Source organism: Schistocerca serialis, chromosome 1 (genome assembly GCF_023864345.2).
Source record: "Schistocerca serialis cubense isolate TAMUIC-IGC-003099 chromosome 1, iqSchSeri2.2, whole genome shotgun sequence".
In the NCBI taxonomy this organism is placed as follows: Eukaryota; Metazoa; Arthropoda; class Insecta; order Orthoptera; family Acrididae; genus Schistocerca; species Schistocerca serialis.
Window position 1 is genome coordinate 1,279,909,757 of NC_064638.1, and position 144,179 is coordinate 1,280,053,935.

Sequence of the window (144,179 nt, forward strand, 5' to 3'; positions counted from 1 at the left end):
ACTGGAAATTACGCGGTTTACCTTGAAAACTGCAGACCATTTGCAGCATCGTTATGTCACATTAGGATAAAAAGCACGATAACAATGAAGAACTATTAAAGATTACGGCTAACGATAACAGCCTTAAATTTCTTAAAATTAATATTTAAAAGTCCTGATCGCAATTTTTTCATTGGAGTGAGTGACCGGTTTCGACTCTTTCATTGAGTCATCTTCAGACTCCAGAGCGGTGGATGGACACTGCCAGACGTTATTTCCAAATTAATCCATGGTATGAAATTTGAGTGGTTTGCAATGAAAAACAGAAGTCGCAGTGAGTTTGCGTTTAGTTTATCTTAGGTTATCCATTGATGTGTGTGAAACGTAGCCAACAAACTGAATTTTTCGTTAGACTTTGGAACAGGTCTATATCTATCTCCAACCTCATGAAAATGGATTTTATCTAGTGCTCACATTTCCACCGGCGAAATCCCATACAGCGAAAGTGATTCCTTCAAAATTGACGCGACTCCTCTGGCAGTGTCCATCCACCGCTCTGGAGTCTGAAGATGACTCAATGAAAGAGTCGAAACCCGTCACTCACTCCAATAAAAAAAAATTGCGATCAAGACTTTTAAATATTAATTTTAACAAATTTTAAGATCGCTGACTATGTTTTCAAAAATCTCAAAAATTTTATAGCCTTAATGTTCGATAAATTTAGCCACATACAAACGGAAGTTCGAAAACCATAGCGCTTTAATACGCATTGCCACTTTCGAGGTGGTAGGGTGCTACCGCTCCTTATTGTCACACTTTCATTCAATCGCATTGGGACAATGTACGGCCTACGATTAAAATTTTGGCTCACCTTGTGCCGTGGTGTGGCAGTCTGCAAGTTCACTCGCTGCACCGTAAGCTCCGTCAGGTGTACACACAGGACGCCGGGTAAGCCATAGCTCTGCAGTGTGTCGCACGCCGGGTGGCTGGGCTGCATTACTCTTCAAACCATTTCATAGAATTTATTCGGTAAAAAATTTGATTCTTTCGTTGTTTATTGCAGTATATATATCAGCTTATAGTGAACTGAACTGTCTAATGCCGCACGGAGCGGCCGCTTGGTTTGAGGCGCCATGTCACGGACTGCGCGGCCGCTCTCGTCGGAGATTCGAGTCCACCTCGAGCATGGTTGTGTGTGTTGTTCTTAACATAAGTTAGTATAAGTACGAAGTGCAAAATGGCTAAGCAGGGATGGCTAAAGGACAAATGTAAGGATCTAGAGGCTTATCTCACTAGGGGTAAGATAGTTACTGCCTACAGGAAAATTAAAGAGACCTTTGGAGAAAAGAGGACCACTTGTATGAATATCAAGAGCTCAGAAGGAAACCCAGTTCTAAGCAATCAAGGGAAAGCAGAAATGTGCAAGGAGTATATAGAGGGTATATACAAGGGCGATGCTCTTGAGGACAATATTATCGAAATGGAAGAAGATATAGGTGTAGATGAAATGGGAGATATGATGCTGGGTAGAGTGTTTGACAGAGCACTGAAAGACCTAAACAAGGCCCCCGGAGTAGACAACATTCCATTAGAACTACTGACAGCCTTGGGAGAGCCAGTCCTGACAAAACTCTACCATCTGGTGAGCAAGATGTATGAGACAGGCGAAATACCCTCAGACTTCAAGAAGAATATAATAATTCCAATCTCAAAGAAAGCAGGTGTTGACAGACGTGAAAATTACCGAACTATCAGTTTAATAAGTCACGGCTGCAAAATACTAACGCGAATTCTTTACAGACGAATGGAAAAACTGGTAGAAGCCGACTTCGGGGAAGATCAGTTTGGATTCCGTAGAAATATTGGAACACGTGAGACAGTATTGACCTTACGACTTATCTTAGAGGAAAGATTAAGGAAAGGCAAACCTACGTTTCTACCATTTCTGGACTTAGAGAAAGCTTTTGACAATGTTGACTGCAATACTCTCTTTCAAATTCCAAAGGTAAAATACAGGGAGCGAGCGTGATCGCTACGGTCGCAGGTTCGAATCCTGCCTCGGGCATGGATGTGTGTGATGTCCTTAGGTTAGTTAGATTTAAGTAGTTCTAACTTCTAGGGGACTGATGACCACACATCTTAAGTCCCATAGTGCTCAGAACCATCTGAACCATTTTACAGGGAGCGAAAGTCTATTTACAATTTGTACAGAAACCAGATGGCAGTTATAAGAGTCGAGGGACATGAAAGGGAAGCAGTGGTTGGGAATGGAGTGAGACGGGGTTGTAGCCTATCCCCAATGTTATTCAATCTGTATATTGAGCAAGCATTAAAGGAAACAATATAAAAATTCGGAGTAGGTAGTAAAATCCATGGAGAAGAAATAAAAACTTCGAGGTTGGCCGATGACATTATAATGCTGTCAGAGAAGCAAAGGACTTGGAAGAGCAGTTGAACGGAATGGACAGTGTCTTGAAAGGAGGATATAAGATGAACATCAACAAAAGCAAAACGAGGATAATGGAATGTAGTCGAATTAAGTCGGGTGATGCTGAGGGAATTAGATTAGGAAATGAGACACATAAAGTAGTAAAGAAGTTTTGCTATTTGGGGAGCAAAATAACTGACGATGGTCGAAGTAGAGAAGATATAAAATGTACTGGCAATGGCAAGGAAAGCGTTTCTGAAGAAGAGAAATTTGTTAACATCGAATATAGATTTAAATGTCAGGAAGTCGTTTCTGAAAGTATTTCTATGGAGTGTAGCCATGTATGGAAGTGAAACATGACGATAAATAGTTTAGACAATAAGAGAATAGAAGCTTTCGAAATGTGGTGCTACGGAAGAATGCTGAAGGTTAGATGGGTAGATCACATAACTAATGAGGAGGTATTGAACAGAATTGGGGAGGAGTTTGTGGCACAACTTGACTAGAAAAAGGGATCGATTGGTAGGACATGTTCTGAGGCATCAAGGGATCACCAATTTAGTACTGGAGGGCAGCGTGGAGGGTAAAAATCGTAGAGGGAGACAAAGAGATGAATACACTAAACAGATTCAGAAGGATGTAGGTTGCAGTAGGTACTGGGAGGTGAAGAAGCTTGCACGGGATACGCATCAAACCAGTCTAAGGACTGAAGATCACAACAACAACAACAACAACAGTATAAGTGCTGTGTAAGTTTAAGGACCGATGACCCAAGTAGTTTGGTCCCATAGGAACGTACCACAAATTTGAACATTTTGTCTAATTTTTCGTTAATATACGTAGTTGCTGCGTTATTTCCAAATTAATCCATGGTATGAAATTCGAGTGGTTTGCAATTAAAAACAGAAGTCGCAGTGAGTTTGCGTTTAGTTTATCTTAGGTTATCCATTGATGTGTATGAAATGTAGCCAACAAACTGAAATTTTGGTTAGACTTTGGAAAAGCTCTATATCTGTCTCCAACCTCATGAATATAGATTTTTTTTTTTTTGTGCTAACATTTCCACCTGTGAAATCCAATACAGCGAAAGTGATAGCTTCAAAATTGTGTCACGACTAATACAGCGTAAATAACATTAAATTTTATGTTGACCTTATAGTGGATTTCTATACATCATAACACAATCTATAACTGAAATCTATCATCCGATGATAATCCTGTATACAACTAGCAGAAACTATTGACAATGAACAAGTCAAAATAAAACAGAAGCACTCCAATTTCGACTATGGATAAATGAAATGGTATAGTTCCCTGTTTCAGCTTCTTATTTATTTTGTTCTTCATCTTTTGGTCCAAATGTGTGACTAAATACAGCATCTGCCCGCCCGGTTGCCTGTGCAGTCTAACGCACTGCTTTCTAGGCGAGAAGGCATGCCGGTCCCCGCCAAATTCCGCCCGGCGGATTAGTGCCGAGGCCCCGTGTGCCGGCCAGTCTGTGGATGGTTTTTAGGCGGTTTTCCATCTGCCTCGGCGAATGCTAGCTGGTTCCCCTTATTCCGCCTCAATTACACTATGTCGGCGGTTGCTGCTCAAACACTGTCTCCACAAATGCGTAGACAATAATTACTCTATCACACTAACATATGGGCTTACACTCGTCTGGTCTGAGACATTCCTGAGGGTCAACTGGGAGTCAAACCGCACAATAACCCTGGGTTCGGTGTGGGACGCCGTTGGGTGAGTGGACTGTTGTAGCCTGTTGTGGGGTTGTGGACCACTGAGGGCTGCGGCGGAGACCAACACTCTCCGTCGTTTCTAGGTCCCCTGTTCAATACAATACAATACAAATGCACTATGTGCTCAAAAGTATCTGAACACCCCCAAAACCATACGTTTTTCATATTAGGTGCATTGTGCTGCCACCTACTGCCAGGTATTCCATATCAGCGACCTCAGTAGTCATTAGACATCATGAATGAGCAGAATGGGGCGCTCTGCAGAACTCACGGACTTTGAACTTAGTCAGGTGATTTGGTGTCACTTGTGTCATACGTCTGTACGTGAGATTTCCACATTCCTAAACATCCCTAGCTCCATTCTTTCTCATGTGATAGTGAAGCGGAAACGTGAAGCGACACGTACAGCAAAAGAGCGTAGAGGCCGACCTCATCTGTTGACTGACAGAGACTGCCGATAGTGAAGATGGTCGTAATGTGTAATTGTCAGACATCTATCCAGACCATAACCCAGGAATTCCAAAGTGCATCAGCATCCACTGCAAGCACTATGACTGTTAGGCGGGAGGTGAGAAAACTTGGATTTCATGGTCGAGCGGCTGCTCATAAGCCACAAATCACGACTGTAAGTGCCAAACGACGCCTCGCTCGTGTAAGGAGCGCAAACATTGGAGGATGGAACAGTGGAAAAACGTTGTGTGGAGTGACGAATCACGGTACACAATGTGGCGATCCGATGGCAGGGTGTGGGTATGGCGAATCCCAGTCAACATCATCTACCAGTGTGTGTAGTGCCAACAGTAAAATTCGGAGGCAATGGTGTTACAGTGTGGTCGTGTTGTTCATGGAGGGAGCTTGTACCCTTTGTTGTTTTATGTGGCACTATCACAGCACAGGCCTACACTGATGTTTTGGAAATTTATGATAAGGTCATATGGGACCAAACTGCTGAGGTCATCGGACTTAATCTAACTTAATCTAACTTAAACTAATTTATGCTAAGAACGACCCACATACCAATGCCCGAGGAGGACTCGAACCTCAGACGGGGAAAGCCGCGCGGACCGTGACAAGATGCCTAAGACCGCGCGGCTACCCAGCGCTGCCATTGATGTTTTAAGCACGTTCTTGCGTCCCTCTGTTGAAGAGCAATTTGAGGATGGCGACTGCATCTTTCAACACAATCGAGCACCTGTTAATAATGCACGGCCTATGGCGGAGTGGTTACACGACAATAACATCCCTGTAATGGACTGGCCTGCACAGATTCCTGACCTGAATCTCCTAGAACACGTTTGGGATGTTTTGGAACGCCAACTTTGTGCCAGGCCTCGCCGACCGACATTGATACATCTCCTCAGTGCAGCACTCCGTGAAGAATGGGCTGCCATTTCGCAAGAAACCTTCCAGCACCTGATTGAACTTACGCGTGCGAGAGTGGAAGCTGTCATCAAGCCTAAGGGTGGGTGAATACCCTATGAATTCCATCATTACCGATGGAGGGCGTCACGAACTTGTAAGTCATTTTCAGTGAGGTGTCCGGATACTTTTGATCACATAATGTAGTTAATATCATGAAACTTCCTGACTGTTTAAAACTGTGTGCCAGGCTGGGACTCAAGCCTAAGTCGAGCCTCGGTGCGGTACACAGTTTTAAAGTTCCAGGAAGTTTCAGATCGGCGCACATTATGCTGCATAGTGAAAATTCATTTTGGAATGAGTACCTTATTAAATTGTGATCATGTGGCGTGACAAAAGACTGTCACAAGTTTCCAATGCAAATACTGTGTTGTCATCCGAAGAAGAAGGTCTCATGTCAAAGGTGATACCTCACGATAACGCAGCAAGGAATGCGACATGTCGGCTTACACACGCCCTCAAAAGGTTCCACACGCCACCGCTGCTGGATCCTTAAAGGTCGGGACACACACGTCCGGTCCGTGTCAGGGCCGAGCGTCGGACGAGTGACGGCCGTACTCCGGTCCGTTCCTGCAGGGCCCACACATGACCGGGGCACGACCGTGTCTTGGTTGTTCCTTGTAGTGACGCGGACGTGGTGATCTGTGTTTCTGTTTGTGAAAGCTGTAAAACATGTTCACTAATTTTCGTAATAGTGAATTAGGACTTATAACACTTGCTTTAGACGAAGAGGAAAAAGAACGAAGGCAAACAAGAAGAAGAAAATTATGGATCCACAGTGCCTGGAAAACAAGACCAGTACATGGAGAGTTTCGAACATTATTTTCTCATCTCATAGATGATGAGACTAAGTTTTATGAATATTTTAGGATGATGCAGTACACCTTCTGTGAACTTTCGAAGAAACTAGAAGCAAGACTGAGGAAAAACAACACTTTCTGGAGGGTATCAGTTTCATCCAAAGAACGACTGGCTGTTTTTTTTTTAAGGTAGGTTAAAGAAAAGTATACAGAACACAAATAAATAGGAAGGTTTAAGGACAGCATTTTTATTTTATGACGTTAGTAATTCAAAGATAAATACATAAGTTAGTAAATAATACAGTTAAATTTCTACTACCCTAAAAAACAAATGAGGACTATCCAGTGAATTAGTTTCTGAAGCTGATGAGTATGCAGGGGAACTTGGAGGATGATGGCTGTGGTTATTTGTATACGAATTGTGGGAATCCCTTTGCAGATCCAAAAGCTGTTGTGTAGGTTCTGTTGACCCGTTTTCCACAGGTGAAGGATATGGTGTCGAAACAGATTTTGCTGAGGAATTGGAGGATGATGGAGTGAATTGATGGACTGATACGTCATTCGTGAGTTGCTTCAGTTCAAAGTCTTGTACAATTGAAAAAATCTCATTTTTAGCTTGATGAAAAAGTACTGGATGCAACGATTTTAGGGCTGGTGCTATACCAGCCAAAAAAGCATCAACTGGGTTTTGTATTTCTCCCTGTTTTTCAGCTTTTTTCTGCCAAAATGTAAGCCTTGAGCTGGCTTGATGCAGATTCTTGTGGTTTGACCTCACGCTGAAATTTTCGTTTCAGTGGTGGTTTCATAAACGTGTTCGTATTTGAAGTGACGGACGAATGAGCTGAGGATGTCTGGGAAAGCCGAGTGCGTTCTATCAAATTCTCTGTTTCACTACCCTGGGTTTTAATGATCGATTCTGCATCTGCAATGTCTTCTTGTGTAGACTCTTTTTCGTTTTCAACAATAGACTGCTCCTCTTAGGAATCTGTATTTAGCCGGCCGGTGTGGCCGAGCGGTTCTAGGCGCTACAGTCTGGAACCGCGCGACCGCTACGGTCGCAGGTTCGAATCCTGCCTCGGGCATGGATGTGTGTGATGTCCTTAGGTTAGTTAGGTTTAAGTAGTTCTAAGTTCTAGGGGACTGATGACCTCAGAAGTTAAGTCCCATAGTGCTCAGAGCCATTTGAACCAAATTTGATTCTTGTTTATTCTCATTATTGTCTTGCGTATAAGGAACATTGGAAACTCTTTCTCGTTCTACCATGTAGGGTAGCAGGAACTTTAAGAGATCATCATACTTATATTTATGTTGATGAACAGCAGCTTGTCCTGAAACAGTTTTCCTTTTCTGCAGGGTCTTCCTTAGCTGGTCACGAACAGAAGCTTTTTTTTTTTGCATTCCTCTATTCCACCTGTAGCTAAAATATTTTAAATCGCTTATTTATATTACAAGGTTTGAAATGCTGCAAATATTTTGTAGATTATACAGTATTTCTCATCTTATACAGTTCAATTTTTTTTTTCAGATTCCTTGCTATAAGAGATTCCTTTAAAACTATTTCCTTCAGCTACAGGTTGGGAAAATCCACAGTTGGAGCTATCGTCCATGACATCTCTAGAGCAGTTATCGATTTATTGTTAGAAGAGGTGATGCCTGTGGCGAATGAAGAAAAATGGAATGCTATAGCTGAGGAGGTTTGGACAAACTGGCAGTTTCCAAACTGCATTGGATCTTTAGATGGAAAGCACGTAACAATACAGGCTCCAAACAACTCAGGAAGTCTCTATTGGAATTACAAAAAAACATATTCCATTGTGCTTCTTGCTCTGGTTGACCCATGTTATAATTTTATTGCAATAGACGTGGGAGCGTACGGAAAAAACTCTGATGGAGGCATTCTAGTAAATTCAAACCTTGGAAAGTCATTGGAAAACAATACGCTTAGCGTCCCAAAGAGTAAAATTTTACCCGGAACTGATGTTGAACTTCCAATGGTAATTGTAGGCGATGAAGCTTTTCCTCTCAAAACATACTTGATGCGACCATATCCTGGCAGGAACTTAACAAATGACAAGGGTATATTTAATTATCGTGTGAGTCGGGCAAGAAGAATATCCGAAAATGCATTCGGTATATTACAACAGAAATTTCGAATATTTAGAAGAATCCTTCAGGGAGATCCTAATAACCTTACAATGGTTGTGACGGCTGCGTGTGTACTGTACAACTTTATTCGAAAAATGGAAGGTTATAGGGTGCCCGAACAGAGGATGGATCAAAAGGAAACTACTGAGGGATCCGGAAGATCATCAAATCTTCGAAACCTACCTCGAATTCGTGGGAGATCAACAGATGCTGCATTTACTGTACGAGAACAACTCAAAAATTTCCTGAATTCTCCACAAGGGACTGTGGAATGGCAAGAACATGTCGCCTTGGCGATATAACGATGACTTAAACCAAACATCTGTTTGTAAAATAAAAAGTAAATTTTAAATATCTTTCGGGTATTAAAACTTGTATAGTTTTTATCTTACCTTTGGCTTGTGGACCTGTTGCAATTGTCTTTCAAACTCTGTCTTTGTACTGGATATTCCTGTAGTTTTCACTTCAGATCCAGCAGTGCGAGTTGTATTAGAAGTCAAAACTGTATCGAAGTCTATATTCAATCGTACATTGAGAGATAACTCTCATCCTGCATTGAATCAAGCGAAGAGTTACAGTGTGCAGGGACAGAAGCATATACATGTCATCTAAGGGGCAAAAGACTTTTTCCTAAGTTAAGTATTCTACCTTAAAGACTTTTAATAAAGTGAACTACGAATGTTGTATGTGCGTTGTAGTAGCGGCAAGACGCAATCAAAACCTTCACTGCGCGATAACAATGGTTACGTCACTGACGACAATGTCACTAAAGGAGAGTTACTAAACACGGTTTTCCGAAACTCGTTCACCAAAGAGTTCTAAGTAAATATCACAGGATTCCAATCAAGAACAACTGCCAGCATGAGGAACTTAGAAGGAAATATCCTCGGTGTAGTGAAGGATCTTAAATCACTTAATAAACGCAAGGCTTCAGGGCCCAGATTGCACGGCAGTCAAGTTTCTTTCAGGGTATGCTGATGCAATAGCTCCATGTCTAACAATGATATACAACCTCTCGCTCATCGAAACATTCGTACATAAAGACTGGAAAGTTGCACAAATCACGCTAATACCCAAGAAAAGAAACAGGAACAGTCCGCTGAAATTCCAGACCCATACCACTAACAAATTCTATGTTCGAACGTAATGAATTATCTAAAAGAAAACAATTTAATGACTAACAGTCAGCACAGATTCAGGAAATATCGTTTTTGTGAAACACAACTGGGTCTCTACTCTGACGAAATAATGAGTGCTGTCGACAGGGGTTGTCAAATTGATTCCGCATTTTTAGATTTCCAGAAGACTTCCTCACAAGCATCTTCTAACCAAACTGCGTGTCTATGGCGTATCCCTTCAGCTGTGCGACTGGATTTGTAATTTCCTGTCAGGTGGGTCACAGTTCGTAGTATTTGATGGAAAGCCATCGAGTAAAGCAGAAGTAATATCTGGCGTTCGCCAAGGAAGTGTTACAGGCCTTCTGCTATTCCTGATCTATACAAACGATTCGGGAGACAATCTGAAAAGCCCTCTTAGATTGTTTGCAGATGATGCCGTCATTTACTGTCTCGTAAAGTCATCATATGATCGAAACCAAATGAAAAATATTCAGACAAGATATCTGTATGGTGCAAAAGGTGCTAGTTGACTTTAAATAACGAAAAGTGCGAAATTATCCACGTCAGTGCTAAAAGAAATACGCTAAATTTCGGTTACACGGTAATTCACATATCTAAATTCAACTACATACTTAGGTATTACAGTTCAGAATAACTTCAATTGGAACGATCACATATATAATGCTGTGGCTAAAGCAAACCAAAGACTACATTTATTGGTAGAACACTCAGAAAATGCAACAGATTGGCTAAAGAGACTGCGTACACCGCACTTGTACACCCTATGTGGGAGTATTGCTGTGTGATGTGGGATCCACATCAGATGAGGATGGCAGAGGAATCGAAAAAGTTCAAAGGTCAGCTCATTTTGTAGTATCGCGAAATTGGGGAGAGTGTGCAACGGACATGATGCTTGAACTGGGGTTGCAGTCATTAAAACACAGACGTTTTTCTTTGCGGCAGAATCTTCTCATGAAATTTCAATCACAAACTTTCTCCTCCGATAGCGAAAATAGCCTGTTGGCTCCCACCTCCGTAGTGAGAAATGATGATCATGATAAAATAAGAGAAATCAGAGTTTGCACAGATAGATATAAGTGCTGATCTTCCCGCGCGCTGTTAGAGAGTGGAATCGTAGAGAAATAGTACGAAGGTGGTTCGATGAAACTTCTGCCACGCACTTACTTGTGAACTGCAGAGTAGTCTCGTAGATATAGATATAGTATCTGCTCTGTCTCCTACTGAAGTAAGTGTGGGTTTGCCATAACGCAACTACAAATGCTGTACTTATTTTATATGGAATACAAAGTATTTACATAACAGCATGTACTCATGACGCCTTTGTGACAAACGAACACAATTTGGCCTGCTGGGATTAGCTTGAATGCTATATCGAGGTAGCTAGATATGTTCCACATTGTTCACCTCAGTTGAGAGTATCTGACCCTTCAAGTGACGGCACAAGTAAGAGTTAATTAGGCGTAAGTCTGTTGATGAAGACGAGCAACTTATTGACCCATGTCTACCAGTGCATTCACCTTGGGTACCGTGCATTTAAGTATTTCATCGACAGCGAAGCCGGAAGTTCGTGCTGTCTAATTAGCATCCCACCATATGGTCCGCCCAAACATGGGAAAAAACATCTGTTAAAAATGGGACCCCATACTGATATATACTTGTTGTAGATGAAGGAGACATTTTACATTTTCAAGAACGCTTCTTTGATGAGCAATTGGAGGCATAAAAACCTGGGACGAGGCTAATTTAAGGGGAGTCGCTTGCAGCAGTATAATTGGTCACGGTGGTGATTAGAAAAAAAGTACTCGCACTAGGTCGTAGTGATACGTGGGCAAACTGCCTCTCGACTCACTTTAGGACATGGCGTGTAGGGTGCTTTAGCGATTCATCAACTGCTGCCACGCTGGTGGACATTAACACAGTCCAACAAACAGAGTTCACTCTTAACTCTTGGCCACCAACATCTTGCTAAAGTGCTTGGACACTAGAGATGGGAGAAACTGGATCAGATCAGAATCACTCTCTCACTTGAATGAAGTGGCTCTTTTTCATGACAACTCATTCGCTTACTAAAATGACTGAAAGGACGATGCCTTGCTTTTTAATTCGAGATCAGTGTACCTGTATATTAACCTGTTTTGGAACAACACGTAAGAAGTGTTCTAATGAAAAGGTACGAACCGTTGTAACAATCAGACCAGTAAGAATTTGCAGATTCTACTTTGGGATAACTCAGTGAGACACCTAGGGACCTGAATTTAGTGTCGTGACCTCCCGCTAAACATTCAAACATTTTCTCTCAACTGGCAAGGTGAAGCTTACCATCTTTTCGGCGTCCGAAGTCCGATACTCACTGAATTCCTCCAGCACGGACAAATCACTAACAGTGACGTGTACTGTGAGACACTCCACAGTCTATGCAAGTCCATCCAGAGCAAACGGCCTGGGCTGGTCATGGCGGGAGTGATTTTGCTTCCCAATAACGCGCGTCCAAAAGTCTCCAAGGTCAGACAAAGTGTATTGGCCAAGATCAAATGGAAGCAGCTTGAACATCCACCCTACAACTCGAAAACGTCGCCCTGTGACTTCCATGTGTTTGTTTCGCTAAAAAATATCTCAAAGGGAAGTGCTTCAGCTCAAACGATGACCTGAAGGACACAGTGGAGGCCTAAATCCTGTCACAGGCACAGGAATTCTGGAAACAGGGAATCCTTTGGTTCGTGATATAGTTGGGTACTTGTGCTCTGGTGATTAGTTCTGAATACAGACTTCAATTACACCAACAGTGATACTTTGAACCTTTTCTTTTGAATACCCCCCTACAGAAATAAGATTAATAGTTTATGGAACGACTTTCGTTTCGTCTTGAGCAAAAATTAATATCACGACAAAATTTTGAATATTTTTATTATTTTTATCCAGTTGGGAAATTGAGCTTTTGCCAACAGGGAATAGCTGCTCTTAATTCTATATTATTTTTCATGTTTTTATCTAAAACAATACAATATAATCCACAACATAATTGAAATTCATTTCCTCCTTTCTAAAATTAACTAAGAGATTCCCTCAATGAAATATTCCACAAATTAATTTTACTGCAGTTAATATAAATAGGAAAACGTCATTGTAGGTGCTTTTAATGTGATGTTTATTCTCCACGCATGCGAGTTTCCGAACAATTCCGACAGATAGCACAGCGATAGTGAATCATCGAATTGCTGTCCTCGTAAGAAACTTTACAAGCAACGTACTGTAACTGAATTGTTGGTTGTGGGAAAAGAAGCCGTGGTGAACATCCAGTACAGTGTATGGTAATGACGAGTTAATAGAATTGCTGTTGGGTGGTGGGTGAAGAGAGTTAAAGCGTCGGGAAATGCAGAAACTGAGTTCATGATTGGTCACGTTTGGGGTGTCCTGTCAGCTTCATCTATCCTGTATCCCAGATTTGATGCCATCAGACATCCGTACGTTTGGACCATTGAGGATTCTGTACGTGGGACACACTTTGAAGACGATGAGGGCATATTTCAAGCAGTGAAAACGTTGCTATGACCGCAGGACAAGATCTTGTACCGACAGGGCATATCCATTTTTACACAACGCCGGTGTAGGACTATGTAGAAAAATAGTACATGTAAAAGAAATATTGACTGATATTGTCATCGAATTGTATCTTATAAGGATAAATAGGTTGTCATAAAAGATTGTGTGGCATTGTGTATTGAAAGACCCTTGTACGGTTATCGTTTCAAATCATTGTGACTATACCTGTATGTGTCTAGTTTGACATTCACTGCTGGTCCTGGGTCGTGATTTCATTCCAGCTGAAAGACAGTATTATCGTACTCTCCCCAAACTGAAGAATTCCCACCTCTTATGGCAGTGATTTGTTAGCAATCGGTCTTTTCAGAATGAGATTTTCACTCTGCGGCGGAGTGTGCGCTGATATGAAACTTCCTGGCAGATTAAAACTGTGTGCCCGAAAAGGTGGAAGGTAGGAGACGAGATACTGGCAGAAGTAGAGCTGTGAGGACCGGGCGAGAGTCGTGCTTCGGTAGCTCCGATGGTAGAGCACTTGCCCGCGAAAGGCAAAGGTCCCGAGTTCGAGTCTCGGTCGGACACACAGTTACAATCGGTCTTTTCTTTAATCTCCTTGTACTTCAGTAAGTTTGCTTAACGTCAATCCACTCTTTTCTTAAACACGTAACTGTTCATGATATATCATCAACAGCTTTCTGTGTTGACTTTTGTCTTTCGTGTCGCACAATGAGATTTAAAGAATGTGCCAAGCATGGGACACATAGAAGAAGCATGGCAGCTGATTTAATGTTTGAAGCAGTATCTGTTACTATGGCAGTGATTTAAACTTATTATTACATTTGGTGGAAACAATCTTCAGCCAATTCTAAATATTATCGGCATTATTTCTTTCTTCATACTGAAAGCACTCTAGAAAATACGACTTTAATTGAGTGTTCTCATCTATAAAGTGTGCTATGAGTTCATAGAAATTATTATTATTTATTATTGTACACAGATCAATGCGTTTGCAGTAGTGGTTCAAATGGTTCTGAGCACTATGGGACTTAACTTCTGAGGTCATCAGTCCCCTTGAACTTAGAGCTACTTAAACCTAACTAACCTAAGGACATCACACACATCCATGCCCGAGGCAGGATTCGAACCTGCGACCGTAGCGGTCGCGCGGTTCCAGACTGTAGCGCCTAGAACCGCTCAGCCAACCTGGCCGGCTTGCAGTAGTGAAGTCATTTGTAATTTTACTACACAACTGGGCATCAGAATATTTGGTAAAGTTTTCAGTCATTAAAATATTGGTGCAAACATATTTACGATTTTTTTATAATGTTGGAAATTTAATGTAATAACTTTATTTAATGTTATCGGCTTTATGAAACTAATAGATTCACAGGTTGTTGCTAACTAAAATTTGTTATAGATGAGGACCTCATAAAAGAAAATAAATCAGGATCTGGTCACTTAATTGGAAGCAGGCATAATGAGGACTCTTCATGAGAAACGATTTCTCAAATTTCTGCAGAATAATCGTCAGTTGACTATGGTGGTTATCAGCTTCCTGACCCACATCATTCCAGAGGTTCTGTTGGATACTTCGACTTTGAACACCTCTTAAGGTCTTATGAGAACCCGGAAAAGCAGGACAGTGATGGTACTTTCCTACTTTTAGGCAGTTTGGTAAAATTATACATATCGATGGCAGGCAATGAAAACCTTGTAGCTCCATTTTGTTAAATTTCGCATGTGAAGCAAAAACGACTTCTTAAAAATAATATAAAGTGGTACAGAAACTTTCTACATATGCAACTGTATGTGTATTGACAGATTAGAGAAATCTATGCACTTTCAAATCTCCCTTTGAGTATGGAGTTACAAGTTAATGGAATTATGAGTTTCCATAGACAGATGGCATTGTGAGGTTTTCATTGCCTACCATAGATATATTGCCTGAAGCTCTTCTTGCTGAAGATGATGTGAGCGACTTATATCCTGTGGCACTGAAAAATATGTTGTAAATATTAAAATACTTGCCGGTAATATGCACTTTATAAACAGTAAAAACTTAAAGTGAGAACAAATGTACACACAGTGTATTCAGTAATCTAATAATGCAACAAGGTAGATGTATAGTTTAATAATGTGATACTATAATGGACACTAATCCAAGACGAGCTGAATTCTAATGAAGTCAAGAAAGAATTAAGCAGAACTATGAGCCAAGAGCAGTTAGTGAGTTAGGAGCAGAGAGTGTGGAACAGTGGGTGGTAGGAGAACAACGAACTGTGAATGGTAAGAGAGTGGAGAAACCTGAGCAGTATGGAAGCGGAGGGTGGTGAGCAACAGCTGGGACCTGAGTGAGTGAGTGATCTGAGAGCACAATAAGTGGGGTGACTCTGAACCAGGTGCGGTGAGTCAGTTCCTCCTAGCTTGTTCACACTACATAGCATCGTCTCCTGTGGAGAAGCATGGAATGGGCAAGCACAGCAGCTCCTTGTAAGCTGTCTTTTCAAAACGAGAGCAGAATCAAGAGACAAGAGAGCATTTTCTGCCTTAATACTTCTGAAGAAGTGAACTTCTTTTGGCTTCTGTTCTTTTCGAGACTGACAAAAGTTGCTCACAAGGGTAAAGTATAAAAACATTCACATACAAAACCCTTACAGCGTATTTTTTCTGCATTGTGGTCGATGTCACAGTTGCTAATTCAGCATGGTGCGTGGCGTGCCTAGCAGCCTGCAGTAGAATTTTCGGTACACTCACTGACACCAGTGGAGTAACATTTCCGATCCAAAAAGCTCCAAAAAGCTACCATTTCTTTTTTCTCAGTCACCAACCACTGACTCTGTAAAATTAACTAGCTCTGGTTCAGGACCTGCAAAGGGCCTATTTCATTCAAATTCCTGTGAAATGAATGAATGCATATGCGAGTTATAAACTTCTCAGTGTAGTTAGAACATGCAGCTCATACGTTACACTACACTCTGAATGAGAAGCATGTTTATTGTCTCCTAATTTCTTCCCTCCATGACCACCTTCTGAAGAACTGTCTGGTGGCTAACCTACCACTGCAGTTCTATGGATAGGCAGCCTGGCCACTACTTGATACTCTAACAAAAGCTAGTGAAATGTGCTAGTAAGCTGTAGTGCATCCTCAACCTTGAAATCTGAGGTGACGCAGTGGACACACACTCTGGAGCACGGTGGATGAAATTCCTGCCCAGTACATCAGATTTAGGTTTTCTGTCATTTTGTGAAATCATTTAAGGCAAATACCATGAAAGTTCTTTTGCAAGAGCACAGCCAGGTTTCCTTCCCCATCATTCATCAATTTTCCAGCAAACCTAATCGTCGACAGACTGTTAAACTCTTACTCTCTTTCTTTCTTTCTTCTCCTCCAAGTCTGCTGCTTAGCTTAAGGTTAGAGCTGACATGTTGGTTGACAGAATTTGCAGAACTGTAGTGTGAGATGCCTAGCTCCCAGGCGACAGTCCGATCAGTGCGCAATGCTGGGGCGCCCTCATGTAGTGTATTACACGTGCCTTTCCGAAACATGGCGGGTAAATTTATCTCGAGTGAAGGGTGACCGGTTTCTGAGCAATGTTAGAGTGGATGACACTTCATTATTGGATCAAGGAGTGTAGTGTCTGTGGCTCCATGACAGGTGGTACTTTTTGTTAATTTTTAGCATCTATGTCCCTTTTCGTTGATTTATTGCTCATCTTTCAGCACCGCTAGACTTCACTCTTAGTTTGCACTCTGACTAAAAAAACTTTGATGCTAGTAATACCATTAATTTACCTGATTGTCAGGAGAACTTTTGAAATTATGGTGGCAGACCTGTATATTGACGACCTCAGCTGTTACGTGTATGTGCGCAAGTACAGTCGACTTCATCTGGTACTCTGCCCTCCACCCCTCCCTCATCTTCTCTCTCTCTCTCTCTCTCTCTCTATCCTTGCTGTTTTTGTTTTGCTCTGACTCACATGTGTGAGCATGTTCGTGCAAGTGCGTTATTTATTGTACCCAACACAAGGTATTACTTCAAAGCTGCCCATATGAGCGTCTCATCATAGACACATTTGACTGATAGGACAGGTGGTGCAAGTATAATGTATTACTTGAATGCTTTATGATTTAAACTACGAAGAAAAAAAAGCCGCAGCTCATACATCTGTGTACTGTCAAAAATATCCCACATCCTAAAAATCTAGATCCCAACAAGAAATAATAAACAGGATAGAAAATTCTACGTTCTTAACATTGCATAGTGATGAAAACTTAAACTATGAAACAAATACATAGTAGTCCTGCTAAAAAGTTTAGATTTGGCTACTTTTGCCATAAGAATAATTGCCAACTTTAGTGACACCGAAGTCAGTAAGTTTCCATACTTTCATTCAGTGATGTCTTGTGGCATAATACTCTGGGATAAATTCTAACTTACGCAAATGTACTGATTGCGCCAAAGAAAATAATTAGAATTGTGTATGGGTTTCACACATGTACACTTCGGAGCCATCTCTTTAAGCAGTTGGTTACTTAGTTAAATGTTCCATAGACCAGCTAAACGATTTTTTTATCGAAATGATGTGAAACAAGTCAGTTTACAGGATATGTATACATGGTCACTGTTAACATGAATGAACACATTTTATTTTTTAGTTCTGCTCATGGCACAACACATAAAAACTAGGTTCTTTTTTTATTAACCACATTCTAACATTACATTTATTTATTTATGGAAATTGTTACGAGCAATTTATCGAGTCTGAGGGTAACAGAGATATTCACAAGTTTGATACTAGAAGGAAAAAGATCTTCATTACCCTTTAATGCATGTAAGTTTTTCGCAGAAAGGTGGAGGTATATAACCATAAAATTATTTGACAAGTACGCACTGAAGTAAAATATATAAATACAGCAGAAGTGTTTTGAAATGTAGATTAAAGATGTTTATTCTTAACAACTCCTTCTGTGCCAAGTAGAATTCTTGAACAGAATAATTTGACTTTTATACAGAAAAAAACCTGTAAATAGCCAGGATAGGTTTTACTACAAGATTAAAGTGAGTGTATCTGAGCGGCAAGGCACGTAACTACCGTAAATCTACATACTCTGGTGGTCATGCGGTGGCAAACGAAGTGGGGCGAGCTGGCTGACACCCCCATTGGCTGGCTGTTCGTTTGTTTGTCAGAGGCTGGGGATTCACCCGGCAGCCTCTGGGGGCACAACTTGGCGCCGACAACTCGCAAAGTCTGCGGCCTCGGGGAGAGAGAGAGAGAGGCAGTCAGACAGACAGACAACTGCACAACTCACAGCCGGCAAACTCCGAGTCCACACGTCCCGCCTCTAACTTCCTGGCAGACGCGAAGTGGCTTCACTTCTTTCGGTTCGCCGAGGATAAGGTTAGCCAGTGGATGCCGCAGAGTTTAAAAGTCAGGTCTGTTAGGTGCTGGGGTGTTGCAGCGAACTTGTCCGCTCGCTGATCTCTCGTAAGGCCTGACCAAAGCTGCGTCACGGGAAAGCTGGAGGAGGTACAGGTATTTTTAAAAATGTCCTACCAGACTGTCACTTCTTCTTGTAAGTGTTTTTCACATATCACGTTCCTCGCCTATTCTGCAGAGAAACCCCGCAGTCCTTACCTTATGGGTCCACCTAATTTTCCACATTCTTATGTAGCACCACCTAACAAATGCTTCGATTCTCTTCTGTTCCGATTTTTCCACAGTCTACGTTTCACTACCATGCAGTGCTGTGCTCCAAACGTACATTCTCAGAAATTTCTTCCTCAAATTAAGACCTACCTTTGATACTAGTGGACTTCTCTTTGTCACCAATGGCCTTCTTGTCGGTGCTTGTCTGCTTTCTATGTCCTGCTCTGTCCGCCATACATTATTTTGCTGCCTAGGTAGTAAAATTCCAGAACTTTATCTACTTCGTGATCACCAGTTCTGATGTTAGGTTTCTCGCTGTTCTCATTTCTGCTACTTCTCATTACTTTCGTCTTTCTTCGATTTACTCTCAATCCGTATTCTATACTCATTAGATTGATCATCCCATTCAAAAATTCTGCCGTTCTTTTCCACTTTCACTGAGGATAGCAAAGCCATCAGGGAATCTTATCGCTGAGATCCTTCCACCTTGAATTTTAATCCAACCCTTGAGCCTTTATTTTATTTCCATGTATACAATGAGCAGTAGGGGTGAAAGACCACATTCCTGTCTTACACCCCTTTTCATATGTGCACTTCCTCTTGGCGCTTGTGCATTTTGTATATTACCCGTCTCTCCCTATACCTTACCCATATGGTTCTTAGAATTCGGAATATCTTGCTCCATTTTACATTGTCGAACACTTTTTCCAGGTCAACAAATCGTATGAATGTGTCTTCATTTTTCTTCAGTCTTGCTTCCGTAATCAACCTCGAGGTAAGAACTGAGTTTCTGGTAACTTCACCTTTCCTAAAGCCAAACTCATCGCCATCTAACACATCCTCGATTTTCTTTTCCATTCTTCTGTATTATTCTTGTCAGCAACTAGGGTGCATGAGCTGTTAAGCTGATTCCGTATTAATTCTCGTACTTGTTGGCTTTTGGTACCTTCGGAATTGTACAGATGATATTTCTCCGAAAGTCAGATGGTATATCTCTAGTTTCATACATTCTACACACCAACTAGGATAGTGGTTTTGTCGGCACTGCCGATGGAATGTTTTCATAATGCATAGTACCTAGGAAGGGGAACAGGGGCCGAGATTCTTTATGCCTAACACAAAACCACCTAAAAAGAAACAAATTTCATTAAATGTGTTTAAATTGTGTTAACAATATACTTTTTAAATAGATACTAATGCAAAAGTATGAACCTCACAATTTTTGCGACACCATCGGATTTTCTGTAATGTTTACACCGACTGAGAGGGATTTTATAACCACCACATAAAATTTAAAAAAATACAGATTTTGTTAATTGTCGTTGGTTTTCATTCACGACATATCTTTCAAAATTATACAGATGTTTAAGAAGGGTCATGAACCTGAAAATATGAATGTGAGATTTGTTGCGAAATTTCACAGTCAGTACTAGGGCTTAAATTTTTGGGCTATGTTTTACTGAAAAATTTATAACATATATGGTATCAGGTATAAGAAGTCATTAAAAACAATGAATACAAAATCGTATACAGTACCAAACTAGATTACGACATTTTCGAAAAGTGGGCCACAAAGTATCCCCCCCCCCCCCCCCCCCCTCGCTTTGGTATTGTGAATCTAAAGTATTTCAAAGATCTTTTATTCTGATTCTAACACTGGATCCCCTATCTCTTCCCTGTCGACTCCTGTTTCTTCTTCTATCACATCATCAGATAAGTCCTCCCCCTCATAGAGGCTCTCAATGAACTCTTTCCACCTCTTCTCTTTCTCTCTTTCTACTCTACGTTTAACAATGGAATTCCCATTGCATTATTAATGTATCCGGCCCTGCTTTTAATTTCAGTGAAGGTTGTTATGACTTTTCTATATGCTGAGTCAATCCTTCGGACAATCATTTCTTTTACGAAATGTAGCCATTTCGCCATAGCCTCTCTGCAATTACTATTTATTTCATTCCCAAGTGACTTGCATTTCTGTGTTCCTGAATCTACCTGCACATTTTTTGGGCTTACTTCTGTAGTCTCTTAAACTTCAGCCTACTCTTCATCATTCTGAAATTGTGATCTGAGTTTATATCTCTTCCTGGGCACGCCTTACAACCAAACACCTGGTCTCGGAGTCTCTGCCAGACCATGATGTAATCTGACTGAAATCTTTCCGTATGTCCTGGCCTTTTCCAAGTATACCTACTTCTCATGCGACTCTTCAACAGAGTATTTGCTGTTACCTTCTGAAATTTAATGTAGAACTCAGTTAGTCTTTCTCCTGTCTCATTACCGTTACCAATCACATATTCTCCCGTAAACCTTTCTTCTGTTCCTTCCCCTACACCCGCGTTCCAACTCCCCATGACTACCAGATTTTCATCTCCCTTCACATACTAAATTACCCTTTAAATTCCAGACATACTTTCTGTATCTCTTTACTACTGCTTGTGATGTCGGCATGTGTACCTTTGCTGTTGGGGTTGGTTTCCTGTCGATTCTGATGAGAACAGCCCTATCACTGAACTGTTCACAGTAATAAGCTCTCTGCCCTTACTTCCTATTCAATACGAAACCTACTCCCGTTATACCATTTCCTGGTGCTGTTTATCTTGTGCTAATCTCATCTGATCCGAAATCCTTGTCTTCTTTCCATTTCACTTCACTTACGCCCTCCATATCTACATTGAGCCTTAGTATTTCCGTTTTCAGATTTTCTTACTTACCCTACCACGTTCAAACTTCCGGCATCGACGCCCCGACTCGTAGAAAGTTATCCTTTCGTTAGTTATTCAATCTTTTTCTCATAGTCATATCGCCCTTTATAGTCCCCTCCTGGAGATTCGCATGGGGGACTAGTCCGGAAACTTTAGCTACTTCAATCATTCAACTTCAGCTATTTCAATTACAGGCCAGATGTCCTGCGGATACACATTACGTGTCTTTAATCCAGTGACTACCATTGCCTTCGGCATCATCATGCCGTTGATCATAGCTGACTCTTCCGCCTCTTAGGGGCAGTTTCCCACCCTATTGGTAAAAGAGTGGTAAAAGAGTGAACCTCTGTCCGCTCCTCCGCCCTCTTTGACAAGGCCGTTCGCAGAATGAGGGTGACTTCTTAGCTCGGAAATTTTCGGCTTCCATTGGTGATTATTTTACCACTTTAATCTAGCCAAAAATAATGTATGAGAAGCAGTCAAATGAAAACGAGACAGATAAAAAAGTAAGTAAACTGTTTATTATTTCAGCTGAAATCGCCATAACTGTCAAAACATTTATCCACTCGGTCAGTGGCTTCAAGGAACCATGACTGTGTAACCTCCCCCTTTTGGGGAAAATTACGGTCGCCAGTCCTATGGACAACTACTATAATAACTGAAAAAGAAAGGTTAATGCACATGTAATTAGCACTAAAAGCGTGGCAACTGAAGGTTGACACGTGTTGTGTGAAAACTGAATGTTTGTCAGAAGTAATAAATTTAGCAAAAGAATTAATAAAACCGGAAAATTGAAAGTTAATGTAGTGGCTGAAATTAATAGTGAACTTTGTTTCTGAAGCACTACAAAATTAAATAAAATAAGGTTAGTCTTCGGCTGCCTCAACAATCATCTCAAAAGCTCCTTGAATCTACGCAATCTAGAAATAAGAGATTTAACTTTAAACATGAATTAAATAATGTTGAACAATTAACAATAGTAAAAATTAGTTCGTGCCAAGCTCAGCTGCAGTCACAGGTAAGCCAAAATATGGTAACAAAACTCGCACTCTTAATTTGTGCTTGTTTAATCTAAATATTGTAGCCAGCTATGAATACTTTAACTGAACTTTGAAATTAAAGCAGTGAAATGGAATGATATTACTTTACTGCTGGCGTTTGAATATCAACGACACACGGGTTCATTTCGGAAAACGAAGGGATCCTGCTTGGTAATGCAATGCATGAACAAAGGTTCATGCCAAGTTGCTGTAATTTAGTGATGCAAATTGTACAGTTTGAAAAGCTGAGGTCTGCCATGCAGTTCTAAAACTGTACGTGCTACCAGTCTTCCTTGTTGGTTGATTGAAGGTTGGAAGTCGTCGATCGAGGAGGTGGCGACAGTCACTCATTGTCGGCTGTAGCTGTTGCAGAAGCTGGATGTTGGCGCGTCTTCTTCTCGACACGGTCACCAGGCGAAACGGGCTCTTGATGTGCGCCAGCTAATGGTTCCCGTCCACGACACCGTGCCAGAAACTGTGATAGCAAGTCGAGCGCAATTACATGCTGCCAAACCCCGGAAGCGCGGCAACTCGTGGGAGCGTCACTCAACTCACCTGCTCCACCGCCCTACTCCAGCCAGACTCTGCTCTGCCCGCGCTCCACGCGGCAGAGTTAACACTACTAAAGATCCTAAACACTTTGGTTCTCCACACGACCAATCGATGTAATCGTTCGATAGCATAGTTTTTCCTAGGCAAGACCCAGTGCAAAAATACAAATAATATTTACAAAACAAACCAATTGTACATCGACATAAATGCATATATATATATATATATATATATATATATATATATATATATGTTTTACACAAATTGTAAAACAATTACAATATATAAACACACCGAAATGTCATATCTTCAGGTAACAAAATAAGGAAAAATGTATAGTACAATAGATGGAAATAGGAGGATATGCATTTCTGGCGTTACGACTGTACCGAGGCGTGTACCTCTTCGTCCAGAGCAAGTTGACAGCCACGAGTGTCTTTTTTCAGAGCTCCAAAACTATCGAATTCGCTTGGAGAGATATTTGGACTGTCTGGAGATGTGTAAGGACTTCCCAGAGGAACTTCTGCAGCATAGCTGAAACCACAGGCCAGGACTATAAGGGCCCGCTGCACACTGACTATCTAGAACAGGTGCCACAATAAACGCATACACATTGCAGAAATAGAGGCCCGTTATCAACAGATACCCAGAAATGTTGACGGACGGCAACCTTCTGTTGCAGGATAATGCTCGCCCACATTCTGCCAAGGTTGTTATGCTGCATAAGTTTCGCGAGGAATTCCGTACATATCCTTCATACAATCCAGATTTCTCCACACGCGATTTCCAGTTTTCAAGTGCTGAAGATGTGTTCGCTGGTGTACAATCGGTGTTCCGTAGGCACCCGCAAACATTTTTACATGAAGGGACTGACCATGTTGTCTCACAGTGGGATAAGTGTAATAACAGTCGTGGCGATTACTTGTGAAATAATAATGAACAGTTTACTTAATTTTTTTTCCATTTGTCTCATACGAGGGGCATTCAGTAAGGGATTTTTTTTCTGAAAGCAGGTTGGTTTCATACAGGATTTCAGTAGACAATATTATGCCCCATTCTTTTGGCTACAAAACCCTATTTTTCAGCATAATGTTTGTTCAATGTCATGCCCTGCGGCACCTTACTAGGAGGGCCTATACGCCAGCATAGTACCACTCCACTGGTCGACGTCGGATCCAGCGTCTTGCTGCATCGAGACCATTTGGGATTCGTGCCAAGCATTTGCTTGAGTCCCTTGGTGTGGAGCGTGTGGCACCCCAACTGCAGGGTTTTACCCGCCTGCCTCCCTACATCTACATCTACATCTACATTGATACTCCGCAAGCCACCCAACGGTGTGTGGCGGAGGGCACCTTACGTGCCACTGTCATTACCTCCCTTTCCTGTTCCAGTCGCGTATGGTTCGCGGGAAGAACGACTGTCTGAAAGCCTCCGTGCGCGCTCTAATCTCTCTAATTTTACATTCGTGATCTCCTCGGGAAGTATAAGTAGGGGGAAGCAATATATTCGATACCTCATCCAGAAACGCATCCTCTCGAAACCTGGCGAGCAAGCTACACCGCGATGCAGAGCGCCTCTCTTGCAGAGTCTGCCACTTGAGTTTATTAAACATCTCCGTAACGCTATCACGGTTACCAAATAACCCAGTGACGAAACGCGCCGCTCTTCTTTGGATCTTCTCTATCTCCTCCGTCAGACCGATCTGGTACGGATCCCACACTGATGAGCAATACTCAAGTATAGGTCGAACGAGTGTTTTGTAAGCCACCTCCTTTGTTGATGGACTACATTTTCTAAGCACTCTCCCAATGAATCTCAACCTGGTACCCGCCTTACCAACAATTAGTTTTATATGATCATTCCACTTCAAATCGTTCCGTACGCATACTCCCAGATATTTTACTGAAGTAACTGCTACCAGTGTTTGTTCCGCTATCATATAATCATACAATAAAGGATCCTTCTTTCTATGTATTCGCAATACATTACATTTGTCTATGTTAAGGGTCAGTTGCCACTCCCTGCACCAAGTGCCTATCCGCTGCAGATCTTCCTGTATTTCGCTACAATTTTACTCCAGAGGCCCAGCGTCCTTCTAAACTTGTTAGAGTACCGGAGGAGCTACACTCTTGCGTTTGTTTTTACCTCCTTATTTTACGATATTTTAAACCAGCATCCCGACCATGCACCAGTATTTACGGATGGCTCTAAACAGGGGGACTCTGTTGGTTGTGCTGTTGTTTTCCCTGATCGAGTGGTCGAGTTACGGCTTCCTGCGGCGCTTACCATCTTTGATGCCGAATTGTTTGCGATCTTGCGGGTATTGGAGCAGACGAGATGTGTTCCCAGTCTTAAGTTTGTCATGTGCTCTGACTCCCTGAGTGCCCTTCAGACCATGCAACACTTGTACCCAGCGGATACGGTCGTCCAGAACATCCACGATGCCCTACTCCACCTGCAACGGCGGGGGGAGGAGGTTTCTTTCTGCTGGGCGCCGGGGCACGTGGGTATTAGGGGAAACGAACTGGCGGATGTGGCTGCCAAAGATGCATGATCCCTTCCTCACGTTGTTGAATGTGTCGTCCCCCTCCATGCTGTTACCTCGCTTTTGCGTTTTCGTGTTTTGCGTCAATGGGAAGAGGAGTGGCTGGCAGTCGGTGAAAATAAGCTGCGTCTGGTCAAGGCCACCACGCGGCCGTGGCGTACGTCCTGCCAGTCATGCAGGCGGGATGAGGTTCTCCTCACTCGTCTCCGTATCGGGCACAGTCCCTTAACGCAAGGTTTTTTACTCCTGAGGGAGGACCCCCCAATCTGCAGTGCTTGTGGCGTCCAGATTACTGCCTGCCAGATTTTACTTGACTGTCCTTTATTCTCTGACGAGAGGGCGGTGGTTTCCTTGCCACCGGATTTGCCCTCGATTTTTCAAGACGACGCAACGACTGTGGTTAAGGTCTTACGGTTTTGTGTCCTGTCCAATTTGTTGCCTCGGATTTTAGGGAGAGGATTTTAATGTGCTGCTGGGTGACTGGCTCACCCAGGTTTTAGGTAAGAGGTCCGCCAGTCACGATTACCTACTTGTTTCACTTCGATTTCTGTTCTCTTTTTCTTGTGTTTCCTTTGCTTTTTTAGTGCGTTTCTTCTCCTCTTGTTTTGCCTCTGTATGTGAGGATTTGGAACTGCGTCAGGTCTGTGTCTTTTAGCCGTTCTCCTTGTTCGCTGTCCGTCTTCGTCCCTTCAACGCATGTGTTCCTGTTTCTATGCGTTGGGGCGCTGATGTCCATGCTGTCTAGCGCCCGAAAACCTCAAACCACACACACGCAATAGCCACCCCATCACTGGCGTACCGCTTCCCGCGGAGAGCATCCTTCATTGGACCAGATGGAAGTCTTCTGTTAGGCGGCGAGAAACCCGGCAGGCACACACTTTTGTGCACCCCAACTAGTGAAGCAGTGTGTCAACACTATCAACAGAGACTGTGGCGGCGCGGTTCCTTCCGTCCCTTTACGGCGTACCTGCTGCTACCTGTGAACATTATCTCAGCGGATCATCAGTAGGGAAGTCGAGCGAAACCTACTGTACTTCGACGTGAACCAGGCTGCAATTAAAGTCACTAACCTACGTTTCGGGAGAAAGTTTTTACACGAAATGAAAAGTTGGAAATTTTGTCCTTAATTAGTATATTCTGAAACTTAGGAAAACAAGTATCACTGCCAAGCCCGTGCTAGTCTTAACACAGTCACTCACAATCCCTTTCACTCACGTTAGCAAGTTTATGGTGTTGCATTTCCGGAGAAGGTAATAGCATAAATACCGCAACTTCACTTGGGCTATTCAGTAGCTGTGTATTCACCTGATGGTGGCCGGACGTCTCTGGGCCGAAATATCGTGGCAGAATGTCGGCGGGATCCGGCTGCATACCCGGAAATTATTAGAAGAAGAAATACGCTGGGATAATTTCAGAAGTTACAAAAAATACGGATTGTTTTTGATTGATAATGCTCGCCAAATATTAAGTCTGTCGGAACCTAACGCAGTCACAGTTTTTAGCCACCGACCTGCTCAATACGCCACGCGGAATATATGTCTATTCTCGTCACAAAATTCACTTAAAAATTCCGAAATTTCTACACACACACATCGTAATAATTATGCCGTCACTTTGCCACACTTTTGATGTATGAAACGCTGCTAGATCCGGCTACTTATCATTTCCATCGGAACTACTATTACACACGTCCGAACTGTTTCATGGCTAGGCTCCGACTCTCCCTAGAACGAACGAACGAACCGGGCTTCAGCAGGGGGCCCCCCGGCCCCTGGTTGGCGGAGTCCTAGTAGGCTTGCCCTACTTTGCCTCCAAGTCTTCTTTCTTTTGGAGTGGTTAATTCTTCTCTTTTGATTTGTGTCTTCTTGTGGCCCTTCTCAGGTTAGTTACACTTCTTGGTGTCTGCACTTCAGACACTGGGTGGGCCCATGACAGGCCGTCTTCGCTGCTCCCGGCGCGGACGGCGTAGGGAGCGCCTTATTTCGACGGCTGTTGAACAGCCGCCGGTGCGGCGGTCATCACTGCTTCCGCAACTCTGTGCAGCGTGTCGGCAAGGTGTGTTACCTCGTCGATTGCCGCAGAGAGTGCGGAAATTGCTGCAGCCAGCCCTCCTTCTTGCGCTGTTGTAGTGGCGCCTTGGCTGGTTGCTGCTGGGTGACGTGTGGCGGCTGGCGCGTTACCACGCCTTTCGCCTCCCGTCGATGCGTGTGCTCTTCTCTGCGCGCCTTCCCTTGGACGTGGTAGGCGCGCTGGTCTTCGGGTGTGCGCTCGCGCGCACGTTTTCCAACGCGGATGCGCCGGCTTCTGTTGCCCCATTCTATGGGGACGGAGTTGGCAGCATTGGCTGCCGGCGTCTGTCTTGCGTGTGCCGGCCGCCTCGCCGGTTTTGCGCCTGGGCGCGGACGGCGGAGGGAGCGGTCGGCAGTCGTCGTGGCCTGCTGCCCGTTTTCGCGAGCTATTGCGGCTTTGAAGACTTGGCAGCCGCGGTAGCTCGCCACGTGTGGGCCGCTGCAGTTCGCACCCTTGGGCGCGTGCGTCCGCGGTAGCGGACACAGTCTGCTGGCACGGGCCCCGGCACATTTCACGCACTTCTCGGGGAAGGAGCAGTGGCGAGCCACGTGCCCCATCCCCTGGCAGCGGAAGCATTGTACCAGGCCCCTATTCTGCCTCAGGTTTTCGACGGTGACCTTTGTGTTGGCCACCCTCGTCACCTGGTAGAGCCGCCTGTTTTCCGGTGTATCGGTGGCGATCACCAGAAGTGACGGAGACTCCTTGTGACTGACGTGCGACTTCACGCGCGTCACGTTGCGCACGCGGAAGTCGAGGTCTGTCAGCTCCTCTCGTAGCAGCTCCGCTTGAGCTGCCATCGGTAGTCCCTTAAAGACAATCTTCAGCAGTCGCTCGGGGACGGCGGCGTGTGTGTACCAGTGGAGGCCCTGGTTTGACGCCTCGCTCGTCACCCGGATGTAGTCTTCGGTGTTTGCGACTTGTAGCCGCACAAGGTTCCCTGTTGCAGCTCGCAAGGTGAAGTCGGCAGTCGTCCACTGCCACACGAGCTGCAGGAACCCTTTATAGTCTTCTGCCACCTCGAAGACTATGGGCGGCGGCCTCCAGTGTGACCGTCCGGTGGTGGGGACGGCTTCTTCATCGTCTTCTTGGTTCAAGCGGCCTGCTTGGGCAGCGGCCGTGGGCGCCGACTGCTCGGAAGTAGGCTGTTCAGTCTTCTCCTCGACTGCAAGTGCCCCAAAACGGTTTGCGGTCGATGTGGGCGGCGGTGAAGGCGTCGTCCTTGGTCTGGCCGCACGTCTCGACGTGACGATCGTCCAGGTCGATCCTGCACCGCTGTCGTCTGGTAGGGCGCGTCCTCTGCCCCCGTTTGTTGAGACAGCGAGCTGCCTCCTCTTCTTGGGCGTCTTTTTGGCGCCGGTTGCTGCGGTTGTGCAAGACCTCTTGCGCCGCTCGCCCGCTGGGCGTTGCTGCGCGCTGGTCTTAAATCTTCGCGCCCTCTCGTCGGCCGGGAGTGCGTGGTGCACTATGATATCGTCTTCGCCAGATACGTTGTCCATGTCGTACTCCTGCCTCCAAGGCAGGATCGGTATACGGCGCTACGCCTCAAGACGTCCAGCAGTACAACGAGGTTTTTGATTGTGATCCATCAATCACCTCTAGTGGGAGTGACCGCATCTTGCAACATTAGAAGAGTCACAGCTGTGTACGGACAGCCGGTAGGCAGGAGCTGGGACAGATTTGCCCGACCTCGTTGCGGTTTTGAACGACAACTCGCGCCTAGTCCAATAACTGAACACGCTTGTGTTCACTGTTGGGTCTCCGCACACATTCTGCAAGCGCCTATGAATATCTGTGATGCTCTGGTTTTCCGAAAACAAAAGTAAAAAAAAAACTCAATGACAGCTTTCTGCTTGGAACGCACCTCCACTACGCTAAGCACAGTAACTCCATTCTGTATGTTTAACGTCCAGGCTTATCTTCACAGAGCCAGTACATTACATGTACGAGAAATGTTCGCTTTAGTGAAGATGTTCAAAGCGATCACCTGCATTTGCAAACACTTCGCCACTCGCTGGATCATACTATGTTGGACGCTACGCAACGCAACTGCAAGCACTGTTGCCAAAGCAGCGTGCACACGAGATGTTATGTTGTGTACAGTCACGAGTGGAATACTATAAACTTATTTCTTTAAGTGTGCTCACATATAAAAATCTAGTGCATTCATGTCCAGGGAATGTGGAAGTCAGAAAATTTGATCTCCATGATCAGTTTATTTCCCTGGACACGCTTCGTTTCAATAGTTACTCTCAATCATTCCAAAGTATGGCGGTGTACCATTATGCTGAAATCACAGCTGTCACCCAACACCAAGTGGAACGTATCTTAATGCACTGGGCAAGGTATTGTAAAGAAACGTACGGTACAGGGATGCACTCAACTTGTCCGGCAAAGATAAGTGCCCAAAAGCACTCCCCCCACGATTCCAGCCCTCAGGTTTATGCCAAAGCGTGTCTGGAAGCTACATCACGGTTGACATGTGGGTTGTGTTCTGACTAATAATGGCTGTTGTGGCATTGAAAATACCCTCACGAATGAAGTTAGATTTGTCAGTCCATATCAAGTTATTTACAAAATGTCTGTTATCTTCTATTTGGTGCAAAAGCCATTCACAAAACTGTATTCCTCGAGTGCTATCTTCTGGCTGCTAATGTTGAGTTAACGTGCTATAATGTGGATGTACTGCTTCATCATGCAAAACTACAACAACCACTGTTTGAGATATCTGAGACTGCTTTGCAATATCACCGGTACTTCACCGAGGTGATCGGTGAACGGTTTCAAGAATCATGTCTAGTCACTGGACCTCCATCCATTACTTGTGGACGAAGATTACTGTTTTCCTGAAGGCGTTGTTCCAGGCGACGGGAAACATTCTTATCGAGATGGCGCCTTTGAGGGTACCGTGCAGCATACGCCCGAGCAGCAGCTTGGTTATCAGATGAACACAGTACCGAATGAATATCGACATATTCATTGTTTGTGTACTCCATCGAGAAGCCGCCCTACATTAAATTGATTGGACCAGTAATGGGCGTGCACTGCACGGTTAGTACACACATGCACAGTGTTTAATGGATCCAACCGTCATCTGATTGGCTATTGTCGTGTGACGAAATGATGTCCTGTTTATAAACGACAAGAACTAGGGAACAGACGTCTAAAAAAATAGGAAAGGAACCTCACGAGGATTCGAGCCACAGCTCTATGGTGGACGCGGGTTTGATATCCCAGCAGTCTACTCACAAGGGAGGCCACGACGTTTGGAACTAGGACTTACTGTACACTTCGTACACTCGTAGTACTCCGTGAGGACAACAAAATGTGTAAGCAATAGCGCGTACTTCTCAAGCATTATTGAGAAAATCGCAAGATAATTTCGACCGTCAAATGCCGTCAAATATATACACCTGTGCGTGGCCATTTTTACTAGGAGAGTTAATGGACCAACAACGAACTGAAATAGGCGTCTTTCGACGTCTACCCAGAGCAGATAAAACGAACAAAATGAGATTAAAAGAAAGAAAAGTGGTTAGCGTTTAAGTCCCGTAATCGCTGGTTCGCTGGATCGAGACCCACTAGTCTGTTTTTTTTTTTTTTAATTTTTAATTTCTGTTCAAAAAAAATGGTTCAAATGGCTCTAAGCACTACGGAACTTAACAGCTGAGCCCATCAGTCCCCTAGACTTAGAACTAATTAAACCTAACCAACCTAAGGACATCACACACGTCCATGCCCGAGGCAGGATTCGAACCTGCGACCATAGCAGCAGCGCGGTTCAGGACTGAAGCGCCTAGAACCGCTCAGCCACATCGGCCGGCTCTAACACAGCCTTTTTATTTACTATTTATATTACAATTCATGTAATGGTAAAAATACGTGTAATCGGATGAACTTTTATTAAATTTACAATGTTATTTGGCAGTCTACAAATTTTTATTATCACAAATAATGTAATATTCATAACTAGCGACTAGTAAACGACCAAACGCATAAAGTGATACTGAAAATGTATGCTTGTCCGTGTCTTCAAAATTGTTCGTATTTAATCGAAAGAGAACGAGAAATTGCTGCTCGTGAAGACCCTATTAAAATACACCCGGTACTGCATGACCAATGATCAGCGCCGTTATTTAAGGAAATGCTGCGTTATGCATGGTTTTCTTCCAAATTATCGGCTCAAAGAGAGGTTTTGAAAATGTTAACGAGGTTTGTCTTTTCACGGAAAACCTCAAAACGCCGTGCGTGTGCGGAAACATAGCATTTATTCAATGCAGCTGGTGCCGTTTAACTTTGTTTTTCATGTTTTTTACGAAAAATACCATCCCGCAACTTGTAATCGTAATGCTGAAAGCGATGATTAATTGTACATCTTTCGAAAGCCGTCTGTGCCGGTCAAAACTTGGAGGTAACAAGTCGTTTCGGGCTCCTTCCAGGTATAAGGGATTTCTCAAATCACGGACAAGCATACATTTTCAGTATCACTTACTGCGTTTGGCCATTTATTAGTCGGTAGTTATGAATATTATATTATTTGTGATAATAAAAATTTGAAGACTGCCAAATAACATCGTAAATTTAATAAAAGCTCATCCGATTACACGTATCATTCCCATTACAACAACTGTAATATAAATAGCAAAGAAAATGACTGTGTTTGTTGAAAATTAAAAAGCGACTGAGGAGCGGGACTCGATCCAGCGATTACGGAGCATGAACTTTTTTTTTTCTTTTTTGACGAGTACGCGCTATTGCTTAAACATTTTGTTGTCCTAATCGAGTACTACGAGTGTACGACGTTTGCAGTAAATCCGCGTTCCAAACGTCGTGTCCTCTCCTTGTCAGTGAGCTACGATGGCTGATACGGTAGTGCACCTTGATACACGTTGCTCTGTACATTCCGATGTACTGCATGATGTGAAAGTGTTGTCAGCTCCTTGCTTTCATACTTGTTTTTTTTTTTTTTTTTTTTTTCAAAATGCACCCGATCTGATTTTGTAGATTAACTTTTGTCTTGAATGTGAATGAGCAATCACATGCCGACCTCCAGGTGTAGCACTTTTTCTGCACCCTGTATACACTGCCTGAAAAAAAGTGAGGCACGCAGAGGAAATGGTCAGAAGTCAATGTAACTTCGTGCACATTCATATCATCGGTGCGTATGTAAATGATTTGAGTAGCATTTCTCTATGACGGGCCAAATGGACACCAGTGTGCATTAATGTTGTTCACGGTTAGTGTTGCTATGAGGCTTGGTAATGCATGTGAGGGGCATGAGAGTGGTAGAAGCAGAGTGGTCACTGTGAAGGATTCTGAGATAGAGGAGTCCCTTATTCAGGAACACGATTTTCAACAACTTTCCAGCAACCACATAAAGTTTAGCTACAGGTCACGAGGAAAGTAAAGGATTTGTTAGTGAGCAGCTCCATGTATTCCACGACCAGTTTATTAGTACTACAAACTGAAGTACTATTTAACGTATCTCACAATATGAGTATCACGTAGTACCTGATTTCTTAATATCTTAGTGCAATAAAGTGATCAGTGTTTTCGCTTTATGATGCTTTCTTCTGAACTTTAGTATGACGGGCGTTCAATATGTAGTGCAACACATTTTTTTTTTCCTCAACCAGTTTCAGTTGAAAAAATGCGGAATTTGCTGTTATTGTTGTTGTTGGTACTATACGTATCCTTCAAAATGTGCCATCTAGTGTAGCCAACCTGTTTTCTGTTTGTTTGTGTTTTGTTTGTTTCTCAAATGTGAGTGAATTCCTAAGGAACCAAACTGCTGAGACCATCGCTCCCTACACTTACACACTATTTAAGCAAAGTAGGAAGATTAAGGAAAGGCAAACCTATGTTTCTAGCATTGGTAGAGTTAGAGAAAGCTTTTGACAATGTTGACTGGAATACTCTCTTTCAAATTCTGAAGGTGGCAGGGGTAAAATACAGAGAGCGAAAGGCTATTTACAATTTGTACAGAAACCAGATGGCAGTTATAAGAGTCGAGGGGCATGAAATGGCAGCAGTGGTTGGGAAGAAAGTGAGACAGGGTTGTAGCCTATCCCCGATGTTATTCAATCTGTATATTGAGCAAGCAGTAAAGGAAACAAAGGAAAAATTCGGAGTAGGTATTAAAATCCATGGAGAAGAAATAAAAAACTTGAGGTCCGCCGATGACATTGTAATTCTATCAGAGACAGCAAAGGACTTAGAAGAGCAGTTGAACGGAATGGGCAGTGTCCTGAAAGGAGGATATAAGATGAACAGCAACAAAAACAAAACGACGATAATGGAATGTAGTCGAATTAAGTCGGGTGATGCTGAGGTAATTAGATTAGGAAATGAGACACTTAAAGTAGTAAAGGAGTTTTGCTATTTGGGGAGCAAAATAACTGATTATGGTCGAAGCAGAGACGATACAAATGTAGACTGACAATGGCAAGGAAAGCGTTTCTGAAGAAGAGGAATTTGTTAACATCGAGTACAGATTTAAGTGTCAGGAAGTCGTTTCTGAAAGTATTTGTATGGAGTATAGCCATGTATGGAAGTGAAACATGGACGATAAATAGTTTGGACAAGAAGCTTTCGCAATCTGATGCTACAGAAGAATGCTGAAGATTAGATGGGTAGATCACATAACTAATGAGGAGGTATTGAATAGAATTAGGGAGAAGAGGAGTTTGTGGCACAATATGACAAAAAGAAGGGATCGGTTGGTAGGACATGTTCTGAGGCATCAAGGGATCACAAATTTAGCATTGGAGGGCAGCGTGGAGGGTAAAAATCGTAGATGAAGACCAAGGGATGAATACACTAAGCAGATTCAGAAGGATGTAGGTTGCAGTAGGTGCTGGGAGATGAAGAAGCTTGCACAGGATAGAGTAGCATGGAGAGCTGCATCAATCCAGTCTCAGGACTGAAGACCACAACAACAACAACAACAAACTAACTTATGCTAAGAACAACACACACATCCAAGCCCGCGGGATGACTCGAACCTTCGGCGGGAGGGGCCGCGCAGTCCGTGACATGGCGTCTCAAACAGTGCAGCCACACCGCGCGGCTTTGCTTTTTGCGTCATTGGATATAAACGATGTTACTGCATCTACTATTATTTTATAGTGACTTTATTTGAGCCATGGACGAAACGAAGTGTTCGTTTACGCCAGTAAGAAGCTCATAGTACGTCTCAACCTCTAGCTACATAGGTGGGATCTGAGCAGACCCCACGTTTGTTTATACACTACTGGCCATTAAAATTGCTACACCAAGAAGAAATGCGGATGATAAACGTGTATTCATTGGACAAATATATTATACTAGAACTGACATGTGATTACATTTTCACGATACTTGGGTGCATAGATTCTGAGAAATCAGTACCGAGAACAACCACCTCTGACCGTAATAAAGGCCTTGTTACGCCTGGGCATTGAGTCAAACAGAGCTTGGATGGCGTGTACAGGTACAGCTGCCCACGCAGCTTCAACACGATACCACAGTTCATGAAGATTAGTGACTGGGTATTGTGACGAGCCAGTTCCTCGGCCGCCATTGACCGACGTTTTCAGTTGATGAGAGATCTGGAGAATGTACTGGTCAGAGCAGCAGTCGAACATTTTCTGAATCCAGAAAGGCCCGTACAGAACCTGCAACATGCGGTCGTGCATTATCCTGCTGAAATGTTGGGTTTCGGAATGATCGAATGAAGGGTAGAGCCACGGGTCGTAATACATCTGAAATGTAACGTCCACTGTTCGAAGTCCCGTCGATGTGAACAAGAGGTGACCGAGACGTGTAACCAATAGCACCCAGTACCATTACGCCGAGTGATACGCCAGTACGGCGATGACGAATACACGCTTCCAATGTGCGTTCACTGCGATGTCGCGAATACGGATGCGACCATCGTGATGCTGTAAACAGAACCCGGATTCATCCGAAAAAATGACGTTTGCCATTCGTGCATCCAGGTTCGTCGGTGAGTACACCATCGCAGGCGCTACTGCCTGTGATGCAGCGTCAAGGGTAACCGCAGCCGTGGTCTCCGAACTGATAATCCATACTACCACAAACGTCGTCGAATTGTTCGTCCGGGTGGTTGTTGTCTTGCAAACGTCCCCATCTGTTCACTCAGGGATCGAGACGTGGCTGCACGATCCGTTACAGCCATGCGCATAAGATGCCACTCATCTCGACTGCTAGTGATACGAGGCCGTTGGGCTCCAGCACGGCGTTCCGTATTACCCTCCTGAACCCACCGATTCCATATTCTGCTAACAGTCATTGGATCTCGACCAACGAGAGAAGCAATGTCGCGGTACGATAAACCGCAATCGCGTTATGCTACAATGCGACCTTTATCAAAGTCGGAAACGTGATGGTATGCATTTCTTTTCCTTACACGAAGCACCACAACAACGTTTCAGCAGGCAAAGCCGGTCAACTGCTGTTTGTGTATGAGAAATCGGTTGGAAACTTTTCTCACGTCAGAACGTTGTAGGTGTCACCACCGGCGCCAGCCTTGTGTGAATGCTCTGAAAAGCTAATCATTTGCATATCACAGCATTTCCTGTCGGTTAAATTTCGCGTCTGTAGCACGTCATCTTTGTGGTGTAGCAACTTTAATGGCCAGTAGTGTAATTTCTACTGGCTCACAACAGACTCACCATTTTAGTACACTGCGAAGGCTTGCGACAGGTAGACGTGCGCAGCGCTGTCACAACAGTAAGTATCTGTTTTACGCTGTTGTGTTTCCTGTAGACCCCACTACTGTAATTTGCTTTTATTTCAGTATACTTATAACAATGGCTCGCTTTCTCCTTGATGAGGATGTTTTACGGCTGTTACAAGAAGTCACTGACTCAGACAGTTTGTAAGATTATCATTCGTGATTTGATACACAGTGAACACGTTTGTGGCTCAGAGATTGAGCAAAGTGAAGGCTCTTCTTCTAGTGAAGGAAAAAGATGAGAGACCAGGGAACCATTCTTACGGTAAGAACAGATATAAATGGAGCAACTCTGTCCCCCATTCATCTTGTATACTACCCCACAGTATTGTACGAGAGCCCGCGGAATTCAAAAGATCTGCTGTTTGTAAAAATGAAATGTCGTCAGTAGAGTTAGGAACTAATATTTATTTACCGATCATGTGACTGAAATCATCGTGCACTGCACCACGAAAAAAATTGAGGAGAAATCTCCAGCTCCATTATTACGGACGTATTATACTATTGTGGAGGTGTACATTAGATACAGTTTGATGCTTCAACTGAATAAAAGGAAAAGAGATAATTTTGGAGCGAATAGGACTTGAACATCGGCGAGCCTCCATATTCATTCACCACGGCTTTGCCTCGTCTCACTGAGATAATGGAACAGTTCTGACACAGCACAGAGTTCATGCAACCTGTTCTTGGCCACGCTGCATGAAGTTACAGCGTTGGCAGAGAATCATATTTTAAATCACATTTCTATTAAACATGTTGGGTGGACTTGGTTCTGGTATATATACTTTTGTTTTCATGAGTAACCACTTGCCGACTGTCAAGTTCAGCATTTTTTGTTCACCCTTTACGTATCAGAAACAGCAGTTGCCCCAACTCTGACTCCTGCTGAGGTATCTTTCCCCTCTTCCTCTCTCCCCTCCCCCCCTCCCTCAGCCGGCCATCCTTCTTAATCGTGCCCAGATCAGATGCCACTTCCCAGAGCTGCTTTCATTACTGTGGCGAATGACATTATGCTGTCTGTTCTTAATGCATGAGACGAACCAGATGTTAGTTACTGCCCTTATTCGATAATCGTCCAACTTGTGCAGTAATGTTTCGTTATCAACACAGCGTCATCAAACGCCTTTATTAAATCATAAGAAATGCCTAAAATCCCAAATTTTTGTTTAATCTGGCCAGTGCCTCTCAGACAAAAGAGAATATAACATTTTAAGTTATTAAACCACATACAAACCCAAATTACACATTTGTCAGCACATTACCTGAACTGAAATGATCAGTGACTCCTAATGTACAATCTCTTCAGTAACTTTTGAAAACACTGAGAGCATAGAAATAGGTCTAAAGTTGTCTATATTATTCCTTTCACCCGCTTTATAGAGCAGTTTTATTACTGAGTATTTGAATCGTTAAGGAAACTGACCATTCCTAAAGGAAAAACAACAAATGTGGCTATTTACAGGCCTAACATGTGCAACACAGTGCTTTAGTCTGCTAGATACCCTACCATATCTATGATACTCCTTAGTATTCAGCAATTTAATTATTGACTCAGTCTCCCCCTTCTAATTATATTTAAAAAGCAGTCAATTTGAGAGAGTTATATGATTTCCTCTAAAAAAGAAGTGTTTATTTAATTGACCTGCTATATTCAGAAACAGATTGTTAAATATTGTACGTATGTATCCGATTTATCACTTCTTTTTATGTATTGGCTTTACATGCTTGACCTTGTGTTGTTGACCAGATGCTTGCTTCATGACTCACCATAGTGTTTTAATTTTATCTTGACAGCTGTCCTATTTGCACGCCACATCCTTTTGCCTTCCTGATGATGTTTTTAAGCTTCTTCCATTTGTACTGGGCTACTGCAGCTCGTTTGTGACTATTTCTAATGTTTTGATATAATTCCCGCTTTGTTCTACGTGCAATCTTTATTCCATTAGTAAGCCATTCAGGTTGCCTGTGACAGCTAGTACACTGTTTAAACTTCTTGCACTGAATAGTGTCCTGTACTGCCGAGTGCCATAAAATACATCTGATGTCACATATGAGCACATGTGCATGCTCCATATAGTGATAATGCTCATACAATGATTCTGACGGCTCTCTATATGTGTGCTCACTACTAACAAAGAACATTATGCTGCAAACATAATTTGGAAAGGAGACTGTAGCCCCATTTAACAATAGATTTCCTGTAACATGTGACATGTCACAAGTACACAAGTAATTTTTTTCTGACGTATGTCATGACATGAACAATCGTTAGTATCAGTAATATAGAATTTCTAGACTCATAACAAAAAGAATATCTACAATGTACAAAAGTATTAAAGGTTTGTTTCAAGCCTACGTAAGTAAATGGATACAAAAATATTCAAAAAAGGAAAGACAAGGAGGCTTCCCAAAGCATATAAAAAAGTTGTGTTAATATGCACAACTGCATTGTAGTGTGGCAGTCAGTGGACACCGCATTCCTCTCGTGTGTGAATTTCTTTCTACATAATTTTTCTAACCATACAGCAGACCATCTCGCAGATCTACAAATACTTGTAAGAATGAAACAAAATAACCCAAAATACTCAGTTAAATTGCTTACTAAGAATATAAAAAATAGCAGTACTCCAATTAGACCAGTAGTCAACTACAAAATTTCACCCTCTTCCCACCTATCTAGACACACTCAAACATTACTACACGTTTAGTATACCCTCACAACCAACAGGAACCTACAAAACACCAATTAACTGATGGAAAAGATACAAGACCAATATACAGGCTGATTTTTCCTCCATGTAAAAACTCTACGGATTGATCGATGAGAGGATACGGAATAAAAAAGGTCTAATGAACTTATGTCCAGAAATGTGTGGTTTCCATGCTAGAGACCATTTATTCAATCATACACGGTTACAGTGACTGCAGTCTATTGCGTGCTGTACCATGCAGCCACGGTATTTGTTGAAAATGGTTCCCAACTGCCTCAATGCATGATTGTATTCGCTGTAGCATGTTCTGTCTCACACGTTCACATCAGCCAGGCTGCACCCGAACAGTGTCAAAGGCATCATGAATACTCTGCTCCAGTGTCTTGTGGTGCGGTTTTTTTTTCTTTAAAAAATATATTTTGATCAAATTATTATTCTGTTGTGAAGATTCAGAAATCTGTTGTGAATTTTGCATCACTTCTTGGCGGGAAGAGCAAAGACTTTTCAAAAAACTTAAGTACTGTATGTCATATTTTATATGTCACCTGAAATCGTTTGCAGAGGGCGTAGCGTTCTCAAGATCAAGAACAGACTTCGCATTGCCACTTAATTTATTTGTGTCGTGATCATGTTCGAACACGACAGGATATGAGACACAGCTAAAAAAACGGCTATGAGCACTATGGGACTTAACATCTATGGTCATCAGTCCCCTAGAACTTAGAACTATTTAAACCTAACTAACCTAAGGACATCACACAACACCCAGTCATCAAGAGGCTGAGACATAGCAACTACGAACAGAGAAACGTAAGGGACCAGACAGAGCTGGAAATTTTCTTTGCTATACTACACCACACATTAAAAGAAGTTGGATTTAAATCACAAACAAGGTAAATGGCAATGCGCCTTCTGCCTTAACTACGGCGTTTGCCGACATGCGGTCCGTCCCTGGTAGCTGTATGAACGCTATAAAAACACCGTGATTTCTGTTGCCATTAATAGGAGATGGATAGTATAGAAGTACTTTAAGTAATAAACACGCACTACAGCATTTGAGAGCGCAATAACCAATTTAAATACCTTAGTCAGTATTTCTAACAATAGGCTCCGTACATTTCAATTTTATATCTTGCTGGCTGTTTCTGTAAACAAAGTCCTTTAACATTTTCGACATTTCATCTGAGCTGCACACATAAACTCTTACATAGCACTGCACAATAGTAATATTTAATAATAACTAATTAGTGATTGCGGACCACGCCATATACGCGTCCGCTGTCTTTAAAAAATATCACGACTGTGTTAACAGAAGAGGAGTACAATTCTTCAGCTGTCAAAAAATGAGAAACACAAAATATCTCTATCGATACAAATTATGAACAATTCGTATTCCGCGCCGTGGTGCGTAAGGTATTCTTTGAAATATCAGGTGGTCGCTGCTCAGCGACGATCTAAGAAATTTTTACACAGATGGGTTTTATGAACCTGCATGGTTAGATTATCGGATTTAAGTTTATTTAAGCTATCGAAGCAGATACTAATATTACAGTCTCCAAATATAGAACGGGCTCTGCATATACAGTGCTTTTGAGATGGTCCCATAACCAGAAATCGAACGGGATGAGACCCGGTGAACGAGCAGACCATCCAACTGGAACTTCTCGTCCAATCCACCGACCAGGTAAGACATGACTGAGATGCGTCTGGACGTTAAGTGCGAAGTGCGCTGGAGCACCATCATGTAGCAGCCACATAACCCTTCGAATCATCAGTGGCACTTCTTCCAGCAGGGAGGCAAAGACACTCACAAGAAATACCGATAGTTCCGGTCTGTTAGTCGACGTGGAAGGAAGACTGGTCCCAAAGTACGGTGGCCAATTACCCGGCCCACACATTCCGGCCGCACCGATACTGACGATTTGCTGTCACCATATCATGAGGGTTCTGCATACTATCCCACGGCTGACTGTTATGAAAGTTGAAGATACCACTCCGCGTAAAGGTGTTCTCATCTGTGAATGGGATGGGTGCCACAAATCCCGGAATCGTGGTTGCCTGGTGAAGAAACCAGTGACAAAACTGCTCCCAATGTGGAAAGTCTGTCGCTCGTAAGCCCTGAAAACGCTGTAGGTGATATGGGTAGTAACAATTATCATGGAGAATGTGCCACACGGTCGTCTGGCTTAAGCTGTACCGGCGGGCCAACTGCCTTGCGCGTCGGCTCCCACAGTGCTAATCACATTTTCGTCCAAGCCTGTTGTCCGAACATTTCGGGTACGTCCTTCACGATTTCCTGCTTCCTGAAACGACCCTGTCCTAGACAAACAGCGTAAAACTGTTGCGAACATTGAATGCTGTGATTGTTGTCGGCGGGGATAGGTCTCCTGATATATTTGCCATTTGCGTGTCCGTAAGTAAACACCATGTCGGCAAACTCTGAATTCGAATACATAGCCATTGTGTACAACTTTGTATCACATGCACGACAAGGTGAGTCAGCAACAGAAGTGAATCGGACACAACGTTACCAATTACTTTGGCAGGAGAGGGCGCTAGGGCATGAAGTATGAGGAACAGTACGACCCTCTAGGAGGAAACCATGCACACTGTAACTATGGCTGCACGGTATAGTGCGTATCACATCGCAGTCTCTGTAGCAAAGTGTGAGTGAATAAGTGGTCTCTAGCATGGAAACCACGCATTTCCGGACTTACGTTCATTAGAACTTTTTTGTTCTGTATCCTCTCATCGATCAATCCCTAGGGCTTGTCAGGCAGTGGAAAAAAATCACCCTGTACAGCCAAGATTGAACCTCATTACCTTTAATGTCCAAGCTACATAGAAAAATGCACCTATAACAGAAACAATCAACGTTACCAAAGAAATATTGCCAAAAGAAGGGAACACAACAAATGCACACATGGAACAAATTGTAGCAATTCTAAGGTTCTAACACAACAGAACTACTTCACTTTCGACATGGAGGTCTGTTCATAAAAAGAAGACCTACCAATGGGGTCATCCATCAGTGGTCTAATTGATAAATATATCTGAACCGCTTTAAAAACGAAATCTTCTGTGAAAACATATATACAAAACTATTCACAGTTATATAGTGGTACTGCTGCGTAGATGACATCGTTTTTTGGTAGATGAAACAGCTACTCAGATGAAAGAGTTACCCTCTAATACAAACACAATGTACCTTAAAATTAAATTCACCATTGGGACAGAAACAGACATGATATAAATTTCCTAGATATCGCCATACACAGAGTCAATGACAAACATTACTTTGGAATATACAGGAAACCCTCTACCACAAGTACAATCATTCATAATCAGTCCAATCACCCACTGACGCTAAACCAACCATCGCTGTAGGTACACACTGAACAGATTTGACAGAACCCTACCGGATAAACTCAACTACATGCAGAAACTACACACAACACACCAGACAGCCAGAGAGATTAGGTAAAACACACTAACTATAAACAGACTGAACAACAAAAGGGAAAGCTTTTCAAGGAATATTGCATGGCACATACTAACATACAACACCTAAAACGTCTAAGGATGGGAAACACAATGAAGGAACAAGGACTACAAATATCACACTGCAGTAACAAAACAGTGTAAAGAAATCTCAACATCTAAAACAGCTTCACAGATAAATTCAAGATAGCTGAAATGTATCAGCTAACTTGTACTTCATGCCAATCTATCTACATACGCCAAACATGTAGGAACTTTAAAATTAGGCATTCTCAACATCTCAGAGCCTTAAAAAGTGACAGTACACATTCCACTTTAGCAGATCATCACATAGAGGCCAATCACCATGTAAATTATATTCAGACTGATCTCAGAGTTCTGAAGAAATATAGAACAACAGGCAACAAATGTTGTTTGCAACGCTTAATGAATTATACGAAGACACTTCCTCAAATTAAACGTTTTATATTAAGCATCTTCGTTTATCCAACAACACCTGCTTCTCGACCCTCTGCATACTCACCCTCCTCCCCCCCCCCCTCACTCTCCCTCTTTTTCCCTCTCTGTCTCTCCTCTACACACACACACACACACACACACACACACACACACACACACACACGCACACACATACACGCACCCATATTAATACATACATACGCCAGTATATCAAATAATTTTCTCCACTAGCAGTGGCACCGAGAAAGCTCGCACCAAACTTTCAAAACTAGCGCCCCACTTGACAAAAAACAAAAACAACATGAAAAACAAGTAAGCAGCGACAATAACAATACGTCCAACGAATATCGCGACAGAAGTTTACTCCCAAATCTCATTTTGCGTACGAAAAAGTGTAATAATAGTTAAGGGTGAAGCGTAAAGTGTGTGAAAAAGTGTACATAAATACACTCAAAACAAGAAATACACCAATGATGCAAAAGAGGGACGGTTAAGAACAGGACATACACGACCACTGCTGCCAGCTTCTCAGAATTAATAACTCTCTAGGCAAAGCAGTTGTCATAGTTTTTAGCCTTTCCTTAAAACACTAGAAATTTCTACAATAATTCAGTAGAAATAAATCTAAGCTTGCAGATGGTGACACATAGATTTCGAAACGTATTTGGATGTATAGAAAAAGAGACATGTTATGAAACTTCCTGGCAGATTAAAACTGTGTGCCGGACCGAGACTCGAACTCGGGACCTTTGCCATTCGCGGGGAAGTGCTCTACCAACTGAGCTATGCAAGCACGACTCACGCCCCGTCCTCACAACTTTACTTCTGCCAGTACCTCGTCTCCAACCTTCCGAACTTTGCAGAAGCTCTCCTGCGAACCATGCAAAACTAGCACTCCTGAAAGAAAGGATATTGCGGAGACATGGCTTAGCCACAGCCTGGGGGATGTTTCCAGAATGAGATTTTCACTCTTCAGCGGAGTGTGCGCTGATATGAAACTTCCTGGCAGATTAAAACTGTGTGCCGGACCGAGAAAGGCAAAGGTCCCGAGTTCGAGTCTCGGTCCGGCACACAGTTTTAATCTGCCAGGAAGTTTCATATCAGCGCACACTCCACTGCAGAGTGAAAATCTCAGTCGTGAGACATATTATGTTTTGCAGGAGGTGGAGCTTTAAAACAATCGAAAACGAGAGGACTTCAAGACTGAAAGTCACGAAAAATAGAACAAGAGAATCTTGGATTCAATCTAAGTTTAAGCTCTGAAAGTTGAACTCCACGATCCAGGCAACAAAAACCACAATTGTGCGTTCGTATTACATTCTGTGTGTGACAGAGAGAGGGAGAGGGAGAGACAGAGAGAGAGAGAGAGTGGAAGAGATTGGAAAAGCGTGAGTTAAAGAAGGGGAGAGACGAAAAGTGAGAGGATGTGTCAGAGAGAAACTGTGATAGAAACAGTGTTTAGTGACGAACTGGTAGAGATTTGCTCACGGTTTTGAGGCGACCCTCGTGTGGACGCGCGCCTACAAACCTCAGCCCGCTGCAGCGAGCACGCTCGGTGCAGGGCCCCCCGCTGACAGCACAGTAAATCTCGCTAATGTGTCCGCCGTATGCATTAGCCGGTAATAGCGCGGACGCGCCGTCGCGCTGACGGCTGCAATTGGTTTAGGAACGTACGGCCCGCGCAAACAGCGCTGATTAATTTACCGACGGAACCGCCAGGGATCCTGGGTTCGATTCTCGACTGCGCCGTGGTAGCGATGCTGCACTGCTCAAACGCCGACGATTTGCAGTTTCACAGTGATGTAAGGTTGCGTTCGTTCCTTCACTTTGTTAATACTGCTTCTCAACCTTCTACACTATTTAGTAGTTGCACTACATGTTTATTACCTTATAAATAAATAAAAAACTTTTTTATTTTAAATTCAGTGCATTAATATTTGTAACAGGATTCTTTCATATAGCGTTCATTAAAAAATGACGATCATTCCACTTGGGACTTGTGGAATGGTACATTGGCTTATTTGTTTGAGTTGTAAATATTTGTCTTGTATTGTTGTTTTTCTGACATGTTCTACATCCTGGAGGACCTCCTCACTACGGATCAATTGGAATGAAAGTAAATCTAATCTAATCTAATCTAATCGGTCACCTTATAACCCTACCACTGCTGTTGTAATTTAGTATGCTTTTACCTAAATAACAAAAACCCTGTCTCTATGTTGCCATGTATAACCCTTTTATTATAATTTAGTTTAGTTTAGTTATCAAATAAAATACACTGTGGAAGGATAGTTCTGTTTATAGGAAAAGCTAATCAATAGAGTTACCCTTTTTACAGGATTTGACCGTGTGTTGTCTAATGGATTCACTTCTTTTCCTAAGATCTTACCCAGCGGTTAAATAGAAACGCAGTATGAATAACATTATCCTGAAGATAGGACAACTCACTTACAAGATAATTTAATAGTTAAAACATGTACTAATGGTCGCCAGCCTATCCAGGCTATGAAACAGTGAAGTATTGGCAAAGGAGAAGTATGAATTGTGCCTACTTTTTTGCTACTGTTTAATTAGGTTTTTCAAATAAATATTATTCCACTTAAACAATATTGGACTACACTCTTATATGTTACGTTTTTAAAAGAGAGAAAGCCTAGTAGATAACTTCAAGGAAGCTAAAAAAATTTCCCCAGGGGGGATCTTTAGAAAAGCACTTTCCGTAATCAACATACTAAAATGCTTGGATACTAAAGCACAAACGTTTTATACTGGACATTTCACTTAAAGAAAAACTCTTTTTACGGGAACTTACTTTCACAAGCTATTACTCTTTTAACTAAATATGTATAGTCGTTTAACAGATTCCAGTAACTAGGCTTCACTCTGACTGAATTTTACGTAAGCAAACCTTTACAATTACATTTTTCAATAGTTAAGAAATTTTTTTATTGTTTATACAAAAGAAAAACAATTTAAATAGTGCCTCTTTATATTAACTTCGCACTTCAAAAGTCTGTAAAACAGGATACTCGGATTAATCAAACACCAGGAAGGAACCCTATATAAGTGTATGATTAGGATGAAAAAGCGGAGTCAACCAGTTAGTTTAAAGTTCAAGAACAATTATTATAACACAGTTTAAATTAATGGTTCACGCTGTACGATAGTAAAATACAAACAAAATCTTATCTGGTAGCTGTAGGCTTCGGTGTGGCTAACAATTATGACGGTTACACTACCCACACCACGGCCTGCAAGTATCTTGCTGTACGGGCCCAATTTCTCTTCTTGGCGTCGTTCAATTTTACATACAGTAGCCCAGCAACCCGCAGGTATACCGTAACCCGTTTGCAGTCTTCATCCGAGGCAATTTTTGTGCAAATTTGCAGGCACAGCTTCTCCAGCGCCACAAGGGTGCTGCTTCAGTCACTGCTGCCTGCAGACTGCGAGACTTACTTCCCGCTCTTGCTCTAGCTAGCTCGCCAATTCGCCCTTACCACCTTTTCCACTTCCCAGAGCCACTTTTGTTTCAAACGAAAGCGCACTGGCTTTACATAACACCTACCTCATACGTTGTTACTAAGCGTGATCATTTCTTAAATTGTCAAATTTACGTCACCATGAACAATTTATACACACAAATATTTTTAAATGCAAAATGTCTTCGGAAAATTATTTAGCGTAATAAACAATTTACATAGTATTTTACGTACATTACTCACATAAAATGCAAAGAACTTCAAACTCCAGTACAGCACATTTTACTTTACATCTACAGAATATATTGTACCAATATGTGAAAATTTTAAACAACGAAAATAATAAAAATTTAAATGAACCATAAACAAATAATGTTATAAGTTCCACCACAAAGACTCTCTCCTAAGAGTTGTCAGACGCACTTTCTCTAGTGTTTCAGTGGATATTTGCAATTTCGTTTTTGCATTCTGCATTTGGAGACAGCCCAAACATTGTTCATCACGTCTTTCATATGACGTCCACGCCGACAGAATGCGTCGTTTTCTTTCGCGTTACGAAGAAAATCATTTTTAAAGGGGAATTTTACGTGCCCATTCGATAGAGCGGTCCCAGGTTAGCCTAGCGCGGCGTTTGTTTTATCGGTATGTATTAACAGGGACAGCAAAAACTCAATGAACACGTACTCCAGCGGGGAAAGCACTGCTTTGGTTCGCGATGACTGCAACCGCCAAACATGTAGCGCTGCTGAATCGCTGTTGGATTGCTGTTTGTTCTTAGTATTTTACTGTCCGTGTTAATACATACCCACGAAACAAATATCGGCCTAATTTATCTGTAAGCGTTCTGTAGAATAGGCGCGTAAAATTCCGTTTTAAAAATCATTTTGTTGATAACGATAAACAAATCGACGCTTTCCGTTGACAAAGGGCGTCGCACGAAACAAGTGATAATCAGTAATTGTTTCGGCAGACTCTAGCTCAGGGCAAAAACTAAATTGCAAATATCTGCCGAAAAATCAGAGAAAATGTGACTGGCGACTCTTAAGAGTGGAAAACTTCTCATTGCTGACGATGAATTATTACAATCACGCCTGATGTAGAATGATGAGAATAAATAACAAGGAACGTATGATGATGAAATCACAGAAGGTCAAACTGAATTGGTTGACGGTCATGCCGGCTGATAACTGTACGAGTGGAAATGAAAGAAGATCCAAAGCTACAACGGGCAAACAAGCTTTCTAGAAAATGCAGTAAACTGGGTTGGAGTTAAGAAAAGTTTGGTTACGCGTTTCGTGCGGAGTGTTTTTCTGTACAGCTGTGAAAACTGGACATTGAGGAAAGGAGAGAGCAACAAAACTGAATCATTCTAGTGTGACTTTGGAGGAGAATTGAGATAGTGAAATGAGTGGATAAAGGCGAACGACAACATCCAAAAAGGGCTGCCTTCCCTTTTTGGATGTTGTCGTTCACCTTAAAGGTGATGGCACGTTAGGACATGCCGTATATCGGAAACCAACACACACAAATCTATATCTTCATGCCAGTAGCTACCATCACCCTTCACAGACCATAGGTGTCCTTAAGATCTTAGTGCATCGGGCGCACTGTATATCCGATAAAGACAATTTGCAAGAAGAGCTCACGTACCTCAAGAGCATTTTTAAATCGAATGGATTTTGTCCGCAACAAATTCGTAGAGCATTGGATGCAAAACCTAAAATTCAGGTATGTGATGGGGAAGAAGATAGTAATTCCTTCAGATCAAGTGCGTTTTTGCCTTATGTGGGTGCTCTTTCCTCGAAGATAGGCCGTATTCTTGAGAAACAGTGTGTTAAGGTGATCTTCCGGCCCCCCACGAAGACTGCAGCTTTACTCGGCTCTGTGAAGGACGATTTACAGCTTCGTAAAGTTGATGTGTATCAGATTCCTTGCGGAAATTGCGAGAAGTCGTACATAGGTCAAACAACACGCGCCGCTCATGAGAGGTGTATGGAGCATCGAAGATACACACGCTTATTACAGCCAGACAAGTCAGCTGTGGCCCAACATTGTATTGATACAGGGCATTCCACGAATTACAGTGATGTGAAGATTTTAACAGCCACCTCTTCTTTTTGGGAATCTGTCTTCAAGGAAGATATAGAGATTAGATTAGCTAATAATTTAATAAACAGAGATAATGGTTTTAATTTGGACAAAGCATGGAATCCGGCTCTTGGGGTAATTAAACTGCAGATAAGTCGTCATTGTGTCACCACCACTGATCATACAGCGCTAAGCGAATCGAATGTCTGTACGCCTCCGCCACAGGCGGCACATTTGTAAACATATTTCTCTGCCGCCGACCATCATCTGTGACCCGCACGCGCAGTACCGCCGCGGTGGAGCATATAATGTCGCGTTTGGCATCTTGTCGTCAGTCTTGTGACTCACTCTGAGGATGGCCGGACGATACGCGGCCAAAATATCGGTGGAGGAAATTTTAGTTGCGCGGCTGCATGCCCGAAATTTCATTACGCCGCGAGAAGTTGAAAATGCACGTCATAGCGTTTGTTACTTTACTGCTTCCCTAGATTCAATACGACTTTCATGTGGTAAATTTAGGTTCATGTTAACTAATTACAGCCGGCCGCGGTGGTCTCGCGGTTCTAGGCGCGCAGTCAGGAACCGTGCGACTGCTACGGTCGCAGGTTCGAATCCTGCCCCGGGCATGGATGTGTGTCATGTCCTTAGGTTAGTTAGGTTTAAGTAGTTCTAAGTTCTAGGGGACTAATGACCACGGCAGTTGAGTCCCATAGTGCTCAGAGCCATTTGAACCATTTTTTTGAAACTAATTATAGGTAAATTGCTGTTTCCTAGAATACTTACCTGAGAAAAGTAAATATCCTCTATACTGATAGTTTGTGGGTAAATCACAAGGGTGAAAGAAACGTAGGATAGAGTTTAGCAGAGATTGTGATGTGAAGCTGGAATGGTTGCAAGAGCTGAGTGATGCGGATCATTACAGTGATATTGCTGACTCAGAGAAAAATAATTGTGTACATAAAATCGGTCGTGATTCAGCAGCAGATCAAGAAGCGTCAGAAAATGATGAATTTGAATCACAACAAGAAGTAATTCAAGACGACGTATTTCTTTTAGGAAAAGACGGAATATCTAAACGGAGTAAAAGTAAGTATTCTACCAATGTTAGAATGAGAGCTTGTAACATTATTATGCATTTATCTGGACTGAAAAATGAAGCTCGTATAACAAAGACAGAATTAGGTGCTACAAAATTACTCATGAATGAAAATGTAATACCCATTACTGAACATGTACTACTAATACACTCCTGGAAATTGAAATAAGAACACCGTGAATTCATTGTCCCAGGAAGGGGAAACTTTATTGACACATTCCTGGGGTCAGATACATCACATGATCACACTGACAGAACCAGAGGCACATAGACACAGGCAACAGAGCATGCACAATGTCGGCACTAGTACAGTGTATATCCACCTTTCGCAGCAATGCAGGCTGCTATTCTCCCATGGAGACGATCGTAGAGATGCTGGATGTAGTCCTGTGGAACGGCTTGCCATGCCATTTCCACCTGGCGCCTCAGTTGGACCAGCGTTCGTGCTGGACGTGCAGACCGCGTGAGACGACGCTTCATCCAGTCCCAAACATGCTCAATGGGGGACAGATCCGGAGATCTTGCTGGCCAGGGTAGTTGACTTACACCTTCTAGAGCACGTTGGGTGGCACGGGATACATGCGGACGTGCATTGTCCTGTTGGAACAGCAAGTTCCCTTGCCGGTCTAGGAATGGTAGAACAATGGGTTCGATGACGGTTTGGATGTACCGTGCACTATTCAGTGTCCCCTCGACGATCACCAGTGGTGTACGGCCAGTGTAGGAGATCGCTCCCCACACCATGATGCCGGGTGTTGGCCCTGCGTGCCTCGGTCGTATGCAGTCCTGATTGTGGCGCTCACCTGCACGGCGCCAAACACGCATACGACCATCATTGGCACCAAGGCAGAAGCGACTCTCATCGCTGAAGACGACACGTCTCCATTCGTCCCTCCATTCACGCCTGTCGCGACACCACTGGAGGCGGGCTGCACGATGTTGGGGCGTGAGCGGAAGACGGCCTAACGGTGTGCGGGACCGTAGCCCAGCTTCATGGAGACGGTTGCGAATGGTCCTCGCCGATACCCCAGGAGCAACAGTGTCCCTAATTTGCTGGGAAGTGGCGGTGCGGTCCCCTACGGCACTGCGTAGGATCCTACGGTCTTGGCGTGCATCCGTGCGTCGCTGCGGTCCGGTCCCAGGTCGACAGGCACGTGCACCTTCCGCCGACCACTGGCGACAACATCGATGTACTGTGGAGACCTCACGCCCCACGTGTTGAGCAATTCGGCGGTACGTCCACCCGGCCTCCCGCATGCCCACTATACGCCCTCGCTCAAAGTCCGTCAACTGCACATACGGTTCACGTCCACGCTGTCGCGGCATGCTACCAGTGTTAAAGACTGCGATGGAGCTCCGTATGCCACGGCAAACTGGCTGACACTGACGGCGGCGGTGCACAAATGCTGCGCAGCTAGCGCCATTCGACGGCCAACACCGCGGTTCCTGGTGTGTCCGCTGTGCCGTGCGTGTGATCATTGCTTGTACAGCCCTCTCGCAGTGTCCGGAGCAAGTATGGTGGGTCTGACACACCGGTGTCAATGTGTTCTTTTTTCCATTTCCAGGAGTGTATTTACAACAATGATGTTCATGGTAACTTCTCTAGGGAAAGGGATAATAAAGAAACTTATGTTATGAAGATCAGACCTTTATTGGTTTGTAATATCCGTGTGGATCTTTGAGACGTTCTAGAAAGATTTTATTAAAGTTTTGGGAAAACTCAAAGGGCAACGGACTTGAATTATACTGCTTGTGCAAGAGGATATATCGATTCGGGTTGCACTTCAGATGTCTGAGGTTTTATAGTATCCGTGATAGAGGTGTTAGCAAAGCGAATGACAAGCTGGTTGCTACCTATAGGCACTGGAGCTATTCACGAACGGTTACGAAAAATATTTTTCACCTAGTGTACACGTTACTGAATTTATGTATCAAAAGTAATATATTTAGACTTAAATAAAACACTTCTAAAGTCATTCAAACGCGCCGTTCAAAGCGTCCAAACACGTCGTTTATGTTGTGGATGACACCTGTCACACGCGTGAGTAACTATGTCAGGAATTATCACACGAGTAACAGAGAGTTTTAGTGAAAATTTTCTCTGAAAAATAAATTATTTTTGCAATGAATTTTATGTTATTCGATAGATAATCCTGTGCTCTGCAATATAGTGTGTTTATTTTTTATGCTGATAGGCTTCTGTTCTTTTCGCGTCACTGAAATGGAGTGTCAAGCCAACATCTTTTGCTTCTTGCATTTAATCGAGATGGCAAAGGCATAGAAGATACGCGAGAGATTTATGGTGTGTATTACAAAGAAACGATGTCTCCTAGGAGGGCTCACGATTGGTTTAAGCGGTTCAAAGACGGCAATTTTGACCTCAAAGATGTGCAACGCACCGGACGCCCCGATCAGCTCGACGGGGAGCGACTGAATCAGCTTTTTCACGAAGATCCGTGGCAAATGACGAAGGACTTGGCAGAGATAAAGAAAAGCTCCGACAATAGCAGTGATGGGAAAAGTTCAAGAGTTGGGAGCGCGGGTTCCACATGCTTTGACCGACAACAACAAAAATCAACAAGCCGCAACCTTCGCCGCTTTGCTTGCCCGTCATTGACTAACTCATGGACAGAAGCAGTGATTCCTTTGCCGAATTGTTACCAACGACGAAAAATGGTGCCTGGAAGTCAATACGAAGCACGACAAAGAATGACTTAGCCCCGAGAAACGGGCAAAGCAAGACCTTACTCGCGCAAAATGATGTTGAACATATGGTGGGACTGGAAAGACATGATCCACCACAAATCGCTTTATCGGAACTAAACAGTGAATTCGGAACTTTTAAGTCCAACAAATGCGACGACTCCCCAACGCTGCCCAGCATGGCATTCTTCTGCGACACGACAAGGCCGCCCCCACACCACCAATCCGACCGAGGAAGTCATTTAAGCGCTTGGCTGGGAACTGATGCCACATCCCCCGTATTCTCCTGACTTGGAACCTTCCTTGTGTTCCGATCCCTCTCGAGTGCTTTGCTTGGCATTTCGTTCTGTAATGCCGTGGAACTGAAGGCTTGGCTAGACAGTTTCTTTGAGTGGAAACCCGGTGATTTCTACTGTCAAGCACTGAACAGCCTGTTAAACATTGGGAAGAAGTTGTAAAAAACGACGGAGATCACATTATTGATTGATTTGTTGTTCATTTGTTCTGGAAACCTAAACCTTGAGAAAACGCCGTTATCTATGGACCAGCTCAATGTCAGGTATTCTGCGTTATTTCTGGCAATCGTTCTCTACACTTCAAGACAATAATAAAGTGCATGAAAATACTTCATTCCACACATTCACCATGATTCATTTTACACAAATCATTAAAAGTCTGCAAAAGTTGGTCGTAATTTTGCGTGTAATAGATTGGCCGAAAGTGAACCATGAAATGAGTATTCGTTTTTGAACCTAATCAGATCAACATCGTCAATGCCAAAGTTTCTTGTCAGTGTTTTGAATGAGTAAGAATCAGTGCTTAATTTCTAAAATTTTACGTGCCGGAACGTACCTCTTCAACCACACAACACCCCTCCCACTGAGGAATAAAAATCAGTTTTCGATTTTTGAAAATTTGGGATAAAACTTCCACTGAGAAATCATTTCATAGAAAATACAGGTTCTGGCAACTAGGTGTCGGAACGACGTTCTGGCGCGTTCAGGCAGAAATTACTGCATGGTACGAGTGCGAACCTGTCAATTTCATATTCTTTGCTAATAGTGCGGTGTGTCTGTTAGACGGCATGGTAAGAGTGAGAAGCCATTAATTTGTTTGCAAGTAGTACGCCGTATCTGTTAAACTGTCTGAAGTAAGTAAGTATCATTCTGTGGATTATTTATATCACGAAAAGCTAGCCGATGGCCTTCAAAGGTTTGTTCGTTTATATATCTGGGCTAGTAGCGACATTTCATGTCCTTACGAGACGACTGCTGCCAGCCTTAGCGAGCTAACAGTTGCGCCACTATTGCGTCGTGGTAGACCCTTGTGTTCTGTGTTTCAGTTTCTTTTGTGTGAGGTGGACTGAATGCAGTGAGGTCTGATTATTTAGTTACGTAATACTGAATCACGGATAAAGACAACTATAGTAACCCGAAATCTCTATACATCTGCCAAACGTAATCTTAATCGTGAAATGAATAAAAAAGACAGTGAATATATTACACCGAAAAACTTTCGACGAAAAGATTGATATAACGATGCAGATGACGAAATGATTACAGAAGAATATAAGTCAGTCGGAAATTGAACATGTTGCTCTGTTGCTCGGTTCACTACCAATCCGCGAAACGAATATAATGGAAAATGCAAGTTATGTTAAGTTAAATTTACAATTTGTCCTGCTAGAACAGCGCAGGTGAGGGAAAAAATGTTTTGTACATGTGTGTTGTGTATACTCGCGAAAGTTTTGTAGTGTTTATGATGGTTGGCTGGACTGGTGGTCAGTGGGAAAACAAAACATCATAAATCTAAATCAGAAATGAGAAAAGCTTTTCAAGTGCTTGAGAAATTTCTGGACTCTGCTTTTGCTTCAGCTTCTAAAAGTTCATCTTGCAGTGATCAAGAAAAATTTTGCTGCTGCTGAACTAGCCTTAGCACATCATGCAACAGAACGCAATTTGTCACAAAAGTACTACGGACTGTATTGTACAACTTAATAGAAGTATTTGTTTTAATTCAAGTACATTTTGAAGAATTCATCTGGCTCGAACCAAAATGAAAGGTCTACTTACAGAGATTTTGGGACCAAATGCTATTCAAAATGCAATAGATACAGACAATTTATTTTGCTTCTTATAAACTGATCCATCCATCAAGAAAAACGTAAAACTGTTTCCGTTAGTGGTAGAATATTTTACAGGCAAAAATGGCATTCAAAATAAACTAACAGCTTTTTATGAAAATAGTGATGAGTTTACTGCAGGCATACTTCAAGCAATTCAAAACTCAATAGAACAATACAATTTTTTTCGTACTGGATGTGGGCCAAGTGCTGACAACAGAAGTAGAGGGTTAGTGTGTGTTCTGGCAGGAATTTCTCAGACATCAGCATGAGCATACCTGGAATTCTGACATCATTGCATCTGGCCTCATGCATCAAGCCCATGACATCATTGTTCCTAGAATTCTGACATCATAGCATCTGGCCATGTGCGCCAAGGGCACCCATACCCCATGCCCCACTGCTTCCCATCCCTCTGCTGTCCCTAGTGCCCCGACTCTTCTAATTGTTGCAGAATCAATCTACATTCAATTCTGTTTTGCCCCCACTGTATTGAGAAACAGGTGAAGCCTGTAATTGTGTCATAATGCATATTTTACATTAACATGTATAGTACTTGTAAAAACTCATAATGCTTTATGTGTGCACGCCTACGTACGAAAAGAGGGTTACTACACTTTCAGCTACCTAGTTTCGACTGCTTTTCAAGGTCACCCACCTACCCACATCCCATCCGCGTACCGGTTGGTTGTAATTAAGATGCAGCTACTCGCAGAGGTCCATTGTTGGCTGTAATTATCGTATGGGAGCAAGACTTGGTAGATATCATAATGTGTTACCGGAAAGCTGATTTATGATGGAAAAAAATTAGTTACAATTTTGGCCATTGGATCGCGAGTGAAAAGTGCTACGTGGGATTAGAAGACAATGTGCATGACGAACTTCAAAAAGGACTTGACATTATAAAAAAATACATAAAAACAATGGAAAATGTGGCACTAACCATATGGGAACTGACTGAATCCTCAAGGAAAGATCTTATTAATGCTAGCCATAAAATTCGTAGGTCTGCACAACCAAATGTACAAAGTGTAGGGGAGAGTGGGGCACATTGAACCATAAAAAATATTTCTCCGTGTTATTCATCCAATAATTTTATTACAGAGTTGTGATTTACAGATGTTACAGTTCAATCATTCAAGTATCAAATGGCCTTGTATGATTGCATTGTCATTAATTGTTTTTTAGCTGTAGGCCTTTGAAGAAAATTTGGTAAATGGTTCATTGTGCTCCACATGTGAGGTACAATGAACCACTTTAAATAGGTTCATTGAAAGAACCTATTTAGCATACAAAGTAAGTGTAAATATACTTTAAACATAATGTGTACCTATATTCCATGTGTGAATCATAGTTAAATCTGTAGGCACACAATCATGTTAGTTATTTTGGAATTACCGAACATCAATGGACTCGAAGCTGATTCCAAATTTGAAATATGATTTTTGTCTCTTTGTCACACCATCAGTAGCAGGTCGTGGGAGCACATAAAGTATGTTGCTATCTGGAACAAAAGCTTCATCCTTTACCTAATTCTTTCTCCTGCTCCACAGAAAATACCTTACGATTGTCATAGTTTGGAGTCAATCTTTCTCTGGAACCACATTTAATGTCTTGAACATATCAGTGTACAGTTGGGTAAGGTATTAAATGAGATTTAGCTGCTTGGCGAACTGCCATTCCCTTATTAAGAACATCCTGTACAGCTTCTTGCATAATGTAATGGTCAGTTTTACCTCTGTCCGTCTTCCTGCGGTATGAAAGAACCATCTTCAAACCTGATAATATAAAACAGGACTGCTGAACGTCTGTGATTTAAAAGCCTTAAATTCCTACACATATGGTTTACCCACACTAAGGAAACAAAGCACAGAGTGCTTGTATTGGACAATTAAAAGATTCCTGGGGCACAATGAACCATGGTTCATTGTGCCCTGGGAGAGCTCGGTTCAATGTGCCCCTACAGTACATATTTCAAACAAAGCTCATGTGAGGTTCTGTATGAACATTGTTAATATTTGAAGATCTATATCATTAAAATACAGTATTGATATTGTTACAATGACATACTTTCTCTAAAATTTGGTGACAAAGGATTGAACAAAATTCACACTATCTATGTCCCCAAAAATTACTTCAATGTCGCGAAACTAACATATCACCAGTACAACACTAATGGCGGGAACTAGATCCAACAGAAGACAAGTGACAATTGGTAGAGCAGTGCTGACAACATACGCGCAGAGGAAAAAATAATTTACCACCTTATACTGAAATTATGCTACCTGATTCATTGTGCCCTGTGGTTCAGAGTGCCCCACTCTCCCCTAAACAGTACGACTGTAACTAGAAATATGTACGAACTGATCACTCAAAAAGACACAAGTGAATTAAACACAAGAAAAGAAAGTGTTAATAGTGTGTCTATGGGTAAAAATATGAACAAACTATCCACATAAAAAGATGCAAGTGGATTAAACGGAGAAAAACACAAGGTAGATATTCGTAAAGAGAAAAGTAGGCAACCACGTTATGCATAAGCAAGGATACAAGCAACAGATATATATTTTTGCAAATAGGCATGGCAGAGGAGTTACAGAAATTATGAGAAGAAATCACCCAGACCTTAATGAAATAGGCATCATCAAACTAGGCACGCCAATACGCAGAATTTTGAAAAACAGTGACAACATATTGACGACCGGTAACAGCTGCATCATAATAGGAGGCGCAAATGACATTTACTTAAATGAAACTTGGCGTGCAACGAGAATCCTAAAGGAAACAGTCAAAAGGATGCCTCAAGTGCATTTCTACATTGTTAGTATCCCCAGGAGACAAGATCTGATGGAAAACTCGTGCGTAAACATTGAGATTGTTACAGCAAACAGGCTATTTGAGAAAATATGTAGAGGTTTCGAGAATATGACTTTTGTAGAGATAAACAGTGTTCACAGAGAGCACTTCACAAGACATGGTCTCCACATGAACATAAAGGGAAAAGATTATTAGTGCCGAAATACTTAAATTTATTAATGAGTCATCTGTAATGGAAGTGTCTCCAATCCCAATTCCGCCAAAACAAGAGTTGTCTGTAACAGTGGAACCATCATTATCTGCAGTAGAGCTACAACAAACACCAGTAGCAGCAGCAAAGGCTCAGATATTCGAGGGAGCAGTGTCAGATAAACCAATAGCAGCAGAATCACCACAATCATCAGCAGAGCTGCCGTCATCAGCAACAGCGTCCAGAACAGCAGAGCCCATAATATTATCTCAAGGCAATGAAAATGCTTGTGAGGAAAGTATACAAAGGTCATTAGCTGCAGCAGCTAACAAAGAAGGGCAGTCACCAAGTCGGAGAGCACAGGAGCCACCAGCAACAGCAACCACACAGAAGAGGTGCCTGAGGCCTGGGAGAGCAACAGCAGAAGCAGCTTCCAATCAAGACAGGTGCATGAGAACTAAGAGACCTGTTACACTAAGTGAGGATTTTTTATGGTGTCGAGTAAGCAGAAAGGCAACATGGAAAAAGATGTAAGTAAAACTGTCCATCTTAAATACTAGTGTGACAATAGTGAGAGGAAGATAAGCGTAGGACAAAGATATGACCCAGGTATAATGACACAAACTGAAAAAAATAGCTGCATAGTATCAGAATCGAAGGTAGCAAGTGATGTGCTTAGTATATTACAGGAAGGGGAACTATCAAATTTAAAGCCAACTGTTAGAATATTTCACCAAAATGTTCAGTACATAAACGATAAAACATAGGAATTAGAGGTAATATTACAGGAATATAGGCCAAACATTCTAGAAGTTACAGAACATGGGCTAAAAGAAAATCACATAGGAATGTACAACTTGAAGAATTATGTGAAAGTAGCCAGTTTTTGCAGAACTTCCTATAAAGGAGGTGGGGTTGCCATTTTTTCTAACTATAAATCAACTAAAGCCATAAATATAACAAAATATACTATAGAATTGAGCTTTGAAGCTACAGCACTAGAAACCAAAATTGCTGAGAATTTATGTTGTGTATTAGGTATGTATCAATCACCAAATGGTGTAATTTAAACCTTCTTTGAACAGCTGGAAGATATAATCCAACACCTCTCAAAAACATATGCTTATTTGATCATTATACGAGATCTGAACATGTTGTTGTTGTTGTTGTGGTCTTCACTCCTGAGACTGGTTTGATGCAGCTCTCCATGCTACTCCATCCTGTGCAAGCTTCTTCATCTCCCAGTACCTACTGCAGCCTACATCCTTCTGAATCTGCTTAGTGTATTCATCTCTTGGTCTCCCTCTATGATTTTTACCCTCCACGCTGCCCTCCAACACTAAACTGGTGATCCCTCGATGTCTCAGAACATGTCCTACCAACCGATCCCTTCTTCTAGTCAAGTTGTGCCACAAGCTCCTCTTCTCCCCAATTCTATTCAATACCTCCTCATTAGTTATGTGATCTACCCATCTAATCTTCAGCATTCTTCAGTAGCACCACATTTCGAAAGCTTCTATTCTCTTCTTGTCTAAACTATTTATTGTCCACGTTCCACTTCCATACATGGCTACACTCCATACAAATACTTTCAGAAACGACTTCATGACATTTAAATCTATACTCGATGTTAACAAATTTTTCTTCTTCAGAAACACTTTCCTTCCCATTGCCAGTCTACATTTTATATCCTCTCTACTTCGACCATCATCAGTTATTTTGCTCCCCAAATAGCAAAACTCCTTTACTACTTTAAGTGTCTCATTTCCTAATCTAATTCCCTCAGCATCACCCGACTTAATTCAACTACATTCCATTATACTCGTTTTGCTTTTGTTGATGTTCATCTTATACCCTCCTATCAAGACATTGTCCATTTTGTTCAACTGCTCTTCCAAGTCCTTTGCTGTCTCTGACAGAATTACAATGTCATCGGCGAACCTCAAGGTTTTTATTTCTTCTCCATGGATTTTAATACCTACTCCAAACTTTTCTTTTGTTTCCTTTATCACTTGCTCAATATACAGATTGAATAACATCAGGGAGAGGCTACAACCCTGTCTCACTCCCTTCCCAACCACTGCTTCCCTTTCATGCCCCTCGACTCTTATAACTGCCATCTGGTTTCTGTACAAATTGTAAATAGCCTTTCGCTCCCTGTATTTTACCCCTGCCACCTTCAGAATTTGACAGAGAGTATTCCAATCAACATTGTCAAAAGCTTTCTCGAAGTCTACAAATGCTAGAAATGTAGGTTTGCCTTTCCTTAACCTTTCCTCTAGGATAAGTCGTAAGGTTAGTATTGCCTCGCATGTTCCAACATTTCTACGGAATCCAAACTGATCTTCCCCGAGGTCGGCTTCTATCAGTTTTTCCATTTGTCCGTAAAGAATTCGCGTCAGTATTTTGCAGCTGTGGCTTATTAAACTGATAGTTCGGTAATTTTCACATCTGTCAACACCTGCTTTCTTTGGGATTGGAATTATTATATTCTTCTTGAAGTCTCAGGGTATTTCGCCTATCTCATACATCTTGTTCACCAGATGGTAGAGTTTTGTCAGGACTTGCTCTCCCAAGGCTGTCAGTAGTTCTAATGGAATGTTGTCTACTCCGGGGGCCTTGTTTCGACTCAGGTCTTTCAGTACTCTGTCAAACTCTTTACGCAGTATCATATCTCACATTTCATCTTCATCTACCTCCTCTTCCATTTCCATAATATTGTCCTCAAGTACGTCGCCCTTATATAGACCCTCTCTATACTTCTTCCACCTTTCTGCTTTCCCTTTTTTGCTTTGCAGAAAACTGGGAAACAATATATGCAGCTAAAGATGCAAACACCAAATGGAACCAGTTTTTTTCTTTATTCCAGAGCTTTGATCTAAACATAGACCAAGTAAAAATACAGACAATGTTGCATATACAATCTAAAAATAAAAATAGATAAACCAACCAGAGTAACAAAGCATAGTGAAACTATAATTGATCATGTAATAACAAATTTTCCTACATGGTATTGTGACACACAGGTAATAAACTCCACATTAGCAGACCATTTTGCAATCATGATAGACATAAATATAAAGACTAGTGATTCAGTGCGCAAGATAGGGGAGATGGGAAGACAGAACTACCCACATAACATGGATCTGCTAAAAAAGATGTTAGAGGCAGAAAACTGGGAAACAATATATGCAGCTAAAGATGCAAACACCAAATGGAACCAGTTTTTTTCTTTGTTCAATTATTATTATTATGTTACATGTCCTGTTAGTAAAAGGCTTGTCAAAAAGCAACTAAAAAGGAAAAGCTGGGTGACAGGAGAAATAACCCATGCCAGAAATAATCTGAGAGTGTATTATGACCTTTCCAAGCAAAACAAAAAAATACTGAGGCCTACAACTCACTATATAAAATAGAAAGGAAAGAGTACTGTGGTTTTATCAGAGAAACTAAAGTATCATTCATCAGGATGTCTATAGATAAAGGAAAGAACTACTCAGAAGGTTTATGGTCTTTTATTAATGAAGAGAGAGTAAAAGTAACAAATGAGTGGGAAAAGCAATGCAAACCCTCTAGAAATAGCCAATACTTTTAACAGATATTATATTACTGAAGCAGACGAATTAATAAGACTAAGTAAAACAAATGCAGTAAGTAAGTTGTTAAACCACCCACATACAAATCATAGTATGGTTTTCATACCTACAACAGATATAGAAATGTCAAACCTAATAAAACTACTTAAAATTAAACATTCGTCTGGCTAGGATGGTGTCACATCACATCTCATAAAGAAATGCAGAGAATGTATATTAAAACCATTGACACACATGCTGAATGCTGCGATAGAAGAAGGTATATTTCCAGATTCACTGAAAGTAAGTAAAGTGAAGCCAATATTTAAGAAAGGGAACAGGGATGAATTAGGAAATTACAGGCCAATATTATTGATCTCAACATTTGCTAAAATCTATGAAATGATAATAAAGAATAGAATTGTAAGTTTTATAACAAAATACAGTATACTGCATTGATCACAACATGGTTTCAGAGAACAGAAGTCAACAAAAACAGCATCTAAAGATATAACTGAGCACATTCTTAATTTACTTGAGAGGCAACAAAAGACTTGTGGGATTTTTGTGGACCTATCTAAAGCACTCAGAATTAATGATGAAATTATATCAGTATGGAATTAGAGGGAAATGCTATGACATACTTAAATCATACATTACAAATAGGAAACAATGCATGGAAATCAGACATACTAGTGGGGGAAATATAACAAACTACAGATCAGAACTGCAAACAGTTAAACACGGTGTGCCACAAGGGTAGGTTCTTGGGCCAATACAATTTATACTCTGCGTAAATGACTTCCCTCACTATATAGATCAGAAACTTACAATGCATGCTGATGACACAACAATCATTTGCACAGCTGACACAAAGGAAGAGCTTGAGAAGGAAGCACTCCTGAATATTGAAAATGCAAATAAATATTTAACACAAAACAACCTGTTTACGAATCAGTCTAAAACAATGAATGTAATATTTCAGACCAAGCCTAGTGAAAATTATAATATAAATGGAAAGACTATTAAAGAAGTAACCAGCACAAACTTTCTAGGAACTATAATAGACAAAAATTTGGCATGGGGGAGCACATAGATGCACTGTGTAATAAGATAAACAAACAGATCTTCATCATGCATAAAACAGCTAAGACTGTGGATGATAAAGTCCTCAGATCAATGTATTATGAACTTGTCTTCCCACATTTGTCTAATTCAGTTCATATATGGGGAAGTGCACAAGCTGGCTACTTAAAAAGAATATTCACAATCCAGAAAAGGGCAGTGAGATGCACTGTAAAAATGCCACAAAGACAGACTTGTAGGCAAGCTTTTGTACACTATAATATTATGACAGTATATTCACTGTACATATACCAAAGCATAATGGTGGTAAGGTCAAGCGATGAACACCTCTTAAATAAAGATGTACACAAACATGGTACAAGAGGAAATGAAAATTACTACATGATAAACAGAAATCTAAAACTGTCTATGAATGCCCCTGAAGAAGCAGGCAAAAAATTTTTAATAAACTCCCCAAAATCATTAAAAAAGAAACAGACCTAAAATGTTTTAAAAATCATTTGGAACTACATCTCACAGAGAAATGTATACACAGTGTGAGTGAATACTAAGATGGTGTTTAAACATGTTATATCATTACTGAAATGTACCTTTAAAGATCATCATTTCTGTATGTTGTTTGGATTTGTGTGTGTATATAATGTGAAACATGTAATACCTTTGTATGCTTATAGACTATTTCTGTTCAATTATTTGTTTCATTTATATATAATGAAATCAAATTTGATGTTAATAGCCTATTAGCCGGCCGGTGTGGCCGTGCGGTTATAGGCTCGTCAGTCCGGAACCGCGTGACCGCTACGGTAGCAGGTTCGAATCCTGCCTTGGGCATGGATGTGTGTGATGTCCTTAGGTTAGTTAGGTTTAAGTAGTTCTAAGTTCTAGGGGACTGATGACCACAGATGTTGAGTCCCATAGTGCTCAGAGCCGTTAATAGCCTATTGTATGGCACACCCAATACTCTCAGCTAGATTTTCAGCTGGAGTCCATGGGCAAAGAATAAATAAATAAATAAAAGTAGCAGAGACACAGGAAGATGCAGAGTATTATAACAGTAGTGTTGTGCAGGATATAAGAGATAAAATTAAGTTCCCCAAATGCTGTCGGCTAGAAGATTTGCAGGGAGGCATAAAACAGACATTTACAGAATTTGAGAACATACCTTCTTCATATTTGTCAAATTATTGGCTCGATCAAGAATTAGAAGAGTTCAATGTAGATTTAAACTATAAGTTAAAACTTAAGCTGGAAGCTATTAAACTTCACTGACAATCAAACCCCCAGATGTGAGACACTCGGATCGGAACTAAATGTTGTATGTCGATAGAGTATCAACCAAAAGAGCGATTTAGTTTTGATTTCTTTATTAATCGTTGTAACAATTTACACTGTGTGGATTTCGTCCGCAAAATCATATACAATACAATATACCTACAATTTATATACATAAATTTAATATTTACACACATTTCTAAAGTATCTTACATTAGTTTTAGATCCTTATGTAATTTTCTTATAGTACTGTACAATTCTGGATTTCATATTATAATTATTTCCTCATGTATTACAATGCAGGCTACTTTAATTATGCTACATGTTTTAATTCAGATAGTCCGTTACTGCATAAAAACTTTTATTTAATAAAAACTTTTTAAGGTTTGTTTTGAACTGTCCAATTGAGTCAATATCTTTTATATTTTGGGGTAATTTATTATATAATTTAACAGCATCGTACAACAAGCTCTGCTCAGTTTTAACTTTATTTTTCCTCTCTAGATGCGTATTGTATTGGTTTCTAGTTTCATAGCTGTGTACTAAAGAATTTTTAACATAGCAGTCAATAATGTTTTTACATACATAATACTTTGAAAAATGTATTCACGGGGGACAGTTAGGATTTCCAACTTTTGAAAATGTTCAAAGCAGTGAGCCCTACTGCCACTCCCGGTTATTATACGAATTGCTCTTTTCTGTAATTTGAAAACTATTTTAATATTTTTACTGTTGAATCCCCAAAATATTATTCCATAGGTAATAACAGAGTGGATATAAGAAAAATATACAGATCTGACACATGTAGTATCACACACTGTAGTCAGAATTCTAAGAGCATACTATGCTGTAGCGATTCTGTTAGTAAGTATTTTAATATGTTCTTCCCACTTTAACTGGCTGTCAACATGCATACCAAGAAATTTTGTGTAGTCTACACATTCTATAGTTTCATCATTTAACTTAAAGTTGTTATAGTGTGGTTTTTTGAGGATATAGAAGTTAACAGCATTTGTTTTTTTTAAATTAGTGTTAGTTTATTAGTGGATGCCCACTCACGTACACTGTTCAGTGTTTGTTCAGCTTTTTCTTTCAGTGCATTTGGTAATTTGTCACTGATGTCCTATGTGCTGTCATCCAGCAGAACTCCCATTGTTAACATTAATTAAAAGCAACACCAGAATGACGGAACACGTCAGAAGCGTAACTGTGTGTCACTGTTAGGTATAGCACCCGTGGAGATGTTGGTAGAGCGTTAGATTGTCTTACCAAGCGTTCTGGTTCAAACTCCAATGACGTCAACTCACTTTTCACTGTATTATGTGTTAAAGTGCTATATGGGACAATATGTTTATGACATGTTTTGAGTCAACAGCAATGTTCTGTTGGCAGTCTGCTTTCGCTTCGTTTCTTTGAAAGTAGTAAACCTGTAGAATACATTTGTAGTTTCACAGAATATATGATCAGAATAGAAAATAAAGAAGGAGTTGTAATGGTGGTAGTAGTAGTAATATTAGTCGTAATAGTAATAATAATAATACACATAATAAAACTAATAGTAGTAATAATAAACAACATAATATGATCACTAATAAGTACAAACATTCAAAAATCCGTGCACACACACACACAAACACACACATACAATTTCATTCATTCACAAAGAAAGGTTTCACAATATTGGGTGCATACGAAGAAGTGTGTGAAGCAAGCTACATTTGACAGCTTCACACGTAAAAAGTTAAGAAAACATTGTTGTCAGCATGGTTTGAATGCAGAACTTTTGGTACGATGATCTCACGCTCTACCAACTCACCCACGAGAAATGTACAGACAATTAGTGACAGATACCCTTTCCCTGTGCTTAGTAGTTCGGTGTTACTTTTCAACTACCATTTATGCATACACATAGCACGAACTACACTGAAGTGCCAAAGAAACTACTATAGACATGCGTATTCAGATACAGAGATATTTTTACAGGCAGAATATGGCGCTGCAGTCGGCAACACCTCTATAAGATAACAAGTGTATGGCGCAGTTGTTAGATCAGAAAGAGCAGCATCCATGAGCAAAAATAAGTGCATGCGGCATTGTCCATTACCAGCGTGGCATTGTTTTGATGAATTGGACTGTATTCTGAATATGTCTCCCTGACAGGGATAGATTTTGGCAGCACCTGCTGCATGTTGTAGTTGTGATATATTTCACCTGACAGGTTAGGATTCAAGTGCAGGTAGATGTTCAGATTATCTATCCTGCCTGTTGACACCTGATAGCTTGGGGTTGAATGTTCCCTTTCCTTTTCAGTGTAAGTATCGACGTTAGTCCGCAATTTTTCCTCCACTGTTTCCCGTCCCCGATCTACTTCAGCTCTTAGTTCTGCCTTCTGTACCTTCATCGCTTCCTTGGTCACATCTACATAACCCTTGTGTTCTTGGACTACCTTCTGCACCAGGATGCTACCTTGCTGTAGCATACCAGCCTTGCCTCTATCCTTTATTCCATTAATGTCTTTATCTGTCATTTGTTGCTCCTTTCTCATGAACAGAGTAGCCTATTTAAACTTATGCTTTTTGGTTGCAATGACAAGTTGTGCACCTGTTCAGTTAGACCTTTGTACGCTGTTTTCAAAGGATCAACATAACCTGTGACTGTATTTATATTCTGGCACTATTGTGACTGCTCCTGCTGCATTTTTTCTGAGCTTCAGATACCTCCATCACCTTTTCTTGTGTCTTATCTAATGCTGACATTTTATACCTTAAATTATTTATATCTTATGACAATCAGTGAGCAATTGCGTTTTTAGATCATTCCCCACACTGAGAAGTTTATCCAATAATTCATTTGAAAAATCAGCATGCAGATCTTTTGCCAGTCATTGAACCATTAAATTATGTCAGTTTTGAAAACATCAGGAATTTGTTTCTGCTGTTCAAGTAATTCATTCTGGTATCTGTCCATTTTTTTGAAAAATCGTTAAATTTTTCATCAGTACTTTGTCTCTGTCTTTGTTTTTGCTCTTCCTTAAAATCATTCTAAAAATCATTGAAAATTTGTTTAAATAATTGTTGTTCATTTGCATCATAACTGAGGTTTCTGGTGTGCCCATTACACCCATTCCAATTATGTTTGCATTAGGCGTAAGTGTGGCAGGCAAAGAATGATTTAATAAGTCCACACTATAACACAATACATTTTCACCATGGGAAAAAATACTCCCTGTATAAAATTGTGACCCTGTCTCATACACTGTCATCACCATATCATTTCGAATGATAATGTTGCTGTCATCTGTAGTGATGTTAACTAAAAAATGTAGTTGGTCATTGTCAATGTAATTGAAATTTTCAGTTTAGATTTCATTTGTTGCCACATCAATGTTGGCGACATCTTGTGCCTGGCTATCCAGCAACGGACTGGCAACAGTGTGCCTATCATGTGTAGTCAATTTTTGATAATTTTACAAAATGACAAAATAAATGAATGTTTTTGAAAATGAAATATTCTGTTTGTAATAGTAAAGATACCATTATGAAACCTATTCAGTGGTGCCTCGCTAACGTATATCAAAATACATTGTCAGCATAACTCAATTGTATGCGAGCATCTCTCCCTAAAATTAATTTTCCGTCCAAATGTCTACATATTTTACGAGTGTGCTTCAATTTGGGAATTAAATTAGGAAAGGTTCTACACTCACTACTGGCAGAGACGCTACTAAGTGCAGCAAATAAACAATTTTTTTCAGCCTTCAGTTGCAAGGTAATTTTACTCGTTTACCTAGGTTTCGATTCCAGTAATGGAATCTTCTTCAGAACCTATAAATTAAACCACATACGGACATATATTCCTCACTAAAATGCATTACCTGTCTAATGATTGAATATTAAAGAAATTGTGATACTTACAAAAAATTAAATTATTTTGTGAGCCAAACACTGGCCATGTCACAGATTAAAAATTAAAACAATAAAGACGCATAATCATAAGATTATGTCAGTCAAAATTAAAACCATTAAGGCGAACGTAGACGGAGCTATGCCGGCCAGAAATCAGGACCACACGTAAGCGGCTCGAAAACTAGGCGTTGTGAGCAGTTACGCGGCGAGGCTCGGCCGCGGCCAAGCGCATGCGCAAGCACAAGCGCAGGGGCGAGAGACAAACTGTCTCAAAATTACTTAGAGCAAATATACATATAAACAAAATGTGACTAAAGCCGTCCTACAATTGGACAAACCTATCTATTGGTATAGCAACATTAAACAATTTACCTGAGAACAAACTACAAAGCCAAGGTATAATATTTTTTTTCCTTTAAATATTATAGTAAGAGGGCGTAGCCCCGCTACAGTAACTAAAAATTAGTGTCAAAGCATTTTAGTGAGTAATATATGTCCGTATGTGGTTTAATTTATAGGTTCTGAAGAAGATTCCATTACTGGAATCGAAACCTAGGTAAACGAGTAAAATTACCTTGCAACTGAAGGCTGAAAAAAATTGTTTATTTGCTGTACATTTCACAGTTGCTGACACGCTGCAATATGTTAAAGGTTTGCTACTAAGTGCAGTCATGCATGCAATGGATCATGAATTTTCCTACCTTTTGTTGGCTTTTTTGCTCCTTCCACATTTAATTCTCCAATGATTATGTTTAATCTTTTGCACAGTCCACCTCTGGTAGCTTACTGGTCAGTGCGACAGAATGTCAATCCTAAGGGCATGGGTTCAGTTCCTGGCTGGGTCAGAGATTTTCTCCACTTGGGGACTGGGTGTTGTGTTGTCCTAACCATGATCATTTCATCCCCATCAACACACAAGTTGACGAAGTGGTGTCAAATCGAAAGACTTGCACCCAACGAACGGTCTACATGACGGGAGGCCCTAGTCACACGACATTTTTATTTATCTTTTGCACATCTTGTGATTTCCATCCTTGTTGTGATGATATAGTAGACCGTTCAGGCCATGAAGAAAGAAAATAATTGGTATAATAAAAAATTTACAGTATTATATAAGTATTTTAAATTATTACAGGTGTGCTGACTCTCTTCCAACGGCAAAGTCCTAGTGTAGATCACCAGATATAGTGGTTAGGAAGAGAGATAATGTGAAGTGTTCAGAGCTGACTTAGTTGTGCTCATGTTTAGCTGCACCAGAAATCATAAGTGCAGAAATGCACACAGGTATGGATGCGTGCAGGTTAAGAAACATCATGGCAGTTCTGGAACATTGCTTGAAGATCAATTCCTTTGAGTTTTAGTGTACAACTTGATATTTAAATCATCTCCCAAATGATGTACAACAATGCTGCTGTGGCTGCATTGGCTATCCTCTCTTCATATTGACTTCTTCTCCGAAAAGATCTATTTAAAACTGCAAGTCCTCATCACATCGGGATGTGGAGATTAGGATGTAGTTCAGTAGGAGAATGAAAACTTGTGACTTCCACTTATTGTAACTTTTAATTAAAACAATACTGGGAGAGTGAAAGTACACACATCTTTTAACACATCAGCTCAAAAGACTGACAGACACTAAGATCGGCAAAAAAAGCAATAGAGGTGCATAAAAAAAAATTGTGGTATAGCTTCTAATTTTCTGTCAGCTTACTCAGATGTAATCACGAATAAGAATCATTACAAATATTTATTTATGTTCCTAGGCCATTTAAAGAATATTCACAATCTTGAGTAATATTATGAATAATCTTCTTATTAGTTGACAACAATATAGGAAAAGACAGATTGCTGCTTGCTGTAAAGAAGACAGATCAAGTTGCAGACAGACATAATTAAAAGACACATATTTACAAGTAATATTTAATAAATTGATTTTACATTATTTTGCAATGAGGAAGTTAGCTATCTTTAACAAAACAGTAAATACAAATATTGTATGGTAAAATACAAACAGCCAATACAAATGTAATAGTAAAGTAGTCCAGTGTATTTCATAGACATGCACAGTATATAATAATCCAGTATATTTCATAGACATGCACAGTATATAATTTTCAGACCTAACTGAACATTTATCATATTGTTTACATTTTTAACCCCTTTCAAAAAAATGATCAACTGCATAAAAACAATGGTCCAAGAGATATTTTTTTATCTTATGTGAGAAGGCTCTTGGGTTCTTTGTTGCTTTGATTTCATTGGGTAAATTATTATACATTTGTATCCCAACATTTAAAACACTTTTTTGGTAGCAGGTAGTTCTGGACTGAATCATATGTAGGTCATATTGCTGCCTTGTTGCATAGTTATGAATATCTCCATTGAATTTTAGTGTGCAGTCATTGTTTAAGGATACTCAAAAAATCAGTCATAGGTATGACTTGACAAATGAGACGATGTTATAAATGTAAGCAGAGGGCAGTGTCATAATGCCATTTGTTTTTAAATGTTGTCTACATGATTTGTTATGTCTTAGATTACATATTATGCATATTGCCAGTTTTTGCATTTTGAAAATATGTCTACCTCCAGGTGAGTTCCCCCAAAATATGATTCCATACTGTAATGTAGAATGGAAGTAAGCGTAATATACATGTATGAGAATCGATTTTGTGACTGATTTTTTGAGTATCCTTAAAATGTAACACACAGTATGTATTATGAATATCTTGTATAGTATTACTGATTTAGCTGTAAGAAAAACTGTATATAATGCATATTTTGTTTCAGTCATTAGGTATGGTATAATTTTATGGGGGTCTGAAAAAACAAATTTACTTAGAGCTTTTAGACTACAAAAAAGAATCATCCAAGCAATGGTGGGAGCAAAACCAAAGCAACATTGCAAACCTTTATTTGTAAAACTAGATCTAATGAGCATTGCAAGCATATACATCTATGAAACTCTCCCTTTCACGAAAAGAAACCCACAATTTTTTGAGGGCAACTTCTTCTTGCATCAATATGATACTAGATATAGAACGAGCTACATGTTACCTACCCACCATTTAAAATCATATGAAAAAAACCCATACTATAAGGGCATGGAATTTGTAAATAAAATATGGAAAGATATGGATGACCCAAATGTAAAAGGTCCCAAAAGAGACCTGGAAAAATATCTGAAAGATAAATGTTACTATAGTGTAGAAGATTTCATGAATGGCAACAATGCATTATAATTGTAATTAAAATACCTCTCTGAAGATGTTACACCACATATATTATTAGTTTATTGTCTATTATTATATATAGTGTAAAACTGACAAGTCACCTATGTCACAATCTTTGATTGTATAAGACATGTTATGTGATAATAAAAATTGAATTGAATTGAATTGAATATTGCTTCTACCTAACATGATTGATTGATCTATATTTTGACTCAACTTTTGCTCTCGCCATTCTATAATTACATTTTCCAAAACACAGTTAAACAGTAATGGGGAGAGTCTATCTCCCTGTCTAACACCAGTCTTTATATGAAATGGTTCTATTTGAATCTATATCACATCTTCTAAACAAAATTCTTTTATATATCTGATAGTGCTATTTGACTTTACCATAACCCCATTTACCTAAATAACTTTTTACCAACTTCCATTCATCACCATTATTCTGGTTTCTGCTCAGCTGTTCACAAATTTTAGTAATCTCTTTCTCTCCCTTAATATTTTTAATGTACATAATTCTGAAATTCCTGTTTCTTTTTTTTTGTTGTCATTCCCATTTCAACCCCCTGTCAGTAGTCCAGATAACATGTCCACAATTCCGTTCTGGTCTCCCTTGTTATACTGTACTGTGTAATCAAACTGCTGTAGATGTACTGCTCATCTCATAATTCTACTATGATGTAATTTGCATTCTTAAATATAACATAAGTCTTTGTGATATGTGTATACAATTACTTCGTCCCAAGCTAAATAATTTCTAAATTTCTTGAATCCCATAGAATAGCTAGTAATTTCTTTTCTGTAATGGTTTAATTCCTTTTGTACTTTTGTAGAGCTCTGTTAGCAAAACTTATAGGATGGTTTTCAGTTTTCCCATTAATTAACTTCTCTTGAAATATATGAACTCCCAGCCCATAATCATTGATATATGTCAGCAAACAAAATGGTAAAGATAAATGTGCTCTGTGTAATCTCTCACTTTGCATAAATGCTGCATAACTGATGTTTAATTTCAACATAGCTGGTTGAAGGTCACTAGTCCACTCCCAAATATTATTTTTCTTTAATAAGGTATGTAAACAAGGTACATTAAGTGCTTGTATTTTGGCATACTTCCTATAAAAATTACGTAAACCATTGAATGATCTGAGTTCCTTTTCTGATTTTGGCGTTGGGAATTCTGCAGTGGCCAAAAGCTTGTCATTATCAGGCGGAATCCCCACCTCACTTATAATATGATCAAGAAAATTCAGTTGCTTCACAGCAGATTTACGGTTTTCCAGGTCAAAGTCGTACCCCCATTTTACTGGTTATTAGAATATCATCACCATAAATGACCAATTTTGATAGTAACTCACTCCCCAAGACATAGCCCAAAGCTCTTATAAATTCAGCAACAGAAACACTTAAGGCCAAAAGGTACAACACAGTATTGAAATGACTCACTGTTATAAAGAAATGCAGTGTATTTTCTAGACTCAGGCTCAAGCGTAATTTGAAGAAACCTTGAAGTCATGTCTGAACTGGTAAAACAATCTAGCACTATCAAATTTATTCAGCTACTCTTCCATGCTTTCTGGGTGATCATTGTCTGTTCTACCACAGTGGATACACCGGTTCCCGTCAGGTCACTGAAGTTAAGCGCTGTCGGGTGTGGCCGGCACTTGGATGAGTGACCATCCAGGTTGCCGTGTGCTGTTGCCATTTCTCAGGGTGCATTTGGCCTCATGATGCAAATTGAGGAGCTACTCAACCGAATAGCCACGGCCTCGATCAAAGTGAACAATCATAACGACCTGGAGAGCGGTGTTCTGACCACACGCCTCTCCTATCCGCATCCTCAGCTGAGGATGACACGGAGGTTGGATAGTCCTGATGGGCCACTTGTGGCTTGAAGATGGAGTGTTTATATGGTTTTATGAAGAAGGGATCATGAATTCTTAATTTCAACTTGCATTGCTAGTCCTTCGCTGTACCTGGCTTTTCTTTAAAAATGTTACAAAATTCCTATAAAAACCTTTGTAAATTGTCTTTCTCTTCTACTCTTAACTTATCAGCTGCATTAATTTTTTCAGTAATAAGGTGCACAAATGAATCACTTAGAATATTATCATAACAAAAACCATCATCCCCATCAAAGTAATTGCTGCCATCCATAATTTCTACTCATCTTAACTGATTACTACAGTTTTCATTAAATGTCATAGGTAAATTTGTTTCTTTAATGTTACCAGTCTTTGATTCAACAAACAATAATTTCATCTTTTCCCAACTAAAACTAGCATTCGCTTTCATAATCCAGTCCATACCTAACAATATGTATTCATTTAAGTTATTCACCACCAAAAATCCCTGTTTAAAACTAGTGTTCTCAATACTAAATATTATCAAAATTTGTCTTTTAATTAGCTTGCTAAGTTTTCCTATTGCTCCTTTGATTCTAACACCTGTGATTGGAAGTTCAATATAATTCTCTGTGTGTTTTATTCTGTCTCTGAGTTTACCTGAAACACCATGTATTGGACTATATGGATCAATCAGACAAACTCCTTTCCAATTATCAATCTGAATGTCAATATAGGGACTACCTTATATGTCTTCATTAGTAATAATTTTATTCTCAGCTAATAAATCACTCTCAACTTCTCTAAAATTTAATTCTGTACCTATAGATGATTCAACTGATGTGGTTGGCTCTAAAGCACCAACTGATACCTTACAATTAATTTCAATATTCTCTTGTATGGACAAATAATCATGTTCAGTGTGTGTGTGTTGACCATTCAAGCTTATCTTACTATCTGTGTTGCAATTACTTAAATCAAAATGTGTGTGTCCATCATCAACCTGAAAATCACATCACAATTAATTTCTGTATTATTACTGTGACTAGCTATAACTTCAGGTATCTAATCATGAATGTGTTTGTTCTACTCTAGCTTATAATCACTATTTGTCAAGATCTCGCTGATGTCAGCTGGTATGATTTCGCTCTCACGTACTTCTCTATCCATTATCATTATGAAGACATACAACTTTGCTATTAGCATTATCATCATTGATGTCAACATAAATCGTACACCATCAAACTCTCCACAAGTCATAGCATTACACTTCTCATTAGCATAAAAATAAACAACACGTCTGCATTAATCAACATCAAAATCATTGATCTTACTACTAACATTGACATCAATAGCAAATTCAATCTTATCAATAACATCAGCATCATCATCAAAAGAAATGATATTTGTGCCATCATGTTCACAAGTGACATCATTCAACAAACTGTCTCCCCCCCCCCCCCCCCGCCCCCACCCCAGTGACATGATTATCAACCTCCACCACATCTACTTATCTACTTCAGCTAAACTAGACATGACTTCATTATTCATCAAACTTATCAACCAAAATCCATCAGCAACTTTACAACTGCTAACATTACTTGATGCATACTGATCTCCAGATTAATCAGAAAGACTTGTCAACACATTCATCACTTAATTCAAATTTCTGACTCACTTTTTCTTCACCTTTCATCTCCCTCAAAATATCTTCCCAAAATTCTGGATCAAAATTAACTCTATTAACTTGGTAATCCATATTACTTCTTTGAGAATAACTAGCTTCTGAGCAGTAACTCCTTCTCCTAACTCTATTTTGACTAGCCTGGTTTTTGTGTCTACATCTCACCACAGATTGACTGGGTCACAATGAGGTGGTTACCCATTTCCTTGGTTATTATTTCTGTTCTCTCCTCTCCTCTCCTATTCGAATTTCTCCTTTCTTCATTACATCATTGCATACTTCTCAGATCATGACCTTCACTTCACAAAACAAAAAGTGTAGTATCCTATAACTATAACATCAATGAGTTACTGTCGGACTCTCCCAACTCATGCAAATACACGGATGTAATACTTTGTAGGGATATGAAATGGAATGATCACATAGGTTCAGCCGTGGGCAAAACAGGTGGTAGACTTTGGTTTGTTGTTAGAATACTGGGAAAGTACAATCAGTCTACAAAAGAGATTGCTTAAAATCACTCATGCCACACGTCCTATAACATTTCTGAAGAGTGTGGAACCCATACCATATAGGACTAACAGAGATATTGAACATATTTAGAGAAGGGCAGCACAAATGGTCACAGGTTTGTTTAATCCATGAAAGAGTGTCACAAAGATACTGAAGGAACTGAAATGGCAGACACTTGAAGACAGATGTAAACTATCCTGAGAAAGTCTATTAACAAAGTTTCATGAACCAGCTTTAAATGATTACCCTAGGGATATACTACAACCCCATGCATATTGCTCATACAGGGATCATGAGGATAAGATAATAATAACTACTGTATCCACAGAGGCACTCAATCAGTTATTCTTCCTGCACTCCACATGTGAATGGAACAGGAAGAAACTGTAATAACTGGTACAAGGTACATAACCTCTGTCATGCACCTCATTGTGGTTTGCAGAGTATAGATGTAGATGTAGATGTATACCATCTGTCTTCTCTATCATAATTATTACTGTAATTATTACCTCTGAACTTAATCCCATCTTTTCTCCTGTTTCTATCATCTTGTTGATTAAGAGAGTATCCCACGCACCCACACTCTGATAATGGTTCTCGCTCTGATTACGATTACTGTCGTCTCTCTCCCATGCCCTATCCAATTTTTCCATTTACTTAAAAAAATCCTCTATTGAATTATCTGGCCCATAGACCAGCCCCCATTGAACTCTATTTGACAATCTGTGTTTGAAGTCATCAATCTGAATAATCTCATTTAGTTGCTCATCCAAATGTGCTAATGTTCTTAACTGTCTCTCACAGAGCTCCCTCATTCTCATGTTACCTTCTCTCTAACTGTAACCATTTAAAAACTAATTTTTTATCTTAATTTGCTTGCTGTATGACCAAAATTTACTAAGGACAAGTTTTCAGTATCTTCAAATGGCATGTCTGCATCAACATGCTGGATAGCCCAGGATAAAGTTTCTCCATCTAAAAATTTTGTGACTAACTTGACTTTGAAATGATCTGGCATACTATGTAAGAAACTATCTTTGATTGGCATAAACATACACTGGATGGATCTTATGATCTCCTGGAAAATATTTTAAAATCACATTATTGAACATATTACCAAAAAAATTATTACTGTAATTATTAGTGTAAAAATTGCATTCTAATTGATTGATTTTAGGGTCAACTATATTTATATTCTTGTTACAATCCTTGACACTTACAATGGCTAACTCTTTCTTTATTTCTGTTTTATGTAATTCCAATTTTTTGTCTGAATTCTGTGATTCTAACTTCAAAAATCTATGCATCTGCTTGAAATCCTGATCATTCCTCTCTGACTCTTTAACTGTTGTTTCCTCTGCTTCTGTAAGTCTATCCTCCACAACAGTAATGCTCTCATTCACTACTTTCAATTCTGTATCTGTAAATTGTTTAAACACACCTAGCTTAGCTTCTGCATTGTCAACTCTCTCAAAAGTTCAATTCAGTTTTTTATTAACCTGTGTTATGTATTCCCTTATTTCTTTTAAATCTATTCCCATTTGCAAAAAAAATTTATTTATACTCTTACTTTGTTCTGACAATTTGTCACCAAAGACTGTTGTTAACTGATCAAAAAGCCCTTTTAATGTACCTGGCTGCTGAAATCTATGAAGTAAATAAATAATGCTTGCATTCCTGCTTATTAACTCTGAATCTGATGACTGAAGTTGCTGCACTTCATTGTTACTAGGGTCCATGCTAGCACTTGAAATGAAATATCCTTCATTACATACTAGTGACATAATTAAAAATGATTACTGCGGCTGGAAATCAGTATATGTTTACATTTGTAATAAATGACTACATAATTTCTCTCTAGTTACAAATGAAGTTCAAGAATGAAATTTTCACTCTGCAGTGATGTGTGTGCTGACATGAAACTTCCTGGCAGATTAAAACTGTGTGCTGGACCAAGACATGAACTTGGGACATTGCCTTTCGCGTGCAATGTGATATCAATTGAGCTACTGAAGCACATCTCACAAACCATCATCACAGCTTCAATTCTGCCATTACCTCATCTCCTACCTTCCAGACTTCACAGAAGCTCTCCTGCAAACCTTACAGACCCAGCACTCCTGGAAGAAAAGATACTGCAGAGACATGGCTTAGCCACATCCTGGGGGATGTTTCCAGAGTGAAATTTTCACTCTGCAAGGTTTGCAGGAGAGCTTCTGTGAAGTTTGGAAGGTAGGAGATGAGGTACTGACAGAATTGAATCTGTGAGGATGGGATGTGATTTGTGCTTGGGTAGCTCAGTCAGTAGAGCACTTGCCTGCAAAAGTCAAAGGTCCAGAGTTCAAGTCTCACTCTGGCACACAGTTTTAATCCTCCAGGAAGTTTCATATCAGCACACACTCCATTGCAGAGTGGACATTTCATTCTGGAAACATCCACCAGGCTATAGCTACGTCATGTCTCCACAATATCCTTTCTTCCGGGAGTGCTATTTCTGCAGGGTTCACAGGAAAGCTTCTGTGAAGTTTGGAAGGTAGGGGATAAGGTACTGGCAGAACTAAAGCTGTGAGGAGGGGTTGTGAGTCTAGCTCAGTTGGTAGGACACTTGCCTGCAAAAGGCAAAGGTCCTGAGTATGAGTCTCGGTCCGGCACACATTTTTAATCTGACAGGAAATTTCACAAATGAAGTTGTGAGCATTTTACATTGCTGACCTATTGTAATGCAAACGTTGATGAAATAATGTTTATAGTGTAACAGAATATGAGGCAAATATAAATTCTAGTGAACATTGGTAGTCATTAAAGAATTACCTAATCAGTGGCTTCAGTGTTAACAAAAAAATGCACCTACCAATTACAGACTCTGGGTATTAAGTATACTTGAATCTTATGTAGTCATGAGTTTTCTGTTTGGCTCCTAAACCAAAACTTCCTTATCAACTGCTATGTACTTCACTTTCTAATTAGTATCAAATTGCAATTTTGAATGTTTGACATTATTTTGTATGTGTATCTCAGGCTTAAATGGCTCTTTGGAAGGTGTTCTGTAACAATACAAGGTAAATACAATTGAAAATTTAACAAGGAGACAATTGCATTCATCTCTGCATGAAGACTGTTGAATTGGCAGCTTCTCAGTATAAAGAAACAAGCCCTCAGAACACCTTCTTTTACTGTTAACAAAGAATCAGTACCATGCTATTTGCTTCACATTATGACTACATTTCCCAATTTAGACCAAATCACGGATACAAACAAACACTAATGTCTTTGTCAGTGCAAGGAGATGTAATCCATGCCATACTAAAGAAAATTTTATCATGTAATAGAAAAATGCCATATCTCTGTAAAATAATTTCTCTACAGTTTTCATATTAATGTTCAGTGGGAAAGTAGAATTGGTTATAAGTTTATTCTTCACCTTGTTCCAGACTTCTGTTTTCTTCTGGATGCATTCCTCCACTCCTTTCAGCCATCTGTCTCTCAGTCTTCCCCTTGGTCTCTTTCCTTCCACTTTCATCTCATGTATCCTCCTGGGTATCCTCTTCTCTTCCATTCACTTAACATGCCCATACCATCTCAGCCTTGCTTTCTCTATCTCCTCCTGTAATGGTTCCACCTTCATTAACTCTGTGATCCTCTCATTTATTAACCTGTCTATCTTTGTCACTCCAATACTGTTCGTCAAGAATTTCATCTCACTAGCTTGTACTTTGCTTTTCTCTCTTCCTTTCATAACCCAAGTTTCAGATGCATATGTCAGGATTGGGACATAGTACGACCAGTATATAACTTTTTTACTGATTTGGCGTACACCTTTGCTGTTTATCAGGCTTCTGACATACTTCCAAAATGTTTCTGCTTTTCTCCCATGATCATTTATTTTTCTGTCGCTTTTTCCATCTTTCTGTGTCAGGCTTCCTAGGTAGTTGAAACTCTCCACTCTCCTCAATCGTTCCCCACCAACTGTTATTCCAGTTGTTACTCTATCTATCATTCTTGTTGTGATAATCATCTCACTCTTAAATATACTAAATTTCATCTCATGTTCTTGTACTGTTCATTCCCATATGTCCAACTGCTCTTGTACTTCCCCCTCCTTATTCCCCCAAGTCATCAGATCATCTGCAAACACCATAGCTTTCATCTTTCCTTCACCAATTACTTGTGCTTCTGTACTCATTATATCACTACAATGAAGAGTAATTGTGAAAGTGCATGTCCCTGCCTCAAGCCATTCTTCTGTTCAGTCCAAGCTGATCTCTCTCCTCCCATTTTCACACTGCTCACACTTCCATGGTACATTTCCCTTACCCTCGAAATAATCTGTTTTGCTACTTCTCTGTTCTCCAGGGCTTTCCACACTTTGCTTCTATGTACACTATAATACGGTTTTTCAATGTTCAGGATGGTCATTAGTAGATCTATTCCATATTCATGATGTTGTTCCTGCAGTTGTCTTACAGCAAAAATTAGATCGACCATGGACCTTCCTGTTCTGAAGCCATGTTGCTCTTCTCTCATCCCTCCTCCTAATTTTGCCTGCGTTTGTGCACACAAAATTTTCTCAAAAATCTTTGGACGATAACTCATCAATGTTAGCCCCCAATAGTTTTTGCACTCTTTTCTATTTCCCTTCTTAAAGATCAGGACAATGTTTCCCTTCCTGTCTTCTGGTATTATCCTCTGTCTCCACACAATTTTCATTACTCAATATAGCCATTGTATCCCCACCTCTCCTGGTGCTCTCACCATCTCTACACTTAGCTCATCCAGGCCTGGTGACTTCCCTCCATTCATCTTCCCAAATGCCTCTTCCACTTCTCCCCAAGTAAAGTCTTTTTCTGTTTGCTGTTCCTCCTCCTTTTTCTCCTCGGCATGTTTCTCCTTATCCAGGTCTCCATTCGGGTTCAGGAGTGCTTCAAAATACTCCTCCTACAAATTCTTGAGTTCCTCCTTATGCTTTACATCTTGGCCACTTTTGTTCACCATTTGGGCATAATCTGTTGTACTGTTCTCTTACTTTTAATCATCCCATATAATACCTTTTTTGAACTTTCACTGTCCTCCTCCATCATTCTGGTCCACTGTTCCATCCACTTTCTTCGCTCCTCTGCCACCACTCTTTTTGCTTCTTTCTTGCGGGACACTCTTCTCTTGTCTCTATTGTTCTCTTCTGGAACCATACCCTAAAGGCTCTATTCTTCTTCTTTACCATATCCTTTGTTTTATCATTCTGCCAGGGTGTTTCTTTCCATCTCTTTTTGTTGCTTGTCCTTCCACATATTGCTTCTGCTGTGCTTACCAATGTTCCCTTGAATCTACCCCATTCCTCTTCTACCATGTTTGGTTCATCCTTTGGGATGCTTTCCTTAACTACTTGTGGGTACTGCTTTCTCCCTCCTTCAACTTCCATAACCTTATACATCTTTCCTGATTTTTCTGTCCCTTTATTATCCTTAGTCCCTCTCAGGCTCATTACCAGCAAACGGTGGTCGCTATCCAAGGCCTCTGATGGTATTACCTTAATGGCAATGATGCTCCTATTCATCTCACTATCATACAGGAAGTAATCAGTTATCAACTTTCTCTTTAGGTCTTGACTGTACCAGGTAATCTTGTGGCTCTCTCTTTTCCTATACCAAGAGCTCCTAACCAGCAAGCCATTCCTTTGACAGAACTCCAATAGTCGTTCACCTTCCTCATTTCGGCAGCCCCAACCCTCTAGTACAAGGACACTTTCGCAGCCTTGTCTTTCTCTTCCTACGTTTACAAATCAATTCAAAAATCTAGAAATGACCAAATACGACTAGCTTAATTGTTTTTGTCATTGTCTTTTCAGTCCGAAGACTGATTTGATCCAGCTCTCCGTGCTACTCGGTCTTGTAAGAGCCTCTTCTTCTCTTAATAACTACTGCAACCTATGTCTTTCTGAACCTGCATACTGTATTCATCTCTTGGTCACCTTATATGATTTTTACCACCCACACTTCCCTCAAATACTAAATTGCTGATCCCTTGATGTCTCAAAATGTGTCCCATCAACAGATCTCTTCTTTTGGTCAAGCTGTGCCACAAATTTCTTGTCTCCCCAATTCTATTCATTACCTCCTCACTATTTATGTGATTGACCTATCTAATGTTCAGCATTCACATTTCGAAAGCTTTGATTCTCTAAACTGTTTATCGTCCATGTTGCACTTCCATACGTGGCTACACTCCAGACAAATACCTTCAGAAAGGACTTCCTAACACTTAAGTCTATATTCAAGGCTAACATATTTCTCTTCTTCAGAAATGCTTTTCTTGCCATTACCAGTCTACATTTTATATCCTCTCAATTTTTGTCATCATCAGTTATTTTGCACCCCAAATAGCAAAACTCATCGACTATTGTTCATGTCTTGTTTCCTAATGTAAATTTGTTAGCATCACCTGATTTAATTTTTATTACATTCCATTATCCCTGTTTTGCTTTTGTTGATGTTCATCTTATATCCTCCTCTTAAAAGGCTGTGCATTCCATATACCAGTCAATATTGTCCAGTCAGTATTGTCAAAATCTTTCTCTAAGTCCATAAATGCCATAAATGTAGGTTTATCTTTCCTTAACCTATCTGCTACGATAAGTCGTAGGGTCAGTGTTGTCTCACATGATCCTACATTTCCCAGGAATCCAAACTGATCTTCTCTGAGGTCTGCTTCTACCAGTTTTTCCATTCTTATATAAAGAATTCATGTTAATATTTTGTGAGCATGACTTATTAAACTGATTGTTCGGTAATTTTCACAGCTGTCAGAAAATGCTTTTTTGGAATTGGAATTACTTCATTCTTCTTGAAGTCTGAGTGTATTCTGTCTGTCTCATACATCTTTCACACTAGATGGAAAAGTTTTGTTATGACTAGCTCCCCCTAGGCTATCAGCTGCTCTGGCAGGAGATCATCTACTCCTGGAGCCTTGTTTTCACTTAGATCTTTCAGAGCTTTGTCAGATTCTTCTTGCAGTATCACGTCTCCTATATCATCTCCATGTGTGTCCACTTCCCTTTCTATAATATTGGTTTCAAGTTCATTTCCGTTGTATTGATGCTTTACATACGCCTTCCACCTTTCTGCTTTCCCTTCTTTACTTAGGACTGGTTTACTATCTGAGCTCTTGATATTCATACAGCTGCTTCTCTTTTCCTCAAAAGCCTGTTTAATTCTCTTGCAGGTAGTATCTATCTTTCCCCTATTCAAATATGCTTCTAAATCCATACATCTGTCCCCTAGCCATTCCTGCTTATCCATTTCGCACTTCCTGTCAGCCTCATTTTTTAAACATTTGTATTCCATTTTGCCGGTTTCAGTTGCTGCATTTTTAAATTTTCTCCTTTCATCAGTTAAATTCATTATCTCTAGTGTTATCCCTGGATTCATACTAGGCCTTGTCTTTTTACCTATTTGACTCTCTGCTGCCTTCATTATTTCATCTCTTTAAGCTACCTATTCATCTTCTACTGTATTCCTTTCCCCTGTTCTAGTCAATTGTTGTATAATACTCCCTCTGAAGTTCTCAACATCTAGTTCTTTCAACTCACCCAAGTCCCAGCTCCATAATTTCCTGCCAATTTCTTCACTTTTAATCTACAGTTCATAACTAATAAATTGTGGTCAGAGTCCACATTGTCTTCTGGAAATGTCCTACAATTTAAAATCTGGTTCCTAAATTTCTGTCTAATCATTATATATTCAATCTGAAACCACCTTTTGCCTGCAGGTCTTGTATACAACCTTCTTTTATGATTCTGAAACCAAGTGTTATCATTGATTAAATTATGTTCTGTGCAAAATTCTACCAGGTGGTTTCCTCTTCCATTCCTTCCCCCTAGTCCATATTCACCTGCTACTGTTTCTTCTCTTCCTTTTCCTAATAATGAATTCCAGTCCCCCATCATGATTAAATTTTCATCTCCTTTAACTGTCTGAATGATTTCTTTTATGTCATCATACATTTATTCACTCTCCTCTTCATCTGCAGAGCTAGTTGCCAAGTAAACTTGCACTACTGTGGTATGCATGGGCTTCATGTCTATCTTGGCTGTGATAATGTATTCACTATGCTGTTCATTATAGCTTGCCCATATTCCTATTTTCTTACTCTTGTTAAACCTACCACTGCATTACTCGAATTTGTTTTTGGATTTAAGCCTGAATTCATCTGACCAGAAATCCTATTCCTTCTGCCACTGAAATTCACTAATTCCCACGATATCCGACTTCAAACCTATCCATTTCCCTTTTTAAATTTTCTAATCTACCTGCCTGATTACGGGATATAACATTCCACACTCCGAACCATAGAATGCTGGTTTTGTTTCTCCCGCTGATCACATCCACCTGAATAGTCGTTCCTGGAGATCGAGATAGGGGACTATTTTACCCCTGGAACATTTTCCCAAAGAGGACGCCATCATCATTTAACAGTGCTGTAGAGGTGCATGTTCTTGGGAAAAATTACGGCTGTAGTTTCCCCTTGCTCTCAGCTGTTCGCAGTACCAGCACAGCAAGGCCATGTCTGCAGCTCGTGGTCTAGTGGCTAGTGTTGCTGCCTCTGGATCATGGGGTCTCGGGTTTAATTCCTGGCCAGGTTGGGGATTTTCTCGGCACGGGGACTGGGTGTTTGTGTTGTCCTCATCATTTCATCATCATCATTCATGACGGTGGGTAGATTGGATTGTGTAAAAATTGGTCTGTGTGAAAATTGGGACTTGGACTTTGTACGGGTGTTGATGACCCCACAGTTAAGCACCCAACAAACCAAGTATCATCATCAGCAAGACTGTTTTGGGTGATGTTACAAGGCCAAATCAGTCAAACATCCAGTGTTGACCCTGCAACTCCCGAAAAGGCTGCTGCACCTCTTCAGGAACCACATGCTTTTCTGACCTCTCAATAGATACTCCTCTTTTTTATTGTATCTACAGTACGGTTCTATGTATCGCTGAGCCATGCAAGCCACCCGTCTCATGGCAAGGTCCATAGTTCATGTGGGGTCTAGCTTAGCTGAAGACATAAAAACGCCAATTCTTCTTATGTTTTCAGTCATCTACTTTATTACAAGAACCAAATACAACTAACCAAACAATTGTATAACTTGAAGAATTGAAGTATTAAAATAAAATGGTTGAATTGATCGGTGAATGTGATGTTACCTGCTTACTGGAGAGCATCTATTTTTGTGTACAAAGAGAGGGAAAGTGCTTTGCCAGTCAGTCAGAGAGAGACATCAATGGTGGAACTTAGTAGTTTGTTATGCTTTGATGTTTGGCAGTGTTCCACAACAAACTGTGTTCCTATAATTGTGATCAATGCACAGCAGTAATAAGGAGATGACCTGGCTTTTTGAAATAAATGAATGGAAAATATCTTGTGGCCAGTTTAATAACTGACCCACTGCCCAACTTTTGAAAACAGCAGGAGAAAGCAGAAGCAGATTGGCACACCAACCAGATAAGGACCAGAATTCAAATTCTTAAACTGAATGTATTCCTTGTGTCATATAATCATGAGGACTGACACATGAACAGATGTACCGTCATCATCATCACAAGGGCTAGGCAGCAACCTAATAGCTTTTGTATATGAGAGGGGTTTACTTGTGGCTTCCAAACATGGGGCTGGATGCTTTATAAACTACTTACAAAGCAGGATAACTTGAGGTCATGTTATTATTCTGGATGCTAATGATGTTCTGTTTACAGAGAAACAACAAATGGACAATTCTTACACATTATCACAAAAATGGGAGTTAAAACACAGATTGACAGCAGAAAGTGAGCAAGTTGGGCAATAAGAGACTATATGGAAGCCATATTGAATGGAATTTAAGAAAACAAGCTGACAGCATCAGCGTCACAGGAATAAAGCCATACGCTTAATTTTGGGGGGAAACATTAATAAGAATAAAACTGGATACGGATAAGGGGAGTGATGATGGTAGGTGAGCTGCAGGGGGAGAGACATCCAGAGAACAAATAAAAATACCACATGAGAGTATCTCTGCAGGGTCTGAGTGTCCCCTCCCTTATGGTGCCCAAAGTTGGTTTGCTGATGTTTGGAGTAAGTCAGTAACTTGGGCAGCTCATCACATTTTCGCAGTGCTTGCCATGCTGAGATAGTGACCCAGTGCAGTGAGTGAAAGTGACACTCAAATTTCAATAACCAGTTCTGTTAATAATAAAAATATTCTTCTTTTTTGTTGCTCTTCTTTGTTATGTGTTGATGGCTCATTGTGTATTTCCTTTCTGTGGTTTATCTTTATATAATCATCTAGAGGATGATCGGATTGATGTTTCAATAATAATATGAATTGTGATGGACTTTCTGCAGAATTACACATATATTTTCAGTTATTTCACTTCACAATACAAATTAATAAAACACACATAACTTGTTCTCCATCCTGGAGTTCAAAGTTGTATAACCAACTGCACAAAAGAACAAAGATTTACCTTTAAAAGCATGTAATAAGGAAATTATCATATATTAAATTTAATAAAATTGCAGCCAAATAGCCATATACAGTTACTTTGCTTAACATATTACATTTACATTTTACATTTTTGCATATTCATTTATCGATTTCACTCTTTTACTGCACAGTTCTATGTGATATCGTTCACAGGCTTTGTTACACAGTTCACATACACATGTTGCGGTTGGGTCGTGATAAGTTTTGTTTTTGCAGATTAGATTATGAAAGCCGTGAATAGAAAGTCTAGTTACAACATGTCGCTGTTCGAAGTTTGGTGCTGTCCATGAGCGGTTCGTCATAGCTTCGGTGCCATAAAACTCCGACCATATTTTTTCTCGTTTGTCCTCCATGATCTTCAGTTGCTTTCTGGAAGCCCTGGTGTGTGGCATCATATATCGAAGTCTGATGTCTTCAATTAGGAATGTCTCTCTCGCTAGCAGGTACACTAGTCTAGATCTTGTTGTCTTTGAGAGACCTAGTGCTCTTTTTAGATAGGTCGATGTGTTTCTAGATTTTTTTCTGTCAGGTGGTCCCATATAACCTCCATCCCATAGGCCAGGATTGGCAAGATTTTTGTGTTGAATAATTTCATAGCTGTTTCTAGACTGAGTAGGCGGATGTTTTTGATGTCCTGTATTGCTATTATTGCTTGGGCTGCGCGTTCTGTTGTATGTTTTGTGAAGCATTTGGCTGTTGGTTGCAATGTCACTCCTAGGTATTTAAAGTCTGATGAGATTTTTATTTTTTGTCCTCTGATATTGATTTCCGCATTCTTGGGTGTTTTGCCTCCTTTTCTGAAAATTACCATTTCTGGCTTTGTTATGTTTATGTGTAGTTTGTGTTCACTGCACCATCTGTCTATTTTCTCAATGATTCTCTGCAGCTTCTGTATATCTGTTGATCCTATGGCTATGTCGTCAGCGTATGCATATACATACACATCTTCTTCATTTTCTCCAATTTGGAGTACTTCTTCAGTGGCAAGAATGTACAGCAAGGGGCTCATTGGGTCACCCTGTAAGACTCCGTTCAATTGCAGAATGGGGTTCGAAAAAGAGAGGTTGTCTGATATTGTAATTAAGTTGTATTCGAGGATTGACATGACTATTCTTGCCCATATGCTATCTTCTCCCATTGTGTTTTCCAGTTTTCGGACTATGAGCTCTCTTTCCAATAGGTCAAAGGCTTTGGTAAAGTCTATGAACACTGTGTAGAACATTTGTTTCTTTTGTAGCGCATCATCGATGTTGTTTAGAAGAAGCCTGACTGCCGAAAGGGTTGATCTTCCAGATCTGAAACCCATTTGTCGTTCTGGGAGATGACTGTCCACAGAGGCTTGGATTTTTTGTGTTATTATCTTTGAAAACATCTTGAATTGAGTATTTTCCAGGGCTATACCTCTGTACTTGTTTGGGTCCATTGGGCCTCCTCTACCTTTGTAGAGAACTTTTATTGTTGAGTGTCTCCATTGTGTCGGAATTCTTTCAAGTTCCAGGCATTTGTTGAACAGTTTGGTCCATATGTGTTGGAGGGCCTCTTTTGCATCTTTTATATGTTCATTATATATATTATCGGGTCCTGCTGCTTTCTTGTTCTCCAGTGCTTTTATTACTTCTTTCACGTCATCTTCATTTAGGGGTTCCCATGTATTGTCTTTTTCATATATTTTTTTATATTTTCATATTTTTTTATCATATATTGATCTATTTATGCAAAACAATCTTTGGAACATATATTTCTTAAATGAAATATAATTAATTGCCTATCCTTTTTGAAAGGTTCATAATCATCATTGTAACCATATTACGTATTTATAAACATTGCCATTTAAACATTTTTTCAAAGCTATGTAGTAGAGGATATCTGGTTTTTGTGTCTTTGGTGTGGTATTGTTCACTTCATATAATCCTAGATTGGTTAGTATGTTTATCTCATCATAATCAGTTTTATTATAAGAAGCAGCCAAGAAACCAGATTTGCACAAACCAATTATGTCTATTTTGCTAAACTAGGAGAACTAAAAAGAGATATCTCAAGTGCCGAAACAAGCTTTGAAACTAAAATTTCTAGCATCCCAACCCAAATTCCAAGTGAGAAAACAGAGGTATTGCAAGGTTTTGGAGAACACATTATATTTGTTAATAAACAATTTACAGGATCCAAAACTCAGGTAGCAGAGGATGTAGGTGCATTTTCTAATCATAAGAAATTGATTGAAGGCTACAGAGTAACCATGATGTTGTATCTCCTAAAGTCAACAACATAGGCACAGAAACACCTGGGCAAATAACTAAGCTAAAGAGTAAGTTTAAGAAAGTAGATGGTGATGTAATAGACTTAGAGAAGAGAGTGGCAGAAATTCGAGAATTGTGTGCATACAAAAGCCTGTGTAATAACAGTGGCACTGAGTGGTCCAACTTACCAGTAAAGAGTTTTGCCAATGACAGTTTACATCCAGTGGCTTTCATTCAGCACTATAAAGACAATTTCTTTCTGTTATAACAGACAATTTAAAAATTAAGCTTGTAAAGAAGTTCTTTGAAGGAGAGGCACTGTCCTGGGGAAATTTGATTGATGGTCAGTGGACATCATTTAAAAAATATGAAAAATGTTTTCTTGAAAATTTTTGGTCTAAGTCAGAGCAGGCCAAAATAAAGAGTAAATTTCTGAGTGCACTTGTTTACAGGAACAAAAATATCTCTATGAAATTATAATATGTAAATTGAAGGAAGATGGGGGAGGGGGGAAGGAAAGGGAAGGGATGGGAGTACTGATTTCAGCTGCAGTGGGACATTACGCAGAATCAGCAGCAGTGGGATGGTGCATTAACCACTACACCATACGGGACACAGTGTTATCACAACTGTGTGGACTATCACGACATGCTTCAGGGCTGACCAACTTTCCACTGAGCACCCCCCATCCACAGTCAGATTCCATTTCCTCCATGGATTCATATAATATCTCTATGAAAGACTTCTGTAAAGTTCAGTTGAGAAAGTCACTATATTGGAGAAAGCTTTCGATGTCATGACCCACATATACACACTTAAGAGAACATTACCACACAAATTACAGTGGGAACTACTTAGTTGTCCTAATGATTCAACTGATGCAGTTTTGAAATATGTCGAGAAGTAGGACAGAGTTTTGGAAAGGAATATTGAACAAAATACCAATAGGAATTTAATTATGCTGGGGAAGAGAATTATGGCAACAGAGGTAATTATGGGGGCAGAGCCTATGGTAAAAAGAGATTATCAAAACAATAGAGCAAGGGATCAGACTAGGAATTCTAGAAGAAATGAGCATATGGCATCATTTGCCAGGAGGTCCCTCTTCGGGGAAGTTCGGCCACCAAGTGTAAGTTATATTTCATTCAGTGCCACACTGGGTGAGTTTTGAACTCACTGGTGATGAGGATGAAATGATTATGAGGACAACATAACACCCAGTCCCCAAGGAAAGTAAACCTCCTATGCGGCTGGGAATCAAACCGGGGCCTGCTTGCATGGGAGGCGAGCACGTTACCACCCAGGTGGATGGAATTCTAGAGACACGCCACAGGAAAGAAAAAATGATAATAGGAATGGGAGATGGGATGGTCAAAATAGGAGAAACCAGAACCGGAGATGTGATGACAGGAATAATAAACAAGAAAACTCGAGGTTGCCACAGTGAGGGTCCACAGTTTTGAGACAAACAGGCCAAAGTATAATAGGCCCAGTAACTGGAACTGGAATAAGAAAAGAAGGTTCAACAAAAGCAACTGGGAAAGAGACAGACAGACTGTATAATAAATAAGCAGGATGGATTTTGAAAAAAAAAATTTGTATACTCTAAGAACCAAGAATTGTTCAGAAAATAACATTAAGAGTAGTAGGGAGATGGCTAGTGAAGATGATATAGCACTTTCACCTTAAATCTATAGCTGGACAGAAAGGAAAACAACAAATGAGGATACTGAACATGATAGCTCTGGTCTTAAGAAAGTATTTACAGTGCAAGTTTTAATGACCTCCTTTGTTATGGATGACAGTTAATTGTAATAAATGTTCATCGAGTGCAAAATATTGCTCAGGTCTGTTTGATAGTTTTAAAGAAAAAATACTCACCTTGTTTTTTGAGGATCTCCTTCAATATGTTGCTTGAATTTCTTCTGTCTGGAACACAGATTCTCTTGTAGGCAATGTAAACCCAATAGGTAGATGTGTTTCTTGAATGATGTAGACAACAAACTGATTCGTATGTAATTTTAATATTTAATAGTCTGACATGCCTTGCTGCCATCAATTACAATGTTCACTCAGTGAAATACATTCCATTTGTACGCAACTTGAATTTATGATTCGTCCAATAACTGAGCACAACAGAAAAAACTTTACATCTACATCTACATCTACACTCCGCGAGCCACCTTACGGTGTGTGGCGGAGGGTACTTATTGTACCACTATCTGATCCCCCCTTCCCTGTTCCATTCACGAATTGTGCGTGGGAAGAACGACTGCTTGTAAGTCTCCGTATTTGCTCTAATTTCTCGGATCTTTTCGTTGTGATCATTACGCGAGATATATGTGGGCGGTAGTAATATGTTGCCCATCTCTTCCCGGAATGTGCTCTCTCGTAATTTCGATAATAAACCTCTCCGTATTGCGTAACGCCTTTCTTGAAGTGTCCGCCACTGGAGCTTGTTCAGCATCTCCGTAACGCTCTCGCACTGACTAAATGTCCCCATGACGAATCGCGCTGCTTTTCGCTGGATCATGTCTATCTCTTCTATTAATCCAACCTGGTAAGGGTCCCATACTGATGAGCAATACTCAAGAATCAGACGAACAAGCGTTTTGTAAGCTACTTCTTTCGTCGATGAGTCACATTTTCTTAGAATTCTTCCTATGAATCTCAACCTGGCGCCTGCTTTTCCCACTATTTGTTTTATGTGATCATTCCACTTCAGATCGCTCCGGATAGTAACTCCTAAGTATTTTACGGTGGTTACCGCTTCCAATGATTTACCACCTATGGCATAGTCGTACTGGAATGGATTTCTGCCCCTATGTATGCGCATTATATTACATTTATCTACGTTTAGGGAAAGCTGCCAGCTGTCGCACCATGCATTAATCCTCTGCAGGTCCTCCTGCCCCCTGATAACATATATGAAACATTTCTTGAGAAAGATAAACAAAGCTCTCAGAATCTGAATTAGAAAAAAATAACAAAGAAATGTCAAAACGACTTTTTAACTGATTTGAATCTAAGTGAAAAGAATGCTTGGCAAACCCTTAGGCAAAAGCAAATACTAAAGCATCTTGAAAAAAAATTTTGAAAGAGCGACTTCTTGCAGAAAGAATTTTAGTATCTGTCAGATGTAATTATGCTGTTGAATTTTGTGCAAATACTAATTATCAATATTTAAAAAAATACTTATACTAAGACAAAAACTGTAAAGCAAATATTGATGGATGAGGGGTAACAAGACAAAAACACACTCAGCAATCAGTAAATTTTAACTTGGATGCAGAAAATAATAAGATAAGTGGTTTGCTCTTTTATACACTTGACTTTCTAAGGTTACTCAATTTTTGAAAACTTAAAAGTATTTTGAAAACAGTCTTTGCTGTTACTTTCACCATAACTGTAAAATACGATACAATTGAATGTTGTAGATTGTTGTTGTTGTGGTCTTCAGTCCCGAGACTGGTTTGATGCAGCTCTCCATGCTACTCTATCCTGTGCGAGCTTCTTCATCTCCCAGTACCTACTGCAACCTACATCCTTCTGAATCTGCTTAGTGTATTCATCTCTTGGTCTCCCCCTACAATTTTTACCCTCCACATTGCCCTCCAATACTAAATTGGTGATCCCTTGATGCCTCAAAAAATGTCCTACCAACCGATCCCTTCTTCTGGTCAAGTTGTGCCACAAACTTCTCTTCTCCCCAATCCTATTCAATACATCCTCATTAGTTATGTGACCTACCCATCTAATCTTCAGCATTCTTCTGTAGCACCACATTTCGAAAGCTTCTATTCTCTTCCTGCACAAACTATTAACCGTCCATGTTTCACTTCCATACATGGCTACACTCCATACAAATACTTTCAGAAATGACTTCCTGACACTTAAATCTAGACTCGATGTTAACAAATTTCTCTTCTTCAGAAATGCTTTCCTTGCCATTGCCAGTCTACATTTTATGTCCTCTCTACTTCGACCATCATCAGTTATTTTGCTCCCCAAATAGCAAAACTCCTTTACTACTTTAAGTGTCTCATTTCCCAATCTAATACCCTCAACATCACCCGACTTAATTCGACTACATTCCATTATCCTCGTTTTGCTTTTGTTGATGTTCATCTTATATCCTCCCTTCAAGACACCATCCATTCCGTTCAACTGCTCTTCCAAGTCCTTTGCTGTCTCTGACAGAATTACAATGTCATCGGTGAACCTCAAAGTTTTTATTTCTTCTCCATGGATTTTAATACCTACTCCGAATTTTTCTTTTGTTTCCTTTACTGCTTCCTCAATATACAGATTGAATAACATCGGGGACAGGCTACAACCCTGTCTTACTCCCTTCCCAACCACTGCTTCCCTTTCATGTCCCTCGACTCTTATAACTGCCATCTGGTTTCTGTACAAATTGTGAATAGCCTTTCGCTCACTGTATTTTACCCCTGCCACCTTTAGAATTTGAAAGAGAGTATTCCCGTCAACATTGTCAAAAGCTTTCTCTAAGTCTACAAATGCTAGAAACGTAGGTTTGCCTTTCCTTAATCTTTCTTCTAAGATAAGTCGTAAGGTCAGTATTGCCTCACGTGTTCCAGTATTTCTACGGAAGCCAAACTGATATTCCCCGAGGTTGGATTCTACTAGTTTTTCCATTCGTCTGTAAAGAATACGTGTTAGTATTTTGCAGCTGTGGCTTATTAAACTGATTGTTCTGTAATTTTCACATCTGTCAACACCTGCTTTCTTTGGGATTGGAATTATTATATTCTTCTTGAAGTCTGAGGGTATTTCGCCTGTTTCATACATCTTGCTCACCAGATGGTAGAGTTTTGTCAGGACTGGCTCTCCCAAGGCCACCAGTAGTTCCAATGGAATGTTGTCTACTCCGGGGGCCTTGTTTCGACTCAGATCTTTCAGTGCTCTGTCAAACTCTTCACGCAGTATCGTGTCTCCCATTTCATCTTCATCTACATCCTCTTCCATTTCCATAATATTGTCCTCAAGCACATCGCCCTTGTATAGAACCTCTATATACTCCTTCCACCTTTCTGCCTTCCCTTCTTTGTTTAGAACTGGGTTTCCATCTGAGCTCTTGATGTTCATACAAGTGTTTCTCTTATCTCCAAAGGTCTCTTAAATTTTCCTGTAGGCAGTATCTATCTTACCCCTAGTGAGATAAGCCTCTACATCCTTACATTTGTCCTCTAGCCATCCCTGCTTAGCCATTTTGCAATTTCTGTCAATCTCATTTTTGAGACGTTTGTATTCCTTTTTGCCTGCTTCATTTACTGCATTTTTATATTTTCTCCTTTCATCAATTAAATTCAATATTTCTTCTGTTACCCAAGGATTTCTACTAGCCCTCGTCTTTTTACCTACTTGATCCTCTGCTGCCTTCGCTACTTCATCCCTCAAAGCTACCCATTCTTCTTCTACAGTATTTCTTTCCCCCATTTCTGTCAATTGTTCTCTTATGCTCTCCCTGAGACTCTGCACAACTTCTGGTTCTTTCAGTTTATCCAGGTCCCATCTCCTTAAATTCCCACCTTTTCGCAGTTTTTCAGGTTTAATCTACAGGTCATAACCAATAGGTTGTGGTCAGAGTCCACATCTGCCCCTGGAAATGTCTTACAATTTAAAACCTGGTTCCTAAATCTCTGTCTTACCGTTATATAATCTATCTGATACCTTTTAGTATCTCCAGGGTTCTTCCATGTATACAACCTTCTATCATGATTCTTAAACCAAGTGTTAGCTATGATTAAGTTATGCTCTGTGCAAAATTCTACCAGGCGGCTTCCTCTTTCATTTCTTACCCCCAATCCATATTCACCTACTACGTTTCCTTCTCTCCCTTTTCCTACACTCAAATTCCAGTCACCCATGGCTATTAAATTTCCGTCTCCATTCACTATCTGAATAATTTCTTTTTTTTCATCATACATTTCTTCAATTTCTTCGTCATCTGCAGAGCTAGTTGGCATATAAACTTGTACTACTGTAGTAGATGTGGGCTTCGTATCTATCTTGGCCACAATAATGCGTTCACTATGCTGTTTGTAGTACCCACATTCCTATTTTCCTATTCATTATTAAACCTACTCCTGCATTACCCCTATTTGACTTTGTGTTTATAACCCTGTAGTCACCTGACCAGAAGTCTTGTTCCTCCTGCCACTGAACTTCACTAATTTCCACTATATCTAACTTTAACCTATCCATTTCCCTTTTTAAATTTTCTAACCTACCTGCCCGATTAAGGGATCTGACATTCCACGCTCCGATCCATAGAACGCCAGTTTTCTTTCTCCTGATAACGACGTCCTCTTGAGTAGTCCCCGCCCGGAGATCCGAATGGGGGACTATTTTACCTCCGGAATATTTTACCCAAGAGGACGCCATCAGCATTTTAATCATACAGTAAAGCTGCATGCCCTCGGGAAAAATTATGGCCGTAGTTTCCCCTTGCTTTCAGCTGTTCGCAGTACCAGCACAGCAAGGCCGTTTTGGTTATTGTTACAAGGCCAGATCAGTCAATCATCCAGACTGTTGCCCTTGCAACTACTGAAAAGGCTGCTGCCCCTCTTCAGGAACCACACGTTTGTCTGGCCTCTCAACAGATACCCCTCCGTTGTGGTTGTACCTATGGTACGGCTATCTGTATCATTGGGCACGCAAGCCTCCCGACCAACGGCAAGGTCCATGGTTCATGGGGGGGTGTTGTAGATTATGATACCAATTTCACTACCAAAAATTGATACCATATCTCAGACGCAAGTCCTCTGTGCCTTTTTGGTACTACCATGGCTCACAATACCATTTTACATTGTCAATAGTTCATGAAATACTGTGTGCAGCGTAGACACTACTGAAATGTCAAAGAATTTGATATAAAGTTCTGTGTGCTGTTATAAGCACTACTCAGTTCCAGGATACTAGAGCAGAGAGCAGCCATGTAGGTGGGTGAGGTTTGGATGTGCAGAAGCATGCGGAAGTGTATCACATGACTCACAGCCAAATGCGCACCAGTGACATTCTTGTCTCCATTCTGTGTGGGTAGTGCTGTGTTTGGAAGTTCTAACTATTTATTTCCATCATTGTGTGCCATCCTGAGAGCTGACTGCCTTCAGAGTGTCCATTAGGAGTGATGGTAAGCAATCACACTAAGTGCTACACAAACAGGCAAGAAGAATAGTGTTCCATGTGTACCAATGCTTTAAGAGAATCTTCCACTGAGTTCACATCAGCACAAGGCACAAGTCGCGCCATTGCCAAATTCTAGGAGCAGACAGCTGAAGCCTGTGGTACTGGTTTGAGGACTGTTTACAGAATATCCAGTGAGGCTAAGATGTCTTTCCAAGCCTGCAGCTCAGCTGTTTACAAAGCACCAGAGAAGCAACACAACCGCAAAAAGAAGTGGGTGAGCTAGATGATTTTGCGGTGCATAGTGTTCAGCATGTATGTTGGAGGTGAGTATCCAATGACAGAGAATCTAGTTTCACGTATGAAAGAAGCTGAAAATTTTAATGGAAGCAAATGGACCATGTTGAGGATACTGAAAGATATCAGAAAATGAAGGTGGTAGGAAATTATTAATGGAATGAAGCGATATTGTAGCTGAAAGGAATTTGTTTTTGAGAACAATGCAGGAGATCAGAGAAGCTGACACATCTCGAATTTATTGCTTAAATGAAACTTTCATTAATCAGACCCATGCAAGGGCTATGAGCTGGAAAATGAGCTATGGGTACGGTGGATTAAAAGTTCCTGTTGGTAAGGGTAACAAAATGCCTTGAGCATGACTGAGCAATTGTGATACTTTACTTTTCAGATAACTTAAATGTTATGCATAAAAACCCTTTTTACCATCAAGTTCAATTAATTCAGAAATTTCTCCATCATTTTCATCACAACATAACTTTACTTCTTCCTTTAAACCAACAAAATATTTCACATCTCCAGCACGTAACATCATTAGCTCCTAACTCATTATAATCACTAACAATACAATCAACATCAACATCTGCATCATTCGCAACATCATTATCAATAACCCCATCATTTACAGAACTATAAGATACACTATTACCCTTGGTATTTGCAACTGTAGTCGGGCTCTTTCACTACCTATTTTTCATGTGGCCCATCTGCAAAGGGGGTTGGTAGTGAACGGTTGCATTTGCGCCCCTACTATTGAGTCATATATTGGCTAGCTTTTGAATAGCAGTGAATTGAACTATACACATTCAGATTGAAACGTATTTATTCAAAAGAAACACTTTAACTTTGTGGCCATGCATTTTTAAGTTCACAAATAAATCCGATCTGTACAAATAATAATCGGTGCAATTTGTACACTGTTTGTCTCACACCCACACACTTTCACATTGTTCCTTCACATACACTGGTGTCCATGCTTACACTCACGGCACTTTGCCGCACCCAACTTGCCACCACAACAGACAATGACCAAAGACCCCATTTTCCCCTCTCATATCCACAGTCCTGGGTCAGGTCATGTGACACTACATTAGTCAAAATAATCCCTAAACATGTCCACAATTCGTTTACAATTTTTATAAGATTTAAATACTTAAATCTAAAAACATTATATAGTTTTACACTTTTATCACCACACTTTTATAATTCGTTGCAATTAAAAGAAAAACAAAACACTGCACAATGGAACTACAATGCCCACCAAAACACAAAACAAGTATTTTCTGGTCTATTTTGCCCAACATATTATCTCTGCTGCTGTGCTTTAAATTTAAATTACGAACTACTTGAAAGAGCTCCATATTATCCCCTGTTACCTTACATACCACCACTTCATGGAGACATTACTTTAGTAATGGCAACATGAAGTAGCACCAAACAGACCCAACCCATATTACTTTATATATCAAACATTTTAATTATAACTATAATGGCACCAAAACATGTAGAACAGTGTTACAGTGGTGAGTTAATCAGTGTAAGTACTGTCATCAGAAAACATACAAACATTATCCGACAATGTATCCAACTCAAATATACAATAGTCTCCTACTGAGTCTGACTGGGCTGGCAAAATGCAAAGAAATTTATATTATATAAATGTCCATGTTAGTCTATATGTAGGTTGCACACTCATTGCACATTAACACTTGCACTTTTTACACAGTTGTTTCTGTAGTTGCACGAGGTTGTTGTAACCAGATCCTTGTGTTCACAGTTTTACACATTGGAATGCAGGCTTTCCAAACTTGTCAGCCAGTGGTACTGTGCTTCCTCTCGTTAGCCAATCCTATCAAAATTTAATCAAATACTCATAAATCTTGCCTAGACATGCACACCCACATTTCCCAGGAGTCAGGCTATCCAAACCCTCCCTGGAACATCCTGTGTTCACTGATTAGCTCTTATTGATGTTTATACAAATGAAAAACATGCACACAAATGTGGCATAGTTAAATATATTCTACTTCACCCTTCAAATGTTCCCAAATCAGGAGCTCCGACATTTCTACCCTCCGCACCAAGAGAATTTATTCCCAGATGCAGATTCTTATATTTTTTAAGCACAGATACATCTATATCACTGCACATAAATAAGCTCAATTTTTTTTCATGAATTCATATATCAATTTTCACATAATATTTGGCAATAGCTTGAAACTCATTCTTTTCTGTCATTTCCATGGCTAACTAAATTCAATCATAAATGGCAAACAAACTCACTAAGGTCATAAAACTTTTACAAGCATCCACTTAGCCATTAGTGTTCTTTTCCTCACTTCCCTCATGAACATCTTATAATAAGCAAGTTAATTATTTCCCATATGCCTCTACAATTTGCATATTTAGTGAGTGCCCTACATGACTGTCCCAGCAATAATCCTATCCCCATGCACCAGTATCAACTCCAGATGCCACAGATACATTAGAAACTAATAAAATCTCAACTATTTTTAAACAAACTACTTGCAGATTTCCTCCCACACTGATATCAATTATTGGCTGTGTCACCTCTATTGCTATTCTGTTCAGCCTTGATTCCTGTAATAAATCTCTTTGTCCTTCACTCCTGCTATCTTTAGGTCTTTCTCCAAAACATACATCAGTATCTCCTTCAAACAGATCCTTAATAGCAAACTCAACATTCTCTTCTTTACTTAATTCTACCAATTTTCTGGCAATTTTAAATTTTATTTTACCCCATTCTTCAGGCTTCAAAGCTTTATGTAATTTTGCGTAAGACACCCAATCACTTAAATCATAATCAGCCTCCTCCTTTCCTAACCATCTACAATTAACACCTTTCAGGCTTGCATCCTCATCAGTTAAGAAAACATATGTTTCAATTTTATCTTCTGGGCAACCTACAGCAACATTCTCCATATCATTACACGTTTCCATATCCACATTGAACTCATTATCACTACCACAGTTAACACCTGCACCCACAAGCACAGTAACATTATTAGTTGGTAATTTACCAGCATTTTCCACATTGTCAAATACACCACTCATATTAGCCTTTACATCACACTGAATAACCCTCTCCTCACCTTTTCCATAATTCTCCATACTATTTCCAACAGACATCTCTACCCATTCATCACATCCATTATTACTGTGAACATTGCTCCTTAATTCCATATCCACTTCTGTTTCCCCTTTTGATGAAACTACTTCTGTTCCTGATCTTTCAGTGCATTTTGCTGCACACAAACCAATATTGTCCTTCTCTGCTTGTAATTTCTCTTCCCTCATAAACATGTCATCAATGTTAAACTCACACTGTTCATTGCTGATATTAGCCTTGTTCCATTTTTTCCTGTTATACATTATACCTGTATTTATATAATTGTTAAAACCTCCCCACAGATTTTCATTTCCTAAGACAGCATCCATATGACACATCCCAATTTCCCTATTTTCCTTGCTGACTTTATTACTCATCCCATCATGTCCTTGTCTGGCCCTGTTCCCATAATTACCAGCCCCCCTGCGGACCTTAAGTGAGGCATCAATTAGTTTTTTGATTGCCTACCCATTCCATTTGCATCTGGCATTCCTATTTTCATACCTTCTCTATCACTCCTCATCTGATCAAAATTACCTCTTCTTCCCCCAAAATTTCTGTTATATCTTTGTGGCCTGCTTCTCCAATCTCTATCCTGATTATTCTGATCACTTCTATCTTCTCTCCACCTGTTATTATTACTGTACTCATAATTAATAGTGTTTCCCCTTTCATGGTACCTTCCACTCTCCCTCTGTTCCATGTATTTACGTCTGTAAAACAATGACCTGTCCATATTATCCACAAAATTAAGAAATTCTTACAATGAATCTGTTGCATTGTGAATCAAATCCCATTGCAAATGCTCTGGCAATCTTCTCTTTAGTGTTGACATTTCTGTTAATACACCGAGTGGCCTATCCAGATGATTTAATTTATTCAGTTTTCTAACTCAGAACTCTCTCATACTTTCCTTTCCGCTCTTGTAACTGGGTCCATTCAAAAAATAGATTTGCAATCTTAATCGTTTTGCCTGGCCCCAGTATTTGTTCAAGAACAGGTTTTCAAAGGTTTTAAAATCACAAAATTTATCATCATTTTGGTTCACCCATGTTAGAGCTCCCCCTTCCAACTGCCTCTTAACAAATTTAATTTTTGCTTGCTCAATCATCCTTGTCACAAAGTTATCCTTACACACAGCTAGAAAGTCAACTGCATGGTATTTATACTCCCCACTAAAGGCTTTTGACTGAAATCCATGCTCTGTAGGATATCCCAACAATAAATTTCCATTCCCTGTTGCCACAGTATTAACTGTTTCCCTCAAGACGTTTATTTCCCCTTCTAATTCCTTCTCATTATCAGTAATCCCCCTATGGCAATCTAGCACTCCTATCTTCATGAATTCAATGTCTGACTCTGTTTGTTTCTGAAATAATGTGCATTTCTGTTCCTGTGCCTGAATCTGCCCCACAAGATTACTTTGCACAGTGTCCTCCTTGGCTACTAGACCTTTTTCAACTTCATCAACTCTCTCAATAATTCCCTCAACAATTTTAACCATGTTTTTGAATTTATCTGTAATTTGAGTGAATTTGCGATCTAGCTGATCAAATTTTACACTCACTGTCTTCATTTTATCACTAAGTCTCAATTTCATATTCCCTAATTTTGAATCCATTTCTCCAACTACTACAGTTTTTTATATTCCCTATTTTTGAATCTATGTCTCCTAATTTACTAGTAAGTTTTATAAAAAATGCACTCATGTCACTTCCTGGTATCCAGCCTATTTCTTTTGGTATGATAGTGCTACTGCAGTTACTCCTAACATCCACTGATTCACCTTCACTTTGCGATTCACCCATCTCATTGGCCATTGTAATGAAAGAGCACAATTTTTCAATGTAGCTGCTGGCTGTAGTTATCTTTTATATCCTACGTGACATCTGCAGTCAGCGCCAGCAGCACAGCTATGCAATGAATCATAGTCGGCAGCATGGACACGTAGCAAACTCTATCAGGGGCAAGAAAACGTTGTGTGGGCCCCTGGCAGCATGTAGATGTGTTGGTAGGTGCCACAGACGATGGCACTGATCATCAGCAGCACATGTATATAGCTTCGACTGCTGTACCCACAGCAACACATGGACACAGCACAGACAACGGTTATACCCACGGCAACACGTGGACACGGCACGGACGACCGTTTTACCAGTGGCAACATGTGGATGCGGCACGGAAGACTGGGCGTGTTTGGCACCTGTGGTAGCGCATGGTTGACTCACCAGGCTGTGTAAATGACTTCCTGACAATTGTGGTGGCCTTATATTGGTGTAACCAAGGGGCAGTGCATATCTTGTCCAGCACAAACATGCCACTACTGCTAACCGATTTAGCTCAGAGCCCCCACCCTGACTGTTCAAAAGCCTAAACATTGGACAGACACCCAACTCCAAAATATTGTGGAGTAGAAAAGAAAGTCCTATCCCAGACGAGTCCCCAATTGCAACTGTACTCTAGCTCGTTCACTACCTACTTTTTCACATGGCTCATCTGCAAAGAGGGTTGGTAGTGAACAGTTGCATTTGCGCCCCTAATACTGAGTCATATAGGCTAACCTTTGAACAGCAGTGAATTGAATACTCAATTGTCTATTCCATAACCTTACGCAAAATGAGGTACATAATACAAGTTCGGATTGAAACTTATTTATTTGAAAAAACACTTCTAACTTTGTGGCCATGCATATTAAAGTTCAAAATAAATCCAATCTGGATAATTAATAATCAGTGCAATTCACACACATGGTTTATTGTCTTAAACCTACACACTTTCACGTTGTTCCTTCACAGTTTATTCGCATACACTGGCGTCCGTGCTTACACTCATGGCACTTTTCCACTCCAAACTTACCACCACAGTGGACAACGGACAAAGACCTCCTTTTCCCACTCATATCCCCAGTCCTGAGTTGGGTCACGTGACACTACATTAATCAAAATAATTCCTAAACATGGCCACAATTCGTTTACAATTTTTATAAGATTTAAATACTTAAACCTAAATACATTATATAATTTTACAAACATTTATCGCCACATAATTTTATAATTTGTTGAAATTAAAAAAACAAAACAGTATGTAACGGAACAATGATGCTCATCAAAACACAAAACAAGTATTTTCATGTCCATTTTGCATTACACTATTTTCACTCTGCATTTAATACTTAATTTTATTCTTAAGCATGGAAAATTAAAATCAGAACTAATTTATGACAAGCTATCAGATTTACATAATTAGGAATAAAGCCATGTTTTGGCATAGATTTACCATTTCCCTTCATTTAATGACATCTGTGCATGAAATATGAGACATACAAATACTTGTCTGACACTACACAGATTGAAACTGAATGGTGTCTTCATAATAATATAATGACTTACTTTGCAGTTGCTCTAAACACCTTTATGACTTAATTCTACTATGAAACATTTTGATTGAAGTACACCAGCCCAAAATTATTTCTGCTGCTGTGCTTTAAATTTAAATTATGTACTACTTGGAAGAGCTCCATATTATCCCCCATTGCTTTCCAAGATCCTTTTACAATTTTGAAATGGGGCACTATTCATAATTTGTACTGCAAAAATTAGGAATAATATCTTAGTATATCTGTGTGTATCACCTTGTTAGTTCTTTTTTTTTTTCATTGCATTTAACTCTGAATATTAATGTTTCATATGTGAACACTTTTTAATCATACCTGACATAAATCCCATATAACTGATTATGGAAAATGAATATGGAGAGCATATCTTGTGAAATGTGAAGAAGGTATTGAACAGCATATTTAGTACACAAAACAATGTTTCAGGATTTGATGTGAATACTAGACAGGAGCTTACTTATCTGTTGGAGCAAGTGATGAGAACTCTAAGGAGGAAACTGAAAGATGTGGGCGGATTCACTTCCCACACTGCTGTATGGCTGTACCAGTTGACTTACAAGAGATCATAGGTGTTGGGTAATGAACACAAGCATCTTTCAATTACATCAGTGTTGTGACTGAGATTTGTGAATTATTAGCCAAGACCGCTAAAGACAGTGTTATTCTGGATAAATGCATGTTTTTTTAAGTAGGGGGATTGACTTTCCAATACATTATGTAACTTTAAATCAGTATGTACAGGGTGTCCGAAAAGTCTTTCTCTGATTACATAAATTGATAACTACTCAGGCTAGAAGTAAGATACAAATATGATACTGGTGTCTAATTGTTTACAAACTATCAAAGTTTTTTTCACACATCAGTAAACTTCCACATGAGCACACTTGGTAGCACGTAGCACATCTAGGTGGTATTCAATTTCTGTCCACACATTAGCCAACATCACTGGAGGTATCGATTCAACAACTGTGGTTATCTGTTGCCGCAGGGTTTCAAGATCTGGTACACGTGATTGGTAGACCTCGTCCTTGACATAACACCATAAAAGAAGTCTAATGGGGTTATGTCAGGGGAGTGTGGAGGCCAAACAGTTGGCCCATCACGACCAATTCATCGCCCAGGAAAGGTCATATCGAGATAGGCACGCATGTCCAAACCCCAATGAGGCGGTGCACCATCTTGCTGAAACAAGGCATCGGGGTGATGCTGAAGTAGCTGAGGAAGAGCATACAGTTGCAACATGTCCAGATACACTGCAGATGTGATGGTACCCTCAGTGAAGAATAATGGCCCGATAATTCGATCGTGCAATAGTGTGCACCAAACATTCACCTTTGGACTGCCTCTGGTGCACTCCATGACCTTGCCAGGGGGTTGTGAACCGAAAATGCGCACATTATGGAGACTCACTACTCCACTGACAAAAAAGGTCGCTTTGTCGGAAAAGGCAATTCGTCTGAGATAACCATCATCGTCCTCAATACGTGATAGCATTTCGACCGCAAAGTCATATCGACGTGTACGTTCATTGGGCAACAAGGCCTGAATGATTTGCACTTTGTATGCATGAAACAATAAACATTTGTGTAAAATGTCATGGAGAGAGCTTTTTGGCATCTGTAATTCATGTGAGGCCCTGCGCACTGATTTCTTCGGACTTCGCAAAAAAGACTGCCTTACAGCTTCCACCCTGTATGCAGAGGTTCTTGGTCGACCAGATCTCGGAAGGTCAGCAACCAATCCTGTTCTTGATCTTCTCATACCAGGCTTTAATGCTCTAGACATAAGGTGGATTCCTTCCAAATGTTGTCTGGAAGTGTCTCTGCACTTTGGCTGGTGATCGTGTCTCATGGTACCACAGGACACACTGTGCCTTCTCCTGACTGGTTAACATGGCTTCTTGGGCACTGCACCTCATCCACTAGAGCCTAAAACAGAAAAAAAAGCTTTGATAGTTGTAAACAATTCGACACAAGTTTCATATTTGTATCTTACTTCTAGCCTGAGTTATCAATTTATGTAATCAGGGAAAGTCTTTTCGGACACCTTGTATTTTTTTGTCAGTTGTAAATGAATCTTCTAGGATTTTATGTATGTAGGTTACTTTGTATGGACAATTAGCAAATAGCGTAGAAGACATTTACTAGTATAGACAAACTAGTATAGACAATATAACAAGATGTTTACACGACTGCTTTCATATAGTGATATTGGTCCTCAAGCTGCTCAATTATGTCATCATTCAAAGAACTATTTATGATTCTGTTTAACAGTATTTATCCTGTATATTGCAATATTGTATCTGATTGGAACTTGAGCTCTCTCTCTCTCTCTCTCTCTCTCTCTCTCTCTCTCTCTCTGTGTGTGTGTGTGTGTGTGTGTGTGTGTGTGTGTGTGTGTGTGTGTGTGTGTGCTTCTTACAATTACTCTTTGCATATGGTTGAACTTATTGAGATGATTATGAGCTTTATTCATTTTGTTGTGTTGAAATATTTTTTGCTGGTTTGTACCCAGTGTGGTTTGGATTCATGGGTCAGTCCCCACATCATAAGCTTAGGCCATAATATTTTTCCATTATTTTGTCCTTTCATGAATCAACATATCCTTAAATACTCTGATTTATGTGGCTGTTTGATTTTGTTATTATATTCCCACTCATGATTGAGTATATTGTGCTGGTATGTACCCTTCATTGTGAGTTTTTCGAGTCAGCTCACTCGTCGTACACTTAGGCTCTGAATTTTTTCTCCTCTCTTTTGAAGATTTTGAAGGTATAATTCTATGGATGTAAACTTACAATTTGTAATTCCTGTAATTTGCAGTGTCTCTGTAATTATTTCTATAGTTTAGTGGTGTAATGTTGTAGTCTTGACCTTGTATTTATTCATTTATTTATCTGTCCATATAAATCTCTTTTTAAGTACATATATTGTACACAGGATATTGGACAGAAAACATTTTTTGGCTATTGGATTTTCAAATATCAAACATAAATTTTATAAATTTTTATGACAAATTGGATCTATACAGTTAATAATTACAAATTTTTGAAATACTGTATATTTATAACTTATTTCTACAATTAAAGATACAAATTACATTTTTTCTTGCATAAGATACTGTGAGACTGAATAGTAGCAGTTTTTCAGAAGGTAGGATGTCACAGACTTTTTAAAGCTTTGTAGTTCAGTAAGAGATTTTATATGTCTTGGTAATCTGTTGTAAAGTTTTGTTCCTGCATGATATACACCTTTTTGGCATAATGTGGTGTTACAATGATTGACGTGTATGTCACTGTCTGACCTGGTACTGTAATCATGGACACTTTTGTTTTGAGGAAAAAGGTTTTCTTTTCTCAGTATGCTTTTTTTGACATGCGTGACTATTTCCAGTATATAAATGCAGGGAAGGGGTAGGATCTTTAGATCTTTAAAGAAAGGTTTGCATGATTTTCTGCTGCTCACTTGTTTCATTATTCTTATAATTGCCTTTTGTTTCCTGAAAACTGTTATGGCCTGATGTACATTTCCCCAGAAAATGATACCGTACTTCAGTATTGAATGTACACGAGCAAAGTATACAGCCCTAACTGTTTCTGCACTAGTACTGTTGCAGAGAATTCTTACCACATAGCTCATTTTTGCTAGTTTTGAATTTAGGGCTGTGATATGAGTGTTCCATTTAAGATTTTCCTGGATATGAATCCCGAGAAATTTAGTTTCATTGACAGAACTAATGTTTTGGTTATCCATACATATTACAGGTTGTGCCGGATTTTTATTTTGATCAGTGTGGAAATTCATTAGTACAGTTTTTTGGGGATTAACTATTAGCCTGTTTCTGGTAAACCATTCAGACACTCCTTTTGTAATATCTTTTGCAGATGCAGTAAGATTTTCTTCATTATTCCCTTCAATCAATAGACTGGTGTCATCTGCAAACAGTACTGGTTCAGAATCCCTAACGTGTGATGGGAAATCATTAATGTAGACCAAAAAAAGAAAGGGACCTAAAATGGAGCCCTGTGGAACACCATGAGTTAGTCCACATGGTGCTGAAACGTGTACCTGGAGTTCATTTCCTTCTGTGTACTTAATTTCAGTTACCTGAGAACGATATTCCAAATATGATTTGATCCACTGATTTGGCACACCTCTTACACCATACCATTCGAGCTTCCTCAGGAGTATAGAATGATCAATCACATCAAAAGCTTTTGTTAGGTCCAAGAATAAACCTGAGATATTTCTGTGGTTGTCCACTGCATTTACGACATGGTTTATCAGATTGAAAGTGGCAGTTTCAATTGATCTCTGTGGTCTGAAGCCATGTTGACACCCAGAAATAATATTATTCTTGTCGAAGAATGTAATTAGTTTTGAAAGGAACACTTTTTCAATAATTTTCGAAAACCCTGACAATAGAGACACAGGCCTATAGTTACCCATACATTGATGATCACCTTTTTTATATAGGGGTATTACTTTTGACATTTTCAGTTGCTGAGGGAAGACACCACATGATAAGGATGAATTGCATATGTCCAATAAAGGTGAAAGTATTTGTCTTGCTGTTATTTTTATAATATAATCTGGAATATCATCAATACCAGTTGAGTACTTACTCTTCAGTGAATTAATGGTATTTAGGAGCTCTGTTGGGCTTACTGGACTGAGGAACATGGATATATTATTTATTTCAATAGATGAAAGTTCTTTCCATGTTGTATTAGGTGGATTTCCAAATTTTTCCTTCACTAATTTCCCAGCAACAGTTGCATAGTAAGAATTGAAACTATTTGCAACTTCCCTAGGGTCAGTGACATTATTGCCATCATGTGATATCACAATATTTTTGTGAGTTGTCTTCTTCCCAGTAAGATCCTGCACAGCTTTCCACATGGACTTAGTTTTATTGGATGACTTCATAATATATTTGTCGTTTTCCTTAATTTTTGCCTCCTTTATGATGCGTTTCAAAACTAGCTTGTATTTTTTGAAATAATTAATAAATTCTGGACTGCTGTTAGTTTTTGACTGCAGAAAAAGTTCCCGCTTCCTTTTACAAGATACTCTGATGCCTGATGTAATCCAGTTTCTGAATCTATCTGTGCTCTTGGAAATAACTTTCCTTTGTGGAAAAGCTATGTCAAAGTTATGCTTGAATATGTTCAAAAAATGTTCCATCTTTTCGTTAGTATTAGAGGTATCATATACTTCTCTCCAAGATTGTTCACTGATTAGGTACTGGAAGCATTCAATATTTTTCCCACTATAAATCCTTTTATGGATAACATTTTCTATACTGGTCGAAGTGTGATTTACAGGTATGGTCAGTAATTGTGAAAGGTGGTCACTATAGCCGGTATCAAAGTTTTCTGATGTACACTTGTCCATGTTTACACATACCTGATCAAGGAGAGTGACACTAGTTTTAGTTACATGTGTTGGAGAGCTAACAGTAAGACAAAGATTGCAGGCTTTTATAATATTTAAAAACGTTTCCCTATGAGGGCTATGGCTCAGAAAGTCAATATTAAAATCACCACATAGTACCACTGTTTTCCCAGTTGTCTTAAGTTTGCCTAAAGCAAGGTCCAATTTTTTGAAAAAAACACTTATGTTGCTAACAGGAGATCTATACACACATAAAATAATAGTGTTTTCAGACATTAACTCTACAGCTGAGATTTCAAAGTCTCTTTCACAACCAAGTTTGCAAACAGATGTTATACTCTTATAATCTACATTTTCTTTTACATATATACAAGTTCCCCCATGTTTTGATTCCATTCTACAAAAGCAGTTTGCAAGGTTAAAATGCAATATTTTTAAGTACTGAAAATACTCATTTTGTAACCAATGCTCACAAAAACATAACACTGAAACATTTTTCCATTCACTATTGAGGAGTATATTTATTTCATCAACTTTGTTTGTTAATGACTGTACATTCTGGTGTACAATCTTCAGTCTATATTTGCAATTTAATTCTGCATCACATTTATTTGTGATACAGTCTACTTCCCTAAAAAATGCCTTTCACCCTTTTTATAAGACATTGCATCTTTCTTTATGACCCATTTGTCCAAAGTACTTTGGACTGCTTCTATATTAGGCCTATTGTGATTCCAATTTGCTAGATGACAGATTTCTTCAACCAAAAATTGTTTCCCAATGTGATTTAAATGAAGGCCATGGCTGGTGTGCATGGACCTGTCTAACGTGCTTACATTTATTAAGTTCACGTACAGAAACTTTTTGCATACAGTATCTATCTCTTTGTTTACTCTTTCTATTAACTTATTTACACATGACCAAGGAGGAAGGTCGTATCTGTGTGGTTGATTTACAACAGCTACATTTGTGTTGCCTAATTTGGGTAGCACACTTTCAAGAACAGTGATGAGTTCACTACCTTTATCTCTGGCAACATCATTCGCACCTGCAAAAATTACGACACAGTCTTTTGGGTTAAGGTTTTCACACGATTTTACCACTGTTTTTGTCACTTCTGCAATGCCTGCTCCTGGTTTGACAAAGGCTTGGACACTTGCGTTAGTTTGTGTATCTGCTACCTTTTCTGCTATCTGACGTCCATGATTATCGGCAAAAATCAACACTTTTTGTTCTTTTTTGCACACTTGAGGCCAGTCGACTGATTTTTTAATCATATTTCTTTGTTTAGGATGCGACACGTGCGAAAAATTTACAGTGGACGGCTGTTGTTGTTTATAATTATTATCTGGACTCATATGTTCCTGATTGACATTGTTTGTGGAATCACGTTTGTCATTATAACTATTTGATGCACTTACTTTATTATTTCCAAGTTTTGTACTGGTTTCCACAGTAGTTCTTCCTTTGATTACATCACTCGTAGCTGATATTTCTTCCAGGTTCAGACCATGCTCTGTTTGTTGAGTTTTACAGCCAAGATGTTGCAGCTGTTTCTCCAATAAGGCTACAGTCCTTTTAAGTTCACTGATTTCACTGTTTTTTGCAGTTAAAACGAGACGAAAATCATCGCAATGTTTACATGTCGATGTCACTGAATTTGCATTTGCTACGGTTTTTTCACTAGATTTTGATCTTGTAATGATTTCGTTTGCGTTTTTTGCTTTAACTTCGCAGCAGTAACATTTTCCAGGTCGAACAACGATACTTTTTTTGCACTGAATACATAAAGACTCATTCTTTTTTTATTTGTCTTGTGACAATGTGTTCTATGGATCTGAAATCTGAATACCATATCCTGAGATATGTATAGTTTATGACTTGTGCAGCAGATATTTTTCTTCTGTTTTCTGTTGTATGTTATGCATCAGATGCTTCTATACATATGTAATCTATCTTTTGGCATCACTTTGTGCACCATTTGGCAAACCTTGTAATCTGTCACAAAATATTGTAAACACTCTGTTTCCAAATTTTGTGAGGGTGATATTGTAATGGGACATCATCCTCTAACAATACCTTTCTTTAATAGAAATAGTTGATGCCAGGAATATTTTTGTATCTTGTATAGGTTAAAATTATCTCAGCTTTTTCACTAAATGAATTTCATATAATTTGTACATAATGTATTATATTTCTGGCTAAAATATATAAGAAGAAATCAATATGTTACAATTGATATGTACTAACACTGTATGTGCAGCTAATAATTCTTCTTCTTTCTTCTTTTAGAAATATTTGAAATTATGAAATATCTGGCTTACTTAAAATTCCTATTATTAATTATGCAATCTGATAATAATTATTAAATTTATTTCTTGATTCATTTACAAAATAATGATATAACTTGGTGAAAATTCTTCTTTTGTAAGAAAGTTTTGTAAACTCTTTTGAATACTGTTAGTACTGTAGACTGTAGTAGTAGTGGGCATGCCTCTGATGTAAATGGGCATGTTTTAAATTTTGGCAATAACAAAGTATTTTTTGGTTTTATGGAAGTGGAGATTGTAAAGACAAAGTGATATAGAATCACGTGACACAATAAAAAAACAAATATAAATAGAAATTACACAACAGGCATACCTAATATTTATCATATCATCTGGAACCAACAAAGTCAAAAAGTTCAGCCTCATGAATCTACCCCTAGTATGATTAACTGCAGCCAACAGTGAGAAAAATGAAGGTAAGTAAAAGCGTTATTGTACATCTTACTCCTCTTGAAGCGTATGAAACGAATCAAGTTTTATGAAGAGACTGAAAATTTAGTGGTGTTATGCGGGAGGGTGAGATTACAACTTGAAGTTAATAATCTATGTTGATGATGTTTTAATAACTGGTAAAACTTGGGAAAAACATCTTGGTTATTGAAGGAAGAGTATCTAAAGCTATGGAAGGGAGCGATGACAAAGTTAGAAAACTGCAAATTTGGGGTGAGTGAGTTGAAGTTTCTAGGGCAGATTATTTCAGAAACAGGAATCTGAACAGATGGTACTAGAACTGAAGCCATTGCTACATTTCCTGTACCAAAGAATAAAAAACAATTAAAATATTTTTTGGATTAACTGAATTTCATGGAAAATTCATAAATTATCAACCCCCTCAGTGACACTTGTTTATGTAACTTACTCATAGAGAACACCATATTGGGTTGGAATCAAAATGCCTTTGGTGAACTAAAGAAAATAAAAATTAAAAAAAGCAGTTATGTCAAAGTTCAGCTTTGTCTAGACCTTAATGCGATTGTTCGGTAATCTGAGCATTCTTTAGAACTTTTGTTCTTTGAAATGGGGATGAATACTGATCTTTTCCAGTCTTCTGGTCACTGCTGCGTGATCCATATTTTTTGACATATTGAGTGCAGCACTTTCACTGCATCCTTTCCAGTGACTTTAAACAATTCTGCCGGTATTTCATCATGTCCACTAGCTTTGTTATTAGCCATATTTTCAAGGGCCCACTGGATTTCGCTCTCCAAAATATCTGGCTCTAGTTCTAAATTAACATTAACATCAGCAGTAGGAGCCCTGTCATGATGCAGTTCTTTCTTGTATAGGTCTTCTACATATTCTGCCCATCTTTGCTTAACATCCTCTGCTTCACTCAGATCTTTCCCGTTTCTATCTTTTATCATTCCAATTTTTGCCTCGAATTTTCCTTTAATTTCTCTAATTTTCTTATAAAGATATCTTGTCTTCCCCATTACATTACTATCTTCAACTTCCTTGCACTGTTCATTAAAGAATATATTTTTATCTCTTCTAGCTAATTTCTGAAAATCTTTATTTAATTCAAACATAGCTGATCTATCTCCCTTGATTTTTGCTTTCCTTCGTTCTTCTGCGACTTGCAGTGCCTCAACTGATAGCCATCTAGCCTTCTTACTGTTCCTTTTCTTGGGAATGTGTTTCTCTGCGGCCTCCTTGACAGTATTAGCTACTTCTGTCCACATCTCTTGCGAGCTTTTGTCCTCCAGCTGTAATACATCAAATCTGTTTTGTACCTCTACAGCATAGTCGGAGGGTATAGAGTTAAGGTCGTATCTGCAAGTTGGGATACTTTTTGCTACATTCTGAAGTTTCAGCCGAAATTTTGCAATCAGGAGCTCATGATCTGATCCACAGTCAGCCCCAGGTCTTGTTGTAGCTGACTGAACCGCGCTCTTCCACCTCTGATTACAAAGTATGTAATCAATTTGGCTCCGGTGTTGGCCATCTGGCAAAGTCCAGGTATATAGGCGTCGTTTTGGTAGTTGAAACAGTGTATTAGTAATTATCAATGAATTTTCTAGGCAGAATTCTAGGAGTCTCTGTCCAGCTTCATTTGTTGTACCAATACCATATTTCCCTGGTATACCTTCTACAGCTTCATTTCCCACTTTTGCATTCCAATCTCCAACTATGAAGACGATATCCTTTTATGGTGTTGACAGTAGTAATTCTTGTACATCTCCATAGAACTGGTCAATAATTTCCTTTTCAGCATTGGTTTTTGGTGCATAAACTTGAATTACTGTGATGTTGAGGGGCTGACATTGAAGTCTGATGGACATCATTCTATCATTTTTATATTTGCATCCCATCACAGCTTTTCTCACTTTATCACTAACTATGAAGGCTACTCCATTACTTCTGCTGTTATTGTGCCCAGAATAATACACCATATGGCCATCTGAAGCAAGTTCTCCCATGCTAGTCCACCTCATTTCACTTATTCCCAATATGTCAATGTTAATTTTCTCCATTTCTCTTTTCACTATGTCTAGTTTTCCTTGATACATGGATCTTACATTCCATGTTCCTATGCAGTGCTTCTCTTTGCACCATCTTACTCTTTGTGAAACTCCATTCAACCTAGTTCCCCCCGGAGATCTGATCGGGGAACTTGAAACTCCGGAACATTTTGAGCTGAGCGAAGCCATGGGGTTTTCTTGGGATAGTTCAGTGGTGGTTTCCCGTTGCGTTCCACTGTCCTCCAACTCCTGTCTGCTTATAGCCTTATAATACCTACATAAAAGATCATTAGTATGTTGTCATAGCTTGTAGATTTATGTTCTTATACTGTTTAATGGTTAATTTGACAGGGCTTTGCCTTTAGACATCACACTTATACAGCTTTAGTTCAGTGACATTGTGTAATCCAAATAACCGTCTGGATTTTGGATACACTAGTTGATAAGCACTGGGATGATGTTTATCAATTAGCTCAAAGGGACCTATGCATATGTAAAAAAATTTCTTTATTTTAGCAGTCATTATTTTTGATTATTCCTGAGAGTCCACAAATACCAAGACCCCCAGTTTAAATTTTGAGAATTTGCCTTTTGCATCATGCCTTCTTTTTCTCATTTCTCCTTGTTTTTTTCATAGTGTTCTTGACATTAATTTCCCTTTCTTGTGGAGACATGATTCTACAAGCTGGATATTCTGTAAAGAAACTTACTGGTGTTCTGTCATACATGACTTCTAGGTGATGTATCTTTCAGGAGGATTGCTGGATGGATGATAGACTGAAACTACGATGTGTCTAATTTTGGTATTGTCAATGGAATTCTTCCAAGTTTGAGATGTGAACTGTGATCCATTATCTGAGAGGATAGTTTTGGGTTTCTTCACTTCATTGAAATACTTACTGGCAAATTTTGTAATCAGCTGTTTACTGGTTGCTTTTTAAGAGTGGATGAAAATGTCTACACTTACAGAAATATAGCAATAACCCCCTTTTGTTTTGGCAGAGGTCCATATGTATTGACTACGGAAAGATCTAAACTATTCTCTGGCAATATGTTCTGCATCAACCCCCTACTGTTTTGGTTATTAACTTTGATATCTGTCACAGGTAGCAAGTGTATTTTTCAATCTCCAGAAATGTTGTAAAAGTATAGCTTTTCTTGTATTTTCTGTGTACCTTTAGTGGTTCCACAGTGTCCAAAGCTTTAAAAAATCTTAAGTTATGAGTATGTCAGTATACCGTTCTAGCCAGCTTAGTTTCCAATTGTCTAAGTCAGGTTTGTGCCTTCTAAATGATATTCCTTTATGTACAACATAATACTGGTTAGTTGTTTCTACCTGATTTTTTTTTTTTTTTTTTTTTTTTTTTTTTTTTTTTTTTTTTTTGCTAGGAAACTGTTCACTTGTCTCCAGTTGTTACCAGGATTTTGATTTCTCCTAATACTGGAAGTTTTCAAAATTTTTCTTTCCTCCTTTACTCCCTTTAAATACATAATTTTAAATTGATTTTCTTCATCCTCTCTACTGTTCTCTATGTCATTTCCCACTGCTAACCATGAAAGCAAGAGCTACTACATTTTCTTTTCCATGTATGTATTTTACATTGTAGTTGAACTGCTGTAAAAATAATGCTCACTTGGTGATTCTGCTGTGATAAAGCCTACATTCCTGAATCTAACATAACGCTTTGTAGTCAGTATATAAAATACTTTATGACCCAAGAGGTAGTTTTTAAACTTATTAAATGCCCAATGTATCGTTTAATAATTCTTTCTCTGTTATGGTATAAGATTTTTCACATTTTTGTAAGACTTGGTTGGCAAAAGACATCCTTTCGTCTTTCCCTCTCCTTCCCTCTTTCCTGATGAGGCAACAGTTTGTTGCGAAAGCTTGAATTTTGTGTGTATGTTTGTGTTTGTTTGTGTGTCTATCGACGTGCCAGCGCTTTTGTTTGGTAAGTCACATCATCTTTGTTTTTAGATATAAGTAAATTGTTGGATGTTTCTACCAGCCACCCGACTCCACTGTGACAATTCTAGAGTCATTCAAAGAAAGTCTATGGTCAGTAGTGTGGAAGTACCCAGATCTTGCAAGACTAGTTGAAGGCGACTTTAACCTTACAGTATAGATTGGGATGTCTATGGATTCTTTGCGGCAGGTACAGAGACACCATCTTGCGAGATACTTTTGAGCACATTTTCTGGAAACTCCTTGAGAAGCTAGGTTGGAAGCCCACACACAATGTAAATATCTTAGATCATGTACCTACAAACAGGCCAGACCTTATTGACAATGTCAGTATAGAAATGGGGATCAGTGATCATGATGTCATTACAGCATCAGTGGTTATGAAAGTTAATAAATCAGTCAAGAAGGCTAGGAAAGTGTTTCTGCTAGATGGAGCAGAAAAATAGTTGTTTGCATCTCACTTAGACAGTGAACTGACATCACTTAGTTCCAGTAATGTGAATGTAAAGGAATTACGGGCAAAGTTGAAGCAGATTGTAAATCGTGGTCTGGAGAGTTATGTGTAGTAAGTGGATAAAGGATGGAAAAGACCCAACATGGTTTAATAACTAAATTCAGAAAATTCTGAGGAAGCAGAAGCTTTTGAACTCTCAGTTCAAAAGAGAATGCACAAATGTTGACAAGCAAAGGCTAGTTGAGATTCATGCATCTGTGAAAAGATCTTTGCACAAAGCATACAATGACTGCCACCATCACACCTTAGCTAAAGATCTGGCAGAGGACCCAAGAAAATTGTGGTCATATGTAAAATTGTTTAATGGTTCTAAGGCTTCCATCAGCCCTTGTTTACCAGTTTGATGTGGCAGTTGAAGATAGCAAAACAAAGCTAGAGTTTTAAACTTCAAGTTCAAGAAATCATTCACACAGGAAAATCATACAAACATACCATCATTTGACTGTCAGACAGACTCCTGTATAGATGACATAATAATAACCATCCCTGGCATAGAGAAATAACTGAAAGATTTGAATGCAAATACATCACCAGATAAGGATGGAATCCCAATTCACTTTTACAAAGTGTATCTATGGCATTGGCCCATTACCTAGTTTGTATTTATCATGAATCTCTCATGTATCACAAAGTCCCAAGTGACTGGAAAAGATGCAGGTTGACTCCAGAAGCATAAAAGAACAGACTCGCAAAATTACAGACCAAAATCCCTTACTTCAATTTGCTGCAGAATCCTTGAGCATATTCTCAGTTTGAAAATAATAAATTGAGGCAGAAGTTTATGTCCATGAATCAGCAAGGTTTTAGAAAACTTCGCTCATGCGAAACTCAGCTTGCCCTTTTCTCACATGATATATTCTGAACAATGGATGAAGGGCAACAGGCAGATTCCATATTTCTAGATTTCTGGAAAGAATTTGACACAGTGCCCCATTGCAGGCTGTTAATGAAGGTATGAGCATATAGAATAAGTTCGCAGATATGTGAGTGGCTCAAAGACTTCTTAAATAATAGAAACCAGTGTGGTGTCCTTGACAGCAGGTGTTCATCAGAGACAAGAAAGATACAAGATGACTTAGACAAAATTTCCAGTTGGTGTGATGAATGGCAACTACCTCTAAATAAGGAAAATAAATCTTTGGTGGCTTGCAGAGTATCTATATAGATGTAGATGTATTGTGAAAGCTACAACAATCTATGAAAGTTTTGTTAGGAGTACGTATCAGACCAGAGGGTAGATAATAACAATTCAACAAACAACTTTTATACATATTTATTCATGTACAGAGCAAATATTTTATTATGTTCAAGAGCAGAGGAGTTTATGTACTTGTTGACACTTGAAGGCATTTAAAGAAAAGTTGCTTGTGGATGTAGAAGATGAAATTTTTTGAAATGTTTGAGGAGAGTGATGTTTTTGGTGTGGAAAGGCCCAAGGTTAAGGATTGTTTTATACTTTCTGTTGGGTAGCAGTCTACATGTTTTGATTATATAACAAGTGAAATATTAAAAACTGGAGTTGAAACATAAACTAATAACATAACTTGCATGGCTCAAACAACATTATTATAAAATATCCGATTACTGATACCAAAGCAAGTTTTTACCTGAGTATGGAAGCTGTCTGACCAGGTAAATAAGAAATAATATGAGAAGCAGAGTTGGAAGTGAGGAGTACCAAATTATATGGAATATTAATGTTTGTTATCTGTTCTACATAACACAAACAGAACTATTTCTGCATCTATGAATTTAAGACAAATGACTATCTCTACTTAACAAAGTCTTTCACCAACTAATTACATATGTATTTCCAGCATGTGCTCAGTATTTGTTTACTAGTAATATGATGCAAACCTGATCAAGGTTATATATAAATCTTGGTACTCCATTGATCATGTGCAGCAATATGTACCCTGCACACCTGATACTTGTCTCATCAAAAATATTTGTCTTGTTTAAGAGAATACTTTGTTTGATTAATCACTTAAAAACAAAGAGTGCTCACTGAAGATTTCTGTCAGAATTTTGAAGAAAAAAAATATGGATCACACTCTCTACTCATGGACAGTGTTCGCCGAATGTAAGAAGACTGTAAACATGACAAATGCAATTGTAAAATACTTTACTTATAACCATGTAAACAAATGTTTAAGTGTAGATACATCACACAAAATACATACTTGAATACTTAAGTTTCATTGAAAACAAGATGGTATGATATTCGAGTGTATCTACAAATATTCACACTAATATCTGAAACAATATTCGAGTGTATCTACAAATATTCACACTAATATCTGAAACAATCAGCTATTTTCAGTTCTATGCATTTTTCAACGGTTTTTAATATGATGAAAGTAATTACTAACATTACGCCTTGCAAAACTTACAAATACTTAAAACTGTCATGCTCTTACAGAAAATGAGAAACAATTCTCTTAATCAATAAATATTAGCTCTTAACAACTGAATCAAAATGATTAAATTCCTTGTTAGAATACTAAAATACCTCAGATGAAAGCTTTTATGGCCTCATTAATTTGAAATCCCGCTCTTGACATTTGTCAGTGCACTAGAACTGGTGCGACCACTGTCAGTTGCGCTATCCTCCTCAAACTGTCACCGCCAACTTCAGTGCGTCTCCCTGACATGAGTTCAACACAACAATGCTGGATTCTATGACTGCATCTCGGCCTACACTGACATCAACTACAACCCAAAATGGATCATTATCTAGCACTCCTGCCTCATTTTCGCCTCTAGCCCATCACGGACAGCCACTGCACAGATCACACCCATTGTAGTTTGCTCTGGCTAATAAATTAGTGACTCATATCAGTTGCATCACCCTTTCGACATACACCATCATTTTGGTTGGACAGAAGCAAATAAATACTATTCAGAGCAACTCTAAAGGCATTAGAAATTTAGTAAATAACTTAAAACTCTATTTACGTCCAGAGAGACAAAAAAAGTTAGTGAGAGAAGAGGCAACAAAACCAAAAATCTGCATCTTCTCTGATAGCCATGGATGAGATTTGGCCACTATTCTCATGAATAAGCAATCGGAATTTTTAGTTACAGGAACTGTAAAACCCGGGGCTCCCCTCCAGGAAATAGTTAAAGACTGCAACCCACACCCAAATGATGTCTGTGTAGTTATTGCTGGAGCTAATGATGTATATAAAAATGAGTCAAAAAATGCAGTCAGAGCATTGCGCCAAACGTTGGAAAGAAAGGGACAATAAAAAACGATCGTTGTTAGTATTCCAAACACAGACATGACTTAATAAAAAGTTCATGTGCAAATACCGAAATAAGTTTCACAAACAGAAAGTTTCGGAAAATCTGTAAAGCATTCAAACATGTCAAGTTGTTAGACATTAGCTCCAAAGAAAGAAACTTCTTTACTCGCCATGGAATGCACAGAAACCGCCGAGGAAAACATGTACTTGCTAATGCATTATTAACAGAAACGTCCAAAATATATGAAAACACCATGCCACCAATCGCACTAAAAGCACCTGTGCCTAATGAAAGTATACTATTGGAAAAAAAAGAAACAGCTGCATCAAAAAATTCCCTTGCAATTAATGAAGAAGCAGATAGGAAAACTTCACCTACAAAATCACAAGAAACTAACGGCGAATTATTACACAGTCAAAATTTGGATACTGCTATTCAAACAACAGCTCAATAAGGAAAGTCTGCGAGATCACAACATACTCCCACTGCATCATATTTGTCATTGGAGAGTCATGTTTCTTCTGGGAGTACAGCTTCAAACAGCAAGATCTCAGCATCTCTGAGAAGATCGTCAAGAAAACAAAAAAAGTGTCAGCTAATAATGAAGATTTTTCAGGGTCAAGTCACATCTTTCGCAAGAGGACACAGCAGACATAAATCTTCCTCACATAGAACAATGTGACAACCTTAACATATACTGTCACAATGGACAAGGATTGAGAAATAAAGTAGGTGAACTTGAAATTCTTACAAGTGATACTAATGTTTTGTCAGACATGCACTTACTGTGTATTAGTGAACACTGGCTAAAAGAGTCAGAATTACCTTATCAGTATATTCAAAACTTCAGATTAGTCCACCACTATTCTAGGAAAAATTACAAAAGTGGTGGAGCTTGTATATACATAAAAAATAGCATTAGCTGTGCACCTTTCCATCCCTGTGAAGTGTATTCCTTAGACAAAGACATTGAAATAGCTGAGGTAGTACTTGTATATAATGTGTGTATATAGATCACCTAGAGGTAACTTTTCAGTCTTCCTCAGAAACTTTGCACTATTGCTAGAAAAAGCTTGTCACAACAACTCAAAAAATATAATAATATGTGGTGATCTCAACATTGATTTCCTCGAAGAATCTGCTCAAAAGCCCCAATTAGTAAATTTAATGATGTCATTCAACTTAAATATGAAAGTTATATGTCCTACGAGATTAAACAGCTGTCTTGATCAGGTTGCTACTAACACTGATTGCACTGTAAAAATTATAGATGTTGGTTTTTCAGATCACAGTGCACTAACAATATATTTTAGTCCACCACTCAATGTACTCCCAACAGGAGAAACAGTTATTAAATGTAGAAGTTATAGTGATAGCAATATAAACAACTTTGTACTTAGCTTAGAGAAAGAAGACTGGCAAAGTGTATTTACTTCCTCAACAACAAATGTAAAATATGACAATTTTCTGCAGGTATTTGAATATTACTTTAATTGCCATTTCCCAGAGAAAACAAAGACTATCACTAACAAAAAAACAGAATGCTTGGGTCACGAAAGGTATTAAAACTTCATCAGAAAAGATGAGGCTGCTGCACAGACTTAGCAAACTGGGCAGTGGCAAATCCAAAGAGTTTAAGGTATTCTATAAAAATTACAAAAACACATACAGGAGAGTTATCAAATGAGCTAAAAAAGCTCATAATGATAAAACAATTAGGTGCTCTTCCAATAAATATAAGACCATCTGGGGTATAGTAAATGAACAGACTGGTAGAAAGTTAAGGATAGAGGATAAAATCACACTAAATATAGAAGGACAAAAGACTGAAAATGCACATAAAATTGCCAATAAATTCAACAGCTATTTTTCAGAAATTTCCACAAATCTCCTAACCAACTCTTCAAATACTGTTCACTCTCCTCCCACAAATCTCTTTGACTAACTCTCCAAATACTGCACACTCTTGTCTCAAAAATAATACTCTTCTGAACTCCTTTTTCCTATCTCTTACAACACCGTATGAAATTGAAGATGTTATTAAAAAAAGAGTCAAAAAGATTTATTCTGCAGGGCATGATCTGATACCCTGCTTCTTACTTCATAAGTGTTCAAATTACATCAGCGGACCCCTGTCAAATATGATAAATACCTCATTTCTAAAGGGAACATTTCCAAACCAGCTAAAACGTGCTAAAATTATACCTCTCTACAAGAAGGGAGAGAAAACGGACATGACAAACTATAGGCCAATTGCTATACTATCTGCCTTCTCAAAAATATTTGAATACTGTATGTTAACTAGATTAGAAACATGTTTAAATTCTAACAACATAATCACATCTTTCCAGTACGGATTTTGGAAAAATTGGTCCACCACACGTGCTCAGTATGCATTTCTAGAAAAGTGCTCAAGTTTCGTTGACCATAAACAACCTGCTGTCAGTATATTTCTTGAACAGTCCAAGGCCTTTGACATGGTTGACCACAAGCTGCTGCTTATGAAACTCCATAAGTGTGGGATTGGAGGTGTAGCCCACAATTGGTTCCATAGCTACCTTAGTCAAAGAAAGCAATATGTAGAAAAAAGAAAATCAGAGACATTCAGGTACTGCAGGTCAGATGTACTACATACAACAAATAGCGTCCCTCAGGGATCTGTCCTTGGCCCTGTTCCTTTCATATTGTTCATAAATGATCTCCCAGAACACATACCAAACGCCAGCTCCTTTCTGTATGCGGATGACACAAATATCCTGATAACCAGTAGAGGTGACACATTGCAAGATACTCAAAAAACTGTAAGTATGAACTTCCGTACTAGACAAAATCTAACCCCCTCCAATACAGTTATAGTTATCGGCAAAGATGACATTACGAACAGGCAGGACACCAAATTTCTTGGACTTACCATCAGTAACACACTAAACTGGAAACCACATATTGAGGCATTGTCACAAAAGCTTAGTAAAACCTACTATCTATTACGATCATTAAAAGACACAGCCAGTGTAGATACCTTGAAGCTGGTGTACCATGCCCTGTTTGAGTCTGTCTTGAGCTATGGCCTAATCTTCTGGGGAAAGAGCTCTGATTCTCTCACAGTCTTCAAGTTACAAAAACAAGTAGTAAGAATAATGAAATGTAAAAAAAGAACTGAACACTGTAAACCACTATTTCAACAGTTAAAAATCCTGCCACTCCCATGCCTCTATATATTGGAACTAGCTTGTTTTACAGTACAGCACTTGGACACCCTTGACAGAAATGCAGACCGCCACACACATGACACCAGAAACAAAACACAGTTACAAATTGTAGCCCACAACACAAAATTATATGCAAATGGGGTTAAATGTATGGGCATTAAAATATACAACCACCTCCCAACAGACATAAAAACAAGCAAAAACCAAAAAATAATGAGAATTAAATTAAAGGAATTGTTACTAAATCACTGTTTCTATTCCATACATGAATTTCTTGAAACAAAATTTTAATTACTTGCAATAAGCTGTTTATTCAGTTGTAGATGTTTCTACTTAGTAAGATAATTTAATTATTGTATCTTATCTATATTCTGTCTGTATCTCATATATGTATTCTGCTATGTGAACTATGTACCACAATATTTTAATTACTTGTAATAAAATGTATATTCACTTGTAGATATTTCTACTTAGTAAGATAATTTAATTATTGTTTGTTGCTCATATTCTGTCTGTATCTCTTATATGTATTCTGCTATGTGCAGTATGTGCCACAATCACACACCACCCTTTTTATATTTTGTCTACATATCCTATATGTATTCTGCTATGTGAGTTATGGGCCACTACTGTCATCTCTTGTCATATACCATCTTAACATAATTTTTCAAATTGACTTGTCCTATATCATGATGTGCTTTGCTGCACAAATTGTATGAGCTACACGACCAATAATAAATCAAATCAAATCAGGATCAGGACCACAGGCAGGTGGGACAACTCATCCACATTGGCTTGTTTAGACATAGGTCGAAAATGGATTTGGTAATTGTAGTGAGACAGGAACAGCGCCCAGCCATTGTAGGTGGTGTGCTGCATTGTTGGGCAAGGAAGTGTGAGGGTTAAACAAGGAAAACAAGGTCTTATGGTCAGTAATAAGGTGAAACTTGGAGCCATACAAAAAATGAAATTTCTGGAGGGCATAGAGTGTGGAAAGCATCTCTTTTTTCCACCTGAGAGTATTGCTGCTGGGGTGGAGTGAAAGATTTAGGGGCAAAAGTAACAGATCGTTAATAACCATCTGCATATTGGTGTGCTAGGATTACACTGAGGCCATACTGTGAGGCGTCAGTCACCAAAACTATGTGCTGGTCCAGAGAGAATGTAGCTTAACAAATGGCTGAGAGTTGTATGGATTTCAACCATTGAAAAGCATGTTCACAATCTTGGCTCCAGCAGAAAGGTACTTCCTTGTGTAACAAGACATGCAGTGGGTGAACCCCATCCTGTGAGACCTTGAATCACAAGTAAACAAGGTTGAGAAAACTGAGGTTTTGTCAGGTTACACCCTAAGCCTGCAGACTGTAAGACAGAAAACAAAGTCCAAAAATTTTTCAAGTTATCAGCTGTGGAAAAGCCTGTGACAATGATATAATACAGATAATTAATGCAACCTGGGACAGGAATAGTCAATTTCACTAAAAATCAGTTGAAAATGGCAGGGGCACTAGCTACACCAAAAGGAAGGAGCAAATATTAATAGATACCAAAAGAAGTATTCAAAACCAGAACTCGCTGAGACTCTTCGTTCATAGGAACCTGCCAATATGCTTCAGGCAAATCGGTTTGAGGAAAGTACTGGCCAATGGTTCCACCTTTCATGGGAGAGGATACATACGCTCAATCAACTGTGTGTTGACAGTAGTACTGAAGTCGCCACAAAGGCAAAGTTTCCCCGACGGCTTCTGAACTAGAATCAGTGGAGATGACCATTCACTAGCCATAACAACATCCTTAGAGAATGAAGTCTTTCCAATTCTGCTTTCATTTCATCTCCCAGGGTGATAAGAACAGGACATGTACACAAAAACAAGGCCAAGCCATGGATTTCAAAGAAATATAAGCAGAAAAATTCGTAACTCACCCCATACCTTCAAAAACAAGTCTGAAAACTCCTCACATTGTTTTACCAATTGAGAATATGGTTCTTGGTTGGACACAAGGGGGAGTTCATTGGTGATAGAAAACTGAAATGCTTGAAATGTGTCTATCCCAAATAAGTTCTCAACACCATCATCAGCAATCTCAAAAATGTAATGGAACTAATCACTGACTTGTAAGAGGCAAATGCTGTATATTGTCCCAACAGTGCAATTTTCTGTTTATTACAACTGACCAGCTTCCATGTGACCAGTGTCAACAGCAGCAGGCATAAACTCACACGAGTTTGAAAATTCAATAACATTACTACAACACCTGTGTTGACCTGTAGCTGGAGCACTTGGCGAAGAACAGTTAACTCGATAAACAACTTGGAAGAAATCACAAGCATTGAAGTCACACAGTTTATATCTGTTTCCATATCCTGACCAACCTCTGGCAAATGACACATGGAGGTGATGTGACATTTCTTCTGGCAAGCATCACAAGTAGCTCAGCACTTAGGGCATGCCAAAAGTTCATGGTGGACAAAACGGAAAGGACAAGAGAGAAATAGATAATGTTGACGCTGTCATTATGGCTGTTTCGGCTGTTTGGGCTGGCGTTCATCTGATTTGCACTGGGCCCACATGTTTACCGCTGCCACTGCCGCTTCCTCAAGCAAGCTATCTGTCATCCTAGTGGACACAGCTTGTGATGCTACTGCCACATTGGCCCACGCCTAAATTTGGCCCCCTGCTGCCTAAGAAACTTTGAAAACTTGTATTATTTGCCACACTTCTTCCTATCTGAGGTTTTCACAGAGTAATGCCTTCTGTCACACTTCCTTGTCCAGAGCTAAACAGATAATTGCATCATGCATCATGGAGTCTGCATAAGAGTCATTTTCAGTATCAAATTGACACTTATGGCTAAGGTCATGAAGTTCAGCTGCCCAGGCCTTGTATGACTGCACTGATTTCATGTGGCATCAGGGGAATTCACACACATGCGGCAACACTACACTCAGCACACTCACACACACTAGTAGTTTGGTACAGAGCTCTCATGGAAACTAAACCCACTAATGGAATTAGAGCATTTAGAATAATAATCTGGTTGTAAATTTAGCAGTCCCAGCCATGCCATATGCTGTTTTCCAGCAGATGCCAGCCAAGTGAACGCAGGGTGACCCATTGCCCTGAACTCTGCACTGGACATTGGATGGCGACGGCTGTCTGTATCAGGTCCCAGCAGTGCAGAGCTACGGAAACCTCAGTTTGAGCCCTGTAACATGTGAATGCAGCTGAATCCCCATGAGTAGACCCATGGTTGTGACAGAGTACGATGCTGCCAAGGGCCTGGAAAGTGTAATGGTACCGCTCAGTATATCATTTCTGTGAAGTATTGTAGATTATAGTACATCAAGTGCTAAAGTATTTACCATCATAATGCATTACTAATATAACACTTATTGTTTCCTATATTCAGTGTTTTTATTAATTAAATGCCAAATATATTCATACCTTTTTTGCAAATAATTTTGATCACATCAACACGACATATTTTTTGAACATGAAAGATCAATGTATTTCACCATCTATGGACTGTGACTTTATGTATTCTACGCTTGTTTATTTGTGTGAGTAGCTAGACTTAACTCTGAGCACTATGGGACTTAACTTCAGAAGTCATCAATCCTCTAGAACTTAGAACTACTTAAACCTAACTAACCTAAGGACATCACACACATCCATGCCCGAGGCAGGATTCGAACCTGCGACCGTAGCGGTCATGCGGTTCCAGACTGCAGCGCCTAGAACTGCTCGGCCACTCCGGCCAGCATGTGTATAGCTAGCAGTTGCGAGTTAGTTGTAGTCATGTGATGGCATAGTTGGCTGGGCTCTGGGATCTAGTATTGTACAGTTAATATGAAATTAAATGACTGCAAGCACCCTGAGCTGTACTGAATATTGCTTTTTTAAATTTTTTTTTTTTTATTCAAAGTGCTTTGAGTGCTGTGAAGTGAATGAATCAACAAAATGTTAAAAAATTGAAGTGAAATCTCAGTTCCAAGCTTCATTATTACATTTCACCATACATCTATGTAAGCAATAACCAAAGGAAGTGAGATTATCAAACTAGACAACCTGCCAGAGAAGAATTCTACACTAGCAAGAACAAATGTTAAGTAATTTATATTGTTTTAATAGCCACTTGCTCATTCTGTATTATCACCCACATCATTGCAGTGGTATTAAATGCTTACATTTCCTATGTTTGTTGGTTTTTCTATTATTAATGCCAATGGAGCAAGGGGGCTCACTAAAATAGTCAAGCAGCAATCCAATGTTCAATTCCCGTTGGTGGTGTTGGCACCTGTAACACAGGTATATCATTGCCACCAAGACAGTATCCAACACAATGCCTGTCTGGCCCCAGGGGGTATAAAAATATTGCTGTCATTAGGCTCATTGCGAGGAGAAGCTGCACTGCCAAATCCTCCCATCACATGGAACCTTCTCGAGTCCAGTGTCTAACCACTGCGCCACCTCGCTCGGTCACAGCAAAGGGGTCACTGACTACGATTGAACAGCGTTTAAAACACAGTGCTATGGTTGCATGCATCATTTGGTTCACTATGCATTAATTATATTGACATAAAGTTGTTACAACAGCTTAATACATTCTGGACAGTGGCTTAAAAGAATTTGTAGAGATCTAGCTCAAAGATGAATTTGTTAATAAAGACAGAGGTTTCCAATAAAGAAAGTTAGGTCCAAGCCTTAAAGCACAATGGCAGTTTGCGGAAAAATTTGTTCACATCACAACAATTGAAGAATGGAGGCCACATATCTTATTCATGCCTCCTTCACATCAACAGTTCCCAATCATAATGGTGATAGCATACAGATTGGGGAAATTGCTTGTTTCGTGGCTCCCACACCACCTCACCAGCTGAACTGTGTCTAGAGACATAAGATCCATGAACAACAACAGGAAGGAAGGGATATAAAGAAAGAGCCCAGCAGAAGAAAGTCAGTCATTAGGACTGCCTGAGGATGGCATTAATTTATACTGACAGGATATCACAGCATCTGGATGACAACAGCTGAATTAATAATGCCTACATCTCTGATCCCCAAAGAAAACATCAAGAGGAGTCAAACTGGGGCACTCTCAGGCCATTTGACAACAGAATTTCATCCTATCCAATGCCCAGGAAACTTTTCCTCAGTATTTGCATTGCAACACAGGATGGACAACCGGACAACTGTCATGATGCAGCCACATACACTATGGTACCTCACCTAGAAGAACTGGCAGGATGTTCATCAGAAAGTGTGCATATGAATGTCCATTTAAGGTGCCAGAGTTGAAGTAAGGACCCACCTACGATGCCATACCATATGTTTATGCTCCACAGGCATCGATGTTGGACCTGATGAAGCCAGCGTGGATTTTTGGCTGCGCAGTAGTACATGTTACACAATTTATGTTAGTGTGGTTAGTAAACATTGCTTCATCAGTAAAGAGCATGCATTGAAAAAATGGAGGCCTTGGTGTAACACTCTATAGGTATATGAAATGGAATGATCACATAGGTTCAGTCATGGGTAAAGCAGGTGGTAGACTTTGGTTTATTAATAGAATACTGGGGAAGTGCAATCAGTGTACAAAGGAGATTGCTTATAAATCACTTATGTGACCAGCTCTGAAATATTGCTCAAGTGTATGGTACCCATACCAGATAGGACTAACAGGGAGTATTGAACATAAAGAGAGAAGGTCAGTGTGAATGGTCACTGGTTTGTTTAATCTGTGGGAGAGTATCACAGAGATACTGAAGGAACTGAACTGGGAGACTCTTGAAGACAGATGTAAACTATCCTGAGAAAGTCTATTAATAAAGTTTCAAGAACTGGCTTTAAATTATGGCTCTAGGAATATAATATTGTCCCCTACATATTGCTCACATAGGGATCATGAGGATAAGATTAGAATAATTACTGCATCCACAGAGGCATACAAACAATCATTTTTCCTGTGTTCCATATATGAATGGAACAGGAAGAAACCCTAATAACTGGTACAGTGGCACGTACCCTATGCCATGCACCTCATGGTTGTTTGCAGGGTATAGATGTAGATGTAAACAGGCAAATGTGTTAACAATCTGAGACAGTGTAGCATGAAAGCTCAGCTTGCCAGTGTTTGCACAACTAATGGCAATTCTGGGCACTGTGCTCTCACATTCTAGGACATTTCAAATTTATGACAGATTTCAACATCAACATTAACAGATGCTACATCACTGTACTTATCTTCTCTAGAGCTATCAAATGCAGTTTTGCTATTGAATGCAGTTTTATATAGTTGCAGGGGCAGCAGCTGGATGACTGACTGAGCTGGCCTTGAGACTCCAACCAAAATAGCCTTGTTGTGCTGATACTTTGAATGACTTAAAGCAAGGGAAACTATAGCCATAATTTTTCCTGGGGCATGAAGCTCTACTGTATGGTTAAATGTTGATGGTGTCTTCATGAGTAAAATATTCTGGAGGTTAAACAGTCCCTCATTTGGATCTCTGCGTGGGGATTACTCAGGAGGACAGCATCATCAGAGGGAACAAAAATGGTGCTCTGCAGATCGGAGCATGGATAGTTAGATACATTAAGCAGGCCATAGATTGCAAAATTTAAAAACAGAAATGGATATTTTAAATTCAGACATAATGGGAATTAGTGAAGTTTGGTGGCAGGAGGTACAGGATTTTTGATCAGGTGAATACAGGTTAGAAATACGGAATCAAACAGGGATAGGTTTGATAATGAATAACAAAATAGGAATGCAGGTAAGCTACTATGAACACTATAGTGAACACATAGCCTTAGCCACAGCCAAGATAGACATGACACCTGTTCCCACCACAGCAGTAAAAGTTTACATGCCAACTAACTCTGCAGATGATGAAGAGACTGAAGAATGAAGAAGTTTATGATGTGATAAAAGAAGTTATTCAGATAGTTAAGGGATGAGGGGCTGGAATTCAATAGAAAGAAAAGGAAGGGAAAGAGAAATAGTAGGTAAATATGGGATGGGAGAAAGGAATGAAAGAGGAATCCACCTAGTAGAATTTTGCACAGAGCATAGTTTAGTCATTGTTAGCACTTGGTTTAACTCTTTCACTGCTCCAGACGTAAATATAAGCCAATCGTTTCAGTGCTCCAGGCGTATATATACTATTTGCTATAAAAAATACTTACAGCAGTTCCCTGCTACAGTCGTATAGTTACGTATAATGCCGACAATCGGGCCAGGGAGTCAGAGGTAATTGTTGCGCAAGTATGCAGTTTAATTGTTGGAATACTAGGAAATACCTGAACGACTATTGAATGTTGAATTCTCTTTCTGCTGAGTTCATTCGTATCGCTATATTACCTAGTTTGTATGCGGCCATTTCCGCGTTACCGAATGAAATGACGTGACGTTACCGTCCGTTTACAGATGTTGAGCTGCTGAGTATTCTAAACCAAAGTGACGATGAGGACATCGTCATGCCCAGTCCAGCTGATTATGGGTGGACAGATAATGATGACGACCAACAGGCAGATAAATCTGTCACCACAAATATAAAAAATATTTGTGAACCAACAAATGTTGAACCAGTAAATGCAGATCCAGATTTTGATGTTATCGACGATTCTTCCTCCGATTCCGAAGAAGAGCCTGAGCGTATGCCTGAAAAATCTCCCAAGAAACACAAAACAGTTGATTTTAGATGGAAAGACTCTGATTTGGAGCCTAAAGTGTATAATTTCAATAACAGTGGTTCCGGTTGCAAAATCGTCAATTTAGATGATTTATGTTCTGTATACAACTGCTTCCAAGTTTTTTTTAGCCAAGAAAATGTAAGCTACATAGCTGAGCAATGTAATTTATATTATGAACACCTTTGCAATGATGCCAGTGAAAAATCAAGACTGCGACATTGGAAAAACACAAACAGTGACGAAGTTTACTGTTTCCTTGCTGTAAATTCTCTGATGGCTCAAGTGAGAAAAAATGAAATAAACAGTTATTGGATTAATGATCATTTACTGTCTACTCCAATGTTTGCACAAATCATGCCGGGAGATGGATATCTTCTGTTACTTAGAATGTTACATTTTGCTGATAACAGTAAGGACCCTGGAAATGACAAAATCTGGAAATTACATCGAATTGTGGATCACTTACGAAAAGTATTTCCAGGTGCTTTGTATCCATTTAAAAATTTGTGCGTTGATGAAAGTTTAGTTCTGTTCAAAAGTTGTGTCTTCTTCAAGCAGTACATTCCTTCCAAACGCCACAGATTTGGTGTAAAATTTTTTGTTATGTGATTCTGAAACTGGTTATATTCTTGACTTTATTATTTATGTGGGTGCAGCAACAGATATAAAAAAAGAAACTGACTTTGGTGTAAATGTTGGAATACCTGGAAGCATTGTTCTCACTTTACTTGAACATTACCATGGTAAATGTCACACATTATATTTTGACAATTGGTACACTAGCTCAACGTTATTTTCTTATTTGCATGACAGAATGACTAATGTCTGTGGAACTGTGAGAACAAATCACAAGGGCATGCCTGCTTTATCAAAAAAACTTATAAAAGGCGAGATCGAGCTTATGTCAACAGGCAAACTTCTTGCTCTGAAGTGGCAGGACAAGTGGGAAGTGAGGATGCTTGTGAGAGAATATAGAATAGTTGTAGGTAAACAACTAGAATTCACTCAGATACAGATTTATTCACACTTAGCTTCTACAGCCGTCCAACATCCTGCCCAAAGCCCTCTCCTCAAAGATAGCACACTTACGCACAGAACAAATATCGATATTTATGGTGCTCCACGCCACACTTGCAACTCTTCATACAAACAAAATTACAACGACTGACAAAATTGACAGAACCGCGAATGAACCAAAAACGAAACCAGCTTGCATCATAAGCTACACTGAAAATATGGGGGCTGTCGACAGGAGCGACATGATGCTAAGTTCAGTAGAATGTGTACGAGAAACTATAAAATGGTATAAAAAAGTATTTTTTCATTTGGTGGATCTGTCTCTGCTCAATGCGGATGCATTATATAAAACTCAAATGGGACGAAATATTTCAGTATCTGATTTGCAAGCATCCTCACTTCCCGCTTGTCCTGCCACTTCAGAGCAAGAAGTTTGCCCGTTGACATAAACTCGATCTCGCCTTTTATAAGTTTTTTTGATAAAGCAGGCATGCATTTGCGGTTTGTTCTCACAGTTCCACAGGCATTAGTCACTCTGTGATATACAGGATGTTATAAAAAGGTACGGCCAAACTTTCAGGAAACATTCCTCACACACAAATAAAGAAAAGATGTTATGTGCACATGTGTTCAGAAACGCTTAATTTCCATGTTAGAGCGCATTTTAGTTTCGTCAGTATGTACTGTACTTCCTCGATTCACCGTCATGATTTCATACGGGATGCTCTACCTGTGCTGCTAGAACATGTGCTTTTACAAGTACGACACAACATGTGGTTCATGCACGATGGAGCTCCTGCACATTTCAGTCGAAGTGTTCGTACGTTTCTCAACAACAGATTCGGTGACCGATGGATTGGTAGAGGTGGACCAATTCCATGGCCTCCAAGCTCTCCTGACCTCAACCCTCTTGACTTTCATTTATGGGGGCATATGAAAGCTCTTGTCTATGCAACCCTGGTACCAAATGTAGAGACTCTTCGTGCTCGTATTGTGGACGTCTGTGATACAATATGCCATTCTCCAGGGCTGCATCAGTGCATCAGGGATTCCATGCGACGGAGGGTGGATGCATGTATCCTCACTAACGGAGGACATTTTGAACATTTCCAGTAACAAAGTGTTTGAAGTCACGCTGGTATGTTCTGTTGCTGTGTGTTTCCATTCCATGATTAATATGATTTGAAGAGAAGTAATAAAATGAGCTCTAACATGGAAAGTAAGCGTTCCTAGACACATGTCCACATAACATATTTTCTTTCTCTGTGTGTGAGGAATGTTTCCTGAAAGTTTGGCCATACCTTTTTGTAACACCCTGTATGAGCAAAACATGATAAACAAAGTGACAGAAGATACATTTGTGTAAAATGTTATGTGCCTTTATGTTTGATTGAAGATGATAATGGTAGACTGCTACAGTCGTATCTGTGCGTACCGGGTGAAAAGAACGCGCACAGGGTGGGAACCGCTGAGAGTAAATGCGCAGTGAAAGGGTTAACAATCATGAGTGAATGTTGTAAATGGGTAAGAGATCTGGAGACACTGGAAGGTTCCAGATTGATTGCCTGGAACCAGGATTCAAATTGTAAGATATTTACAGGGGTAAATGTGGAATCTGGCCACAAGTTATTGCTTGTGCACTGTTGATTAAAACCGAAGAAACTGCAGAAAGATAGGAAATGAAAGAGATGGGAGCTTGATAAGCTAGAGAACCAGAGGTTGTTGAGGCTTTCAGAGTGCACATTAGGCACAGATTGACTAGAGCAGGGGAAAGGGATACAGTAGAAAATGAATAGTTTAGCTTTGAGAGATGAAATAGTAAAGGCAGTAGACGATCAAATAGGTAAAAAGGCAGGGCCTAGTAGAAATCCATGATTAACAAAGGATACACTAATTTTAATCGATGAAAGGAGAAAATATTAAAAATACAGCAAATCAGGCAGGCAAAATGAAATACAAATGTCTAAAAAATGAGATTGATAGGAAGTCCAAAATGACTTAGCAGGAGAGGGTAGAGTCTTTTAATCTTAAGCAGTAATCCCTTAGGGATATGGCAGCAAGAAAAATAACTGATGAGGTTGTGCAGTCAGTGTGTATACCATGAGTCTTCTTTCAGCATGCTGAAGAAGCTGTTCTAGCTGCCATAGTGGAAACAGTTGAAAGCAACTGCAGATTGTAAAATGCATTAAAATGAATGAGCTCTGATGTTGCACCTGGATCATTCCTATGACAGACAGATAAATGTGATAAGACAATTCATCATGAAACTTCAATGAAACTCACAACCTACAGGACAGTCCCCAGAACTGCCTGTAGCATCCTTTTTCTTTTTCTATTGGTAGGCTTGAACCAAAAATTTGAAGGCTCTGTAACAAGCAAGGCTGTGACTTCCTAGACTTGCACCACATGGTTGAGAACTATTGGTACTCCCTAAATGTCTCAGGCATGCATTACATACAGAGGCTGCTACCAAGGTAACTGATTGTGTGTAGGATGCACACGGGTTTAGTTTTTTGTTTTAGATTAGGTCACTCTTTATTCTGTCAGTAATATGTTAGCAATAGGGGACCACAAAGGATTAGGGTAAGCTCTGAAGATATGCCCCTCACTGATGGGATTACTGAAATCCTGGTGATCAACAGTCAAAGAATTTGCAGCGAAGCATCACTATTTCAAGCTCTCCTAAAAGGCAGTAGAGCTCACATAATACTAGGTCCATAAAGTTTGTAAAATGCAAAATTGAGGGCAGCAAGATTTTTGGGGCAACTCTAAATGTATATCGAAAAGACAAACTGAAGGGAAATGGTGTGTCTTTGTTTAACATTACCTGAAAAATTATCACCTGGTGTGATCAATGTCATACCATTAGCATAGAGCACATTATGGCAGACTACACAGTTTGAGAATTTGTTAACAAGCATAATAAAGAGGAATGGTGCAAGAACAGAACAGTGTGGGCTTGCTTTCTCAATTTTAGTGAGTTTTGACCTCTCCTTACTAATATACAGTAATTGTTTCATTTTCATTTCATTTCATTTTATTATCTTCCTGTATATCATTTACATGATGTAGGAATTGTCACAACAAAGTTATCATACTAGTACAAGTACTACAGACATAATAATGGAATATCACTTTCAAGGCATTTTTTTAAAAGTACAAATTTAGACATATAAATTAAATTTTTCGGCAATAAATTTACACACAATCAAAGTACTCATCTACATCATAGAAAGTTTTGCTTAAAAGGTAATTTTTACGCTCAGCCTTAAATTTTACTTCATCTATTATTGCCTTCATGTACACTGGCAGAGCATTGTAGACTTTTATTCCAAAATAACTTACATGCTGTTGGGTTTGTGTTGTCCTTACCCTTTCTGCATACAAATTCTTACAAGTTCTAGTATTATAATTATGGCAGTCCTCATTTGTACGTAGATTTTTCATATGTGCTCTTGTACACAGAATGCTTTTAAAAATATACAGTGATGGTATTGTGAGTATTTGCAGTTCTTTGAAAAGGGGCCTACAATGAGTTCTTGGAGAGTTATGTGTTATGATTTGTATTGCTCTTTTCTGAAATTTGAAGATATCTGTTAAGCTTGATTTAGTTTTACCCCAGAACACTATGCCGTAAGACACGATGGACTGAAAGTAAGCAAAATACACTAGTCTAGTACAGTCTGTGCTGCATACTCTAGATAATATCCTCAATGCAAAACATGCCGAATTGAGCCTTTGGGATAAGTACTTGAGATGGTCTTTCCAGCTTAAGTTTTGATCAATGTGCATTCCCAAAAACTTTGTGGATTGTACACTCTCTATCTTCTTATCCATTAGTTTTAACTGGAGGTCCATATCTTGAGTTGCTTTGCCATACTGTATATAATTTGTTTTACTTAGATTAAGTGTTAACTCATTAGCATTAAACCAATGTTGAATATATTTCAGGACTATATCAGTTGTGGTAGTTAATGATTTTTTATCATCACTTATAATTATGCTAGTGTCATCTGCGAACAACATTATTTTGGTAGAAATATTAGGATTTTTTATGTCATTTATATAAAGCAAGAATAATAAGGGACCAAGAACACTGCCCTGTGGGACACCTATTTCCAATTTCTTTGCATCTGAGACCCACTTGATTTTCTGATTTTTATGTTCTGCGATGATTTCTACTACCTGAGTTCTATCTTGAAGGTAAGATTCAAACCACTGCTTCACAACTCCCCTTACACCTATTGCCTCCATCTTGTTTAACAGAATTTTTTGATTTACTGTATCAAAAGCTTTAGATAAATCTAAGTTAATTCCCACTACACATTTTTTAGTGTCGAGACTCCTGACAATCTCTTTGGTATAGGCATGGATAGCTGATTCTGTGCTGTGACCCGAGCGAAAGCCATGTTGATTGCAGTTTAGAAGTTTGTGAGCATCTAAGTAATTTATGAGTCTGGTTTTCATTAATTTCTCTAGAATTTTTTAAAATGATTGGAGAAGGGATATTGGTCTATAATTTTCTACCTTGTATGGATCTCCTTTTTTAAACAGAGGTCTAACCTTAGAGATTTTCAACCTCTCAGGAAAAACACCTTCACTGAAAGACAAATTGGCAATATGTACCAGGGGCTTTATAATTTGTTTGGCAACTTTTTTTATTATTGACACAGGCACTTCATCCACACCTGCAGACATTTTTGATTTTAGACTTTTTATCACCTTTAATATTTCATTATCATTTGTGGGAGTTAACAACATACTACTGTCTACTTTTGGGGCTGTTAAAGTCTCATGTTTGGTAAAGTTTTTACTTAATGACACTGGTACACTTAAAAAGTAATTATTAATGTAATTTGCCAGAGTTTCATCTTTTAATTCAATATTTTCACTATTTTTTAGTACTATTTCCTGATCCTTGAGGCCCTTACCTGTTTCCCTTTTCACAATTTCCCAAATAGTTTTTGATTTATTGTCTGATTTTCTTATTAATTTATCATTGCTTAGTAATTTTGCTTTTGTAATTACTTTTCTATATATTTTTTTGTAATTTGTTACATAATCTTTAAACTTGGGGTCAGCCCAACTTTTCAGTCTATAGTTAAGCATTTTCATGGTCCTGGAGGAATTTATAATACCTGTTGTGATCCAGGAGTTAGCATGTGTATGCCCAAATGTGTTTGTTTTGACAAGTTTCTTAGGAAAACACATTTCAAAATTCAACATAAACAGGGAAGAAAAAACATTATATGCAGTGTTTGTGCTAGTTTGTAACAGTACTTCTGCCCATGATTGGTTAGTCAGTGTATTTATAAAGTGACTGCAACTATTTGTGGAGAAGGTTCTTTTGTACATTTGGTATGAACTATTTTTGGTCACAGGGGCTATGGAAAATTTAAGGATAAGTGCATTGTGATCAGATATTCCTAGGTCAACATTTATTACATCTATATCTGTGGCATCTATATTTGTGAAGATATTATCTATGAGACTTTTTGAAGAGTTTGTTATTCTTGTAGGGTTAGTTATATGTGGATACAAATTGAAGCTATGTAAAACATTCAGGAACTGATCTTTGGATGCACCTTCAGTCAATAAGTTGACATTAAAATCTCCACTTATAATTATTGTTGATTTTTTATGATGTAATATTTTGAGCAATGCCTCTAACTTATTTCTAAAAATTTCAGGATCACCACATGGTGATCTGTACACTGACATTATTATTAATTTACTCTTTTGCATATTCAACTGTATTGCTGCAGCCTCAAAATGTTTTTCTTCATTCAAGGATTCAGTTACAGTCATATTTTTAACCTTTACTCCAGGTTTTACATAAATGCAAACACCACCATGTCTTGTTTCCTTCCTTAGATAAAAACCAATTATATGTATCAGGTACTTTGTAGCACTGTAATATGTTGTGTGTGTGTGTGTGTTAATATTGTCTGACACATAGTCAAAAGCTGTATGTAATTCTAAAGGTATGGCACTGTTTGTTAACGATCTTTTGTAACCATTACACACTGTAGCTAACAGGCTTTCAAGTCATTTTATGACAATAATTTTCTTATATTTCCACATCAGTTTTCATTTTGTAGTTTATTGTTTTCAATATGTTTATGTGCAAAATGTACTGGCAAGCAGTTCCACGGATGGCAGGTGGACATAAAGCTCTAATTATGTTTCCTGTTTCTTAAACTAAGTTTAATTCGTGTGGATAGGTGAGTTCTCTCATTCTGTGCTCTACATATATAAGTAAAGGGATGGGGTAGCTTTTGTGTGTATTCCAAGTGCCAGCCTTTAGCCAAGAGAAGATTAACATTTTAGAATATTTCAGGATTCAGACTTGATTTATACATAATATCTCTCCAGTCAGTTTCTTTCACATGGACATTTTTGTATATTTCGTGCAATGTGGGCAGGTTTTCCTGATTTTTTGTTTCCATTTCTGTGTACCAGTTAACACTTAATTCATTTTATCAGTGAGCAAGAATACCATGCATATGTGAGATGTTTTTCACTTCCAGTTCCCACTTTCATTACTTAAATTATCAATAATGTTCCAGTTATCATTCTTTTCAAGTATCTACAGCCATGTGATGTACTACTCCTGTCCTCACACTAAATCCATGTTAGATACAACACCTTTCATTGGTAACAAGTATAAGGTGTTATAAGGTGTGAGGACTAAGGTTCATAATAAGCAAAGCCTCCACCTGCAAATCTGAGTGTAAACTCATCTTTACAGAAATTCATGATAAGATTGTGTAAACAGGCCTCCTGTAAGCAGCTATCTTATTTGGGCAACACACATTCAATTACTTTAAAATAGTCAAAAAGTTCTTGAGACTGCTCATTCATATTTGAAATTTTTAGACTGAAATCAACAAAAGCAGGAACTCACATTTTAAAATTTTAAATTTATACAAATTTTTCAATAAATATATTTCTGTCACCATCTGGTTTGCTATGAAACTGAAGAACAATTGGTTTTTGTCAATGGGTTTTTCACAAGTAAATTTTCTATCTTATTCTCAACAGAGTGTTGATAAAAATTTCGAAAACCCCACTTTCTCTCTTACAAAACTTCCTGTATCAACATTCAATAACTGTTTTATCCTCTTGAGGCCTGAAACCAAACTTTTAAAGAAAGGATTGGAAAATTGGTAATATTGCACTTCTTATTATTACTAAAAGCCAATAATTCATAAAAAAATTCGTCATTCCATATGTGACCTACATGTTATGTTTCATATGTAATATAGCAGGTCTCTATCAAACAAAAGTAACCATAGCTCAAGTATCAAATGTGACACATCAGCTCTATGAATGTAAAATAGTAAAATGTATAAAATGCTTATTTATTGCTGTTAATTGGTATTTTTAGGAATTGTGGGTTAGGAAACATTAATTAACTATCAAGCAAAAGTAACAGTATCCCGTGTATAAAATGTGATACATCAGGCCTCTACGAAGGTAAAATAAATGTGTAAAATGCTTATTTATTGAATCACAAAGTGAAAAAAAATATTTGGGCCAATGGGCTCCAACAGCGTCTCCAGAATTTCTGAATTCATCAAACCTAAAAACCATGCACACTTACAATACAAACACCAGAATTCTTAAATACTTGATCTATAGCCTACGGAACTACTCATTTTCTCATTTACAGTATCTAAGATGTAGCAGACAAACTACATTTGTTGTACATCATTCAAATCGTTCAAATGGCTCTGAGCACTATGGTACTTAACATCTGAGGTCATCAGTCCCCTAGAATTTAGAACTATTTAAACCTAACCAACCTAAGGACATCACACACATCCATGCCTGAGGCAGGATTCGAACCTGCGACCGCAGTGGTAACGCAGTTCCAGACTGAAGCGCCTAGAACCAATCGACCACACCAGCCGGTGTACATCATTCATTCATATGTAAACATAACTGGTCTGATAATGTGGAAAATGCAATCACACAGTCCAGTTGTATCAGATTTGATACAGTACATTTACGAAGTGTCCTGAGACATGTAAATATGACGACAAATTTAGAACATGACATAACAGAAGCATTTAGACTTATTTGCTTATAGTTTTCATGATTATTTCTTGGAAATAATTTTATTTCTGTTTCTTACCTTTTCTTTCATATGGAAATTTTATTTCCGTGCAAATGATGTGGTTTTCATAAGTTCTGCCACCTTCTTGTGACTGCGACAAACTTGAAAAAATGACAAGCTTGAAGCACAGACTGTGTAGCATGTGATACATATGGCTGCCATCTCACAACATGGTTTATGATAGTGAGAAAAAACATTACTCGACTGTATCACATTTGATATGTGAGGATGCTAGAGGTTATAAACTTAATGTCTTCTGTAACATAACCAGGAGGAACCAAAATATGATTTATTGCTTGCCAGTGTTCACGTACACCTCATTACTGCCTTTAATATTACAAATTTTTATGTTCATTGTTGGTGCTCAGTTCCACTAAGAAGTCCTGCTCTCATAGTGGTGATTTCCTTCTCCACACTGATTGCTGTATACACTCCATTGGTCTTCTGAATGATAGTGCCACATTCCTCTTTTTCTTCTTTTTGTCATGCATAGTGGCTGTTTGTGTGAAGCACTGGAAATACCTTTCTTTGACTCTCATACTTCTCTATGTTTAGACTGACCATGTTTGCAGAACAGTGTCTGCCATGACAACATGGGGCATAAATTTCTTTAAATTCATAATTCAGTGCCTGTATTTCTGAAAATACACAATGCATTTTTAAACTGTACGTTTGTAACCTGCATTTTCTAAGTGTGTGTCTTTTATCTGTGCCTAGTATTCATTGCCATATGCTGATGTGTGAAATGCAAGCATTACAAATTTTGTTTGCAGCTTTGATAATAAATATAGATGAGGTACTGAGTCAAAAGTTGTTTGGAAACTAAGAACTACTGCACCTTCCTGACTGCATTGATTCATGGCTTTCAGAATGTCATGTGAGAAAATTCTGAGATGAGTTTACATGATCTGTGTTTTTGGAATCCGTGGTGACTGGCATAGAGAAGGTCATTGTGTTAAAGGTATTACATTATGTCTGAGCTCAGAATGTTTTAAGATTCCAGACAAATTGATGTCAAGGATATTGGAAGATACTTTCATAGATCATCCTTGCAACCCCTCTTGTAGATGGGTGTCACTTGTGTTTTCACCCAACTATTGGGCATGATCTTCTGTTCAGGGGATATACAGTAAATTATGATTGAAAAAGGGAGGCTAATTCAACCACAAATCCAATATAAAATTTGATAAGGATTCCATCAAGCTGACATCATGAAAGTGAATCATGACACCTATAAAGGTTCTCCTTACTACCATAACATTATGAATGAATTAATGACTCAATGGATCTTACATAGTTAATAAATTTTTAGGTAAAGATATCCATCCAATATCACATTTGTAAGCAATATCTGAATATATTCTTATTGTCAAGCCAGTGCATTGTTAAAAAGTGTTTCATAACTTAATAACAGACTCTGAATTTCATGTGCTGTAACTAAAAATGATTACACATTATGAACGAATACAGTTATCTTTAAATACATTTATGTGTTCTGTCACTTGGTTCTGTGATATTTGTGGTTCTAGAAGCTGCAGTCTCTACTATCAGAACTTCAGAACTTGACACAGTGAGATCTACATAAGCAGGAGGAGAGCAACAAAATTCACTGTATGAGGTCTAGATTCTGAAATGGCAAAATCAAAGACTTCTGAAAGGGAGTTTTTTCATTACTTTTTTTGTGAGATAAGACATTTTAAAATTGACATTTCCTTATTAGCTTATTAGCAAAACAAAATATTGGTTTTCTTTTTTAATTCAGCTGACTATTAACTTGTGTTCACAGTGGAAAGTGTCTTTTGGAGTGTCTTTTGGATGCATGCAGAAGAACAGACACCATTTGGATTTAACAGCCACTATGAATGGCTGGAAATACAGACATTGGTTGAAAGTGGGCATTGATTGAAGTTGGTGGGGTCTAGCATAAATTTTCAACTTTCCCCATTGATTTCAATCAATATCCACTTGCAGCCAACGTCTGTAATTCCTTTGTGTTTTGAACTACTTTATTTTACAGATGTTCGTCACCAAACAATGACAAGCAAGTCACAATGATTAGATAGAACCAGTTGTGATTTAAACATTCTGAGGGCATTTTTGTGTCACAAATGGTATGTTTCAAATTTGAACGCTTAATTTAAGTTACTGGAAACTGTAATTTCATATAGTATATTCTCCAAAATACCTCGTGCATCCACAGCAGTTTCTCTCTACACTTAATGACAATAAACCCAAAATATCTGAGTCTTGTACTCTCAAAAGCATAACCATTGTATATTTTTTGTTTCCTGTGTAGTTGGTACAGCACTTTTGAAATAAGATCCTTCTTATTAAGAATAATTCTGGAGAAAAAGGTTAACAATAGAGTGAACCATGTATACCTATACTTGCAGCTGATAAATAAAATGTCTGGCAGAATGAACTGTTATAACATTTATTACAGTTTTCTTCATTCTTGAAAATAATTAGTTTGGATGGAGATGTGTTTAACTTTTGGTTTTGTGGCAGCAATACTTATTGCTCTAGGAATATTAAGATGCACTAGTTTATTTTAAAACTCGAAGCTGTTCACACAATAGAACAGGGAGAATTAGAGCAGTTGAGAACTTCATTTTCCTTCAGTAATTTTAAAAATAGGGTAAATAATAGATTGTTTTCAAATCCATCAAATCACACAAATGGTCAATAGAAGCTGCTAGTCTGCTAGTTTTTGCCTCCATCTTTAACAGCATCATGGCTCTAGAGACTGTGGACAGAAGTGTGCAGATAAACCAAGGAGTTCAGGAACACTTACAAAATAAGGGAAAAAATTTTGAGGTAAGGTTAGTAGACATAGTAGTTTGCCTACTTTTATTTCTTCATTTGTAGTCCTTAATGTCTATGTACTGTATTGCTACACTGGCTATGGCTGAAAAATGGGGTTTGTAATTCGGATACTGACTGCCTTCACTTTTCACAACCCCCCCCCCCCCCCCATATACACATTTAATATGGCCAGTGCTCTGTTGTTTAATTGTTTAATTTTCCATAAGCCTCATTAATAGTTTCCAGGTGAACATCCACATAGTGCTACAATAGCTTCCTGTTGAACATCAATGAGCAGTAAAAGCCTAACCACACAGTTCACAGTCTCTCGAATAAATTGCACAGACACTGTCATTGCTTTAACACACTGCCTATTGGTGTTACACTCATTTCACTGTTAAGTTTATGTAGTGTTGTTGTTCTAACCAACACAGGTTCCTCGTCTGAAACTTGGCCATGGACTGACTGTCTAGTGACCAAAAACTGGGCCCTTATATTTCATCACATTAAACTACATATTGTTCGAAGTTGGATTTTCAGAAATTACAATTAAAACTTAACTCATTAAATTAACTGAATATAGCAAACATTCTGTCATTTTAAGGGTTAAGCCAAAGTATTTTTTTTAAATCATGAAATTAACAAATATCACTACACAAACAATACTTTTATCAAAACTGAAAAGTACTTGGGAATTAATTAAGGGCTGTCGTTGCTAACATGTTTTCAAATAGAGCTAAATAGATACATTAAGGTTACTAGTATTTTGTCTTCCAAATGTTTATAATTAGTATAGAATTTATATTTGTTTATATGTCAGCAATAGAATTTAAATTACAAACAATTACTGATTTTACCCTACAATAAAAGTCAAAATAAAAGTGTCAGTTAGACCGTCAGCGAGAGTACACCACTAGTTCCTGCTACTAATAAGCCGAGTACACCGTTCGCTTGTTACATGTTTTTACAAACTTCAAACAGGAGCGACTGCAATAATGGATAGGAACAGTCATTGTTGTCTGGAGATGCGAGCTGAGTTGGTGACCCTTCGCTCACAGCTCCAGGCAGCATTTGGCTTCCATCACACAGCTTGAGGCTGTTTCCAAGGGGCATCACTGTGGGGGATCAAATATGGTGATGTGAGGGACGTCGAGCATGTCCCAGGTGTCCTCTGATCAGTCCAGTGCTGTGACCAAACCGGGCACTGCCTGCACTGAGGTTGACCCCTCAGTCGTGGTCAAGTGGAAGATCATTCCAAAGTATGGCAGGCAGCGAAAAACTTTCCGAGGGGCCAATGGTAGGGCCTCTCCGGTTCATTTCACGAACAGGTTTCGGGCAGGCGTTATCTGTGGCTGACGAGGTCTTTGAGCTGGATGCAGTCATCCACCCTGTTCCAGAGGAAGCTTCTTGGCTCGCAAGGTCTGGGCATTCACAGAGGGTGGGTTTTCTGGTAGTTGGGAGCTCCAATGTTAGGCGTGTAATGGGGTCCCTTAGGAACATGGCTGCCAAGTAGGGGAAGGAAGCCAGTGTGCACTCCTTGTGCATTTCGGAGGGAGTCATTCCAGATGTGGAAAGGGTCTTTCTGGATGCCATGAAGAGTACAGGGTGCAGCCAACTGCACATGGTAGCTCATGTCGGTACCAATGACATGTGTCACTTTGGATTTGAGCAGATTCTGTCGGGTTCAGGTGACTAGCAGAAATGGTAAAGACCGTCAGTCTTGCTTCCGAGATTAAGGTGGAGCTCACCATCCACAGCATCATCGATAGAACCGACTGTGGTCCTTTGGTGCAGAGCCAAGCGGAGGGTCTGAATCACAGGCTCAGGCAGTTCTGTGACCGTATAGGCTGTAGATTCCTCGGCTTGAACAATTGGGTGGTGCGTTTCCGGGTTCTGCTTAATAAGTCAGGAGTTCACTACACACAGGAGGTGGCTACACGGGTAGTGGGGGCTTTGTAGAAGGGACTGGGCAGTTTTTTAGGTTAGTAGGTGTCAGGGAACTACAGAAGGGGCGTCCGTCTAAAAGTGGGCAGGTAAAACACAGTAAGGTAATTGTAGAAACGATTGGTATTGTAGTTGTAAATTGTCGTAGCTGTGTTGGGAAAGAATCAGAGCTCCAAGCCCTAACAGAAAGCACTGAAGCTCAAATAGCTGTAGGTACAGACAGCTGGCTAACGCCAGAAATAAGTTCAGCCGAAATTTTTTCAAACGATGTAACAGTTTCAGAAAGGATAGATTAAATACAGTTGGTGGTGGAGTATTTATTGCTGTCAAAGGCAGTTTGCCCTGTAGCAAAATTGAAGTAGATAGTTCGTGTGAAATGGTATGGGTAGAGGTTATACCTGAGCGGTCAGCAGTCAGCAATCTCGAAGTTCTTTAGGCGTCACAGGAGAAGCAAATAAGTGTATTAAAAGGTGATTTAGCTGCGACACATTTCGAATATGAAGATCTCAAGATGAAAAATGAAGAAATGATAAAAAAATTGTTCAAAGCAGAAAGTGATTTACCTGTGTGTTTGTGTGATTCACATGTGCAAAATAATCCCATTACAGGTAACTGCAAAAGTGTGAACAAGGATCACGTCTCCAGTGCTCCATTCAAGAAATCGAATAATGAACACATCATCAGCAGCTCAAAAGGTACTGTGCATACATCTCTTCCGTCAAGTAAAACTAATATGTGCCCAAAAGCAGTGCAGGTAAATCCCGCGAAATTATCAATCGATAATTTTCAAAATAAAGTGGAAGTAAATACAAATCATCTTGGTAAACAAAATTTGTGTGACAAAAATTTCAAAGCTATTGTATTGGGCGACAGCCAAGCCCGCAATGTATCTAAATTCTTAAATGAAGATGTACACTTCGAATGTTTAGGTTATGTTTATCCCAAGGTCAGTGCAAACTTTGTCCTGAAAAACATTGAGACGAGAACGTGTTGTATCTCCGCTTACAGTCACTCACGTGCAGTGAACCGGCTTTATCGCCGCGCCCACGCACTATGCTCAAAGGGAGAGGCTTGGTGACAAAAATGACTAAAGCGGTTTTGGGACAGGACACATTTACTTTTCCTACCGTTACAATAAATGACAAATAACATTCTTCGCTAATGTCCGTCCGTACAGGTGCGTTGCACTGGCGGCAAGGCCCGATCACCGATCCCGGAGGGTATACACTCCATTGATGGGCCGTGGTGCGACCGTGTGGACCGAGCAAGACAAAAGGCTGCGTCGCAGAATGTTCTGCTCCTGGCGCGACCGGAGGTACCGTAACATCCGCGAAGAAGTGAAAGACACTTTAACGGCGACTGCGTTTACGACCGCGTGTACACATTTACGGTGGAGTCACGTTGACTCGACGCACGTGGTCCGCGGCGGAAGAACTGGGAGACGTGTGTCGCGTCTCGTCGACTAGCTCGCACAGGCCGCCTGCTTTGTTCCCGTGCGGTCCGGTGTGCGACGCACCGTTGCCAAAATTCTGCGTAACGGGACAGCTGCCCCTACTTGTGTCGCCAGTACCATAGTTCAGCCCTTCGTGCATTGGACGGTGCTGCCGCCACAACATAAACCAAAACTCTGCCACAACAAGCACATCTGATATCGTGATAATTGTAGCATGAACAAACGATGTTGCTTGCAACAACAGTCAACACCTGATAACTACTCTAAGAAGGAAGTTACCTCGTATTATATAAAAAAAAATGTTTCTGGTTGACATGCCATTCAGACATGATCTTCCAAACTGGTCATGTGTGAATGTAGAAGTAGCAAGTACTAACTCACAGATACATAAATTATGCTCAAAATATGCAAATGTTACCTTAATAAAAGCAATTGAATTTAGTAGAGATCTATACACATGAAATGAATTTCACCTTAACAACTTAGGTAGAAATGAAATCGCTAAATTCATAACAGAAACTGTAAAGAAAAAAAAAGTACA